The following is a 144,179-nucleotide window of genomic DNA, read 5'->3' as shown; positions in this document are numbered from 1 at the left end:
TCTAGTTGTCAATTTGTTGAGGTAATCTGAACAGATTTCACCCTAAGCTTCCTGAAGCACCTCCCACAAGTTGGATTTGCTTGATGGTCACCGCTTACGTACCATACGAACAAGCTGCTCCCACAACAGCTCAATAGGGTTGAGATCCAGTGAGTGTGCTGGGCATTCCGTTATAGACAGAATACCAGCTGACTGTTTCTTCCCTAAATAATTATTGCATAATTATTATTATTATTAATTATTGCATAATTAATCTTTTCTTTTCATTGGCCAGTCTGAGATATGGCTTTTTCTTTGCAACTCTGCCTAGAAGGCCAGCCATCCCGGAGTCGCCTCTTCACTGTTGACATTGAGACTTGGGTTTTGCGGGCATTATTTAGTTGAGGACCTGTGAGGTGTCTCCCCCCATGCTAAGGGAAAGACTGATGGAATGTGCCATGATGAAGGTCGCTGAGAGATGATTGTCAAGAGGGTTTGTTTAAAAGTTAAATATGAAATGTGTAATAAAAAACATTCTCTTTCCTTGCTTTTGGTCATTATGAAAGCAGTAACTGTTTTAATTCAGAGAGCTTGCGAGAGCATGCGAGTGAGATATGCATGGCCTTTGAAGGTGTGATAGTCCAACAGATATTACAAGCACTTATCTGCATCCTGCATTAGTATTCATTGGCCTCCTGTGTGACCTGTGGATTTTACCCAGTACAGCTACTGCGGTAGGGCGGCTGTTTTGATGTTTTACTAAGGTTCATGTCATGTCGGTCAATGTGTCTAATATGGATCAAATCTATGCATGAAAAAGCTAATCTGCTTACAGCTAAAAGCTTGGATTTATCCACTCACCACTGATGTAAATACTATAGTGTGTTAATAAGTTGCCGTGTGTTCCTCCCTACCATACATTTCTGGTAATGGATGGATTTCACATCACTGGAGATTGACTGACTGCAATAGCTCCCAACAAAAATAACTCCCAACAAAAAATGAAATGGCAATTTGTTTCAGATTCAGAAAATCTTAACTGTTGCTCTGCTAGGCCACTTAATATACACTCATCTAAAGGATTATTAGGAACACCTGTTCAATTTCTCATTAATGCAATCATCTAATCAACCAGTTGCTTCAATGCATTTAGAGGTGTGGTCCTGGTCAAGACAATCTCCTGAACTCCAAACTGAATGTCAGAATGGGAAAGAAAGGTGATTTAAGCCATTTTGAGCGTGGCATGGTTGTTGGTGCCAGACGGGCCAGTCTGAGTATTTCACAGTCTGCTCAGTTACTGGTATTTTCACGCACAACCATTTCTAGGGTTTACAAAGAATGGTGTGAAAAGGGAAAAACATCCAGTATGCGGCAGTCCTGTGGGCGAAAATGCCTTGTTGATGCAGAGGAGGTCAGAGGAGAATGGGCCGACTGATTCAAGCTGATAGAAGAGCAACTTTGACTGAAATAACCACTCGTTACAACCGAGGTATGCAGCAAAGCATTTGTGAAGCCACAACACGCACAACCTTGAGGCGGATGGGCTACAACAGCAGAAGACCCCACCGGGTACCACTCATCTCCACTACAAATAGGAAAAAGAGGCTACAATTTGCACGAGCTCACCAAAATTGGACAGTTGAAGACTGGAAGAATGTTGCCTGGTCTGATGAGTCTCGATTTCTGTTGAGACATTCAGATGGTAGAGTCAGAATTTGGCGTAAACATAATGAGAACATGGATCCATCATGCCTTGTTACCACTGTGCAGGCTGGTGGTGGTGGTGTAATGGTGTGGGGTATGTTTTCCTGGCACACTTTAGGCCCCTTAGTGCCAATTGGGCATCGTTTAAATGCCACGGCCTACCTAAGCATTGTTTCTGACCATGTCCATCCCTTTATGACCACCATGTACCCATCCTCGGATGGCTACTTCCAGCAGGATAATGCACCATGTCACAAAGTGAAATGGCCCCCACAGTCACCAGATCTCAACCCAATAGAGCATCTTTGGGATGTGGTGGAATGGGAGCTTCGTGCCCTGGATGTGCATCCCACAAATCTCCATCAACTGCAAGATGCTATCCTATCAATATGGGCCAACATTTCTAAAGAATGCTTTCAGCACCTTGTTGAATCAGTGCCACGTAGAATTAAGGCAGTTCTGAAGGCAAAAGGGGGTCAAACACAGTATTAGTATGATGTTCCTAATAATCCTTTAGGTGAGTGTATATAGTGCCTTGCAATAGTGTTCATACCTCTGACTAATTCCATTAAATTACATAATCACAGATTGTACATTTTCATTATTTAAAAATGCTCATAGTTGACATTTGTTTCATATTGAGAATAATGTGTATGAAAATTGGGCTTTCGTATGTAATCGACCCCTGTGCTGTGGAAGCTCCCAGTGTACACAAATTGCCTGAACAAGGATGCAATGACCTAACCAGAACCCTTCACCTTGCTGTCATGCAGGCTCTTTGGTTAGGATGTGATTTGGGAGGAAAATTAAGAGCATTTTACTGATGTTAGAGACTACATAATACAAATGCATGGATAGGAACACGGTACAACAGTATTGGAGTGTTTGGATATCTCAGTGAGCACAAGATTAATAATAAGTAGGAACTGCATCACATCACCCGGGCACTGCCAAGAAAAGGAAATCTCTCAAAAGTGACTTATTAAACAATGTTGAGGCTTGTGAGAGAAGTCACCAAGAGGCTGACAGTCACTTGAAGGAGATATGGAGTTCAGTGGCTGGGAGTTGAGAATTGGTACAACAGTCAACCATATCACAAGCTCTGATTAACACTGGATTGTATGGGAGTAGGGCAAGTAGAAACCATTATTTAAAAGTACTATATGAAATCACATCTGGAGTTTGCCAGAAAGGGAATGGGAGTGATCCAGCTGTGATGTAAAGATTTTTGTGTTCAATTGAGACTAAGATAGCAGAGTTTTGACCAAAAAGCATTATATGTGGCCTAACATACCTATTGCTACCCATGCCTTAAGACATACCATCACTTCAGTGAAGTATGGTGGTGGCAGCTTCATGCTTTGGGCATGCTTCACATGAGTAGGGTCTGGGATCTTGTTTAAAATTGAATAGATCTAGCGAAATAATGGAAAATACTGCAAGAGAACCTGTTTCAGTCCAGCATGGCGCCTGCTGATTGGCTGTGTAGTTGGGGCAGTTCCAAATAGTGTCTGAATTTTAATATCAACAGACATTTTACAGTCCTTCTAATATTGCAGTTCCTTTACCAATCGATTATTGCTCAAATGAAGATAACATAGTTACTTATCTTTCTCTCTGTTAATATACAGAGCAAGAATAATACTGGTAAGCATGGGTTTAATGTCATAGACCTCAACATAACAATGTCGTAGACATCAACAATGGAATATCTGTTGAAAAACTAAAATAATGCATATACTGTATTGTACTGAACAGAGAAAAACTTCAATATGGCAAGTTGACAGAAAAGTATGACTAGTTTGATAGCTAGCAATAACTAGCAAACTAGGGATTCTGACTCACACAACTGTATTTACCATGCCAGGGTTTGAATGTGTGTTTTACCAGGTAGTAACCAAAAAGTTCATATCTTAACAGGAATTTCCCTGATGTCACCTGCACTCAAAGTTGATTTTTATCTATTCCTTCCTGAAAAACAATGGATTAACTTAATTCATCTTTAGTATATTTTATTTTATGTACATTGTTGACATAATTATAATGTTTATTTGATATAACACTATAATAAAACATGTTTTGAATGAAAAACATAAAATAGGTATTCTACCATTTCTAAAGTTTGGGGTCACTTAGAAATGTCCTTGTTTTTTAAAGAAAATCTAATATTTTTGTCCATTAAAATAACAAAATGTAACATAAATACAGTATAGACATTGTTAATATTGTTGAAGACTATTGTAGCTGGAAATGGCTGATTTATAATAGAATATTTTCACAGACATACAGAGGCCCATTATCAGCAACTATCAGTCCTGTGTTCCAATGGCACATTGTGACTTTGCTCATCTTTGCTAATAAACATTTCTCATTTTAAAAGGCTAATTGATCATTAGAAAACCCTTTTGCAATTGTTAGCACATCTGAAAACATTTATATTGATTTAAGAAGCAATAAAACTGTCCTTCTTTAGACTAGTTGAGTATCTAGAGCATCAGCAGTTGTGGGTTTGATTACAGGCTCGAAATGGCCAGAAACAAAAAACTTTGTTCTGAGCAATGAATACTATGCCATGCTAGAAATTGCCAAAACACTGAAGATTTCTTACAAAGCTTTTTATTGGCCAGTCTGAAATATGGCTTTTTCTGTGCAACTCTGCCTAGAAGGCCCACAATTACATTTGTCAGCAAAATTACATTTATATTTATTTCAATTGCATAAATTGTTTTGCAAGAAAAAGCCATATCTCAGACTTGCCAATAAAAATACAATTAAAATGGACAAAAGAACACAGACACTGGACAGAGGAATAATGGGGAAAAGGTGTTATGGAAGGACAACTCTAAGTTTGAGGTGTTCGGATCACATAGAACTTTCTTGAGACCCACACCAAATGAAAAGATGCTGGAGGATCTGTCAAGCATGGTGAAAGCAATATGATGGTCTAGGGGTGCTTTGCTGGTGGTGAAGTGGGAGATTTGTACAAGGTAAAAGGGATCTTGAAGAAGGAAGGCAATTACTATATTTTTCTTTTTAAATACTTTTATTAAGTTTTAGTCACACAAAAAACACAATGCCATATCCTGTGGAGCCAATTACCTACAGCTGGACAAATACCAAAAGAACAGCTCCAAACTATGCAATAATTATTTAGGGAAGAAAGCTGGTATTCTGTCAATAATGGAGTGGCCAGCACAGTCACTGGATCTCAACCCTATTGAGCTGTTGTGGGAGCAGCTTGACCATATGTTACGTAAGTGCCCATCAAGCCAATCCAACTTGTGGCAAGTGCTTCAGGAAGCATGAGGTGACATTTCTTAATATAGTACCTCAAAATATTTACGACTAGAATGCCAAAGGTCTGCCAGGCTGTTATTGCTGCAAATTGGTGAGACTTTGACGAAAGCAAAGTATGAAGGACCCAATTATTATTTCTATTAATAATCATTATTTCTAACCTTGTCAGTGACTACAATTACTATTTCAAGTGACCCCAAATCTTGGACGGTCGTATGTATTTTTTTATGCAACACCCCAGGACTATTCCCTTTCTACTTTTCTATTACAGTACTAACATTTTTGGCAAATAATGTCATGTCATGTTATTCAAGATAATGCTTAGACACTGATTTTGAAGACGTCAAGAATTGTTTTTGAACAGGAAATAAATCTGAATAGCAACACCACAAAATTTGCACACACCTTGGAAGACACCTCGATTGATGCACAGACCTTGGAAGATATGATGCATCAATATCCTCACATCCACAACAGTTACAGATAGTGCTAAACCAGGAAACTGAAAATAAACAGAAATATACTTTTTGTACCAATTTCATGTATGTTTTCATGGAAAACAAGGACATTTCTAAGTGACCCCAAACTTTAGAACAGTAGTGTAAGTACAGATGACATCATGAAACGTCACTAAAAAGGATGGATTCATACAGATATTACACTGTAATCCTTTTTTTGCCATCACAAATAAGGCTCTGACCTTAATGCCGCCACTTGGCCAAAGCAACACGCGAGTGGCTCAAGAACAAAAAGTTGAATGTTCTACAATAGCCCAGTCAAAGTCTTGATCTCGATTCCATTGAGAATTTGTGGCACTGTTTGGAAATTGTGTTCCTCAAACGTCATCCAACCAATCCAAACAACATGGAACAAATCTGCCAAGAAGAATTGACAAAAGTCACTCCGACAATGTGTGAAAAGCTGATGCATATGTGGTTTTTGCAGCAAAATGTGTGTTTTCTGCAGCAAAATTTGTTTTGGCTCTACAAAATTTGATCAGATTTTACTTGCATAAGTATTAAACTCCCAATGTGCAAGAGTTTAATACGTATGCAAGTAAAATCTTTCAGTTCAGTGTTTTTCTTACAAATATTTCCCATTAAAATAATAGATTTTGAGTGTTTTTAAATCTCAAACAAAATGATATACCAATTAAACAAAGGAAACCTTAACATTCATTTTTTTCAGTTGATGTGTTTATATACTTTACAGTTGAAACTTTTGCTTTTTTATTAATATGCCAGACCATAACTATAGTGTTAGTGCCATCTTCTCTAGCTCTAAAAGGTCAGCTCAGACACTTTGCTTGGAGAAGTACTCTTCTAGAGGGAAACAGTAATGGATCCCAAGAGGGAGGGATATGGGAGAACTCTGGCTGGCTCTTGTTCACTCGCTCTAATTCTCTCCACTTCAATCTTTTATGGCTCTATCTGTCTCTCATTCTTATTTTTCTCTGGCCTTCCTGTCTTCAATACTGAAATCCTGACTGACATTGAGGTTGGTGATTACCATCTTAGAAGGTTGTCTGAATCTCCTGTTTGAAATGACTCCATCTGAGTTCGACCTGTCTTTCTCAGCAGGCTTTAATGTGCACACCATTCCTGTAAAGTGCCATCTCACTCGACATGCAATGTTGGTTAAAAGGCAAGATGGTATGATACAATGTGAAGAATACACACAGAATACTTAATGACCTCCGCGCATCAAGGGGCTGACTGAAAATGTCTTTTTAAATAGTAGAATTTCAAAGGCCCAGAAGGTAAAAATATGTGATTTATCAGTCAAAATGCACGCTTGGGAGGATGAACCTTAACATGAGATCATCAAAGCTAAAGCAATTAGCCTTGTTAACCTTACCATCATGGTACCAATGTTTGTTGTTTGTGAGTGGCAGATGTATTCTTCTACACTGCTCAAAACAATTAAAGGAATAGTTTGTCCAGAAATCATATTTCAGTGACAGTCCCCTTACCCCGAGTTTTTCCTTTAGGCACATAGTCATTTTTTAAAACAATCTATTATTCAGCTGTCTCAGTCTTAGCGTTATTAGCACTGTAAAAATGTATGAATGGAAACCGTACATACCCCTATTGCAAAGCTGCATTCCAAGCAGAAAACTACTCTAAAACACATCCAACTAGGACAAGTGGTGTTGTTTACCTCAAAGAACATGACGATGTTATTTTCCTTGAAATAAGGTTTTAATATTCGCATTATTATTCTCATTTCAAATAAACAGGTTCTTCCTTTGTTTACCAGGATTTGTTCACAATTGTATCAATCCACACATTTGTTCGGGAAGAGTAAGTAAAGTTAGTATTCTCTAGCTTGAAAGCAATTTACCTATTTCGTTTTTGATATTCACCATGGACAGTCCAACTTTATTTGCTTGAGAGAGAAAGGAATATACATATATATTATTTCTGACTCTTGAGTACAAGCAGGAAGCAATTTTTTTTTGGGACAGCAGCTAAAGGGGTGTAATGGTGAACACGTTAATCCCTAACCCTTGCCCAGAATATCCGGAGGCAATATGTACTTTGTGTATTATAACATAGCAATCGGAAGTATAGCATTCGGAATTGCATTCGCCTTTAGTCCTCTTCTAAGTGAACGTGGGTCATGATCATCTGTATTAAAATGCATCTCGCAAAAATTGTATGTTTCATTGGTGAAGTTGGTCCATTGATTCACCCATGATATGACTTGGTAGAGGTCGTATACCAGGTGGTGTCCCCAGACAATTGCTCTCTCCTTATCCTTCCTGACTAATTCATCTCTAGTTTTGTATTTTGCTAGTGTCCTTGTCACTACTGGTAGCATTAAGGTGGCACCTGCAGCCCATTCAGGTTGCACAGGTAGTCTAGCTCCTCCAGGATGGCACATCCATACATGCCTTAGCAAGAAGGTTTGGTGTGTCTCCCAGTACAGTCTCAAGAGCATGGAGGAGGAGATGGCAGGAGAAAGGCTGTTACACGAGGAGAGCTGGACAGGGCCGTAGAAGGGCATCAACCCAGCCACAGGATCGGTATCTGCACCTTTGTGTGAGGAGGAACAAGAGGAACACTGCCAGAGCCCTACAAAATGACCTCCAGCAGGCTACTGGTGTGCATGTTTCTGACAAAGGAATTGATACCATTGACTGGCCCTCACATTCTCCAGACCTGAATCCAATTGAGAACCTCTGGGACGTTATGTATCGGTGCTTCCGACGCCGCCAAGTAGTGCCACAGCCTGTCCAGGAGCTCACTGATGCCCTGATCCAGGTCTGGGAGGACCCAGGACACCATTTGTGGTGTCATCAGGAGCATTCCCAGACATTGTCAGGAGTGCATACAGGCACGTGGAGGCCATACACACTACTGAGTCACATTATGAGTTGCTGAGATGAAATTCATCAATTGTTTAGTTAGATTTTTGGTGTGAGTTTGAATCCAACCCTCAGTCAGTTGGTGGTTTTGGTTTCTATTGACTGTTCTTACGTCATTTTGTTCACAATGAATTACAAAATGTACTGTAAAGATTTAGATCTTAAAGGCCAGTCACTAATAATAATAATACATTTTATTTTTATAGCGCTTTTCTTGGACTCAAAGTCACTTTACAATGCAGGTAGATAAAAACAGAACAAAACAAAACAAACAAAACAAGACAAGATTAGACACAGGTGAGAAGGGAGGGGGGCGTGGGGCTACGGATAGGCAGAGGTGAAGAGATGGGTCTTGAGGTGGGACTGGAAGATTGTGAGGGACTCAAAGGTGCGGATCTCTTGGGGGAGGGAGTTCCAGGGCCTGGGAGCTGCCCTGGAGAAGGCTCTGTCCCCAAAACTGCGGAGGTGGGATTTATGGATGGAGAGGAGACCAGCTGAGGAGGATCTGAGGGACCGTGAGTGTTGGTACGGGGAGAGGAGGTCAGTGAGGTATGAGGGGGCCAGATGGTGGAGGGCTTTGTAAGTAAGAACCAGGATTTTGTAGGTGATCTGGTGGGAGATAGGAAGCCAGTGGAGTTGTTTTAGGACTGGAATGATGTGGTGCCAGGATTTGGACCAGTTGGAGTCGGTTGATGTTGGTTGAGCTGATCTAACCAATAATAGGTTTAATTTTTCCCTTTACTCTGATCAGACTGAATCTTTACCAGTTGCAAGTATTCAGAAATACAATATATTTTTGTATTACAAGTTTTATTTATTTAACTATTCAAATATGCAAATGAGGCTAAAAGTCCTTAAATATTCACTAATTTGCATATCACGAGAATACGTTTTTTAACACATTACTTCAAACTAGAATGTTTGTAGTTTTTCTATTGTGAGAAGACACCCAATGGTCAGACTTTTACTGAACAGTTTATCAAAATATTGTTATTTCATAAATAAAACAAAAAAAACAGTATTCATATGTAGGACAGGTGCATATTTTGCCTATATTTACAGATAAAATGACACAATCTAAATTACACAAGATATTCAAAAAAGCCTATGTTTAAGTCTAGCTATTAGACCTAAGAACCTGTGTGTGGAATATTGTGAATGTATCTCAAATGAAGACTGAGAAAAATGGATTGGCACATGGAAAATATGTCATTTTGAGAAAATGACTGATAAAGATAGGCTAATGCAATTAGAATGCTTATTTCTTTCCAGAAATAAGGATGATGCATCTGTCAACACAAAACACAAGATCTACAAAGGATTTTTACATGTATGGACTAGCTAACGATATGGTCTGGAAAACAAGCTTTTGATTGATATATGATTCAACATGGAGAGTTTTAGAAATAATGGTTGAATGTTACATAAAATATGCTAACAATAACAACATTTTTGCTAGGTCTAGTTGATGGAGTTGGGATAAAATTATATAAATCAAGTATTTTCTAATTATTTGTACATTTTATGAAAGTACGGATGTTATATCTGAATATTGACAGATGGATGCAAAATCACAATTTTTTAACTGTGGCCTTAATATATTTTTTTCATTGAGACCTGATGTGTTATTTAGGTGTTCCATACATTTTTTGAGCAGTGTATTATTGCCAAATCTATTACTCGCTCTTACTGCATTCACGCTTACATCCAGAAGGAAATGAGTTTGCCTGTCAGAGAACTTTTCTTCTGCTTTTTGTTTCTCATCACCATTTTGATGTTCACTTTTGGATGTGGCACCGATATAAAACAGCTGCATTAATAGTAAACTTCTTTCACCTCACAGGGTCCCGGGCACGTTTTGAGGACAGTCCACCTCGGATTGTGGAGGACCCCTCTGACCTGATTGTGTCAAAGGGGGAGCCCGCCACCCTGAACTGCAAGGCAGAGGGGCGGCCCAACCCTGCTGTGGAGTGGTATAAGGATGGGGAGCGGGTGGAGACGGACCGGGATGACCCTAGGTCTCACCGCATGCTTCTTCCAAGCGGCTCCCTCTTCTTTCTGCGTATCGTCCACGGAAGACGCAGCAAACCGGATGAGGGCATCTACAGCTGTGTGGCACGTAACTACCTTGGGGAGGCACTCAGTCGCAACGCATCACTGGAAGTAGCCAGTAAGTCTTTGTCATTTTGCTCCCTGTGTGTATTTGTTTGTCTTTCTTTGTGTATGTACCTGCATGTGTGTGTGTGTGTGTGTGTGTGTGTGTGTGTGTGTGTATACACTGGTCAGAGGTCACCCAAAGCACAACAGGTGGGCAAGGAAAGGTTCTAGGCTGTTATCTTGAGACTTTCTGGCAAAATCTTGGCACTGTGTTGCCCCACGTGCCACTTCTCCTTTACCTTGTAATTGTTTGATGTGACAATAGGCTCAACGCAAGTACTTCCTGGCCTTAGGAAATGGATTATCAAGTTTGTAGATTAGTAAAATGAGCATAACAGATTCTCAAAAGTCTTCTAATTAAGATCACAAAACAGCAATTTGCCTGGACCTTTCACCAAAGTACAGATCCAAACATTATCTATAGATTCCTTCAAGCTAATGACTCACTGATCTCATACACATCTCATGTCCAACAATAGGTCCAAATGTATTTTTCAGCTTCTTTACTGAGCAGTATATATACACTGGTAAACTGGTAAAAAGAAAAACATCCATAATTGACTCAAAATACAACTGAAAGTCAGCCAGCTGCATGTTGTGAACTTACAATCCTCGAAATGTTGTTAAAATTGCCATACTGAAAATGTTATTGAGCAAAGTCACAATCAATCAAAAAAAAGAAATTGACATGACAAGTTTTTTAAATCTTATCAGATCCTTTGGTCTGCACAAATGGACTGGTCTCTACAATGACAGATTTTCAAAGAGTTTCAGGTCTGGATATTTAGATAACCATTGTCAAATGTTTTCTGTGGTCAACAGCTAGCCTCCTCCCAAAACATTTCAAAGTATGTTTTGTCGTGCTTAAATGTTATAGCAAAGCTTGTGGGCATGATACATGTGGGCATCATTCAGCAAAACCATCCCAGTGTTCCGAAAACTACACTGAGTCTAGAGATTGTATTAATGAGTACTGTCAATTCATGATGTACGTTGCTTTTCACGAAAACAACTCTGAACAAATTTGTATGTTCCTCATGTAGCTGGTAGATCATGCACTTGCTAGAAGTTGTGGGTTCAATTCCCTTGGGGGACCAGGTTGGAAATGTATGTGCTCATTACTGTAAATTGCTCTGGATAAGGGCGTCAGCTAAATGACTGAAATGTAAGTCTAACTTAAACTAGAAACTGCAAAGACCAGCTGTGAGAATTAGATGATTTTGTGGCTGCTGTCTTTTCCAGAATGCCTTATTTTGACAAAAACCTGTAAAACAGAATTATATGCAATGCAAACATGAATGTTTTGTGTATTCAAATAAACATGTTGGATTTCGACCACAACAATTGCTTTCTACCACCCAGGGAACTCTGAATAGCTGACTGTGATAATATCACCCTGTCTTGCCCACAAGACAGCTGACTTTACGCAAAATTATATATCTTTATCGTGAGTGGCAATTATTTTGGAGGTGACTGTCTATCTGTGTAAAAACACAAAAAGGGCTCATTTTAAACCTTTTTCATAATTCTTGTTGATGAATTCACCTCAGCCAGTGTAGCTAAAGATGACAGACATACCAGCCTGGATATGCATCTCATAGAAGCAGGCGCTCTAATGGTGACTAACTGCAGTAATGACTAGATTGTCCTAGGTCTGGTGTCTCTGGGCAAATGTTATGACAGTAGGGTGGTGGTGGTTTTTGTCATTCTCTTTTTCTTGTTTTATTTTTTCAAATTGAGCCAGAGGTGAGCGTGTATTTCACAGTTTACAAAAGCACCCGTGGAGTGCACATTTATTTCAACCAAATATTCAGCCATTACTTGCCAATAGCTACACTGGAGTAGGCTAGAGAGTGATGACGATGTTATGGTTAATGAATGGGTTATGAATTAATTGTGCAGATGACGGGTGTGGGGAATTTCATTTTCTATATTGTCAGTGGTAAAAAAGTTGCATAATTTTAGTGGTCTCTTGAACTGTGTGAAGTGCTTTGTGCTCTGAACAATGTGATTGTCCAGTTCTTCTCAATGTGTGTACCAGCTGGGGAAGCCAAGAGGCTAGCGCAGAGAAATGAGAGGGAAAGTAAGCAGTGTCGTGAGCGCATATCAACAGTAGCCCAGCGATTATCACCACACACAAACAGGGAACTCACAGTGACAGCCTTAAAGAAAGAAGTGGAATTTTGAAGCTTTTTACCATTAAAAGTGTCCTGAGGAGTTTGTTACTAGACTCTTGTTCAGTCTAGTAACCAATATTATTTATTGGCAAAACGTTATGTAGTAGCGTATGCATGGGACTAGGAATATACAATTCCTTCAACCAGTTTATTTTATTTTCTAATAAGAGATTTGAACCACAGATTATTTTATTTTTTTGTAGGTATAGGGTGCTGTCATGATAAGCAATTAGGGTTAACTGTCTTACGCAGGGACAGAAAATCAGATATTCACCTAGTAATCTTTAGATCAGAGCTGGCCAGCCCTGTTCCTGGAGAGCCACAGTCCTGTAGGTTTTCTCTTCAGCCTCATTTGTGACTAACCTGAGTCTGCTTTTCATCCAACTACTAATTAGAATCAGGTGTGCTGAATAAGAGTTGGAGAGAAAACCTACAGGACTGTGGCTCTCCAGGAACAGGGTTGGCCAGCCCTGCTTTAGATTACTGGTCATATTCTCATTCTGTTAATTTACCATGTAATTCTCTAGCACTGAAAACACTCACCCCAGATATATACATTTATGAACAATTTCCCCCGTGAAGCCCATGTTATTCACCTTTTTTGGAGCTGAAAATCACGTAAATTGGCGATTTACATATTGCACATGTCCATATTGCAATATCGATTATATTTCGATTAATTGTGCAGCCCTATACACTGGTGTTTGATACTGATACTGACTTCCTTCATATGGGTTCTCGTGGGGGAAAAACATCAGTAACTGCCACTTTGAACACATCCAAATTGAAATTGCCGGGGTTTGGAATGAGCAATAGAAAAAGTATCTGTAATCTCTGTTCAGTCACACTTATATTTAATATCCTGAAGTACCATTCATTTTTGGTTTGCAGTGTACAGACATAACATTTTGAACAGTTAATGGGTGGCCAAAAAGAACTATCTGAAAAGCTGCTACCTGTACAATATGTTTTTAAACCTATACCCTTTCCCAAATAAGGTTTCCCTAAGGAAACTTTTTGAACTATAAAATGTTCCGGCAGTTTGGCAACCCAAAAGGTTCTCCCAGGCACCTTTACTTCTAAGAGTGTAACCTACCCTGACTGTGTTATAAGGATTGGCTACAGTAGGGTATTCCATCAACAGGGTTGTGAAATTTAGATGACATGGTCCCTTCCTTCCACACAGTCAGTCCCACCACTGCACAAATGTATTGAAAGTGACATGTATTTCATGCTTAAATGCTTTTCGCCTTCAAGGTCCACTAGTTAGGTTTCATTTTAGTGTGGTGAGATATTGTTGCTTCGTTTGATTTCCTCAGAATACGTTACATGTTGGTATGGTAATGCTAAACATTCATGTTTTGTTGCCTATTGTGTGTTCTTGTTGTTGACATGAATGTGACAAACTGGAAAACAGGGCATTTGAAATGCCTAGATCCATTAATACACTCCTCCCAGATATAGCAGTGTTCAACACTGTTAGTTGGCTTTTATGTATGAAGAATAGGAAAGTGCTATCAATTTCAAAGCCCTGAATTTTGATGTATTTCTGTGGAAACAGAATATCCACAGTCTCTGAGCTGGATTAAAAGAAAGTAGGACAAATAAAAAATAAAACTTGCTTAGTAGGCTTTAGGGCCAGATGTCCCTCTTGCTCCTGATGGGAGGATTATTAAGAAATGAAGTTTTGGGCAGTAGCTTTTTCCTTGGCCTACACTAAAACACTTCTTAAACCATGAATAAATCCAGACCTGATACTTTCTGTATAGGGCAGATATTCCCAAACACCTTACAATCGTTTTTGTCATAATAATTTATATATAGGATTAAAGATTATTCATCATTTGTTGGCTTCAATAAGTGCCAAAGAATGCTGTTGTACTGCAGGCACAACTTTATCACTCGTTCAACCACTGAAACTCAACAGGCTCAGGATAACCCAGCACCGGTTATCTCTTAAACCTCAAAGACAATGCCTGGATAACCCCCTCCCCTCATTAATGTTACAAACATATTGTTCCATTTATTGTCACCGTATAAATTCGGGCAATTTATTGTGATATAGATTTTTGTCCATATTACCCAGCTTTTATGTTGCCTTATTTTAGCCATGACCACTCTTTCTCTCCCGTTTTCCTTTTACACACATTAACTGATGTGATTCAGATGTGACACTGTGATTCCAGTTCAGCTGTACTTTTGCTAAACGCTAACTGCAGTGATAAATGTCACTTGAAAATTCTGTGCAGAATGAGGATATCTTTTAATCTGTACATCCCTGAAGCCTTAAAGTTAGCAAAATGTATAGCACTGTCATAGAATGGTAATTCATAAGTACAGTTAAACATTACTGAAATTGCCTTAGATGTTTCCCAATAACATGGGGCAGGTTACACTAGTTTATGAATCACTGCTGTACAGCATGGTTAGTCTTGGAGCCACATTGTCGGAGCTAAAGGAAGCAGTTAGATGAATATGTGCTTTAGTCTTCATTTTTATGTCGGTTTAAGAATCAGGAGATTATTTGGTGACATTACATGGCACGTAGTGGCAGGGACGCCTGTTTGGACCAGTAAGATTGCTGGATTAAATCATTGAGCTGACTAGGAAAATACTCTGGAATTCAGTCCTTAAATGAGCTAGTTAACCCTAATTGCTCCAATCAATAATGGCTAACCCACTGACTGTGAGCCCACCTTCCGAGTAACTCTGGGAGATACTGCAAACATACGTATTAACACGCATTGTACATATGACAAGCAGGACAAATATACGCTCCAACCTAACAACAAAACTAATTATTATTACTGTTAATAGTGCTATGATAATGTGTTGGGTCTCAATGAACTATATGAGTGTGTGAATTCCAGGAAATGTCTTAGCATGTTAAACCACTTTGAACAGCCTTTCAACCTAGGAGCAGGAGGGATCATATTAACTTTTACACTGCTTCAAAGATATGCTCTTGGCTGCGTTCACTGAACAGTGCTGGGGTAAAATGATCTGAGAGACACACACTGCTCTCTGACATGTTTCAGGCCCTCATCCCTCAAAATGTTTCAGTTTGTTGAACTCTACTCTGTGTATCTGGAAGAGATAGGTATCCTGGGAGTTTGGGGTGGAGTGGTTGTGTGTATGTGTGTGTGCATGTAGGGGGGTAAAGCTTATTGGCACTATGATAATAATTTTTTCTTGAGTACCCCACAACATTGCTGGGTACTGTAGCAATGGTCTCTGCTCCTGGAGTCGTCTCCCCTTAAAGGCGGTGTTCTCAAAAGAATACAGCACTTTCAATTAGCAATCAGCTCTCAGACAGCTGAGTGGGCACTACTGAACAGATGGTGGGAGGGGTGTTATACAGGTTATAGCTTATCCATCTCAAATGTGGGGGGTTCTGTTATTGTGTCCAGGGTCTCCTTTTGTTTGGGGGAAACAGTCTGTGCTTGGGGCAGGGGGGGTGGTAGTTTAAACTGCCCTACTGTTGCAGAAATACAATATTTGGACACTGACACAGTTTTCATAATTTTGGCTCTGTACACCTCCACGATGGATTTGAAATTAAACAACTGAGATGCAAATGACTTTCAGCTATTATTCAAGGGGTTGAACAAAAATATTGTATGAAATTGTAACCATTTTCATACACAGTTTCAATATTTCAAGGTCTCAAATGTAATTGGACAAATTAACACAATCATAAATAAAATATTAATTTTTAATACTTTGTCGAGAATCCTTTGCAGGCAAAGGCTGCTTGAAGTCTGGAACGCATGGACATCACCAAACGCTGGGTTTCCTCCTTTGTGATACTTTGCCGGGCCTTTAATGCGGCTGTCTTCAGTTTTGTTTGTTTGTGGGTCTTTCTGCCTTAAGTTTTGTCTTCAATAAGTGAAATACATGCTCGATCAGGTTGAGATCAGGTGATTCACTCATCCATTGCAGAATAATCCACTTCTTTTCCCATATTGCTTTTGCAGCATGTTTTGGGTCATTGTCCATCTGTAAAGTGAAGTGCCGTCCAATCAACATTGCTGAATATGGCTGAATCTGAGCAGAGATTTTTTTCCTATACACTTCAGTATTCATCCGACTGCTTCTGTCTTCTGTTACATCATCAATAAACTCTATTGACCCAGTGCCATTGGAAACCATGCATGCCCATGCCATCACACTGCCTCCTCCATGTTTTACAGATGATGTGGTATGCTTAGGATCATGAGCCATTCCAGGCCTTCTAAATACTTTTTTCTTCTTCTTTTCTTAGTTTAATCTGTCCAAAAATTGGGATGTTATTTAAATGTTTTTTGTCTAATCTGGCCTTTCTATTCTTGAGGTTAATTAATGGTTTGCACCTTGGTGGTGAACCCTCTGTATTTGTTCTCATGGGGTCTTCTCTTTATGGTAGACTTGGATAATGATATGCCTACCTCCTGGAGAGTGTTCTTCATTTGGCTGGATGTTGTGAAGAGGTTTTTCTTTACCATGGAAAAGATCCTACTGTCATCCACCACTGCTGTCTTCCATGGACGTCCAGCTCTTTTTGTGTTCCAGAGCTCACCAGTGCGTTCTTTTTTTCACAGAATGTACCAAACTGTTGATTTGGCCACTCCTAATGTTCCTGCTATCTCTCTGATGGATGTTTTTTTTTTTCAATTGTCCAATTACTTTTGGTCTCTTGAAATAGAGGGGGCTACAAATTAAAGAGCTGTAATACCTAAACCTTTCCTCCAATTTGGATGTGAAAACCTTCACATTAAAGCTAAGAGACTGCACTTTTAGCCCATATTCATTATTTAATTGTAACTTAAATATACAGCTCTGGAAAGAATTAAGAGACCACTGCGCCTTTTACTTTCCTTTCCAAAAAAGTTGGAAAGGAAGATTTCGAGTGAGGAACAGAAGTGTTAAAATTAAATTGCAGTGGTCTCTTAATTTTTTCCAGAGCTGTATTTAGGTAAACAGACAGATTAAAAAAGACTTGTGTCACTGTCCAATTATTTCCAGACCTTACTATGTACTTTACTTAACACCCATGTGAGGGGGCTCCACTCGTACTAGAATGCAAGCAGAACTCCAGTGTGATGATTTTGAAAAACTTTTAGTTTTTTGTTCTGTACCACCTCAACATGTTAAAGATATGGAAACAGAATTATACTTTTTTTCATGTAAATGTCTCATCAATGACAAAGACTTGTCTCAGATGGGGAATTAAATGTGGTTCTTTAGAAAACAGAAAGAAATCCTTAAAAAGATCTGAAGAGCAGATTAGAGCATTTGAACAGGCAGCAAGTTCAGGCAGGCGGAGGGTATATGACAGTTGTCTCATTTGGGGGGGCTGGTGAGAGGGGGGCTGGTGAGAGGGGGGCTGGTGACTGAGCAGACAGATCGACAGATGACCACTTCAATCCTGACAGCAGATCTAAAACGCAGACAGCTCCATGACAGCCCAGCCACCATTTGTCTGCTTCTTAGAGATTGGAATATTCATAGGAACAGCCCAAGATAATTGCAGCCCTTACAACTCAAGACACAGACGAGTCACTTTCTCCGCTCTAGATGGCTGTGATAAACAAAATGAAATAACAGTCAGTTGGTTAGTCACCGTGGTTGGGAATATTAATTCAATGTTACAGGACACAAGGAACTCCTGCTGTGTTGATGAGCAGGGATCTGTCAGACACATCAGGGGATAAGTGATGGCTTTTTGGGGAGAGATGCCCAGTTTACAGACAGGTGATGAGTTCAGTAATGTGTTTAGAATAGACTGACTGATGTTTGAGATTACCCATGTAATTCACAGCATATTTGCTATGCTGTTTGATTTGATTTAGTGTTGATTCATTTACCCTGCTAACAGATGTGTAGTTTGACAGGTAGCCAGATGGTATTGATTGGCTTATTTATTTTGTAAATGGCTAGTCTGAACATCTCAGTGCTGGTTTGAAGTTGATAGATAGGTCAAACATTTTAGAATTTAGGTTATTTCGTTTTGTATCAAACACATTTGAAGTGTGAAGATGAGTTTGCATTGTTTTCAGTGGATGGTGGAAGCTTTGCATTAATGTGTGATGCAATTTTCCACTCTGCCAGGTTAAATTATTAATGTGTTGATATTTGTTTACTTTTTGTTGGACTGAAGGATGTGCATTATTCATTCACTCTGATCTGACAGTAGAGACGGCGTGCAGCACAGGAAACATCCTAACTCTGCGCTGCAAGGCCGTTTTCAGGGATTTAAGAAGTCATGCACAGGCACAAAACACAGTACATTGGTCTCGACCAATCAGCTTGTCTTCTTCTCAACGACCCTTGAGATATAAACTCTACAGGTAGAACATGCTGGAATTTGTGGAATTTATTAGGGGTCTGCTGGAAAAGGGGTCATTAACGGATGGAATAATTATTGACTTAATAACAACCTTTCGGAAAACGAAATTTGCTGGAAACTAAACTGATACAGTATCTGAGTGAAATTCAGTTCATATTCTGTCTGTAGACCAATAAGACATGTAAGAAGTCAATGGGGTGGAATATCTTCTGGAGGCATTGTACACATGCTGGTTATTACAATAGATAGTAAATTAACTAATAAATAAATAGATAATTGCCATCATCTGTACATTTCAGTAATTTAGCAGACAATATTATCCAGAGCAACTGAGTGCGCACATGCATTTTCATACTGACCCCCCAATGGGACTCAAACCCACAACCCCGGTGTAGCGAGCTTGATGTGACCAAGTGACCTAAAGGGGAACTTATACTATAGTTAGACTCTGTCCTGTTTTCCTGTAAAATGTATGTTTTGAATAACCTTCCTCGGAGGTTATTCATGAATACATGAATATTAACCATATGTTGTCCGTCCTTTCCCCAGTCCTCAGGGATGACTTCCGGCAGGCCCCCAGTGATGTGGTGGTTGCGGCTGGTGAGCCAGCGGTCTTGGAGTGTGTCCCCCCCCGGGGTCACCCTGAGCCTACCGTTTCATGGAAGCGCAACAACGCCCGCGTCAGCAACAAGGACGGACGCATCTCTGTGAGCACGACGTATTTCACCTCTCCAATCCACTAGATAATAAATGTACTGTAGTTCAGTCCCAAGTCAACCCAAACTGTCTCCAAGGCCATTCATGTTATTAATGATTTATGCTAATGATGGTGGAATCATTAATAATACAGTGCTTGCCAGTTTTATTGGCACCCAAGGTAAATACAGGTACAAAAAGGCTGTGAAAAAGAGGTTATTGTTTCTCAGCTTCATTTTCATAAAAAAATATTCCTATTACTCTAACCTTTAATTGAGTGGAATTTTTTAAAAGAAAGAAATAATTGTCATCAAGAAATACTTGTGTTATTCAAAATCCTGCATGCCGCATGTATTGGCACCCCTACATTTAGCACTTTGTGCCTTGCTCTTTGCCAAGATAACAGCTTTGAGTTGTCTCCAATAATGTCTGATGAGGTGGGAGAACACAGGAAGTAATTTGAGACCATTCCTCCATACAGAATCTCTCCTAATCCTTCAGATTTTTTGGTCCAGGCATTTGGACTCCTTGTCAGCTCACCCCGCAGGTTTTTGGTATTTAGGTCATGGTGGCCATTACAAAATCTTGATTCTATGGTCAGTGAAGCATTTTCGTGTAGATTTGGAAGTATGCTTTGGATATCTGTCATGCTGGAAGACCCAGTGAAAGCCTCTTGGCAGAGGCAGACATGTTTTGGCCTAAAATATCATAGTACTTTGGTGTTGCCATGTATCTTAAGTTTCCCAGGGCCTTAGGAAGCGAAACAGCCCTAGAACATCACAGATACACCCCCATACTTCACAGTGGGGATTAGGTAATTGTCTCAAAGGCCATGGCTCTTTTTACACCAAACTCACCGCTGGTGTTTGTTTCCAAAAATCTCATTGTTATTCTGATTAGGGCATAGAACCTGGTTCCAATCCAAAACCCTATTTGTAGGTCCTGCCTCTCCTTTAAAAAGCCCAAATGCTGCTATATAAATTAAAATGATGGAAGACCTGATGTGTCACTGTCTTGTTTATCAGATGCGTGGGGGCAAGTTGATGATCTCCCACACCAGGAAGAGTGATGCCGGCATGTATGTGTGTGTGGGGACCAACATGGTGGGAGAGAGAGACAGTGATCCTGCTGAGCTAGTGGTGTATGGTAGGTGTCAATGTGCGTGGGTTTGTGTTACACTGATCCTCTGTGTGTTACATGGTGTGTCTATTTCTTACAGTGTTTCTGTGTAACCCTCAGTGGCAATGTGTATGACACTGTGTATCTGTGTAACGCTGTATGTGTGTGTGTGTTACGCTGTATGTGTGTGTTAAGCTGTGCCCCTGTGTGTTACGCTGTGTGTTACGCAGTGCCACTGTGTTACGCTGTGTGTTACGCTGTGTGTTACGCTGTGTGTTACGCTGTGTGTTACACTGTGTGTTACGCAGTGCCACTGTGTGTTATGTTGTGTGTAATGTGGTGCCGCTGTGTGTTACGCTGTGCCGCTGTGTGTAATGATGTGCCGCTGTGTGTAATGATGTGCCGCTGTGTGTTATGCAGTGCCACTGTGTGTTACGCTGTGCCGCTGTGTGTTACGCTGTGCCGCTGTGTGTTACGCTGTGCCGCTGTGTGTTATGATGTGCCACTGTGTGTTACGCTGTGCCGCTGTGTGTTACGCTGGCTGCTGTGTGTTAAGCTGTGCCGCTGTGTGTTATGATGTGCCACTGTGTGTTACGCTGTGCCGCTGTGTGTTACGCTGGCTGCTGTGTGTTAAGCTGTGCCGCTGTGTGTTACGCTGTGCCGCTGTGTGTTACGCTGTGCCGCTGAGTGTTATGATGTGCCACTGTGTGTTACGCTGGCTGCTGTGTGTTAAGCTGTGCCGCTGTGTGTTACGCTGTGCCGCTGTGTGTTACGCTGGCTGCTGTGTGTTAAGCTGTGCCGCTGTGTGTTATGATGTGCCACTGTGTGTTACGCTGTGCCGCTGTGTGTTACGCTGGCTGCTGTGTGTTAAGCTGTGCCGCTGTGTGTTATGATGTGCCACTATGTTACGCGGTGCCACTGTGTGTTATGATGTGCCACTGTGTGTTACGCGGTGCCGCTGTGCATAGTAGTATGTAACATTATTATTCAAAATAATAATGGTTTTTGTAGTAAATCAAATCTGGTAACCTTACAGGACAATACCTGACATCGTGGAGATGAGTAATGTCAGAAATACAAGTGCATCCTAGTTTTCATTTACACCAAAGCATATCAAAATATTTCAATAAAACTTAATAACCCCTAAACTACATCCAATTCGCATAACATTTTCAGATGACTTTTAGTTGCCTAGAATTACAGATTTATTTTACAGAGAGTTTGTGGGGAAAAAAACAAGATATGCAATGGACAATGTAAAAAATATACTATTAACGTATTTAAGTCACTAACAATATAAATATATTAATGTGAAGATGCTGGATCAGCGCAAGCAGCACAGTCAACTACAGCTGAAGGAAGTCGAGAGAGGGAGATAAATGATGTGGCGTCAAGGCAAGGATGGAGGAAAAACAATGTGACAAGGCTGTAATATATACAGCTCTGATACAGCTTTTATGCAAGTCAGATTGATAGGAACACTGCATAACAATGAAAATAGACAACAATAATATTGACTGTAATTAATTACAAAACTGCTGAGTGATTTACTATATTAATAATAAATATATTGCTTGTATTTTGGTTGCTATTAGGGGGGACATTGTAGTGGGCATTAGCTGCTCAAGTGGACATGGACAACAAAGCCGATTTAACAATATAATAGTTTTCTCTTTCAAGTGGGCCGATATTAAATAAAGAGGGGTGTCTGGGGGAGCGGAGTTTGGGGTACATCCTTTGCCTAATTTTGAGCCTGGAAAACCCCTGGTTGTATGTAACCGTGGGTCTGCCCACACAGAGCGTCCTGTTCTGCTGCGGAGGCCAGTGAACCAGGTGGTGATGGAGGAAGACACCGTCGACTTTCTGTGTGAGGTGCATGGAGACCCCGCCCCCACAGTACGCTGGCGCAGAGAGGAAGGAGAGCTCCCCCGTGGGAGGTGAGGATGTATTGACGGCTGGCACAGTCACCAATAGGAACACAAACTGCTTGATTAACTACTGAAATAAAAGCCAAAACACTGAGTTTCATATTGATTGATGGAGGGCTGGAAGTACAAGACTGACTGACAGAATGAGGGAAGCTCGTTCACCGGGGATGCATATGGGATTAAAGTATGTGACCCAGAAAGCATTGCTACAGTAATTACTCATTAATTCATAACTTCCCCTCCCTCAGCCAATACAAATTCATGAATGAGAGGCCAGTGAGGATTTATTGGTTAACATGCGTCCCCTGTGACTCTGCAACTTCTTCAATGCAATTGGAATATATCATTTGGGTGCCCAAAATAGAAGTATGTCTGTATTGCGTGACTACACTGTAACTAAGATGGTTTCTCTCATCAGTATGGTTTGCATTATGAAGAGATTTCATGACTCTGACTTTGGTCAGTGTGTTCAACTTGATGAAAATACTCAGGACTCTGTGTCTCTGCCAGGTTTGAGATCCACAGTGACAACAGCCTTCGTCTGATGAGGGTGAAAGAGGAGGATGAGGGAACATACACCTGTATGTCTGAAAACAGCGTGGGCAAGACAGAAGCATCCGCTATGCTACAGGTCCATGGTAAGAAACCCCAATACCCACGATTCTTGCTCTCGCCCTCTTACGAATGCTCGCACGCACATTCTCAGACTTGAGGGCGCACTTATGCATACAGCAGTCAAACACTTGTATGCTCCAGTTCATTTGACATTGGTCATGTAGAGCTTTCAGAGCCCATCCATCTGTGAGGGTTTTAATATGTGTGTTTGTGCTGGGCTCTTCTCTCCTGTCTTCTCCCTGACTGAAGCTTATGCTAAACCATATGGATTAGTCCCTCTGACAGCTGTTTGGGAGATGGTGTGCTTAAACACACTGCCAGGCTCACTATTAATAAACCGGGTGTGTGTTGGCTGAGAGGGGAGCAGAGTTGACTTTATCCTCCATTGCTTTTGTCAGTCCTGATGAGATCGTAACCAATCCCTCCATTTGCTCCCCCGTCCCAGAACATGTACCCAAACGCACATACGCACGCCAAGTCTCCATGTTTGAGCTGAGGATATTTCTGTTCATTTAAAAAACTTTTGGGGTTCATCACAATATATGACACATGCTGTATCATAGGCATCATATAGCCTTCATAATGACTTTCTTTCTGCTTGGTTCTGTCAGCCTCTGCTGGCCTGTTGCAGCACTATGGCCGGGCAGGAAATAAGCTGTACCCTGACACCAGATTAACAGTCGGTATCAAGCACACACATCTGCTGTTGTTTTACCCTCACTGAAGGAGTGTGTGTTGGGAGATGAGGACATATTGTTGTGGATGTTCAGTGACATCTGTCACTGTCCTTTTTGTCTTTCTCCGTTCAGCCCTTGGTTACTGAATAATCAGCGACTTCGCTTAAATGCACCATAAGATAGTTTTTTATATAATATATATATAAACGACGTGAGAAAATAATTTGTCTAAAGGAATCGTTTACACAATTGTGTGTTATTGTGATGAATGTTGGCGTTGTATTTGTTGTTCCTAGCCTTCATGCTCACAAATCATTACTGTAGGATGCATAAAATCCCACTGATGTTTAGTAAACATGGTTTCTCTGCACAGTTCCAGTCGTATTTCTCTCAGGCGCTCTCTGTGGCTGTGTGCCTGCGCCGTCTCCAGCGTGGGAATATGTGTTGTGTTCTCCCTCAGAGTGAGAAAATACAGACACGACACAGATAATTCAGCTCCCTTGTAGCGTGATATGCTATGTGTGTGTGTATGTCTGTGAAGCTTGTGTGTATTTGCGAGGACACAGCCTGCTTAGGAATCACAGTATTCAAACTGAGTTAATGTTTTGATTACACGTCAGCGTCCATACATTAGCGTCCATACGTCAGCGTCCATACAATAGCGTCCATACATTAGTGTCCATACGTCAGCGTCCATACAATAGCGTCCATACATTAGTGTCCATACGTCAGCGTCCATACATTAGCGTCCATACGTCAGCGTCTATACATTAGCGTCCATACATTAGCGTCCATACATTAGCGTCCATACGTTGGCGTCCATACATTAGCGTCCATACGTCAGCGTCTATACATTATCGTCCATACGTCAGCGTCCATACATTATCGTCCATACGTCAGCGTCCATACGTCAGCGTCCATACATTAGCGTCCATACGTCAGTGTCCATACATCAGCGTCCATACATTATCATCCATACATAGGGGTACGGTTAAAAAACAATTTCCAGTATGACACTAGTGAAGGGCTCAAGCAATTCTCACTGATACCACTTCAGAATAGACCCGCGAAATAACATCACCATAGCTCTAGACTGTAATTATTGATTATTGGTAGAAAAAACGATCCATTATTGTCTGTAGTGGAGGGATGCTCTGATGTTGGCCAGCAATTAGTGAAATTAGAAGCATCATCAGAAGCAGTTTTTTCCAGTGTTTTGCCAGAGTACACAGGTACCCTTTACTCCCTTATACAATGTAACAGTTGCAGCTTAAAGCAGGGATAGGCCACCTCTGTCCTTCGTTTTTACCTGCTAGTTAGCTGCACTCACTGGGAATCCTAGGCCTGAATCAGTCCCTGATTTGGAGTGTTTTCGCCCGGAGTTTTGACCGGAGTGGCCTACCCTTAGGCTAAAGCCAGAAGCTCCTATCCAAGTGTCTCTCCTCTTCTGTCCAGTGCCCCCTCAGATCGCCATTAAACCCCAGGACCAAACGGCAGCTCAGGGGCGCAGCGTCACCTTTCAATGTGGCACCAGAGGAAACCCCCCACCCGCCATCTTCTGGCAGAAAGAGGGCAGCCAGGTATGTACCGTATAACACTGTGAAGCTCTATTGTTCATTAGTTCATGAACAATGTAAATGTGTCTCCATAGCTTAAAAAAAGAAACACCCCAGGCTGCATCAGTCACACAGCTCAACTTGCAATGCACTACCTCTGAATGGATGGAATTAGTGTGTTATCGGACCCAAATGAATCCGAAATACACTATAGGCATGTTCTATTGCTCCACAAACCTGCCAAATAGTTTTGACCTGGCAGTTCTAGTTTACTTTTGACATTGTAGCTTTGCTTAATGGTTCATGGTCTACAGTACAGTGTTTTGATAATAACCTCCGTCATTTAAAATTTGAAGACAAGAAGGGACAGGGTACAGTATCTCTGGGGGGTTAACACACTACCCACCTCATACGTATTGGGAACTAACCTGGCCTGTGCGTAAATGTACTGGACTTTTTGCATATTTTCTTAAGTAAATCGAAATCTTAGTCGGTATATCACGTTATTACATGTTTTGGGTGGGAATTTAGGTGTATCTGTGAAGGCGTCTAATCAGAAGCACACTAATAGTTTTCACACCAGGTTTGGCTGTGACTCATTCGATATCACTCCGCTTGAATACAACCCGGGATATTGTCACATTCACGGTGCTCACCCAAATGTTCTCGATTGCCTGTGCTTTTGATGCATTAGCCGATGAGAAACGAGGGAGGGAGCTTGTTTGCGTTTGGCTGTGAAATGCGATGCCAGATATGTGTTGGAAGGCATCACGTAATGCGTTGGCGAGAACGTGGCCTGCAAACACGGGAGGAGGAAGGGTAGAGCAGTGGGATGACTCAGACGAGCTACATCAGGTGTGAGAGGAGGAGGTTCTGCGGAAGTTGCGTTGAGGTCAGCCAGACATGGTGAAGTAGGCTCTCTGAAGTTTCAGTATGTTCCGGTCTGTGTGATAGTTGTTGTGCCTGGATGGTTTCCTGTTTGTGAAGTGGTTTTCTGTCATTTTGGGATAATCTTCTCGCGTTTTACGACCCTGGTCCACTAACTCAGAGGACTAAGCCTCTTATAATGAAATGGATGGACGGAGAGATGGGTAGAAGGATATCCCTTCCCCCGGTCCTGCCCATCTTCTCCTCTCTTCACACTGGCCTGGGTGTAAAGCATCTGTCAACTCAGATCGTGCTAACAGACCAAAACAACAGTCCTAAGATGTGTTTGTGTGGTTGTCTGTGTGTGCGTGCCTGTGCATGCCTGTGTAGATGCTTCTGTTTCCAGGCCAGCCCCACTCCCAGTCTGGCCGCTACTCTGTGTCCATGAGTGGAGAGCTGACCATCACTGACGTCCACCCAGAGGACTCTGGGTATTATATCTGCCAGGCCATCAGTGTAGCGGGAAGCGTCCTGACCAAAGCACTGTTGGAGGTTGCAGGGGGTGAGTTTGATGGAACAGATATGGTGATCAGAGAGATGAAATCCCAGTGCAAATAAATTGATTTAACATAGAAATTAAACCACACAGGCTCTGACACTTCTACATGAGCAAGTGTCAAGTGACTATAGGACTATGTGTGACAGTACCCACTGACCTAATATCATGTCTGTTCCCTCTCATCCATAGGTCCCCCAGACCGTGTGCCACCAATCATTCGCCAAGGCCCTGTCAATCAGACATTGGCTCTGGGGTCTGTTGCCCAGCTGCAATGTCACGCAATTGGTGGACCCACACTAAGCATTGCTTGGGAAAAGGATGGGGAGAGGATTGTGGGAGATGACCCCCGTGTGACCCTGATGGAGAACGGGACACTGCAGATTGCTAATGTTAAGGTAAGTTAATGTTATCCATTAAACATGGCTGTGATTTAATTTGTCTTTGCATCTTTATGGATGATTTAGCTTTGCTGTATGGAATTTCTCCAAAGTCAAAGGGCAGCCAGCCAAGGTTGTCTTCTTCTCTGGCCCGATTAGGTGACTATGCAGTGTGTAATTGTAATGTTTATGAAGGTGCTTGTTTATAAATACAAATGTGTTCTGTTTTGATGAAAGAGCAATCAGTGCCCTTTTAAATGCTGTGGCCTCTCCTGGAGGTGAGCATGCTGAGTGGAGAAAGCAGCATCATTTGTGTTAATTGACTATAGCCATGCATGATTAACGATATCACAGGCTTTAATTAAATCTCTGTCACAACACACACACTGCCCCCCCCCCTCTCTCTCTCTCTCCCTCTCTCACCCCTCCTTCTCTCTCTCCCTCTCTCACCCCTCTCTCTCTCTCTCTCCCTCTCTCACCCCTCTCTCTCTCTCTCCCTCTCTCACCCCTCCCTCTCTCTCCCCCTCTCTCTCTCTCTCTCCCCCCCTCTCTCTCTCTCTCCCTCTCTCTCTCTCTCTCTCTCTCCCTCTCCCTCTCTCTCCCCCTCTCTCTCTCTCCCCCTCTCTCTCCCCCTCTCTCTCTCCCTCTCTCTCTCTCCCTCTCTCTCTCTCTCTTTCTCTCTCTCTCTTTCTCTCTCTCTCTCATTCTTCCCAATCTCCTTCAGTGTTCTCTTTCTTTCTATCATTGCACCATGCTTAGCAGTTGTGCTCAGAAAACTTGGAGTATTAACACAAGGTCCAGTGCATCACTGCGGCAGGGGAATTCTGCCATGCCACTGCGCTCAATGAAACAAAAGAGATGCATTAGCTTGGCATCGAGGGAGAGAGAGAGATGGAGGGAGATGTTGAGACGGAGAGGGGGAAAGAGAGACAGACGCTAAAAATATTTAGCCTAGCAATGCCCCCTCCCTGTCTTGAATATTTCAGTAGTGGTTAAGCTCACACAGAGTTCATCTGTCCACATACTGCCAGTCCGTCAAGCAGAGGTCATTTCAGTGGTGAATGATCTAACGTGGACTCATGTCATGCTCTCCACCAGCCCAGTGTTAGAAACTCCATTAGTGCCAGTGTAGCATGTGGAAATGGAGCTTATGTCTACCTCAGGGGGAATGGTGACATGAAGCTCATGAGGATGGTTTTAGAAGCTTTCTGACAAAGTGGCATTTCATAAAAGCTTTTAACTCCAAGAACTATGAACTTGTAAAAGTGAGTCTCAGGGCGGCGCTGAAGCGGGGGGGGGGGAGACGAAGCAATTAATAAGTAAAAAGTGGAGATCCACTGAGATTTACTCAGATTAGCAAACACAGAAAAGATCTAAAGCACTGTGGTTACAATGTTTTTGGGTCCCTCTTGTCATGAAAGGGAGCTAAAATGCACCTCTCTGTTGCTAGGATACAGATTCAGGGATATACATGTGTGTGGTGTCCGGCACCACGGGGGAGTCGAGCTGGAGCGGGACACTCACTGTGAGAGGTAAACACACACTCCCATCTCAGCTCATCACCAAACCTACACCACGGGTTTCAAATCCCTCCATACACCTCATGGAAACCTACTTCACAGCTTCATCTACGGCATTAACTGCTTCTTTACAGGGATATCCCTGGAAGCCTTGAGAAATACTTTGTCAAACTATAGTAATGTCCCGCTCCTCTCGGTTGCTGTTATCACAGACTGTAGCCCCGCTGTATCCCTGCGTCTCTAGTTGTCTCATACCCCTGGCACCCTGCTTGTATCCCAGGCGACGCGGACAGAGAGTCCCCAGGCCCCCGGGTGTCAGAGTCCATCCAGCTGCCGGGGCCTCCTCAGAAGCCGGTGGTGACGGAGGTGACCAGGAACACTGTCACTCTCACCTGGCAGTCCAACCCCCATGAGGGCGGGGCTGCTGTCACCTCCTATATCATCGAGGCCTTCAGGTATTTTATGTATGACACACCAGAGGGTACCAGAGCCACATATTTAGAATGACGTGGTCCAAACTCTGGAAATAAATGTCTCTGCAGGGCACCGTGTGAACAGAGATTTTCTATTGCAGTGCCGGGTACCGGGGCCTTGCTAAGTCTATTGCTGTATCAGTTGCGTCATTGATGTGTACAGAGAATGTCAATTTGGGTTTAACTCAGCCATTCATACTTGTGCTTCAGGGGCAGGAAATAATGATATGAAGTCAAACTGCCATAGAAGATTCCATGAAAACATAAAGCATACTGGAGCAGAGAATCCCAGAATCAGTTGCATGAAGAAAAAAGACCCATTATTCCCATGGACCTGAACAGCACTGACCTGGGGCTATGGAAGGGGCAAACCAGCCAATGAGCTCTCATTACAGAGGCAGAGAGGACAGAGGCTCCAGCCAGAGCACAACACACAGACAGGCCAACAGGATGCTTGCAGATTGGCATAGAGACTGACAGTGCAGTTTGAAAGGTGGCATTCCCATGGGTCGCTGTTAGCTGCTTTCCTCAAACCTCATCTAACAGAGAACTCTTTAAAAAGAGCTGTCCGGCGCTGCATGGGGATCTCCTACTACACTAACACCCGTGGGCCTGGAGAACAGGGTTAAATGGACGTGAACTAGAGAGGAGAAAAGTGACGCTTGAAGGGGTTCGAAAAAGAGTCAAGGGCAGATTGTCATTCAGGTTCAATCTGACACATAGGACATGATTCCATCCGAAAGTGAATTATAGGTATCGCGGCAGACTTTCCAAAATATGCAGCTTTTACTGTTAATGGGCTCTCCAGAACATTGCCTTTAAAAGCTGCAGTGCCTTTAACCACGCTTTGGCATTAAATCCAGGCCCTAGTTAAGGAGTGGGCCAGAAATGTAGCCTGTAGCATTACTGCCTTAGTCTGGGCTCGTCTATCGCAGGGTAATTGACTGGAGAAACTATACCCTAGAGAGGAACCAAATGGTAATAAAACTATAATACTTGTTTTATTACTCATATTAGGGGGGAAAACAATTCTAGAACATCCCTACAGAACCTGTAATTGGTTTGCTTTCTATTCCAGCCAATCTGTTGGCACTGCGTGGCAGACGGTGGCTGACCATGTGAAACAGGAGAGGCATATGGTGATCGGCCTGTACCCAAACACAGTCTACCTATTCATTGTCCGAGCAGTCAACTCGTATGGACTGAGTGACCCCAGCCCCATCTCCGAACCCGTCAGGACACAGGGTCAGTACGGACACAAAACAGCATGTAATATGTGTGATATCGCTCAGTCACTTGAACAGTTTGGTAGTTGTTCTTACTGCAGAGGAGCCTGATGCCGTGCTGTTCTCTGTACCGTGAGTATGAAGTCAGGTTGCTCTGAATGCCCATCTCTCTGTGTTGTTAAAGATGGAAGTCCTGTGGAGCAGGGTTTGGACCAGAGACAGGTGCAGAGAGAATTACGGGAGGTGTCTGTCTACCTGCAGAAGCCTGTGGTCCTATCACCCACCAGAGCAAAAATCTCCTGGACTGTGAGTAAACCTGAGTATGAATCTGGAAAAACAATATGGTATTTTCTACTGTACTTAATGCCCTGAAAAGGTTTTGGAATCGATCATTAAGCAGGTCTATGTCCGCCCGGTTTTGTGTTGGTCAGGTTCTGCGTCCGTCCCAGTATGTACAGGGTTACAAGCTGCTGTACCGCTCCGTTGGCGGCACTTGGCTGGCCCAGGATGTGAAAGCGGGCCCCGTGCTTGGCACCATGCTTTCAGACCTGCGCATGAACACAGAGTACGAGGTGAAGATTCGCCCCTATTTCAATGAGCTGCAGGGACTGGAGAGCCCCGTGCTGGTCCTGCGCACCCCAGTGGAGGGTAAGACAGATGAAGGCGTTCTGTGTGTATGAGTCAGAATTCCTCTGATCCATCCTGTCAGTTCGTAGAAAACACATGGGTCAAGGAACATCAACATTGCTTATAGAATTTTTTTTTTTACATTTTGTTGTACCTCGTTTTTTCAAAGTTTTTTTTTAACAGTTATCTACTCAGCATGCACCGACCTTTTAAGGGGGCTTTAAATAAAAAAATATAAAACAGAAATATCGTCATTGGATAAGTATTCGCCCCTGAGATAACACTTGGTGGAACCACGTTTTGCAGTATGCACAGATATGAATCTGTTGGGAAAGGTCTCTACCAACTGTGCACGCCTCGATTTGGTAATATTTATCCATTCTTGTTTGCGAAACTGTTCATGCTGTATCAAATTCCTTGTGGAATTTTCCAGTCATGCCACAAATGATTGATTGGATTTAGGTCAGGGCTCTGACCTGGCAACTTAAGGACGTTTACCTTCTTATTGCTTAGCCATTGTACTATACAGTAGCTCTGAGTGTGTGCTTCCATTCCAGTTACAGCTTTCTTGCAGCTCTGATGATGATAAACGTCCACATAACATTATGTTTTCTCCATGTTTCACAGTTTAGGGGCATTGTTCTTCAGGTTATGTGCCAATGTTGTGTAACACCTTGCATTAGTGTTTTTGTCATATTTCAAACAGGATTCAGAGTGGGTTTTCTATAGTAATGGCTTCCATTTTGACACCCTACCATTCAGGTAAAACAAGTAGCAGTGTTGAAGTTGCACTTCTCTGATTAGCCTCTCTGATTAGTCTAGCGGTTTCTCAGCCATCTCATAAGGTTATTCAAGGCGTTCAACATCTTTTTATACCCATTCCCCTATCTGTGTCTTTCCTTGTCCCTTGCTCCTTGGTGGTCATGACTGAGCTTTGCTATCCACTACCCAACAAACGGAACGTATTGATACTGCTGAATTTATCTTCAAATCACTTGTGTCACTACAGTTTACATCAAGCGGAGGCCACTAACTGTAAAGTGTGGAGTATGATGTGTAGATTAGTAGGAGACAATCCTAGTTAAAATGCAACAATGTGTGGACATTTCTTGGGGCTTTAGAAATTCTATTATTAAACAGTTATTACTTTCATCCTTTGAATCTCGGTAACTAACAGTTTGCCTTGTTCACGTTATTCTAGTGTTAAGTGCTCCCCCACGGGCTGTGTCGGTGGTCCAGCTTACCAACAGCTCCAGCATCAGTGTCTCCTGGGAGCCCCCCACCACAGACATTCAGAGTGGTACAGTCCTGGAGTACAAGGTGAGGCTACAGTCTGAAGACTGTTGAAGCTGCTGGCTCAAGGGAAGTTCTTTTGACAGTTTGACTGGGTTTATATAGAGAAAAGTGCGCTGTTAATTAGTCACTACAGCTGTTCACTGGAAAAATAATATACAAATGCAGTGCTTTGATTTTAAGCAGACAGTTTTATTTTTTGTTGCCCAAAGATGCTGTGCATATCAGAAATGCTATGCTACATCTGACACATGCTGCTTTTAATACATCATAGCAAATGGCTTTCTGCTTGGTGTCAGTTAACAGTGACACACCGAAGGCAAAAACAAGCCAATTTAACCAATTTACGCGTCAGATTTCTATTTACTTGATCTCTTAGTTTTCCGTTGCAGTCAACAAAAACAACACATTTATTTTCTCTGTTTATTGGTAAGGCATTTAAAGCTCAACATATCGTATGTCAGCTGGCTGACAACAAAATATATGTACTTCTCCTTATTTTCAACATGACTTAGTGTATAGTATTTCATAGTTTATTTCCATTTCTAAAGTGTGTCTGCCGCTCCATCTCTCAGTATCAAGCTGGTGTGTTTGTATGTCAGGTCTGGTGCCTGGGGAGTGATTCTGAGAGCAAGACAGAGAGACACATCAACAGAACTGTTGATGGAGCAATGCTGTCCGTCTTACTGACTGGGCTGCTACCAGACCTCCAGTACAGTGTGGTGGTGGCTGCAGTCACTAGCTTGGGAGTGGGTGAACACAGCTCACCTATCGACCTGGTTCTCAGTGAGTCTGTTTTCCTACCAGAACCTAGTTCATTTCAACATGTACAGTTGTGCTCATAAGTTAACATTCCCTGGCAGAAATTGTGACATTTTGGCATTGACTTTGAAAATATGACTGATCATGCATCTTTTATTTAAGGATAGTGATCATATGAAGCAATTTATCATCGCATTATTATTTGGCTCCTTTTTAAATCATAATGATCACAGAAATCACCCAAATGGCCCTGATCAAAAGTTTACATACCCTTGAATGTTTGGCCTTGTTACGGACACACAAGGTGACACACACAGGTGAGAATGGTAATTAAAGGTGAATTTCCCACACCTGTTGGAAAATTGCAATCAGTGTCTGTGTATAAATAGTCAATGAGTTTGTTAGCTTTCATGTGGATGCACTGAGCAGGCTAGATGCTGAGCCATGGGGAGCAGAAAATAACTGTAAAAAGACCTGTGTAACAAGGTAATGGAATAAAACAATATAAAATGATATCCAAAGCCTTGTAAATGCCAATCAGTACTGTTCAATCACTTTCGGGGATCTCTTGATACCAAGCCAAGGTCAGGTAGACCAAGAAAGATTTCAGACAAAACTGCCAGAAGAATTGAACAGGATACAAAGAAAAACCCACAGGTAACCTCAGGAGAAATACTGGTTGCTCTGGAAAATACTGGTTGCTCTGGTGTGTTTGTTTCAAGGAGCACAATACGATAAGTTGCCAGAAAGAAGCCTTTACTGCGCCAATGCCACAAAAAAGCCAGGTGACAATATGCCCGACAATACCTTGACACACCTCACAGCTTCTGGAAAACTGTCATTTGGAGTGAAGAGACCAAAATAGAGCTTTATGGTCACAACCATAAGCGCTGTGTTTGTAGAGGGCTCAACAAGGCCTTTAGTGAACAGAATACCATCCCTATTGTGAAGCATGGTGGTGTCTCACTGAGGTTTTGGGGGGGGGGTGAGCTCTAAAGTCATGGGGAATCTTGTGAAAATGTATGGCAAGATAAAAGCAGCATGTTACCAGAAAATACTGGCAGACTTCTGCACGAAAGCTGCGCATGGGACGCTCTTGGACTTTCCAGCACAACAACGACCCTAAGCACAAGGCCAAGTTGACCCTCCAGTGGTTACAGCAGAAAAAGGTCAAGGTTCTGGAGTGGCCATCACAGTCTCCTGACCTTAATATCATCGTGCCATTCTAGGGAGATCTCAGACGTGTGGTTCATGCAAGACGACTAAAGACTTTGCATGACCCTGGAGGCATTTTGTCAAGACGAATGGACAGCTATAACACCTGCAAGAATTTGGGGCCTCATAGACAACTATTACAAAATACTTCACGCTGTCATTGATACTAAAGGGGGCAATACACAGTATTAAGAACTAAGGGTGTGCAGACTTTCGAATGGTCAGTTGAGGTCAGTAAAAAAAAATATTTGTTGCCATGTTTTGTTTTATGATTGTGCCATTCTGTTATGACCAACAGTTGAATGTGAATCCTATAAGAAATAAAAGTCATGTGTTTCGCCTGCTCAATCATGTTTTCTTTACAAATGGTACATATATTACCAAACCTCCAAGGGAATGCAAACGTTTGAGCACAACTATATAGCCAGTCAACCGGCTCCATTCACTCTGGTAGATATTAAAGACTCATGTTTCGATGTTCAGCTTTCTGAACTTTTTAGTACGGGTATATTTACTAGTATATAAGACTTGCTGTTAGAACATTTTATTAATTTATTTTTTATTAATTCAGTAGGCAATCTTGAATATAGCTATTTAGCAAAATAGTTAGCTAAACTGATTACCCTCAACTTTATATCACTCAGCTCTACCTGTGGACCTGCCTTTAGACCCTCTGCAGAAAGATAGCAGTCTCAGCCTATCAGAGCAGATCACAGGCGTGGTGAGCCAACCAGCATTTATCGCTGGGTTGGGCGTGGCCTTGTGGCTGGTGCTTATGGGCTTCAGTGGTTGGCTGTACTGTCGCCAGCGCAGGAGAAAGGAGCTGGGACACTACACCACCTCATTCGCCTACACACCTGCAGGTATGATTATTATAAGACTTTAACCACAAATCCAGCCCACATAGCATACAAACATTACTATTAGTGTTACACTATTAATATATTCCAATCCTGATTTTCACAAATACCAAGTTTAGGTGTCAGAAGCTGTTGTAATCTGTGGGTTCAGGATCCCTGTGCTTCTGTGATCTATTCCTTTTAGTGTATCTAGGTCAGACTAAACAGCATGGCCTTAATGAAATGACAAATGCATGCCAGAATCCCAATGGGGAAACACTGTTTGTGCCCTTCAGTATATAGAATATTATATTAATTTATTTGGCAATCAGCCCTAGATTAAATTTACTGCATAATAAATAGTTTTTTAATTGCAGTCATTCCTTTTGTTGTTTCCTGTAGTTGGATTCCCTCACAATGATGGATCTGGTCTAATCAATGGAAGGTAGAGATCTGGGTTTTATTCTGAGAATATCAGTGTAAACATGATATACTCTTTGTTTTACAAAAAGCACCGACTTACAGTAATATCTCACCTTTAATTTTCTCCATATGTCCACAGTAGACCAGGGATGTTGGGCTCTAACATGGGGAACTACCCCTGGCTGGCAGACTCCTGGCCTGCACCTGGCCTTGCAAATAATGGAAAAGACTCAGTCAACTGCTGCTCTGGTAAACTGGACTCTACAGAGAGATACTATAATGGTGAGAGACCACTGTCACATCTTGCAACTTAAAATGGGATTAAACACATCTGTTTGAATAGAAGCAAAATGAATAGTAATAAGTCATTGCTGCTGAAGTGATGGAACCTATTTGAGCTTTTGGCGATGACCTTGAAATTGCAGTGGGGAGATCAAGAGGTTCATTTAAGGAAATGGTTTCCACTTTCCATTTTTATTGACTTTCTATTTCCGTCCACCAGCTGGCATCTCCAATTACCTGAGCCAGTCAGACAAGTACAGCTCAGCATCCAACAACAGTCCTATCTACAGCACCATCAATAATACAGCTGCTGCTGAGGACCTGCAGTGTCTGGCTTACTATGACAGCTACTCCAACATGCCCTACACCCAGGGCCCTGACCCCTACACCAGTATGCCTGGTCTTTCCAACTCTGACATCTTTGGTCTGGGGCCGGATCAGGACCAATGGACCATCCAGTCTGGAGAGTATGCCAAGCTGCAGTATGCCAGGACAAGCAATGGTACAGACTGCTAATACCTTAAGTCTTACTAATGTACTATACACCTCCTGAAAAAATCAAAAAGGAAGGTTTTGAGTGAGGAACAGAAGGGTTCGAATTTAGAGACCGCTGCCCATTTTTCTTTCCAAAAAAGTTGAAAAGGAAGGTTTTGAGTGAGGAACAGAAGGGTTAAAATTAAGAGACCACTGCAAATTTAACGCTTCTGTTCCCCACTCAAAACTTTCCTCTTTAACTTATTTGAAATGGAAAGAAAAAGGTGCAGTGGTCTCTTCATTTTTTCCGGAGCCGTAGTTAGGGCACATGAAATGATGAGGTGTGGATATGGCCGACTCTGTTTAGACTCTGAGTTTGTGACAAATTGAACACCCAGCCAGTCACCTAGCCCCTTCCCTGCAATGTAAATTCAACACAAAAACATTTTCAGATGTATCAGTTTTAATCAAACCAAATTATGATCACTTATACTTCATGAATTCACTTCTACAAATCACTGTACAAGATATTACATTTATATTATACATTTTTTGAAAAGAGTAGTCTAACGTACATTTTGTTTTTAAATACTTATATTGTTATTTTAGCAATTAACCAGAGCAAACATGAAATGTTTTTGCTACAGATGACCAAATCTGTTGTTCTTGCCATGAGTAAGGTAGTTAACCTAAGTTGCTGCCAAGGTGCACAATGGCAGCCTCCTGGACCTCTTCAATATGAAGGGTTTTACTTAATAGCTGAAGTAATATGTGGCGAAAACTTATTTAGTGATTTCCACAAAAAATATTTGGTTTGATCTTATATGCAATAGATGATTAAAACACCTGGTTGGCTCACCAAGTTCAGCTAACTACAACAATTTAATCATAATGTTGATATAAGAAACACTACCATTGTGAACACATAGCTAGCATGCAAATGTTCAGTCGCAACAGTGAATTGGGAAACAAGTAAATCTAATTGCATCAGTTCACAATGCAAAGAAATACATTGACTTCCAAATTGGCTGTTGCCCCTCCGATTAGAAGGTGGTGGTGAAGCCTGTGTTGTTATGTTGGCAAAAGTTCCAGTAATAATTACTAGGCGCATGACCATTCCTATGATACAGTGAGGGAATTCCAAAGTAGATGGATTCTAATAATCCAAAGGTGTCTGATGACATGGGAGCTAATGGCCGGTTTAAGGTAGCTAGCTTGAGTATTGTTTTAGTTTTTTGTTAGCTAGTGTTGTTCAGCTCATTGGAACTTCCAGATGACATTGACAGTTGTGGGTATTTCAGAAGGTATACAAAATTACTAATCCATCTTTCAAAACCCTTTTTGGTTGTTATAATCTCTAGCTAACTACCCTTTAATGGTACATCTGGCCATTTGATTACACATCTAGTGAGGAAGAAATGTGCAGTTCTGGTTCTGTATTGCTGCTGTTGATTTAATTGCAAAGATTGCAATCATAATAATAAATAATAGATGCAAAATACCTACTTAATCATGATATCTAATCAGCACAACATACTTATTCATGATATCTAATCAACGCAACATTTACAATACTTTTGAAGGGCACTGTATACTTTACATCTGCTAGTTAAGCCTTCTTGACAGTTTTGACAAGGTTTCGGGTAAATTCTAAACTATGTCAACCCACATAAAGAGTTATACAATACATCCCTTTTTGAACAATGAATTTCGAAACAAGGGTGGGATGTTGATTAGATAATATCTGCGAGCTTACAGTGCAGAATATGTCTTGGAATTGTTTGTGACAGGTTGTGGAGGAACACATGACAATTGCATGTAATTTCAGAATCGCTTGGCAAGGTACTCATATAAGTGTGGGCTGCAGGTTACTGGTAGCTTGCAATCTAAATGCTGGAGAGTTCTGGTGTACAGCATACATATATTTTAACATGGCTTATTTCTAATATTCTATTGAGATTTATAATAATGAGTGTGTGGGTGGTCTGCTTTCTCTCTTTACTGTAGCCAAGCTGGTAAAGCAGAGGTCCACGGGTTCTTCATCCAAGTCTGCACCACTCAACTGGGAGAACATGTTGTCTCTACCAATGCCCGCTAATAAAGGAAAGGATTTGACAAAGCGGGAAAGACATGAGGGGATGAGCAGGTAACACTAGGTTTTATATATTTTCTGTACAGTAGATACCCTCCCATGAGATAGCTTGTTAAATACAGATAAGGAGGTCCATTGAATGGCTCAGCCATAAAGTCACTGCCTTGCAGTGAGCTGCATCTTTGGGAGACCATGATTTGAATATGGCCCTTGGATTAGCCCAGGGGTCCCACAAAGGATGGTGCAATTTGCCAGCACCATCCAGGTTTTTGGGGATCAGTTATTGAATATGGTTGCCTTGGCTTGAATTGCTATAGCGACTCCTTGTGTCTTGGACACCTGAGAGCTCAATCAAGGAAGACATCTGGAGAACACATTCCTTCTGGTGCACAAGTGTTCTCTGGGTTAGCCTTCATAGGCTCAAAATCAAAGCAGGTAAGGCAGCAATTGATTTCAATATTCAGCCTGAAACACAAGCCTTTAAATAACATTTTATTGGCATAGGGACAATTACGTGGGCATATTGCTGCCATAAAAAAAAAAAAACATGTGCATGAATTAATTGTTAATTACTTTTTTTCACTGGTAGTTCTTCAAAAGTCTGAGTATAATAAGTCTGAGTATAATTTAGACAAGGAAATAAACTATTATTTACAGTCCCTTTTTACCCCTACGCTTTCTCATGCTTAGGTTTTCATTATGGCTGGTTTGCTTGAGTTAATCAACGTATTTGTTTCAGCTTCATTTTACGTGCAATAGATTTACATTTACAGATTTAATTTTGCGTACTATGACGCCATTGACGCTTGTGGTCTGTCAGTTGGCTTTCATTCACTCCCATACATTTATAGCACCAGTGTAAGCACTCGTATGTGCGATTACGCAAGTTGTGTGTTTTAGCCATAACGGTGCATGGAAGGAGTATTACCTGCAAACTGAACCGGCCACGCTGTGCACATGCATGTTATTCAGTTCCCGTATCCAAACTGCTCGTATGCGTCAAGTCATTGGTTCTATTTGAGATTTTGTGAGCTGCAGGTCCCACTCTCATTGGTTGACACAAACATTCTAACCCACGTGGGTTACTGAAAGATGAATGAATAATGTTTTATTATGAACGATGTTGGTTTTCACTATATTTAGGGATTAATCCTCAGAGTAAAGAAACACATGATTTTGTATGACTCCTAGATCTTGAACTACGAAAGAAAAATCAAGCCTGTGTATTGCAGTAAGAGATGACGAAACATATGGTGACCAATATATACCTTCGTATACCCCTATTAAGATCACATGCATTTGATTTTCCATTCAGTACTGAATGACCAGACCAAAATCATTTGAAGTAGCGATACGAATCTTGCTTTTTAATATTCAGCAGGTCCACATGTAATGGATTTCTAATAATGTGCCTCAAATGGTCTTGGGATAATTTGTTTTTGAACAGCTTTTGCATTCTCCATCTTAAAGTAGAATATGTAATTTGATATTTCTGGTTTAAACCTGATAGTAAACTTTTCTGAAGTTTTACCAAAGTTAAAGTCTTTAGGCTCAGTTGAAACCATTAGCATGGCTGCATCGAAGGAATGTTAAGTTTCCTCTAACTGCTTGTGACAGATGTGATTGTGGACGTTACTGGGGGGACGGAGCTACTCTGACTGTACTGTGTCTTTTGTAATGACATTAGCCACCGTCTGATATTATGGATTAGCACTTTCCTGTTTCAATAACATGTCCTCTACTAAATCTGCTCTGACGTTGTCATGACAACACACATCATTTGTAGTCACTTTTGTGTTTTGTAACCTATTGCTGCTGGTTCCTTATTTTAAATGTAACTCTGTCAAATACAGTTACCATCTGTGGATATGGCTTTTCACATGCTTCGTCAAGCCTTCTTGATGATGAAGAACAAGTGAATGAATTGTGCGTCATGGATGGAATATTGTTCTTAAATAACTTTCTTGAGATTTACAGTACCAGTCAAAAGTTTGGACACAATTACCCATTTGGTTAAATGTGTCCAAACATTTTACTGGTACTGTATACATGATTCTAACTAGTTTTGTCCTTGCTGATTAACCCAATCTCTAGGGAATACTTAACTTAGTATACATAAATCTGTGACAACTGAATTTGTATGATATGTTAGGTTATGTTAGGGTTCATTGGAATGTGCTACTTAAACATATTTAATTTGAATTAAAAAAAGATTGAACATATGACGCTTTACAAATTTCATTTAAAGCTTGTGTATGTTAATGTTGTGTATCAAAGTACTGGGGTTAGGTTTAAAGTTTGGGTTAAAGTTACAAAACTGAAAAGGTTAGGGTTAAGGTTAGGTAGAGTACTGGGGTTAAAGTAAATTAAAAAACTCCATGAATTCAAACTTAAAACCAGTGGAGTGAATTTCAGGGGTGTTTCCGACTGTCTGGAAAAGGTGCTTTGATGTTGTCACAAGAGGTTTTGATAAAGAAGCGGATGTGCACCATTGGTTGGATAACCCCATTTCAAATTGAACTAATCATAATCTATGTTCCACTGAAGCACCACTCCATAAAACCAAACTGTCATGTTTACTTCCAAAATGTCTAGCATAGCTACTTCCAATCAGCCACTCTATTTACAGTTTTTTGCGATTGCTTACACACTTGATTCAGAACTCTGCATACAAGCAAAATAAGACACAACACTTGAAGATAAACATCTCATTTCTATGTCTAAATGATACTCTGCAATCAAAACCTAACAATGGAATTTTTCAAAATGGCATTTTTGCCCAAGAATGATACACACATGCACCATTTGAATTACTCTTTCAAAGCAGCAACAATACACTGGTGTACTTACAAATCACTGCTGTCTTTAGTACTTTGTAAACCTTTTACCATTTTCTCATACAGGCTGAAAGATTGTTCCAGTACAGTACATCCTCTCGTGTTTCATTGAACACAAAGATTGAAAGGATACTATTGTTTTGCCATAGCAGGATTTTACAACAACAAAACCACAACGAAAGGTAGAATTACAGTACAGTAATCAATACAAAATGTTACTGTAATCTCACAGACATTTTTTGTACAGTTAAATTGCAGTGCAATGGTTAACAACATTTTTTTATTGTAAGGGATGGGGAGGATGGTTCATGGATCCTGGCTTCTGTGTTGGCCACATCACAAGCAGTGTGGTCCCTGGCTAGGCAACCGGGAAAATGTCACCTTGGGTGCCGTATCTAACCCTGGGGTGACCCCACCTTAACGTCTCTGCATGCCTCTTCCATTGCTTGGAGAAGAGGCAGGAGGACATGGTTGGTGGTCAGACACTTTCCAACACCAAACTGAAAAGAATTCCTCAATCGGATTGATAAATGGGGACTAAGGGGTCAGGTATACAACAGGTTATTGTGGTTGCTGAAGCATTGACAATGGACAGTTCCTCTTCATGGCTGAGCAGACATTGCTTTCCACCCTCATGAGGATGTCTTGCAATTCTGTAGAAAATGCCAGAATATGATCTCATTGGGTTTTTTTTTACATGCTGTACTGTCAGACTGTATACAGTAACATCAACCCTGTTTTACATGTACTTCACAGCACTATACCTATTTTATGGTTACTAATATTGTAGGACTACAATGTATTGTACTGTGACACAGAAAGATGTGCAATAATTACATAGGTACAGTCTAGTGTAGAAAGTTGAAGACATACCTGTTCTCCAGTCTAAATGTCTGTATTATGGATGCTACTGTGTAGTGACTCAGGTTGGGCTGGTCTCTGCCTCCTTCATGATTTTTGACATAGTTCACCAAAGTGGCCCTAATGTTGTCAGGAAATATGTATCCGTCTATTGCCTGTCCCTTTCTTTGTTCTTGTTCTCGTCCTCCTCCTACTCCCCTCTCTCTATTCCTCTTCCTCTCGCTGCCTTTCTTTTTGCAAAGTTCTCACAAAAGAGGTGAGCTTACCTGAGGTTTATTTGTAGTGCTTAGGCTCAGACTGGTTTGTGTTCAATTACTGTACAAGTGTTTTCCTGTGTGTGTTGGGGTGGCTTGCCAATTTCAGGTGTGTTTTGCATTTTGAATAGAAATGTTTCCCAAAGATTGCAGGAGGTTTCATTCTAGAACAAACTGTCTAATGTAAGAAACCGGGTATAGTGTTTTGTAAGTGTGTTGCAGAATTGCAAAGTGTGTTGCAGGATTTGCAAACAAAGTGTAAAGCAGAAAATGTGTTTGTACTTTTTGTGCCTTGGTTTAAGGCACGATTACAAAAGTTAAAGTTTTGATGCTTTTGTCTCAGCATTCACTGTGTGTGAGCAATCCTCAAAAACTGTAACTCAAAGAAGCTCATCACTACTCCTAGTGGCCGGTCTGTACCCAATCGGCTTTAACATCTTACGAATTTCTTCTGTCAAAGATTTACGTTTATTATCTTGCATATTCCTCAGAGATCAGTGTGTTTTTCTTACTGGCGGTCTTTTCAATCAGTGTGTCAGGAACTTCTCTTCCCCTCCCACCCCCATGTCTTAATTATGTTTCCTGTTCCTCCTGTTCCTCCTGTAGCTCTGATGAGGATGAGGAGGACTGGTGTCCCCCATTGCCAGCCAGGACCTACCTAATGGAGGGCTCCAGGGAGGAGTTACCCAGCCTTCCCTCCTCAAGAGGGGAGGAGTTTGCCCAGAGCCAAGACTCCTGCAGACAGTCTACAACAACACTCCCACACCCCGCCCAGGAGGAAACACCAGCCTCCACTGTCAGTCCCCGTCTGCAGCAGTTTGACCTGCTGGCCCGCTACGGGCCCAGTTGCCAAGTCTCTCAGTCCAACCCGAAGCAGTTTGCCGAGGATGTCCATGATGTCAGCCAGTGGGGAAACACTTTCACAGGGGACAGCTTTAACTCAGAGAGGAATGGTGGAGAAGGTTAGCTTTTCCCACACGTACTCTCATTGTTTAACTAATAGAGCAATTATGTGTAGCTAGTCTGAGAATGAACAGCCTGGTCACAGAACTGTACAGAGTGTGCTGTAGCCACGTCCTTTGTCATTCGTTGCTTTGCCATTGATACAGGTATTTGCATGAAAACTAATGGTACAGGAGTATAGTACTTGGCTAAAGCACTGACCTATTACACTAAATTATTTTTATAATTTTATGTATCACAAAGTAGTTTTATAGAAACTCTATTTCTGACAATGACATCGCTTTTCTTTGTTGTCAGGACAATCTCCTTCATTTTCGTCTGAGTCGATCCATACTACGCAGGGACACAGAACCAGGATCAAGCAGAAAGGCTTGAGGGAGGGGCAGCACAGGCAAGATCATCATGACCAAGCAGGTAAGATCATTTGGACAGTAGGCGGTTTATTTTATCTTCATATCATATTTCCTCACCAGGCAATAGCTTTTGGAAGAGCTTGGCTTTAACTTGACATTTTACATTACCTTCCTATTTCGTGTGCATGGGAAAAGTCCTATAGTGTACACCTAAATGCAGCATGATAGACAGCAGTGCTTTAAGGGGCAACCTGTGTGGTCGATTGCTGACAGTGGTTTTTAATAATTAGCTGTCAATGACCTGCCGCCTCCGCCGACCCCACCCCCTGGTGTAGATGACCCCATGCACCTCCTGTCTGATGTGCTGAGCTGCAGCCGCACACCATCATCAGGCAACTCACCAGCCCTGCAGAGGAGAGGAGACTCCTCCCCCCAGAAGAGAGGCACTGCCATGTGGGGCTCACAGGGTACGCGTAGGTCCACCTAACAGCTGCAAAGTCACAAACACATACAGTATAGCAATATGACTGAGGTTTAGTAATACTTGGTCTATATTCTGATGCATACAAATCCCCTGTGGACTTAAAGGGACGCATCGGCTTAAGCGCACATATCTAGCAGCAATCCCCTCTTCACAGGCGGCTGGTAGTGGTGGTGGGTCTAGTCTGGTTCATCACTTAGAGTCTGACCCATATAATTCCAGCTGCACTTTTGCGTGATTGCAGTATTGTCTATTGTCATCGGGCAGATGAGGGGGTAATCCCATATTGCCCGTCAAGCTTCCTGCCCCAGGGCCAGATGTCAGGCTGTGGTGGCCTGGGTGGAGTTGCCTCCCTCCAGGATCCAACTGGACAGAGAGGACCTGCAGCTGCCCAGAGGAGGGAAGAGGTGAGTCCAGTGTGAAGTACAGCAAGACATTTGTTAGTCTCATAGTTTTTATCAGTGTTCCTTGTTGTCTTCTTTTAAAAAGTTCTACTTTTCTTTTTTCTACCCTCATTTCTTGCCAGATTTTAAGTGCTTGACCAATTTCCTTGCAGGCCAAATCAGGCAACAAGTAGATCACAAAACTGTTTTGCATAAACTGTTGCATTCATTTGTTTTAATAACAAATATCAATAGAAATGTAGGTCTGCCAAACAATACATTTTATTTAAATATTTTTTCAGTCTAGAATAAATATTATTCAAAAATGATTAAAGTCCTAGCTGTGCCTGAGCATCCTTGGGACTCATGTAAATTTTTTTACCCACGTTAAACATTGTTAATGGTCCCAGACCTTGCAGACCCCTGCTGAGTGTGATGTGTATTTGTTCACTTTCAGAATTTCATATAGCTGCAAGCAGAATATGTGACGTGAAGTTCTCCGCCATTTTTTGAGGTTGTTTTGCTGCTTCCATCTTTACTAAACTCCAGCCTTTTGCCATGGAATGAAACGAACTGAAGACAAAAGGGAAAGCATGTAGACTTGCCACCTGCCTTTTCAGCATTGATTCATATTTGTGTCTTTTTTAATTTGATTATTTATCATTTTTGTGTCTTTTTATTTGACTATTTATAATTGTTGTTGTGTTATGTCAGGCTTCATTTGTATATAGTTATTGTTGAAAGTTTTTTAAATATTTGACCTGGAATAAAAAAGATATATTGTATTTTGAGAACATAAAAAGTCTTAAAAATGACTGTAGATATTATACAGAAGATGTTTGAATGTACCTTATGTTTTCTTGTTTACCATGAAACCATTTTTATGTCTGTGGGATGAAAGATAATATTGTAGATGAGGCAAAACTCTGTTAAAAAGACCATCCTAGAGTTGGGCTTCTATGAAGGAGGGACTGAGTGTTTATTTTCGTTGTTTAGCCCTGTTTATACCTGGTTCCTTCATGTGTATGTTTATCCCAATCTAGTAGAGACACATTTTTTTAGACCCTATTACAATCATGACACAATGCTTCTTTTATTCGTCTAAACATGTGGGAAGAATCTGGTCCAGGATAAATAACATGTTAACACAAGGTATAAATAGAGCTTCTTTGTCATTGTGAAATCAGCCTTTGCTTTTTTTTTAATGGATATGGATTTTCTCAACACCAGATGAAATAGCCTTTGTCATTTTAGGTTGTGATGCTGAAAATGTGTACACTTATACCCTTAATTAACACACATTTTTATGTTCTGTCATCAGATCAATGATTTGTTTAACCAATAAAAAGAGGATCCTGTGAGCTTTTCCACTTGAGACCCATTCCTCCCAGGTCTTTAAAATCTCTCTGTGTTTAATTTGAACCTCCAGTATTCTGTGGCTCAGTGTAGACCCCCCTGCTGCCTAGTACACTGATATCAGTGAAGACTTTGGTCTGTTCTGAGAACCACAGATTCACATGGTTGAAGGTAAGATACAGGTTTTGTTGAACAGAGAGGGACTAGTGAGCATAAAGATGTTTTAGTGGTATCTTTTAGATTGTGTTGCTTTTATATCATACGAATTGTAGTGAAGACTGTCATCACCATATTGAAGTCAGTGTAATAATACTGGAGAGTACTGGAAAGTAGTTCCTTCCTACACCCAGTTGTGTGTGAATGCTGGATCTGGTAATGTGTTGGGCATTGGGCAAAGAGGAAGTACATTTATTATGATAAGCAAATGTACAAAGGGACCCACAGAGATTGGACATAATCCTGGAATTCATAGGAAAGGGGTTAAGCAGAAGAGGCATTGTTTTTCTAATATTTGAGTATGTTTATGCTGTGGATTAGGATCTTTTCCTGATTCACAACCCCCCAGTGCTCCATTCAAGCAGCAACACTCAGTTCAACAACCCACTGAAATGCCACTTCACATCTGTGTAAATTCAGTATACACTCAGAAGAAAAGGGTTCCGTAAGAGTTCTTCGGTTGTCGCACTCACTGTAGAACATTTTTGTTCCAGAGAGAAAAAAAAACGATTATTCTATATGGACAGCCAAGGAACCACCCGGAAACCATTATACCTTTTCAAATGAAATTAAGCAGTACTATACACACGGTAAGAATGAAAAATACCAAGATGTTTGATATCAATGGCAGATGATTTTGAATGTAACTTGACTAATCTGACATACAGTAGAAATTTGACAATTCTCAGTGTGCAAAGAATTTGCAGAGATGATCCCTTGTACTTCTAAAAATGCTGGTGAGTCAGATGGAGGTTGATAAATAACAAATATACGGTACACTGATTAGATTATGTGAAAGAGGCCTATGGAAATAGCTACATACAAGTTTGTGGATGTATGACTTAACTTAAGGCACCCTCTAGTGGCTGCTACACAGCCCTACCATTTTGCCTAATTGAGCCATTTTACACACACTATATGGCCAAAAGTATGTGGACACTCCTACTAATTATTGTGTTCAGGTGCTTCAGCCACACCCATAGCTCACAGATGCATAAGATCCAGCACAGAGCCATGAAAACTCCATAGACAAACAGTACAATGGGTCGTCCTGAAGAGCTCAGTGCCACTTTAATTGGGAAGTGAAGTGTCTAAGAGCAACAGAAGTCCAGTTACGATGTGCTGAAGTGCGTAGTTTGTAAAAATCTCATAATCTGTTGCATCACTCAACACAGAGTTCCAAACTGCCTCCGGAAACAACATCAGCAGAGACTGTGCGTTGGGAGCTTCATGAAATGGATTTCCATGTGAGATCAGCTGTATTAAATCCTCACATCAACATGTGCAATGCCATGTTTCGGCTGGAGCGGTGTGATGCACGCCACTACGAGACTCTGGAGCAGTGGGAACATGTTCTCTAGAGTCTGTTGGAGGAATTTGAGAGGCAGATCCTAGGAGAATGCTACCTACCGGAATGCATAGTACCTACTGTAAAGTTTGGTGGTAGAAGGATAATGGTCTGGGGCTGTTTTTCAGGGTTTGGTCTAGGCCTCTTAGTTTCAGTAAAGGATCATCTTAATGGTGCAGGATACAAAAACATTTTAGACAATTTGGATCTTCCAACTTTGTGGCAACAGTTTGGGGAAGGCCCTTTCCTGTTCCAGCATGTCTGTGCCCATGTGCACAAAGTGGGGTCCATAAAGATGTGGTCTGACGGGTTGGCCTACACAGAGTCCTGATCGCTACCCCATTGGGATGAATTGGAACAGTGATTGCGAGCTAGGCCTTCTTGTCCAATATCAGTGCCTGACCTCATAAATGCTCTTTTGACTGAATGGGCACAAATTCCCAGCGACACTCCAACATCTTGTGGTGGTCCACAATATACTATTGAAATTAGGTCACATAGAAGCTGTCCTACTGGAGCTTCCTTTTTAGTTCCAGCATGGCTCAATAATATAGGGTTAGAGCTACAAGTCCATTCATGGACAGTTTACAAAGTTCAAATCACCACAAAATGTCAACTCCATCTCCATGATAGATAAGGCACAAAAGGAAACATTTACTTGATTCTTTGAATACCACTTGACTAATTTATAATTTTGTGAACTCTGTAAAACATCAATGCTGTCAGATTTTTTGTCTAATGACAATGATGGAGTATCAGACATTTGAAAACTCCCATAGAATGTTTTATTGGGGATTTTCTAATGGCATTAGTCATGGCACGTTGTATAATGCTGTAAAACAAGACAAAGATTTGTTGATATGTCTTACATATTTAAATAAACTAAGATAAGAAATAAGAAATAAAAAATGTAAACGCTTGTTGGACAATATAATGTAAAAATGGCATACCTTTTATTATATCTGACATTGACATTAATCCAGCTAAATATCTAAAATATTTTCATTAGAAATATGATTAAAATAGTTCTTTATCTATTCCCATAGGAAAACCTTTTATTATTCCTTTTATGTTCCATGTAGAATCCTCTGTGAAACTTGTAATTCGACACAAAGTGTTCTTACATGGGGACAAAATACCCTTTTATGTTCTAGATAGCACCTATTTGTCTGAGAGTGATAAATATATATGGAATAATGTTGTTAATATTTAGAAAACCAAACAAATTTTCACAGATCTTCACAATTTTCAACAATCCCAGATTCATGAAACAGCATATTAGTCTAATCCCAAATTTTTATAGAATGTGTTAAGACACTACACTAGCAATGGAAGTTATGTAGTGAATTATGAATAGAAAGCAGTTTTGTGAGTTTAACTGTAGTTCAGATTAAGATTGTAATACCTGTGTACTCAATTTAAAATGTTCCCAACATAAGAAACACAACAATACTTATTTTCTCTGTGAAATTTATGATGAGAAATTCACTTGACAGCAGTAGTGTGGAAGCGATTGCAAACCCATGTCTACTGTGGACAGTAGTGCAACATTTTGAATTGAAACCCTTGTGTCATCAGTATTACAGCGCTTTAATAGTTTTGTATTTTCAGCAGATTCCCTAAAAAACAAAACTCATCCCCTGTGATTGGTTGTTGCTCAGCATGCTCTATTGTTCCCAGGGGACGTTTGTTCGCCGGGTTTCCTATGCACAAACAAAACTTTCCTGCCATCCTGGGCAATATTGGGTTCTGGAGTGCTTTGACAACCCCCTGAAATATTGACATTTCTTAGTTTTTCACCAAGAGGGAAATAAAGGTAAGTTCTTGCTAATCTGAGAGGTGTGGGTAAAATGTGATGTTATCTGTCATTTGACAATGAGGGTAATGTGTATATTAGTGTATATTTTGTATAGAAATGAGTCTGATCAGGCATGTCAGACAAGTGAAAGTATATCAAAGCTATTAGGATGTAATTGGCATTTGAAAACCTCTTGCTATACTAAAGAATGTTAATTGGAATATGAATGTTGCCTTGTAAGAGTATCCTTCATAAGAATATAGTTTATTCAAAGTAAGGAGTGGTCTATAATCCACCCTAGACCCTTTCAACTATTTAAAGCCAACAATCTACTCAGTGTTGTGTTGTTCTTGGTCTTTGCTACATTCACCAGTCATAAAATGGTAGTGTATTGAGATGCATCCCAGGCCTGAGATGTATGTTGACTGTGTAACCTTTGTGTTTGGCAGTGTTCTTGGCAGGATGTACAGCTTCATGGGTGGTGGGTTGTTCTGCGCTGGAGTCGGGAACATTCTCCTCATCATCTCCACAGCAACTGATTACTGGATGCAGTATCGTCACTCCAACAACTATATGCATCAGGGCTTATGGCGATACTGTGTGCCAGGGAAATGCATGACACACACAGATAGCATTGGTAAGAGCGACAAGTGCTTTTTGCCATCACATTTACTATAGGTCACATTCAGCTGAATCAGCTTATTTTCTCCCCCCGACAGCTTTAGTTGAGAATCCCTATAGTTGAATAATTTGTGCAAAATGCCACTGATATTACGCAAAGTGCTTATTGAGTAACCGCTCACACTTGGGTCATCATCGCCCTTTGCTCCCCTGTCACCAGCGTACTGGGACGCCACCCGTGCCTTTATGATCCTCTCCCTGCTGGCCTGTTTCATTGGTATCGTGATCGGAGTCATGGCCTTCATCCATTACTCCTCCTTCGATGGGTTTGACAAGACGTTTGCTGCCGGCATCCTCTTCTTCATTTCCTGTTAGTGTGTAACTTCTCTCTGTCACGTGTGGGTTTATCTGTGGCATAGTGTGGAGCAGGGGTCTAAGCTGCTGCCTCCGGGGCTCACTGCTGCAGCGCGGGTCTGAATCCAGCCAACTGCACTTTCAGCAAAAACACTAGAGCACACAAACCCAGAAAATAAAGTATAACAACGCAGAAAATACCATATACCTCTTTAAAAAGTATCTTTCCATTAATGTGATTAAATGGATCATGCTGCTTTTAAATACCTGTCCATAGGTTTCTTTGTACTGCTGGCGATGGCTGTGTACACTGGGGTGACGGTAAACTATTATGGGAAACGATATGGGAACTGGCGCTTCTCCTGGTCCTACATCATGGGTTGGGTGGCCGTGGTCCTCACCTTTTTCTCAGGTAGGATGACCCAAATCCCTTTACATTTGCACTAAGTAAGGAACAGATTTCCATTTACAAACTGTGCAAACTATGGTTCAGTGCAGCACAATTGATTACCTAATAATCTTGTTCATTAGTGGATAATCCAGAGACCAGCATGTCCATGAACTGAATAGTAATATCTCCCTATTCTGTTTTCATACTTTTCAAGGTATCTTCTACATGTGTGCCTACCGGATGCATGAATGCCCTAGAAACTCCAACTCCCGCTGATCTGACAAAACACACACACTCACACATTCATCAAGAACGACAATGATGAAGTCTTATTCCTGTTACCTCGCTTTTCAGATCTACCTACGTCATTTCCTGTTTACCTGACAGCTATTGAATAAGCAAAATAAAAAGGGTAAAACCAAATCGTTTTTTTTCCTTTCCATTGAGTGTGAAGTATATTATAAAGTATATTGGAATCCTGAATGTCTGATAGCTGTGGTATAAGAGAGCGTATACCAGTGGTATAACACCACACCACTTTATACTACTCAAATTGTGTTGGTAACCGGTTTATAATGGAAATAAAGCATCTTGGGAATTTGTGGTATAGAGCATGTGTCCAAACAATCCACGATGAGTTGTGCCAAAGAACAATACTTAGTTGTGGTATATTGCCCATATAACACACCCCTTCATACATTATGGCTTAATTTAATTTTTTGAAGGCCTAGTCAAAAATGTATTTCCCTGTTTCTCTTGGTGATTATGTTCACAGCAAGAGGTGGAAGTAATGCTGAAATCATGTACATTTTGATAATGCCCTTTTTGTGAATTCCAGCCTGTTCAGATGTGATAAATAGAAGGAATAAACCACCTGTGTAAGACATGGGCATTATATCAGTCAAACACGACTGTAAAAAGGAACCTTATGCCTACAAGAGAATTTCAAGGACCAAACCCAGCTGCTCAGGTAAACAAATTAAGAAAAGTACTTAGGGTAGCACTTGTGTCAAAAGCATTGGTCTTACATAGCTATGTCTTCAGTCCAACTTTGCAAAAAGTCAAAATGGTAGCAGATAATTATATAAAAGAGCATTGACATCCAGAAACTAAATCTGTTTAAGCCAATAAAAACATACATACAGTAGTTGGATGTGATCCAAGATTTTCTAAAGATTAGGTGGCCATGTGCCCCCTACTGGCCCTCCAACACCACTGCCAGCAGCATCACTTCCTCCATCCGAGGGACAAACCAGAAACAACACTACTTAGCTGTGACGGAGGTCCCGCATGTTTTGGTCAATAATATTTTTGGTTGGTCTTTAGGGAAAGTATGTATAATATTTGTGAGCATCACCATGACTGCCTGGGGTCTAAATAAGCAGTATAGGCCTCCCTGAGCCTGTCCTGTCTTGGTGTCACCAACTAACAGAATTAAGTTAATGTTAACAACATTTTGGCGGTTAAATGCAAGAAACATTAGTCACCTATTCTAGCTTTTATTAACATGGATGGTTAACAAGCATGTTTATGGCTGATGTCACTTGACATTTATTCTCATTATTTCTCAGTGAGCAAGCATGTAATGATGCATCAAAGTAGTTATTTCCACATTTTATTTAATGTCTTTAACATGCCAGATAAGTCCCAAATTCAGGATTTGTATTGATTCATAATAAAAACAACGATCTGACAGAACATTAATCCAAGAGTTTACCCCCCCCCCCCCCCCCCCCCACTACCTTTAACCAACAATTGGCAGTCACAGACTTCCTTCTGTGAAAAACATGCTTTACTTATGGTAAACTTTCAATGGGTAAGACAAGAAACCATTTAACTTATAGAAGGGGGCCCATGAGAATGATTAAATCAACGGTTATTTTCAGCATACAAAGATAAAACAAACTAAAGTCATAATTGCAGTGGGAAAAGGAGTCAGCCCCGCACCAGCTGTGGAAGATAGACCCCCAACTCTCCCCATCCTCAGGATTTAATGCAGATTGGCTTAGTCAACTTCCTCAATGGTTGGTCCAGAGGATGAGCCTCCGCCAGGTGCAGCCCCACCAGCCCCTGGGAACCCCCCAGGCATTCCTCCTGGCATCCCCTCTGGCATGCCCCCGGCACCCTGGTACAGCTTGGTGATGATGGGGTTACACACTTTCTCCAGCTCCTTCTGGTGGTGCTCAAACTCATCCTTCTCTGCAGACTAGTGTTAGAGAGAAAAAGACAGATATAGCAAGAGAAACATGGCTACCTTGTGTGACCAGACATGTGTTTAATTTCATTTACCCCCTCGGATTCCCCAGAAATCTGAATATTATTTCCACAGATCCCATCACTTCCAATCGTGTACCACGCAGGCGTTTTTCATCCGCTGCGTTGGTCAAATCCATTTACTACGAGGTGAGGGAGACTGAAAGAGCTAATCTTGCCTTGAGAAATGGGAATTAACCCACTCCCTGCTGGCTGAAGAACTCAGAACTTGTACTGTACCTGGTTCTTGTCCAGCCAGCTGATGACTTCGTTGCACTTGTCCAGAATCTTCTGTTTGTCCTCGTCACTGAGCTTGCCTTTGAGCTTTTCATCTTCCACAGTGGACTTCATGTTGAAGGCGTATGACTCCAGGCCGTTCTTGGCTGACACTTTCTCCCTCTGGACGTCGTCTGCAGCCTTGTACTGTTCAGCCTCCTGGACCATGCGCTCTATGTCCTCCTTACTCAGACGACCTATGGGGAAGACAGTGGAATGACTTAGACAAGTCATGACCCCCTCAATGATTTTTAAATAAGCAGTTGAATCAGTTTACAGGCTCACTTGCATATGTAGTGAGTGCGTGTAATTTACAATGACAAGACCAGAATGAACAAATCTGGGAATTTATTCTTCACCAGGCTGCAACCAACAAACATTAAAAGAAAGGCATGACTCAGTTTTTTGTGCCAAATTGCAGGGCCAGGCCATGCCTCTGACCAGGCCATGTTTATTCTTGCCATCAAATGTCTGCTGCAATAATGTGATAGACCAGCGAACGTGTTCGAAGACGCCGTTCTTCACCCCACTGTTCTGTTAGCTTGCTAAATTGTTGCCTTGCTACTTCAACCTCTTATTTTTGACCACAGACCTGCTGAGGACTGGATAAGGTTGAAAAACAAGTGTATCGGAGATCTGGAACCAATCTGCCTGGTCTCAATCATTAGAGGTGTAATGGTACTCTGTTTTAGTACTGAACTCAATGACCATCAATTTATTTGTTAAGACTGTTAGAACATGCACATAAAAAGACTGGTCCAGTTAAGGTCAGGCCTTTTCAGCGATAAAGCATTGTCAGAGATGTTATTCCAACTAACTGTGACTACGGTGTGATTCTCCAGTGTAATAGAAATTTGAAACTGAGAACGAAAATGTTTTGATGTTATTTTATATTACGTTGGCAGTTGTGTTTATAGTCATTTCAGTTGTGGTTTCATTTAGTAGGCTGTGACCTAGTTAAATGAGTAATTAACAGAGCACCAGGTTCTTTGTTTATCTGTTGAAGAGATCTTAGCTTGACCTGAGGAATGGCCTGGTATCTGTTCTGTGTTTAATATGTTAGTAATATTCATAGGGGGCGTGGCCAGTGAATAAGTCACAATGACACCTGTCGTATCCAAATTATTTGATTACTTGGAATGTGCTAGGTGGCCGTATTTCGATTATCCCATGCGCATGTAAAAACGGAAAAACCCTTTATAGAACTTTGGACTCGAGACCCATAGAACTTATTTTACACCAGACTGTAGCTTTAACCAAACGTTTAGGTGTACCTTTATCGTTGGTGATGGTGATCTTGTTCTCCTTGCCAGTGCTCTTGTCGGCAGCCGACACGTTCATGATACCATTGGCGTCTATGTCGAAGGTGACCTCAATCTGAGGCACACCCCGGGGGGCTGGTGGTATCCCACACAGCTCAAACTTCCCCAGCAGGTTGTTGTCTTTGGTCATGGCTCTTTCCCCCTCAAACACCTGACAGGACAAACACACAGGTCAATATATACACACAACGTATTAAACACAGATTCAGATTAAGTCAGCACACACAGTTAGGAGCAAGGATCGCAAACATTTTGCTGCACAATCTATTACACAATACACAGTGATTATATCAATTTAATTAACTTGACAATAGCATTTTGACTGGTACCAAAACATGAATCATGGTTCATCCAGCTGACCTGAATGAGCACCCCCGGCTGGTTATCAGAGTACGTGGTGAAGGTCTGCGTCTGCTTAGTGGGGATGGTGGTGTTCCTCTTAATGAGCACAGTCATGACCCCTCCAGCGGTCTCAATGCCCAGGGACAGCGGTGTGACGTCCAGCAACAGCAGATCCTGGACATTCTCAGATTTGTCCCCAGACAAGATGGCCGCTTGGACAGCTGTCAACAGACACTAGTGCTGAGCCAATAGTGTTTTAAGAAGTCGGTTCGGTTAAAAAGATTAAAATATTTGTGATGGCTGTTTGGAACATTTAACATCACCTGTGCTATTAAAATAGATTTTTACTGCACTACCGCATACAAATAAGAGAAAATTACCAGTAGACATCTGCAGTTACTGTTTTAAGTTAAAATCTGTGAGACACATTCCTTATTCAAACACTCAAATGTCCATCTATCAATTCACAGTCACTTGTAACGTCTTTATACTCGTTTTATTTGCAGTACTATCCTTCCAACACCACACCACCCTGGACAAGGTAGCACTATACTGGTCTTATTCGGTAAGGGGAGGAGTGGAAGAGACTAGTCATGTTAGTGTGTAGAGGCAGGATTCTACACAGAGCCCCTTTAATGGAATGAAAACTAAAAGAGCCTCACCTGCACCATAGGCCACAGCCTCATCAGGGTTGATGCTCTTGTTGAGCTCCTTTCCATTGAAGAAGTCCTGCAGCAACTTCTGGATTTTAGGGATGCGTGTTGAGCCTCCAACCAGGACAATGTCATGGACTTGGGCCTTGTCCATCTTGGCATCTCTAAGAGACTTCTCCACGGGGTCCAGCGTGCCTCTGAACAGATCAGCGTTAAGCTCCTCAAAGCGAGCCCGGGTGATGGAGGTGTAGAAGTCAACACCCTCATACAGAGAGTCGATTTCGATGCTGGCCTGGGTGCTGGAGGAGAGGGTGCGCTTGGCACGCTCGCAGGCCGTGCGCAGGCGACGCACAGCCCTCTTGTTATCGCTGATGTCCTTCTTGTACTTCCGCTTGAACTCTGAGATAAAGTGGTTGACCATGCGATTGTCAAAGTCCTCACCTCCCAGGTGGGTGTCTCCGGCTGTGGACTTCACCTCAAAGATCCCGTCTTCGATGGTAAGGATAGACACGTCAAACGTACCACCGCCCAGGTCAAAGATTAAGACATTCCGCTCTGCTCCCACCTAAAAACATTTTTAACATTAGTTATAAAAAGTTATATAAGGACTGAGTATAAAAAGTGATTCTCTGCATTTTTCTAGTGTCCTGTTGGATCTTAATAGGGCCAAGCCCCAGCACTACCTGGCCTGACTCCCAGCTGTCGCCGCCCATAGCCCACCTGTATATTTTGACCCGCGGGTCATCTGAACGTTTCAATATCTGGAATGATTTGGGCCTTAAAATCTGAACGTACTTAAAGTTAGAAGAGGACTGACCACCACTGATCGGTCATTGGTTGAAGGTATGCATTACAGTTCTGAGCCGTGACTATAGAGTATGGGGTTGATAAGTGAATAAAATAACCTTCTTGTCCAGGCCATAGGCAATAGCAGCAGCAGTTGGCTCATTGATGATGCGTAGTACGTTGAGTCCTGAGATGGTCCCTGCGTCTTTGGTGGCCTGGCGCTGAGAATCATTGAAGTAAGCTGGCACAGTGATCACTGCATTAGTTATAGTCTGCAGGAAGAAATATTGACAATGCACACAAATTAGTACAGCCTCATTGAATTTACAACTGAGCCAACAAAACATTCTTCATTTTTGGGAAGTAATTTCTGCGCAGGGAGAAAAATGCCATTGTATTTTAGGAAACACTGGTGACATCCCAAAAAACAAATTTTTCTACGTAGGGCAAAGAGGTAGGATGTTCCAGGAAAGCTCACCTTGCCCAAGTAGGCCTCTGCAATCTCCTTCATCTTGACCAGCACCATGGAGGAGATTTCCTCTGGGTAAAAGGCCTTGCTCTCTCCCTTGTACTCCACTTGGACTTTGGGTCGTGTTGAATCGTTTATCACTTTAAACGGCCAGTGTTTCATGTCCGACTGGACAACACCGTCATCAAACTTTCGCCCTATCAGCCGCTTAGCATCTGGGAGAATGTAAGAAGCAGAAATATGAGTTGCCTTTACAAACCTCCATGTAAGTCATTTTCGATACCACACAAATCAATTTCTTACCAAACACTGTGTTTGTTGGATTCATGGCCACTTGGTTCTTGGCAGCATCCCCAATCAGCCTCTCTGTGTCTGTAAATGCTACGTAGCTGGGTGTGGTCCTGTTACCCTGGTCGTTGGCAATGATTTCCACTTTACCATGCTGGAACACACCTACACAGGAGTAGGTGGTGCCCAAGTCAATGCCAACAGCTGGTCCCTTTGACATGTTGCCTGTAATCAATGGGGGGGAAAACAGTAGGTCAAATTGTGATGTGGAAAAGCAGAGTTTTAATTGGTTAACCCCACACCCCCATGTTTGCATGTCAACACTGAAACTAATGTTCAGAGCAAAGATGGAGAGCCAGGCTTAAACCCTGCATAAGAATACAACAGATGATTCGGAAAGCAAAATAAACATTTAAATACTGCTAGGGAGGCGCAGTGCTAATTTCCATAAGGAGCCATAGAAGTGTCTGAATACCAATACAGCACAGCCTGGGACCACGGCACTCAACATCAAGTATTCCTGCTTTATAAAGTACATAGTGTACTCTAATCTTGTTAGTTTTACGGTGTACTACACTGACCTCTAATTGGTGGAAGTTTAAAAGCACCGCAGTTCCAGAACATATAAGAAACTCAAGCAGCGATTTTCTGAGCGCCGTAACCATACTAAAACAAATACAATGGTCGTTTAAATCTGCCTCTGAAAAAAATGAATCCTAAATACAGTAGAGTATTCCGGTATATGTAGATGTGTAGTAGATGTGTCATGTTCCAAAAAGTCAATTTTAAGTAACTGACAGCGGTACATATCTTGCTTGGTTTTAGACAAGTGTGTGTGTACATAATTTCAATAAATACAGGAAGCTATTCCCCGAAATCATCTCCACATGCCTCTAACATTCTGTTGAAACTCTACCACAGAGGGCGCCTCTGCGCAACACCGGGTGTGTTCGGGAAATTGCTGGAACATTCCGTTTGTTTAGCTTCATCACCATCCGACTATGGCACCAGCCAACTCCTAATACTTTGGCTTAAATAGGGTTGACATAAAAATGTGTTTCACATGCAGTTATTAACCGAATATTATATTGATCGTAGTTCAGGTACACCGATAATTCTGTCAATTCAAACACCTCACATGAATAACATATCTGAAACCCATCAGTTCACACGATCAGCTAAGTTACACATACAGACAGCATCCAATCAAACTACAATCAAACTGAAATTGTCTGGTATTAGCAACTGGTGAAACTGTATTGTTGGTCAAATACGATATAATGAAGCCCTATTTCCTCTTTTAATTACTTCTAAATTGTTAGCAAACTGTTCATGATCAACGACTTTAATTCTGATAAGGCTATTTAAGAAATATTTTGATAATGCTTACCTTTTTAAAAAATTACGACTCGGATTCAAAATACTGCTACACTCGGCGTAGTACAGGAGGGTTCAATCCCCGCAGAAACTGGACTGGTGACTGATTCCTGAGGAATATGAAGACTTCGGCAGAACAGTCTAGAACAAACTGAGCCATGTAGCCAATCAAGTTTTAACAACTGAGGGAGTTCGTTTAGGCTAACCTGCGGTGACCAATCGCCCGTGATGTGAACCGGCAAAGGTGGCGAGGGAGGAGTTCGCTTCTTAAATAGAATATGGCTAATATACGTTGCAGCGTATAGTAAATTATTGATTCATTAAGAAACACCCAAATATATTTTCATTAAATACATGCAACCAACTGATGCAAATTGATTTTCATTAAGAAGGCAGGAAAAAGTATTGTGGATCAAAAGCCATCATCTGGCATAACACAAATTCCTGCTCATTCGACCAGCCTCTACGTGACTTGCGTTGCCAGAGGGACCAGCGTTTTCGGGTTTACGTAAATGAGACATCCCAGTTGAAATATTATTTTCAGTCAGTGCCGGGGCAACCGACTAGTGTCAGTTAATCGAATCCTCTCAATGCTTCACAGCGAACGTGGGTGAACCAATTAAAACATTTCCAGTCGAGTTGTCAGAGACGGAAGAGGAAGCCGGGGCATTATTAAACATAGAAGCGGCTATTTATCGGCTTGTTTTTTTTTTTTTTAAAGTAAGCTAGATAATACATATGTATGTGTTGCAAGTGTCTGCTGCACAAATAATGTATCGGCATAGTGGTGTTAAGTGGCTTGAACTTTTATAACTAGTTCCAGTAAAATGACGTATATAACTGTAATTCCCGTGCTTTATTACAATCCTGGCTGGTATTGCTAGGTGGAGATAACATCACATTTAGATTAATCGTCTTTTGTGAACATGTTTTACATCAATCAGATGATAACTTGGTTCCCAAGCTATTGTACTACCGCATATATATATCCGCGATTTTGGGCGGAAGTGTCAGGGAACGAGATGAGTCGCGTGTTTCCTAATCCGATAGTGTGCCTCTAGGGTTGCTGCCCTGAATCAGAATCAAGCAAAGCTGAACATGGAAGTAGTCCTATAGAGATGATGAAACAAAGGAAGAAATATTAACCATCATCAATCAATACCCAGAAAATCGCAGTGACTCCCATTTGTTCACCTACGAAATAATATCTGTGGAAAATCAAAGGGCATTTCAGGTGTTGTTTCACATAATTTTAATTTGCAAATCACCTCAATTGATATAAGCATATATGAGCTCCATAGTGACGATTTGAATGACATTACAAAATAAAGGTTTATAGACCTAAACAATGAAGAGAAATGCTATGTGACAGTTCGCTTTTCTGTAAGCTTGTGTTCATTTTCTTTTAATTAACTATTCAATTCACCTATTGGTATTGACTATTAACCTCATTGTGACAAGTTGGATGATAATAGAACATTGGATATCTTTCCAGAGGTGTAGGCAACTTCACGTGTACTTCCATACAGAATGATAAATCCTAAATTCAGGACCGAGCAGATTAAACAAAAATTCACATCAGCGTGACTCAGTTGATTATTTTCATCGTTTACAAAACTGGTTGTGACACATGTATTTGGTTTTCAAGTCTTTTCCTTTTTTGGGCAGGACCTCACATGCCTCCGACTATCAAATGTTTTCTTCTGCAACTCTTCTTTAGATATCGCTTAATCTCACTCTTCCTTCTTTATCTACTGTACACTTTTCATTGCCGTCTTCATCTCATTCCCCCTTGTCCCTCTGATGTCATCTTTCCTTTCTAATACGGATTAAAGAACAAACAATTACTCTAGATGAACAAATTTGATAGACAGTCACTCTCAATGACTCTAAGGCAGTTTAGTTCATGGACAATTTAAATATTAGGTAAAATCCGCCACATTATAAGCCTTATCAAATAGCCCTACTGTAACGCCCCCAAATAAGTCCTTGTTTTGTCTGGACCGTACATTTGTGATTTTGTGCATCTGGACTCGGTTTTCATAATCATTTACACCTGCGTTCACTTGATAGATTCTGATATAAAAGTACAATTAAAAAAGGTTTGTGGAGATTCAATCAGTTTTAGAGATTGCAACCGGACATAACGTTATCAAAAAGGCAGAAAGTACATGAGTACTGTGTTTTTTATGCACAGGTTCAACATTTTCTTGTGGTATTCAAGCTATTTATCTCAAACAATCACACAAAGGTCCTAGTCAACACGAAAATGTTTAGGCCCTAGTTACATTTGCCCATATGCTTAAAATACGCATTTCATTATAAACACAAAAACAAGTTATATAATACGATGAAAAATATTTGGCTCCAGACATAATAAATAAAATAAAGTGTAAGTACATCATTCAAATTATTTTGGAGTATAATACGTTTTCCAAACTACTAAAATATTGTGCTCTGTCTTCTGATTTTGATTCTAACATTTCTGTCATTATCATGCAGTTGTTTAAAAATGTTGTGGATCAACCAATTCTGCGCTTCACTTCGAGATATAAACAAGAACCCAGCCATTTGGAAACAAAATACTCAGGGACGTCCACAACTGGTTAAAAGAAGACAGTTATGTTCAGGGAACACTGAATCTGTAGATCCACATTTTATGAAAAACATCTCGAGACTGGACTTTTCACTCACCTGTGATGTTATCTTATATAAAAAATATAATTGTGTCAAACTTACTTCGTGCTCTTACTCCGGAGTCACATGAGACCACTGCTACTTTCAGGCTATAGCATTCTGTTTATGAAGCAAAAGCAAATAAAACACAAAATTACTATAAAATGCTTGCACATAACATCAAAACGCTGTTGCTAGGCAGTTTAGCTTCCCCACAGACTCGAACCCACGAACCTGCTTCACAACACGTGACAGATCCAACCGATTGAACCATACTAAAGGTACTGATTGGTTAGCCCCTCGGTGACGTTTCAAGCTAACTGTGGAGTGAGTTTAACGAGACAGAACAAGTGCAAGACTGTATATGCTATCCTTACATCTTTACTAGTTATATATTTTTTTAACTTTACAATAATTAAACAGGTTCCTTAAAGCCATCTTTGAAGGTCAGGATGTAGAAAATGTTGCTTCATGAAACTTGCAGTTTTTTACCTACACATTAGAGACAAAAAAGCTAATGTGAAACAGCTCCTGCCATTGGCAATTATGACTTACCTTTAAGAATCAGCTACTACTAAAATGTCCGCCCATTCTTTTGAGATTGAGATGACTCCACGTCTGTGGAGGAATACGAAATAAACAAAACATTTAAAAAGCATACAGATTTTTTTCTTTTAAAGTATCTTTCACAATACAACTTTAGATCTGATGTGACGAACACACAACATACTACAGTATAGCTTTAGTGATATACATAAGTGTTTTTCCCTCTGTTAATGTTGATTCAGTTCTCTGTTTCATGACGTTCCCTGTAATGACAAGACAACTGTTTCAACAGGTGGGAGATCACTGAGACGCTTAAAAAGTCTGTTAAATGCACTATTGTAGCATATCAGCCACTTGAAAAAAACGTAAACAACCATTCTGGCTTGGCTGCCCTCTACCATCCACCCTTCCATGTTTTATCATTTTACCATGGCTGTAATTATTTAACAGATAGCATTTGACCCTCTCTTTTATTCGAACAGAATTACTAAAGGAGTTACTGAATTATCTTTAATAGCTTTTTGTACTTACTCCTTGTGAGGAATCAAACCACAATGCCACTGTTGCAAGTGCCACGCACTCCCAAATGACCCAAAGCTCTTTAAACATTTGTGAAAACACTATCTTTAGAATAGACAGACAGGGAAGACAGGAATTGCACAATCCTTGTGTCCTCTCTCCTTCTCTCTTTTTCAAAACTGAATTGGATGATAAAGTTATGGCCTCCTCTTCTGACCTACTGCGATGGCCTTTGAAAAGGAGATAAAAGACACACGTACCCATATTTTGTAATATCAACATTGAGAAATCAAATGTTTTTGTTAAAAGTTTTTAAAACCATATACTTAAATCATTTCACAATAATAATGTAACAATAATGTAAAAAAAAAAACTAAAAAAACTAGAAATGCCAGAGGCAGTAAAAGGTGTTATATTTCTTCCTTAAAGGCGTTCATGTCTTAGGAGATCTCATGTAGTCTATGTTTGAACCAACTGGCAATCATGCCTGGGAACCGCAAATTATAAGGAACAGTGACAAGTCAGTCACCGTCAAAAGTAATTCCTCCATCACCATTCTACACAGTCTTCTAATAATAATAATAATAATACATTTTATTTTTAGGCGCCTTTCTAAGCACTCAAGGTCACCATACAAGACACAAATCACAATAAAGATAAAAACAACCAGAACTTTTCTTTAAGAAGCCCTCCTGTTCTCCATTCATTACCTGTATTAACTGCACCTGTTAGAACTCGTTACCTGTATAAAAGACACCTGCCCACACACTCAATCAAACAGACTCCAACCTCTCCACAATGGCCAAGACCAGAGAGCTGTGTAAGGACATCAGGGATAAAATTGTAGACCTGCACAAGGCTGGGATGGGCTACAGGACAATAGGCAAATAGCTTGGTGAGAAGGCAACAACTGTTGGCGCAATTATTAGAAAATGGAAGAAGTTCAAGATGACGGTCAATCTCCCTCGGTCTGGGGCTCCATGCAAGATCTCACCTCGTGGGGCATCAACGATCATGAGGAATGTGAGGGATCAGCCCAGAACTACACGGCAGGACCTGGTCAATGACCTGAAGAGAGCTGGGACCACAGTCTCAAAAAAAACAGTAGTAACACACTACGCCGTCATGGATTAAAATCCTGCAGCACACACAAGGTCCCCCTGCTCAAGCCAGTGCATGTCCAGGCCCGTCTGAAGTTTGCCAATGACTATCTGGATGATCCAGAGGAGGAATGGGATAAGGTCATGTGGTCTGATGAGACAAAAATAGAGCTTTTTGGTCTAAACTCCACTTGCCGTGTTTGGAGGAAGAAGAATGATGAGTACAACCCCAAGAACACCATCCCAACCTTGAAGCATGGAGGTGGAATTATCATTCTTTGGGGATGTTTTTCTGCAAAGGGGACAGGACGACTGCACCGTATTGAGGGGAGGATGGATGGAGCCATGTATCGCGAGATCTTGGACTACAACCTCCTTCCCTCAGTAAGAGCATTGAAGATGGGTCGTGGCTGGGTCTTCCAGCATGACAACGACCCGAAACACACAGCCAGGGCAACTAAGGAGTGGCTCCGTAAGAAGCATCTCAAGGTCCTGGAGTGGTCTAGCCAGTCTCCAGACCTGAACCCAATAGAAAATCTTTGGACGGAGCTGAAAGTCTGTATTGCCCAGCGACAGCCCCAAAACCAGAAGGATCTGGAGAAGGTCTGTATGGAGGAGTGGGCCAAAATCCCTGCTGCAGTGTGTGCAAACCTGGTCAAGAACTACAGGAAACGTATGATCTCTGTAATTGCAAACAAAGGTTTCTGTACCAAATATTAAGTTCTGCTTTTCTGATGTATCAAATACTTATGTCATGCAATAAAATGCTAATTACTTAAAAATCATACAATGTGATTTTCTGGATTTTTGTTTTAGATTCCGTCACTCACAGTTGAAGAGTACCTATGATAAAAATGACAGACTTCTACATGCTTTGTAAGTGGGAAAGTGTATCAAATACTTGTTCTCCCAACTGTAATTAATGTTGGCACAACTGAGGATAGGCTTAGGCACAGTTACCAATGAGGTTAGGTTTAGGCACAGGTGTTGCTCAAGTTAGGGTTAGGTCAAAGTGTGGTGGGTGGGGGAATATTGTGTCTTTGGACTGGGGTAACCAACTAACTGCAGGTCAGTGGTAATGATGGTCCTGGAGCAACATTTAATATAATGTTGTAGGAACAACAACATGGCAATATCAGATTGTGTAAATATTATGGTTAAGAGTTATAAATATATTTTTTTTTAAATTGGGGGAGACCCCATACCTTGGCTTCTGTGGTCTAGCTGGGAACTTAGGACAGACGACAGTGCATCTGAGTTCCATTGAAATGTCAAAACAGGTAAATCATTTTTTGCACGGAGGTAAAAATCTTCGCTTTTGTTTGAGTTCGCAGTTATCCTTCACTGCCTTCTTCAATTGAATACTTTATTGAAAAACAATACCAGACAGCCACGCATCACTGCTCAACACTTGACTGGTCAACATGCTAAAAGAGTTGCAAGGTAGCTTTGTGCGTGTGCCAGATTACGAAATAACTGGAGGATGTAGAGTTTATAATGTGATTATTTCGCAATCTCAAAACCATGCTTTGTAAGTGGGAAAACATGCAAAATCGGAAGTGTATCAAATACTTGTTCTCCCCACTGTATAAATGATCATGTTGGATATGCCAGTGTGAAAAGATGAGTTTTCAGACAGGTTTTGAAAATTGAAATTGAGTTGATGTTACGGATGTCTGCTTGAAGAGAATTCCAGAAGCGTGAGGCAGAGAGGCTGAAGGCTCTAAACCCCATAGTGGTCAAACGGGCAGGAGGTACAGTGAGGTGAATAGAAGACCGGAGAGTACGGGAAGGGTATGTTGATATGAAAGAGGTCAGTGATGTACAGAGCAGTGAACAGGTTGTGAATGGTCTTGAATCTTAAAATCAACGCGGTACTTTACAGAGATCCCCCGATTTCTCCCAAACTGTTTATTCTAGCCACCCAATCTCTTATCATGCTCATTAATCACAACCCCGATTTGCATGGGATCTCTATGTTTGACAAAGATTGTAAAATTAGTCAATTTGCAGATGACACTGCAATCTTTCTAAGGCATAAATTCATGGTTGATGTTGCCCTTGATTTAGTTTCAATTTTCTCTAAAGCTTCTGGATTAACTCTCAATGTTAAAAAATGTGAGCTACTTCCCATTCACTCATCACCGGATTCCATCATCTCTTCAATTGAGCTTAAATCTGAAGTGAAATATCTAGGCATAATTTTATCTAAAAATGCTATCAGAAGGGAAGATGTTAATTTTTCTAACCGGGTAATAGATATGAAGAAATCTTTGAGATCTCACTATCTTTGGTAGAGTTACTCTATCTAAAGCAGAAGGTATTTCCAAAGTCATTTATCCATGTCACTCTGTATGTTTCTTCCAGTAATATTAAGAAAGTCAATTCAATTATTTTCCAATTCCTGTGGAAAAATAAAACCCATTATATAAGGAAATTTTAAAGAGTATGATATGGGTGGTATCAAAGCCTTAGACTTTGAATCAATGTTTGGGACCTTTAAGATTAACTGGTTGAAATCATATCTATCACAACCAGATTCTATGTGGTTTCACATTCCTAGACATCTATTTAAACAAGTAGGAGGCCTTGATTTCCTTTTGCAGTGTGACTTTGAGGTGACCAAAATTCCTGTTAAATTATCAAACTTCCACAAACAGAATCTCCAATATTGGAAAATGATATTCACCCATAATTTTTCTCCTCATGGATCCACCTTATGGAACAATAGGGTTATTATAATCAACAGGAAGTCATTATTCAGGTATGACTGTTTTGAAAATGGCGTTGTGTTTGTGAATGATATTATTGATGATAATGGAAACTTCTTTGATTATAAAGCTTTATTAGACAAATATAATTTACACATTACAAATAGAGAATACAACAAGATCTGTAAAGCAATACCTGTACCATTATTACAGTTAATTAAAAGCACATTGTCATATACAATAATAAGACCCTCACCAACTTTACCAAATTTAGCTATTAATGATTGTAGTTTATTTGACTATAAATGTAATAATAAATATATTAATGATGTTTTGAAATCTAGATTGTTTTTTGATTAGAAAAGAGGATTGTGTGTACAGGTTCCAAATGTGGATGCATTGTCCATAGGAAAAAAACATTTTAAATTCATCAAATGGCCCATTTCCCCTAAAGTCAAAGAGACTCACTTTAAAATAGTTTATAAGATATACCCGGTTGCTGATTTTCTTAGAAAAAGATTCAAATTTGATGTAGACCCTTGCGTCTTTTGTGAGATGGCTGATGAGACTCTGGAACACATGTTCTTCCTTTGCTCTGTAGTCAATAGTTTTTGGTCTGAGTTACACAATTGGCTGTCACTTAAGATTGATAATATCCCTTCTCTCACCTTGCCACACATCCTCTTTTATATGGATAATGTAGATTCATCAATATCAGATTTAGTTAATATGATCATTCTGATGGGTAAATATCATATTCATTGTTGTAAGTGGAGATGCTCTAAGCCTTCTTTTGTTTGGTTTATAAATGATTTTAAGTTGTTTTTTACCTCATTGAAAAAGGTCAAATCTAATAAAATTGCAAGAAAAATGTGTTGTGACATATCAAGAAAACTACTGTTTTGATTTATCTCCCCTTGTGTGTGCAGCTCCAATTGGTCATTTTCTTTTCTTTAGCCTTTTTGCCTTTGACTTGTGTATAGTAGCTCCCCCTCTTTATTTTTATTTTTTTCCTGTTTGATTACATTTTGTATATTGACAGCATTTGTTTGTAAGCATGTGTATTCTTTTCCCCGATGAGAGTTTTGTATATTGTTGTATATTGTTTATTTTTTGGCAATAAAAAAAAAAAAAAAAGAAAAAAACTTTACAGAGATCCAACGTAACTGCTGAAGAACTGAAATAATGTGATTAATAGATGTTCTGTGATGATACGAGCGGCAGAGTTCTGAACCAGTTGAAGTGTTTGTATAAGTTTTTAGACGAAGACCGGAGAGAATTACAGTAATCAATACGGGATGTAACCAGGGTATGAACGAGAATGGCTGTACTAGTGGGTGTGGGAGATGGATGGAGACGATTGATGTTACGTAAATGGAAGTATGCAGACCGAGTCACATTATCAATGTGAGCTTGAAATGAAAGTGTGCTGTCGAGGATGACACCCAGACTCTTAACCTGAGGGGAGGGAGAAAATGAGGAGTTATCAATGGAAAGCGAGAAACTGTAATGTTTTTTCAGAGTGGATTTAATCTTTTTCTGATTCATTTCAAACTCCTTTACCTCTTCTGAAATATCAATTTTAATTTTAATTACCAATGATCAACCACCAGCTAACAGCTACCTACACACTTTTACAAACAATACATTTTTCTAAATTTTCAACTTCAGGCTTGAATTACCAAGCCAGACCTGGCAGCTATGAAAAAGTACAGCATGTTGTGGTATCATTAATTGGCTACTACACCCTTGCATCTAAGATTAGCCTGGCCATATTGACACTGACCCTAAATAGCTAGATATACCATCATCATCACAGGGTTTTTGCACCATTTTTAAAGTAAAATTTAATGTTTTAAAGACCTTTTTAAAACCTCAACAAATATAATAGAATTTTTTTTATAGAAGAGAATTAGAGTCCTACTCTAGTAGTGTTTTTTTCTAAGGGTATGCCATGAAATGAAATAGCTTTGGCAGTGTAAAGTTAATCTTCAGTCTCGCTAGCAATTGTTCAATACTTATGATTATTCCAAGTTGTATGTAGATACTAGTAGGCCTATTACTGGCTAATAAAAGCCATACAGTTCATAAATACTATTTCTGGTGGAAGTAAATTTAATAAGAAACGTTAGTTTAACACAATAATTAATATTGTCTAGGTAATATTCAAACTTGGGGTGATGTAAATGTGTGACAAAATGATCTAATGTCGAGACGCAATTTTCTGACAAGGTAGTATGTCCCAATCGGTCCCAATACTGGCATACTAGCTGATTATATACAAAACAGTACGTACTTCATCCGCAAAGTACGTACTTGTAGTACGTAGTATGCAATATGAGATTCAGCCAATGTTTTCAATGTCCTCGTAGTTCACATAGCATAGTGGTTAGCTATTGAATTGTTATTGTATGGACAACCATCTACAGTAATCCTTGTACAAGAGTACACTTGAGTTCCGTTAATAAACATTCTGTTGCCCCTGTTATTTAAGCAAAAATGAAATGTCTGGGATAAAAGTTGCATTTGGAGACTATACAGAGGTGGACTCTCTACCAGCAAGTACTGTGGTCCTGTTGTGGGAACATCCCTAACCTTCAATATTTTGGACCCAGTTCAATTCCCCTCTCAGACGTTCCAGATTTTGTCTCTCCAAAAATGCTATCCACTCTGTACTTTTCAGCCATCGCACAATAATATATCCACTCTGTTAAACGATGAATCTCAAATTTGTAAATAAATAATTGTATTAAGTGACCCTTCCATCCATCCATCTTCTTCCGCTTCATCCGGGGCCGGGTCACGGGGGCAGCAGTCTAAGCAGAGATTATATTGTATTGTATTAAGTGACCCTTTTATAATATCATTTTTGTCATTGTTTTCGAAAGAAATAAACCAGCCATGGAGTGACTGGATTCATTGTTTTCACATTCATCCGTTTGTAATCACAGGTTGGCAGCACTAGGCATGCGTGGTTCCTTTTCTGGTTTGATAATGGTAAGTAAAATGTCTTTCTCTCACAATTATTTAGCTACTGCTTCACGGTAATGTCTTTATTAGGGGTGAGTTGGGACATTTAAAAACTATACTTCTCCACTTCCATGATCAGTCGTTGGCTGTCCATCATCCAACTTTTACCATAGCAAGGTTGGTGTCAGCTGACTTCTGGCATCTTCCAAAAAAACATCAGTCCAGAAAATAGGCTGAAAAAAGTAATGCCAGAAGCCCAAAGAGCTGAAACAACATGTGCTACAAATCAAGGCCGTGATTACAATATACAGTGTTGCTCAAAAGTTTGCATACCCTATGAGAATTGGTAATATACAGTGGATATAAAAAGTCTACACACCCCTGTTAAAATGCCAGGTTTTGGTGACGTAAAAGAATGTGACACAGATAAATCATGTTAGAACTTTTTCCACTTTGAATGTGACCTATAATGTGAAAAATTCTATTGAAAAACAAACATAAATCTTTGAGGAGGGAAAATTTTAAATAAAAACCTTACAATAACCTGGTTGCATAAGTGTGCACACCCTCTTATAACTGGGGATGTGGCTGTGTTCAGAATTAACCAATCACATTCAAACTCATGTTAAATATAAGTAATTACACACCTGCCATCATTTAAAGTGACTCTGATTAATCACAAATGAATTTAAACTGTTCTAGTAGGATTTTCCTGTCATTTTCTTAGTTGCATCTCAGAGCAAAAGCCATGGTCCGCAGAGAGCTTCCAAAGTATCAGAGGGATCTCATTGTTGAAAGATATCAATCAGGAGAACGGTACAAAATAATTTCCAAAGCATTAGATATACCATGGAACACAATGAAGACAGTCATCATCAAGTTGATGAATTGATGAAAAGACAAGAAGAAAACTGGTCAGGGAGGCTTCCAAGAGGTCTACAGACACATTAAAGGAACTGCAGGAATTTCCGGCAAATACTGGCTGTGTGCTACATGTGACAACAATCTCCAGTATTTTTCATATGAATGTGCTATGGGGTAGGGTGGCAAGACAGAAGCCTTTTCTTACAAAAAAAATAATCCAAGCCAGGCTGAAGTTTGCAAAAACAAACATAATGTCTCCAAAAAGCATGTGGGAAAATGTGTTATCGTCTGATGAAACCAAGATTGAACTTTTTGGCCATAATTCCAAATGGTATGTTTGGCGCAAAAACAACACTGCACATCACCCAAAGAACACCATACCCACAGTGAAGCATGGTGGTGGCAGCATAATGCTTTGCGGCTGTTTTTCTTCAGCTGGAACCAGGGCCTTAGTCAGGGTGAAGGGAATTATGAACAGTTCCAAATACCAGGCAATGTTGGCACAAAACCTTCAGGCGTCCGTTAAAAAGCTGAAGAAGAAGTTCACATTTCAGCACGACAACGACCCAAAGCAAACATCCAAATCCACAAAACATTTTGAAATGGCCCAGCCAGAGCCCAGACCTGAATCCACTGAACACCTGAGGGGTGATCTGAAGAGGGCTGTGAACAGGAGATGTCCTCACAATCTGACAGATTTGGAGTGCTTTTGCAAAGAGGAGGGGACAAATATTGCCACGTCAAGATGTGCCATGCTAATAGACTCCTACCCAAAAAGACTGAGTGCTGTAATGAAATCAAAAGGTGCTTCAACAAAGTATTAGTTTAAGGGTGTGCACACTTATGCAACCAGGTTATTGTGAGTTTTTTATTTTTCCCCCTCAAAGATTTCAGTTTGTTTTTCAATTAAATTGTTCACGTTATAGGTCACATTAAAGGTGGAAAAAGATCTAACATTATTTATCTTTAGCATCAATGACAGCGTGCAGTCTTTTGTAAAAGTCTATGAGGCCCAGAGTTCTTGCAGGTGGTATAGCTGCCCATTCGTCTTGGCAAAATGCTTCCAGATCATGCAAAGTATTTGGTCGTCTTGCATGAACCAGGGTGGCTCGATTATATTAAGGTCAGAAGACTGATAGCCACTCCAGAACCTTGACCTTCTGCTATAACTACTGGATTGTCAACTTGGCCTTGTGCTTAGGGTCACTGTCATGCTGGAAAGTCCAAGAGCGTTCCATGCGCAGCTTTCATGCAGAAGAATGCAAATAACCTGCCAGTATTTTCGGATAACATGCTGTATTCAACTTGCCATACATTTTCACAGAATTCCCTGTGCCTTTAGAGCTCACACAGCCCCCAAAACCTCAGTGAGCCACCACCATGCTTCACAGTGGGGATGGTACTGATGACCCCTCTCCAAACATAGCGCTTATTGTTGTGACCATAAAGCTCTATTTTGGTCTTGTCACTCCAAATTACAGTATGCCAGAGGCTGTGAGGCATATCAAGGTGTTGTCGGGCATATTATAACCTGGCTTTTTTGTGGCATTGGTACAGTAAAGGCTTCTTTCTGGCAATACGACCATGCAGCAAAAAGAAATTCAGCAAAGTATCATCGTATTGTGCTCCTTGAAACAACCACGTCTTTTTCCAGAGCAGCCTGTATTTCTCCTGAGGTTACCTGTGGGTTTTTCTTTGTATCCCGAACAATTCTTCTGGCATTTTTGGCTTAAATCTTTCTTGGTCTATCTGGCCATGGCTTGGTATCAAGAGATCCCTGAATTTTCCACTTCTTAATAAGTGATTGAACAGTAATGACAGACAATTTATACACAGACAATAATTGTAATTTAAAAAGCCACATTTTATAATAATTGTAATTTAAAATTGCCATTTTCACTTGTTTGTGTCATCTTGTGTGTCTGTAACAAGGCCAAATATTCAAGGGTATGTACACTTTTGATCAGGGCCATTTGGGTGATTTCTGTTATCATGATTAAAAAAGGAGCCAAACAACTATGAATTCATATGATCACTATCCTTAAAAAAGACAATGTTTTGCATGATCAGTCATATTTTCTAAATACATTTCTGCCAGGGTATGCAAACTTATGAGCACAACTGTATATTGATGGGACATATCCCCCCAATATTCAATGCTCAAAATAGTGAAAAATTGCCGATTTTACCTTTTTCAATCAACCATCACTAACATTATGTATCATAGCTGGCTAGCTGGAAAGCTAATTAGCCACAAATTCACCTAGCAACCAACAATGGTGCTCATGTACATACTGTATTCAACTAATGTTAATGTCTTATGTGAAGGATTTTGTTATATTTGTCAGAATGCCCACGTGAAGTCTGTGTAAAATGTCAATAATTTATGTTGCGCTGCATGTGTGATTTATGCAGACAGTAATCATATTAATTGATTGGATATTCGTATAGTATACTGTATAGTTGTATTTGCTTACTGTATTATAAATAGCATTATAAGTGTTTGTTTGATTAAAGTGCAAGCAGTTTTATCAGTCAGCTTTCATTCACAGTGAGTGTTATCATGAACAAGAGGAAGGGGCGGCCTCAGAAAAGTAAGCTGAGAGCAGTGAGAAAATGAGTACTAGTCAGATGATAGATGTTTACAGTAGCACAAGAGGTCAGTGAGTGTTAATTGATATAATACTAATTGCCATTCAGATTGGAAATGGTTACTAATCTATTCCTGGACATCATGGCAAGAAACACAACTTGTTTACTGATAGTATTTATTTCGTGTTCACTCTGGTGCGTTCAGAGTAAAGAAAGAGAATGAGAGAGAGATGATGCCAACAGAGCAGGGAGAGCAGGTGACATGGAGGTGAGTGAGAAAAGGAGCAAATATTGATGACCGATCTGATATCGCCATGTTGGTGTTGTTTTGACGACATCATACTTAATGTTGGCACAACAGAGGTTATGTTTAGGCACAGGCACCACTAAGGTTAAGTTTAGGCACAGGTGTCTCTGAGGTTAGGGTTAGGTCAAAGGATGGGGAGCAGGGGAATATTCTGCCTTTGGACTGGGGTAACCAACTAACTACAGGTCAGTTGCAATGATGGTCCTGCAGCAACATCAATTATAATGTTGTAGGAACAACACCAACACGTGTATATCAGATTGTGTGAATATTAATGGATAACAGTCTTATAAATATTTTAAACATTTTTGAAGGTTTTACCTGAGGTCACCCCAGACCCCCTGGCTAATTTGGTCCCAGCCAATGTTGACTCCATGGCTACGGCCTTGCTACAAATCTGTAATTTTTCCCTACATAAGAGTTACCATTAGTTGTCACTGGACGTGATGCAACGCGAGTTGTGTGGCAACATTCACTGATTTCATAGGGGGCATATCTGAACTGTTTAAAGATAATGGCAACGCTGAATGCTCGATGGCTGTAGTGTAGCCCCTACATAAGATATTCAACATCCCCACCATTGTTTTGTAACACCACCCCAAACTCTCCGCAAGATATGTGGCATAGCTCTGCTGCTCTCTTAATAGGTCCACCAAATTCCACCTTGCCTCGTACTCGTTTGTTGCCGGTGCCAACCATCTCCGGAACTTATCTTGCTCCAACCATTTTTCATTCAACTTGCATCTCCCCGTCTTGCTTCGTCCCTATCTAGCAACTACTGACAACAACGAAAAAATGACACGTAGCCAGACATCAACATCTAAAGTTGTATGGAACGCCAAAGGGGTCAGAACCATAGACTGTATATAAAATGGACGACGCCCTTTCGCTCTTTTCCATTGGTGAAAAATGAAGCCACCAGTGTCCCGATACAGCGCGGACATCTTGGACTTGCGTCTGCGCAGATAGCGATCTTGGGACCAGTTCTGCGCAGTAGTTATGCGCAGTAGCGAGCAGGAAGTAAAGCCGTAAAGCCGCGAAATCAACGGCCCCTCCCCTGTGCCCCGCCCTCACTCTCCCTCGCAGAATGCGCATACCGTAATCAATCGCAAGTCCAAGTACAGTACAACCTTTGCTTGTTAAACCTAGACGATATGTTATAGCCTAACTTACATCATGTTTAACCTTAATTTAGAATAGGCCTAATACAAAAATAATTGGTAACTTCTAGCTAACAATCCCCTGCTAGCTATTAACATGGCTATTAACGAGGCTTGTTGTCTTTTAGCTAACGTTAGCTAGCCCATTACATTTATTTACTAATTAAATAGCTTATACATTTAACTTACCGAAAAAATTCAAAGATCGATTGGAAATGCCAGATCGGTTAGCACAATGTACTGCAGAACAACCCATTATGTCCGTGTGAAATTATATCAATTATAGAAATTTAGAGATTAAATGTAAAGCTCCAATCTCCTCAGTCCTCCGAAGGAGGATGGCGCTTCAGTGGCTCCTTGGCTCAGATAGCTGTCAATCAAAGCTGTGAATCACGATGTCACACCACCGTTTTTAGAGCATTAAATAACTAACTAAAAACCAACTTATTTTAAAAACAAACTCTTGAATTTACATTAGCGTGATACAAACTACAGTAAATGACAGAAAACCAGCTTCGGAAAAAGGATAATTGAAGGGTAATTTAATTGTTTAGTTGGTCTCGCGTCCCATTGAATAACATGGGGAGGGCGGGGTTTATGACCTATACTGGGACCACTCACCAGGGGGCGATCGAGACGTTTTGGCTTCACTTTTCAGGGCTTGTGCGGCACCCTTGGTCAGAACTCATGCGTTCAGAACGCAATTGTTTAGCGCATACAGCTGTTAAGCAAACGGCCGCGCCTGTTAAATAAGAGCATGCGCCTGTTAGCAACGCCTGTTAAACTAAAGCGTACATTTGCGCCTGTTAATGTAACGCCTACGCCTGTTATATAAGCGCGTACACCTGTAGCCAACGCCTGCTAAAGTAACGCCTGCGCCTGTTAAGGTAACGCCTACGCCTGTTAGATTAACGCCTGCGCCTGTTAATTTAACCCTTACACCTGTTACCAACGCCTGCTAGATAAACATTTACAGGTGCTAGATAAACGTTTGTCTGATTTAATATGCATCATTTTCCACCGTAGCTACACCTTTTATTATGTGAATATAGTACTCACTCTTCACTATTCATGAGTCGGAAGAAAGCTAGCTAATTTTGCTAGTCTTCTTAGTAAAAAACAAGACGATTCAACTCGGTTACAGTAGCTAGCGTCTATTAACCAGATTACAGCACAACGTTTATTAGGTAGCCTACTTTTTAGGATATTTTGATAATTACATAATAAATTAAATACACTGAATAGAAATGTGAGCAATAACATATAATAAACTTTACCTTAAATACCGTATAAACGGTTAAAGGCCAGTTATACTCATTTGTTTGATTTAATGTTATTTCTGCAAAAGATAAGGAATGTAGAAGAAAAAGCCCCCTCATACTAGCCTCATTGACTACAATTATCCCAGTGTGCTGAACTTTATGGCAAAAAAGGCTACTGATGATTCAGGCGAGAGATAATTATTCTGTTTCTGTAAGGACACATGGCACTTACTTATGCCATAACATAATAACCACTGACAGGTGAAGGGAAATAACACTAATAATGAAATAAATGAATCAGATTTATTTTACATAGCCCTTTTAACATCAGCAGATGTCACTAAGTGCTTATACAGATACCCACCCTGAAACCCATAGAGCAAGCAACAACAGGCTGAGGAACAGTGGCTATGAAAAACTCCTTAGTGGGTAGGATCCTAGGAAGAAACCTAGAAGAGAGACAGACTCTTATGGGTGGCCAGTCCTCTTCTGGCTGTGCCAGGTGAGACCGCAAGAATACATGACTTAGTTTGTCCACAGTAATGATTGGATGACCAGTTTACACTGCAGGCCTTAATGCTGAATTCATTTCTATCTTAATAACCAGGTTTGGTTTGCCTACTGTCCCAAAAACATGATATTAGATGTCTTCAGACAGCTGCCATTCATTCACTGGCAACGCCTACACCACTTGGTCCTCTGCACAGATGATGCATGCATCAACTAAGTTTGTCATTCCACCAAATATCAACTGTTATATTGTTATAACACCTTTCCAGACTGTAAAACCTGTCATGGCAGCAATGTTAGAATGCCCACAGGCTGAACAAGGCCTAAAGTAGGTTTTATCTCTCACTTTACATCCCATTTCTTGGGGATGTTAGTTGGGGTGGGTCTTTGATGTTATGGGTTTCAATGGTCACGTTTAGAATAGAATAGAACTTAACTGATCCCCGAGGGGACCTTTCATAGTAGCAGCAGCATAGCACCATTTACATTTACATTTAGAATTTGATTTTGGACATTTAGCAGATGCTCCTATCCAGAGCGACTTATAATAGTTGCATACATTTAAGAGAACCTAGGTGAAACAACAACAAAATCAGTAGTAAGAGCATTCAATATTTGGACAATCAATGGGGAAAAGAAGTGCTGGAATAAAGATCATACAAATAGGCATAACACATCTTATTAACACAACAGAGATGGTGTACTAATTCAAGAGGAAGGTTTTCAAATGTTTCCTGAAAATAGGTAGGGACTCTGCCATTCTAGCCTCCAGTGGAAGCTGGTTCCAAAATTGAGCAAACAGGACAGAGAAGAATCTTGACTTCGTGGATTGGGAGGTGGCTTCCCAAAGGCATGGGAAGACCAGGAGCCCTGACAAGGACAAGCAAAAGAGCTGTGTAGGGATGTAGGGTTTGAACATTGCAACATTTATATATATTATCAAGTGTATTGGTATGAAATCATATACATTAATAATGATAATAACCTTTATCTATATAGTACTTTTCATACAGGGAATGCAGCTCAAAGTGTTTTACATTAATAAAAGTCAAGTACAGAGAAAGACATATAAAACAATAAAATCTGACATTTGCGTCAATAAAAATAAAATGACCAAAATTATGTTGTTTCAGAATGTCTTTATCTTGCCTATGGGTTAAATTAAAAGCTTGAACTAATTTTGTTTCAGGGGATCCGCAGTGCAAGAGAACTGTGGTGCCTCAAAACCATTGTGGTATATGACAGATGAGACAAGAAACTTAGCCCAAATGACCTGAAACCTCCCAACCCAACACGCCATTCCAGCAGGAATTCCCAGCCTGTTCACAGAGGCATTCCCCTTTTCTGTACTTGTGGTCGGACCTTCTCAGGTTAATTTGACAACCCTGCACTAGCCTGTATCAGCTTCCTTGTAATTCCTTATATATTCAATAAATTCAACTTTAATATTTGGACTCCTGTCATCTTACGTAGGTAACATCTTACGTATCTTACATTTCTTTCACACAATTCAATTCCCTGGACACTGGGTATCAAATCAAGTGATGCCCAGCAAGACATATACAACAGCCGTCCTCATAGTTTTTTTCAAATGACGTTTACTGTATACTTTTTTTTAACTTTAGCGTTGACATTTTTATTTCTAAGATAAGAAATATGGTGAGAAACGTTGACTGCTTTGGGGTGACAACCATTCTTTAAGACGCCACACACTGTGCTAGGCAAAGAAATGTTGAATCGTCTCATTTTTGTCTTAGGGGAAACTAGCTAGCTTTCTTGAGAGTCATGAATAGTAAAGAGTGAGTAGTATATTTACGTAATAAAAGGTGGAACATGCTATGGAGGTAGGCGCTAAACAATTGTGTTCTGAATGCTTTAATTTTGACCCCTTTGGCCTTCCATATAGACCAAACGTGTTGCAACTGCTTCTGCACTGCAATGCTGCAAGCCAATCGCAGAATTCCATTTGAAATGGTGTATCACAGCCCATTGATTAAAAATATGACAGCACATTTAAACATTTTAAATAACTTAAAGATGATAGCTCGGCCTATGTGTCATACATGATAAAACTGAAGAGGAGGTAGAGGTCTTTACCGATACATCCGAAATCCGATTATGTGAGATCTGATCCGTTACCCAACTTGGTCGGATACCACATTATGTAGGCTATTGACTGTCGGATACTCAGTCGGATCAAGCTTGGTTGAACTGTGTGGTTTGGGAGCTTATTGCTAATTGTCAGACAATACACCACAAGTTTAGTTGGTCACCAGTTTATAATAACAATAAGGTACCCCACTGTTTGTGTTATATAGTCAATATAACACAGCTATATGCTGTATCCAGATACTCTGCCTTGTATCATGCATAGGGACAACCCTATATGTTATGTATACCAAAAAACCACAGCCTCAAATGTAATATTGCTAATGCTCTAGCTTTGGTTGAAAAGATGTCTAAAATCACGCTGTGCATGGTTTCATGTTACAGAAATATAAGAACCTTTGCATGAAATGTCCTAGAACATATTAGGTAGGACATCAATTAAATTTCCTTCAAAAACAATATGCAGGTTATGAAACACAAAAGATATTTGGCTACCAAAAGCATCCCATTACATAATTTTACCAGTATTGCAACTGGTATAGATTGCCAAACAAACTATTTATTGATCATACAACATGTTAAGTTACAGTATATAGTGCTGTTTGTTTGTCTTTCCACCAATTGGGTTAGCTCTCAGTGTTTTTTTCCCCTGGAAAATCTGAGGACCATTACACAGGCAGTGATGCTTCAATATATGGGTAGGATACAGACTGTATGTCAATACAATACACAGACACACAATGGATCAACCACCTCTTCACTTCTTCTCGACCAGTCATAGTTAAAACTCTTATAACTTATTGAAATTGTGGTTAATTGTGTTAGGATGTACATTTGATTGAATTATAATGTATAATGTATGCATGCAAAATATAATGTATAATGTAACAAATATAAATAATGGAATGAGTAAACATGTTGTGATTGAGAATTAATCACTGAAAATGTGTGTGTTTTGGCTAATAATATTTGGTATGTACAACCCCGTTTGTAAAAAAGTTGGAAAGCTGTGTCAAATGTAAATACTAACAGAATGCAATGATGTGCAAATACTTTTAACCCCATTTTCAATAGAAAATAGTACAAAGACAACATATAAAATTTTGAAACTGAGAAATGTTATTGTTTCTTGAAAAATATATGCCCACTTTGAATTTGATGCCAACAACAGGTTTAAAAAAAGCTCGAACACAGGCAACAAAAATCAGGAATAGTTGTATAATGCAAAAAAAAAAGCCTGGTGGAACATCTCACAACTAATTAGGTTAAATGGCAACAGGTCAGTAACATGAATGGCTATGAAAATAGCATCCCAGAGAAGACCCAAGTAAAGATGGGGAGGGGTTCACCAATCTGTGCAAATAGTGTATCAATTTAAGAATAATATTTCTCAATGTAACATTGCAAAGAGTTTGGGCATCTCATAATCTACGGTATGCAGTATGATTAAATGATCCAGAGAATCTGGAGGAATTTGTGTACACAAGAGACAAGGCCGAAAACCAGTATTGGTTCGCCGTGCATTAAAAACAGAATCCATTCTGTAGAGGAAATCACTGCATGGGCTCAGAAACAATTCCGAAAACCACTGTCTGTGAACACAGCACATTGCTGCATCCACAAATGAAAGTTTAAACTGTACCATGCAAAGAAGAAACCATATATAAACAAGATCCAGAAATGCTGCAGCCTTCTCTGGGCCTGAGCTAATTTAAGATGGACTGAGGCCAAGTGGAAAACTGTCCTGTGGTCTGATTAATCAAAACTTGAAATTATTTTTGGAAATCATGGACATCGTGTCCTCCGAACTAAAAAGGCAAGGGACCATCCAGTTTGTTATCAGCACCCAGTTCAAAAGCCAGCATCCGCCATGGTATGGGGGTGTGTTAGTGCACATGGCATGGGTGACTTGCACGTCTGTGAAGGCTCCATTAATGCTGAACAATATATACAGATTTTGTAGCAAAATATGCTGCCTTGCTTATTTCAGCAAGATAATGCCAAACCACATTCTGCACATATTACAACAGCATGGCTCCATAGTAAAAGAGTCCATATGCTAAACTAGCCTACTGTACCTGCAGTCCAGACCTGTCACCCATTGAAAACATTTGACCCATTATGAAACGAAAAATTAAACAAAGGAGACCCTGAACTGTTGAGCTACTGAAATCCTATATCAAGCATGAATGGGAAAAGATTTCACTTTCAAAACTACAGAAATTGGTCTCAGTTCCCAAACGCTTACAGAGAAATTTGTTAAGAGAGGTGATGTAACACAATGGTCAACATGCCCATGTCCCACATTTTTTTAAATGTGTTGCTGGCATCAAATTAAAAATGGTCATGTTTTTTTCGTAAAACAATAACATTCCTCGGTTTCAACATTTGATATGTTGTCTTTGTACTATTTTCAATGAAATACAGGGATTAAATGTTTTGCACACCATTGCATTCTGTTTTTATTTGCATTTTACACAGCATCTCAACTTATTTGGAAATGGGATTATATGATCTTCATCAAATATAACAAGAAATTAAATATAAATGTTTCTAATGTTCAATAATTATTTATATACTTCAATCTAATATATTTTTCTAGATTAAACATAAAATTGTAATAACAATAAAAATAGTATATAACATACAATGTATTTGAACTATAGCAGGTTGAAGATTTTCAGATCCTTTCTTATTTCAGCTTAGTCTTTACTGTGGTCAGCATTCTCAGTGGTAGTACATCCTCCACCCATTCATTTGGAGAGGTCATCATTCTTTCCCATAGATCTACCTCTGCAGCATTTGAGTCCATCCAATCCACCACAGCCCCATAACTTCTGCCTTTAGAGAGAGATGGAGAAAAGCTAGTCTTTGCCAAGCAAGTCAGCAGTGCTCAAATGCTCAGCCCCTAAATTGTTTGGGAGATTAAATGGCCTATTATTTTCCACAACAACAATGCTAATAATCGGGTTTATAAAAATGTAATAGGTGCAGCAATCTGCTGTGAATTGTTAATTCAAACATTTACAAATATTTTTCTTATTTAACCTGTGGAAACCAGCAATGTTGTGTAAGCAGGAATGGGGTGGAAAAAACAATGGCGGTTCTACAAGAATTTAAGCAAGCCCTGTTGAATTAAATGAAAGTACAGTACATACCTAGGTGGAGAATTTTAGAATAAATTAGATAAATGAAATAATAGTTTATTAATACCTGTGCCAGGTCCCAGTCTCAGACCACCCAGGAGGTTACTGCCCAGCCTGTCACGATCCCAAACGGTCAGCTCCACGCAAGCCTCATTGAGGTCCTCCTGTTTGAAGCCGTCATACACCATGGTATGGTTAAAAATGGGCTCCACTGTCCTCCTCAAGACCCGAGTCTTCTGGCGACTTTTTCTGCTTGTGTCTGGAAGCACGAAGCTAAGGAGGAAAAAGTGTCATAAGGTCAGGTATGTTTGTAAAATGTTACACAATCCAACAACTATACAGATAAATGAGAATGTGAAAGACTTGAAAACAAGGCTAAGGCCTGGATTTGGTCAATAGGCGTTTAAAGACAATTTCCAAATGAGACCGTATCTGTAGTATTTAAACAGTCCCTTGACAGGTGCAATGGCTGTAATGTGGTTTTTGATTGAATTCAGGCCAAAGAAGCCACTAGGGTTTATAATAATACACATCTTATGTTCAGGAAACATTCTGTACATTTTGTAAATTAATACATCTGATATGTTGGTTGTGTTTTGTACGTACCACTTCACATATGGATCGATGGTGGCCCCTCTGATAAGGGGAAGGTTTTTGCAGTCTTTCACCCAGATGTGAACCTCACCTGTTTTAGAGGGGGAATCCTTGCCTAGGCCTAGGGATCACAATTAAGCAAGATTCAGGAAACTTGTGTCTCTTGCAAAAAGTCAGCAAGATAATATCCTTTATTAACAGGTGGTTTGAATCATGACTGCTGATTGGCTGATGGCTGTGGTATATGGGACCGTATTGCATGGGTATAACATTACATCACTTTTCATTGCTCAAATTGCATTGGTAACTGATTTATAGAAAGAGTAAGGCATCTCTGGGGTTTGTGATAAATTGCCAATACACCACGGCTAAGCGCTGTGTGTTTCTAGTGTTTTTGTTGTCTTGACCTTGCGGACACTAATGTGAACCTATCATCATGGCAATGTAATCATCCCCAGCTTCTAATTGGATCATTCAACCCCCCTTAAAAAAGTCCTAGACACTGATGATGGTTAGGACATGTGGGGTGTGTAGACTTACTGTGGGATACTTGAGGCAGGAAGCGTATAGCCAGTCTCATTTCCCCTCTGTCATCTAATGGCTGAAGAGTGTGGGTGGGCTTGATAGGAGGAGACACAACTAACACCTTACTGGGCATTTAAAACCGCGCATAACTTAATGAACTAACACACATCCCCACACTCACGCCATCTTTATATGCACAGCCACTGAATTAAAAAGCAGAAGCATAGAGAGGGATTTCAGTTATAGATTAAGTTATTTGGAAAGTTTTTAATGAGACCAGACAGACACAGGCAAAGCATGTGTATTGTTTTCTTACCCTGGATTTCAGAGATAAGCAGTTCATCTGGGTGTGGTCAAAGTCCCATTTGGACAGGTCCACATCTACCTCGCCCAGAAAACTGTTCCTGCCAAAGGTATCATGGTGCCAGACGGAGAGAATGAGGGTTTGAGTCTTGAGATACTCCATGCGAACCCGATACTGATAAGGGAACAGTAGATAGTTTTTGTTAAAATCCATGTTAGGCCAAACATGAGTGTAATAACACATTTCTCTTTGGAATAATATAAATTGTTGTGAAAATGTATTCACTCCCTTTGAAATAAGTATACTGTACAAATGTTGTGTCATTTGTTCAATCTTGTTCCTCTTATCCAAAGTTTTGGTTCAACTTCTGACAACTGTGACAAAAAATATAAAATACAGAACATCTGAACAAATACTTTTTGTACAACGTTTCTTTCTTACTCTGAGGATCTCGTTAAAAATAGGGTTCACAGTCTTCTTTTTTACAGATGTCTTCCTTTTTCCTAGATTGGCTTTGTCAGGCACCAGATAACTTTTAACATACCTATGACAAGAAACACAAAAATATCATTAATTTCAGTAGTGGGCAATCAGTCAATAGGTAATAAATACGAAATAACAACATGGTCTCAGGGGAATACGTAGACTATTTTACATAAATAAAGACATTCTATTAGGAAAATTCCCTATGTGCAGGGATCGTATCAGTTCTTTCAGGGCCCTAGGTTTGTTGGTACAGTACTCACGGGTCAGAGCGGCCCCTCTTGGGGTCGACAGTGGCCAGGTTACGGGACTGAGCTACAAAGATGTGGAACTCCCGGAGCTTCTGGATGTAGCTGATGGAGAACTCAATGTTCCCTTGTACCTCCACACCTCCATAGTCCCCACTGTACATGGTCATCACACTGCCACTTAGCTAACACAAACACACACATTTTAGGTGTCTCTACACAAAAATCCTATCTTCCCTAACATTCAACTCCAAATAAACCCTATCCTACCTCCTAACCCTAACCAATAACCATAACCTCAGTTGTACCTTTTTGCCTTAGCTTAATCTCTAAGCTGGAAATAACTTTTTCCTACTTGTTGGGACCTCTATTATTCCTTATTTCCCATATTCTACATACTTTGATTTTAAAGGGCAAAGTATCTGCAACTTTTAATTGTACAGTATGTTGTTTGAAGTAGTATAAGTGCAACAAAACCAGTCTATTTATGGAAAGTTATTTAGACAACTAACCACTATCAAACTCTGTTTACCAGTGGCTGCTGACTGACTTCCCAGATGTAGAACTCTGTTGAATTTCAGTCATGTGCTTCTTATCAAGATTGTGTGTTATGCCTCTTGCATGATCATTGCATGTTAAAGCGGGGACTAACAATCAGTCACAGTCGTGATGGTTGCTCCGTGTGGCGCTGCATGCCCTCTAGCTCTGCCTCGCCAGCGTTCTAACCGCCAGCAGGAGATGATGGCAGCAAGCGCACCTCACCCAGACCTGCTCCTCATTATTAATTATGTTGTCTCTTGTTTTCACTCGCACCTCACAGGTTATTGTGTTGTTATGTTTGCGACCATGTGGTGTGTTCCACTGATTGCCATTAAACGAAAGACAAGCAGTTGATTTTCCATTTTGTTATTTTCACTTTTGCCTCTCGTTTTTACATATTCGCTACCCTTGCACCTCACAACAGTAGTTTTATATTTAGCCACTTAGGCAATGATAAGGCATTATTAAAGAGATCATCCAAAATGTACCAACTTGGGTGATAAAACCCAATTGACTGATTATTGGTTTAAATTATTGGTTTAAACCATTGGCCGGAATTATCTAGCTCATTGCTTTTCTAATAGGTCAACCTTGTGGAATTATAATCGATACTAAGTGCATGACAATGTACCTATGCCCTATACATAAATAATTAACAAATCAACCTTTCTGACACAAAATCTATCCAATCGTGTTGGCCATCTAGATTGATAAATCATGAAACTGCCTTGTTTTATGTCAAACCCTGGGGTCATAGTTGTGTATGTTTTTTTAAACCATTGGTTTTAATGATTGATCTCAAATGGCTAGCTTCTATCATCTAATAGGCCGATCTTTTATATTTTTACCAAAATGTTGCCACATGTTTTACACATAATCTAAAATGTCTTTGTATGATGATGATTCCATCCTGTACATGTCACCACACCACAGTCATTGAGACCATTCAAGAGTTACAGTCAATGTCAGAATTAACAATAAACTGGTCTTACATACCTAACATATATAACTAAAAGCATTGTATTTGGTTCAAAACATTCTCTAAGGCATCAACCAGATTTTTGCATAAACAGTGTGTCTATTTAAAAAATGTGGGTAGAATTGGATAGTTAGATTTCAGTGTCAAACAGGGCAAGGTACTGGTCCAAGTGCCCAAGTCTGAGTCACTGAGTGCACATTAACAAAAAATGTATGGTTTACCCAGAGAAATACAACATAATAACAAGAATAATTTTCTCAGTAAATGGTTCGCTATCCCTTGTCCTTTCTTTGTGACATAATGTATAAATGTGAGCCAGTGGCCATTGCAAATTGAATTCCCCTAAAATAAAAGCATTTTTTAGTTGCAGAATGTTTTTTGTCAAACAGAGCAAAACTGAACACAGTTATGTTAATAATGATGTTAATATGTTAAACTTTTTAAGTTATTGTTATATGCTTATATTAGTTAAGTTTAGTTATGCAGGAAATATGAATTCTAAGAATGTAAACAGTGGATTTGTGTTGACAGTGCATGCTTGTGTGTGAACTGAACATACAGATGCCATGCCAGAGGAGCTGCTGATGTTAGTCATAGATTTGCCCATCTTATGTCTGCTTCCATGGTAACCGTCCTCAGAGGCGGAGTCAGTGTCTTTGTCATCAATCTAGATCACAAAAATACATTCTAGAATGCCCATACAGACATACATTTGTGTACCTTGACCTAGAGCTTCTGCAAGGATTAAATCTGTAGTGGCTTTACCTCCTTCTGCAGGAATGAGGGAACAGATTTGCTCATCTTCTTCACATTTTCTGGGTCAGAGAAGAGGGATGAAGAGGGGGAAGGTAGGGTTGATGCTAAGGGGGAACATAACAAAGAGAGGGCTAAGAGGGTCATTGTACGAGGTTCATCATTTATTCTACAGTCATCATAAAAAGGTAATAAATCTGATTTAGACAGATCTTCTTTCTCCTCAGGATTTTTATCATGGAATACCCAAAATCATTCCTCTTCAGGGATACTTAAATCTACCTGTTTCTAATTTCAGAAGGAGTGTGCCGGATCTTAAATTTCACAAACCCCTTCGGCCTTTGGTAGGTTTAGGGCTGTACATCTCTTTTATAAGAGTATATGTTCTAAGTAAACGTTTATACCAAATATGAGCTTCACATATTTTCTTGTGAATCACAGAGCTTGTTCTTGGTGTAATAAACATCACATGGTCATTTGTTACTAAATATAAAGTATATTGAAAAAGACTTTTGATGGCCATAGATAGTTATGAGTTAAACACTATTTCAGTGATTCTGGTCTTCTGTCACTCTGTTCCATAAATGTACCACGTCAACTCTTTGTGTAACCAAACAAGGTTCCAAACTCATATGTCAACAGATGGCCAGGTTTGTAGTCAGTTCCCTTTCAATCAGTCACTCAGCATGACACCAACGGGTTAACACTGAAACAATTCACTGAAAATTGTGTTTCAGGAAGGTTGTGTTTCACTAACATTTCTCCTACTGGTTATGGAGATGGTTGGCACACAAGAACGCAACAAAAGCTAACTCTAATCCAACATCAACAATGAAACTTATTTTTAAATTATCAGGAACAATACTAAGAGCTGCTGTCTGATGTGCCAGGCCTGGTTATGATGATGCGAAAGAGAATATCCACAATCCAATGTTTCATTGTGAAAAAGAACATTAAATAGCTGTGTTTTACGGGTTTGATATGCTGCTTGAATATCTTGCCTGTTGTTTTACAAGTATGTCTTCAAGGGTGGTCACAACCTATGGCTGAACTTGTCTCATGTCCCAGAAAGGAATATACTTCTATTTGGGTGAAGCCATCTCCCCTGGGAGTCTCTTTGGTTTGGCCATAGATGCAATTTAATTCCATTTGGATGGAAGAGGAGAAAGAATGAGAAAATGTTGCTGTGCATTCTCCTCCTCACCAAACCTGGGCATCTGATTCAAGAAAGTGCTATTTCTATGGGACACTACACCAGCCACGCAGAACATGCGGGTACAATTTGAGGTGCATTTTGAAGTTTTACCCTCCGAATTCCTAGATCTCTCATTTGTTTTCTCTCTCGTTCATTTTCTCTGGCACTCGATTTAGCCAAAATTTGGCAGGCCAGCATTTTTGGTTTGGACCAACAACTTGATAGTTGTTGCATATTTGAACAAACACAGGGAACTGATCTCCAGACCTAGAGCTGTGACATAGGATTTGGCTAAGACATTGTATGTGCCAAGGTTTAGCATGCCTCCCTTTGAAACATTAGGGAGAGTGGAACTCAAGATTCTCTTATCTGACCTTGTTCAAGGTGTGATTTTATTTGTTGAGTGTTAAACCATATACAAAATACTGTATTATGAAAACTGGTTCATATATCCAAGAATAATGAATGTGACCATGTATATATTTATGTTGCCATTGATGTATTTAAAACCTATTTGGGCCTGTTAGTCAAATGTTTGATGGCTTAGATTGCCATGCCAGTGACAAGCTAACTAGGATGTGCTAGCTACTGCTAACAGTTTATTGGTAATTCAGGTGTTCTTTGATGAAATAGTAATAAGTTAACATTTACTTTCTTAAAATGTTCAGTGTTATATTAAAAGGGTTGCACTTGTGCTCTGTATTTATGAAAGCATTGGTCTTCACATGAATGTATATGTATTGCATGCTTCATTACTATTGATTCTGCCTAGTTGGTTACACTTGCATACCAAACCCATTTTTACCAATGCTGCTTTGTCTCAAGTCATCAAGTGGAGCAGGTCTTCTTTCTTGTCCTGTAAGAAATAATGGAAAACAGAAAGAATTTTTCAACCGACTACAATATGCATTAAGAGCCATTATGACATCCAGCCCTGACAGCAACCTTGTAATGCTTCATATGTATTTGTGGTTCTGGAAACAAGGGCCATTGCTCACGTGGGGGCATAGACGCTGTGATGTCCTCAAGACTTTTGGTGAGATTTCTGGGGCGGATCTGAGCTCGCTTCAGTGCTTTCTGTACAAGGTTTCCGTCCTCATCATTTTCACCTAAAATGTCAGGCATTAGAGAAAGAGTTTCTCTAATATTCTCTTCATGTTCAGAAAAATATATGGCGATATATCTGAAGGGGGAAGGTGACTGGGACATATTACAATATAAAGCAAAAAGACCTAGTCGTTAATACTGCATTTGGTTCACTGCTTTTCTTGTAAATGCATTAAACATAATTTTTCAACACAGGGGTTCCCAAACATTCTCCACCAAGGCCCCCGATTTTTTATTTGAAACATTTTGATAAATCCTTCCTGCTCCTTTTAACTTAATGGTTTTCAAAACTATTATAACCCATGTGTTTCACTGAAAGATTAACTGTATTAAATATAATAACTAACAAAAAAATTACTTAATATTCCAATAGATGGGGGTAACTCAAACAGATTCTAACTCAAACAGTTTGGACTGGTATACGGTTTTGTGTAAAATGTAAAGAAAAACAGAATGCAATGATGTGTAAATCATTTAAACCCTATATTCAATAGAAAATAGTACAAAGACAACATATCAAATGCTGAAACTGAGAAATGTTATTGCTTATTGAAAAATATACAGTGGGGAGAACAAGTATTTGATACACTGCCAATTTTGCAGGTTTTCCCACTTACAAAGCATGTAGAGGTCTGTCATTTTTATCATAGGTACTCTTCAACTGTGAGTGACGAAATCTAAAACAAAAATCCATAAAATCACATTGTATGACTTTTAAGTAATTAATTTGCATTTTATTGCATGACATGAGTATTTGATACATCAGCAAAGCAGAACTTAATATTTGGTACAGAAACCTTTGTTTGCAATTACAGAGATCATATGTTTCCTGTAGTTCTTGACCAGGTTTGCACACACTGCAGCAGGGATTTTGGCCCACTCCTCCATACAGACCTTCTCCAGATCCTTCTGGTTTCGGGGCTGTCGCTGGGCAATACAGACTTTCAGCTCCCTCCAAATATTTTCTGTTGGGTTCAGGTCTGGAGACTGGCTAGACCACTCCAGGACCTTGAGATGCTTCTTACGGAGCCACTCCTTAGTTGCCCTGGCTGTGTGTTTCGGGTCGTTGTCATGCTGGAAGACCCAGCCACGACCCATCTTCAATGCTCTTACAGAGGGAAGGAGGTTGTTGGCCAAGATCTCGCGATACACGGCCCCATCCATCCTCCCCTCAATACGGTGCGGTTGTCCTGTCCCCTTTGCAGAAAAGCATCCTCAAAGAATGATGTTTCCACCTCCATGCTTCACGGTTAGGATGGTGTTCTTGGGGTTGTACTCATCCTTCCTCTTCCTCCAAACACGGCGAGTGGAGTTTAGACCAAAAAGCTCTATTTCTGTCTCATCAGACCACATGCCCTTCTCCCATTCCTCCTCTGGATCATCCAGATGGTCATTGGCAAACTTCAGACGGGCCTGGACATGCACTGGCTTGAGCATGGATTTTAATCCATGATGGCGTAGTGTGTTACTAATGGTTTTATTTGAGACTGTGGTCCCAGCTCTCTTCAGGTCATTGACCAGATCCTGCCGTGTAGTTCTGGGCTGATCCCTCATCTTCCTCATGATCATTGATGCCCCACGAGGTGAGATCTTGCATGGAGCCCCAGACCGAGGGAGATTGACCGTCATCTTGAACTTCTTCCATTTTCTAATAATTGCACCAACAGTTGTTGCCTTCCCACCAAGCTGCTTGCCTATTGTCCAGTAGTCCATCCCAGCCTTGTGCAGGTCTACAATTTTATCCCTGATGTCCTTACACAGCTCTCTGGTCTTGGCCAATGTGGAGAGGTTGGAGTCTGTTTGATTGAGTGTGTGGACAGGTGTCTTTAATACAGGTAACGAGTTCGAACAGGTGGAGTTAATACACGTAATAAGTGGAGAACAGGAGGGCTTCTTAAAGAAAAACTAACAGGTCTGTGAGAGGCGGAATTCTTACTGGTTGGTAGGGGATCAAATACTTATGTCATGCAATAAAATGCTAATTAATGATAAAAAAAAATCATACAATGTGATTTTCTGGATTTTTGTTTTAGATTCCGTACCTATGATAAAAATTACAGACCTCAACATGCTTTGTAAGTTGGAAAACCTGCAGAATCAGCAGTGTATAAAATACTTGTTCTCCCTACTGTATGTCCATTTTGAGTTTGATGCCAGCAACATGTTAAAAAAAAGCTGGGACGGGTCAACAAAAGACTGGAAAAGTTGTGCAATGTTAAAAAATCTGGTGGAATATCTCACAACTAAGTAGGTTAACTGGAAACAGGTCAGTAACATGACTGGGTATTAAAAGAGCATCCCAGAGAGGATGAGTCTTTCAGAAGTAAAGATGGGGAGTTCACCACTCTGTGAAAGACTGTGCAGGCAAATAGTGCAACAATTTAAGAATAATGTTTCTCAACATAAAATTGCAAAGAGTTCTTTTTCAGGGAAGGCCTTGCTTACTTCAGCAAAACAATGCCAAACCACATTCTGCACATATTACAACAGCATGGCTCTGTAGTAAAAGAGTCCAGTTGCTAAACTGGCCTGCCAGCAGTCCAGACCTGTCACCCATTGAAAACATTTGGCGCCTTATGATGGGGACCCCGAACTGCTGAGCAGCTGCAATCCTATATCAAGCAAGAATGGGAACACATTTCACTTTCAAAACTACAGCAATTGGTCTCCTAAGTTCCCAAATGCTTACAGAATATTGTTTAAAGAATAGGTGGTGAAACACAGTGATAAACATGAAATGTGTTGCTGGCAGCAAATTCAAAATGGGCAATTTTTCCAAAAACAATAAAATGTCTCAGTTTCAACAGTTGATATGTTGTCTTTGTACTATATTCAATTAAATACAGGGATAAATTCACATCATTTCATTGTGTTTTTATTTGCATTTTAATAGAATACTGTAGGTGATTTGCTGCAGTTTCTGAAAAACTGAAATCTCAACCATAAACACACAGGAGCTTATCAATAATATATGACTGACGCTTGGCTGGATACCCACTGATATGTACTGCATAAAAGAGGTATAAAAGAACATCCAAAATTATTTTAACGTCCATAAAGTGATATCCAATAAAGTTATTGGCGTATCCTACAAAGGAAAGCTTAACTCTGGCTACTTGGCTCTGTCAGAGTACCATGTGATGTCAAGTACAGTTACAAAAGCACATTGTCCAACCCACAAATTAAACACAGCCAGCTGATTCCCTGCACAACATTCTATTTACACTGACATATAATCAGACAAGGATACTGCATCCTGGATATTGCCTCATTTTATCACATGTTTACATAAAGATGACTTCACACAAAACCCAGATTAAATCATTCAAATTTGACGTTTGGTATGTTTTTCATCAAAGGCCACTGGTTACATAACACTTGTTTTAAAACAATAGGGTTACATTATAAATGTAAACAAAACTCACGGTTAGAACTAGTTCTGGAGATGGACCAAGTTTCAGATGCGCTGCTAGATGTTCTCTCAGATATACTGAACGATGACTCTTGCCCAATGTCAGTGCTGCCATGGTTTGACCAAGGGGCCAGGGGGTTTTGTGTTATCTTGCTGCCCCTCCTGCTGTAACTCTCCTCTGAGTCAACAGGAGTGCTGGATCTGACAGGCCCAGTACTCAGGTTAAGCTCAGGCCTTGTCAGGGCCACAGTTTGGATGTTGGTCTTCTCTGTGATTCCGAGGTAATGACGGTAGTCACTGGGAATAAATGCCCGAGCGCGAGGCGTTAGAGTTTCAGACTCATCTGATGATTTTGAGGAACTCCTCCGAGAAGGTTCTTTGTCAGAACTCTGTTGTCTACCCTGTGTTCTCTTGGGCTGGACTGGTCTAATATCCATTATATTTTTAGGCTGCAACAAAGAAGTTTGATCCAATTTGTCATTCACGTCTAATGTGAACATACTGTTGGCACGTCGAAGCGCACTTCCACGTCCACTTCCGCTTGAATTTCCAAAACTGCCTTTCCTAGCTTTGTGAGACCTAGATCCTTTTCCTGAGGTGCCTTGTGGCTTGAGTGCCTTTTCCTCTTTGGTTAAATCATGTTTTGAGCCGCTTCTTACCTGAGGGACACAAGGGGTTCTTTGCTGCTCTACAGTGATTCTTGGTGAGAGGTTGGCTTTTGTGTCAGTCATTGCTCCTGAACATGGTCTGATCAATCTAGACCTTGACTGATGCTCTCTCTCTTTGTTGCTGCTGACTAAAGACGTAGGGGGTGATAGAGAGGATGGAAAGCATGGTGAAGAAGGTGAAGATGTTTCCAAGAGCTTGCTCTCATCCAAAGTTGATCTAGTGATCTCCTTCTTTTTGGGTCTTTTGGGTTTTTCAGTGGAAATTGTCTGATTGCAACGAGAAGTGGCTTCACCCCAAAACTCGCAAAGATTCTTAAACTGCAAACGATTTGTGCCAAGGCCTGGGGATGACTTGTCCAGTCTCTGATCCATTGTGAAGACACTGAAATTGGGTCTTTGTTTGTCAGAGGAATGATTAGAATCTGCTTCGTGGGCATCGTCAGAATCATTACAGATTAACCGCAGGTCAAACTCAGACTTGGTTAACCTTTTATTTAGCTTTCCTTTGGCTTCCCCATCCTCCTTTGATTTACTACCATAAAATATGGGCCTGTTCTTCTCCTGTTCCCAGAAGGATTTGAGTTGCTTTATCTTGTCTGCCTTGCTGTCCTGCTGTGGGGGAACCTGGATGTTTGGGGTAATTCCTTCATCTAGTTTTTTTGTGGATACAACTGACTGTACAAACACCCCCTTTTTTTCTTCACTATCGTTACCCATTAAATTGTCACTGACTTTATTCTGCTGTCCAGTCTGATTTACCGTCTCAGACCCTGTACTTTGGAAGTGTGGTTCAGGCAGTTGACTTGGACTGGAAAGTAGTTCAACCTGTGGTTTTTGTAAGTCTGGTGAGAGTTTCACAGACTCGGGTTTGACTCTGGGCTGAAGGAGCAACTGAGGGTGTGGGGTGAGTCTTGGAGTGGAGTATATTGTAGATTCTGGAGTAAGCCTGGACTGGGACTCAAACATGCTTTCTGACGGAGTGATGAGTCTGGACTGGGACAGTGTTTCCTGCTGAGGATTAAGGGTGCTTTGGAAAAGGATTTCTGCCTCTGAGCCTCTCCTGTCCACTGTACATGGGGATCTTCTGAGCTCTTTGTCTACAAAATGTGCATACTCAGCAGGAAGAGATTTGTTTTCCTCACTCTGAGTCCCAGGAGTGTAACTATCATCCCAGGAAGTTGGCAGTGTAAGTATCTCTAAAGTGGGAGAAATAACAACAGTCTTTTTGGGTGTGTACACCTCCTGTTTGTTTTGGGTAACACTTGGCTGTAGATGTAGCTGTTCATTCTCTTTTCCATTCCGGAAATCCCTCCTGGATGACCCATTTACATATTTGGACTCAGGGACAGTTTTATGCTCTGCCTGTTCTTTTTTTATTGTCGGCTGTACTTTCTCAGTGATTGGTCTGCTGATGAGTATCTTGGGCCCAGAGTTACCCTTCTCCCATAAGGACTTCAGCTGGGAGATGTTGGGCGATTGGTTCTCATTTTGGACCTCAGCATTTTGTTTGACTTCCTGTATTGTGACCTGTGGGACATCAGCTTTGGCTGGAGGGTCATTAAACATCTTCACATCCTCTTCTCTATCTAACGTTAGCTCCTTCCTATTTTTTCCTTTAAACCTGTCTGCTTCAGACATGCGTCTCTTTGGCTGGTATGTTATCAGAGGTGAATTGTTGGGAAGTTGATCAACAGAGGATTCAGACTGAAATCCATCCTTTACCTCTGGTGTTATAAACACTGAGACTCCTTTCACACCCTGTGTATACAGGCCGGAATCAACATGTGGAAGATTTTTCTTCAGGTCTGGATCTTTTATTTCCATTTGCTGAGTTTTGCTCCGATAACTAGGCCTGTCCTTTGTATCTGTTATTGCAGAGCCAAACACGTCTTCCTGCAAGTCTGGTTGATCGTTCTGAGTGTCCAGCCAGTCGTTACTGTCTACACTCCGGCTGAACCACTCTAGCACTTTAGCGATGGAGTCACCCTCCTCCCCTGTGGGTTGGGGCCTAAGGGGAGCTGACTCAATGGCAGGCTGGTAACCTCCTGTTTTTTTATTAACCTGATTTTCAGGCCTATCCCCAGATTTATGGCGTTCATGATGCATCCATTTGTCTGAAAAAAAAGTTAATGTAATTGTTATGATGAATGGTTAAAGAATGTGAAAATGTCAAGCTTAGGAATGTCAACAGTGGCCTAGTAATACCCCTGATCATTAATGTCTAATTCATTGATTGATCACCATGTATACAGCATACTGTACCCAAGGGCCAATAATGACTGAATAAAGATTCCCCCTCATTGTTGATTGTATTTTTGGGTTCCATGAATTCTTACTTTCTATCATTGAACTTACCCACCATGCTTGTATCCAGGCTAAGGTCGCCCTGTCTGATAGCTGTGCCCACATTGCGGGACCTTATCATTTCCTTGTCCTGCTTCTCAAGGATTTCAAAGGCTGCATGTTGAGAAGGCTGGCGGTGAGTGTGGGTTGTTAGTTCAGAGGTTGGACAGAAGGTTACAGACCGAGATTCAGAAAATTTATCAGACCACTCTCCGCACTGTGGAGGATCCACACTGAAAGATTCTCTCTGGATGAGACCATTACTACCTTCCGTTCTCTGACCATCTTTGTGGTATTTATCTGTGTGCCTGTCGTTATCAGTGGGTGTTACTGGTGTAAAGTCTGTCAGTCTGAGAGGCTTTGGATCAGTCATGGGCCTTCTTAGAACCTTGAAACCTTCAGTTTCCCTAACAGGAGAGGGGGTAATCACATCAGGTCTGATTAGTGAGTCATCTGAGTGCTCCTCTGCAGTTCTCTTTTGCTCGTGGGACCCTGTTTCTGTATCCAGTTCAGTAGTGGTGGGGACCAGGATTAAATCATTTAGTGGCTTATAGGGGAGGTCAGTCAAAGTTTTTAGTCGCTGACTAGTGGGAGAAACTGGAGTCACATTGTTCTGTAACTCAGATGTAGAAAATGTAGTACTTTCTTGTGACTGCTTGTCCACAACCACCTGACTGGACAGCTTGAATTCACCATTGGGGCACTGTTGGATGCTTCCCTGAGGGTCAGGGCTGTTCACTTTTGACTCAACAGGATGACTCAGCTGCCCAGGGATGGAGACATCACTGCCTGTGAGAGAGCTCTGTGAACGCCGGGAAAGAAAGGTTCTCTTCTTAGGCACAGGCCTGAATCCTACAGAGGACCCTTCAGAAGTGACAGAGCCCGCCGATGTGTGACTGGTGGATCCTTTTGCAGTGGGATTCTTCAGTGGAGATAAAGGCTCTGTGTGTGTGTGAGGAAACAAAAGGTGGAACAAAATTTGAATAATTATTATTTAATGTGACAAGCATGCGCCAAAGTAAATATTGCAGGCTAGGTTGGTTGCAGTACCCACCTTCATAACTATCCCTTTTGTGAATAAGCTAAACAATTTCTCAAAGAATCCTTAAAGCTCCTGTTGCTTGATTTGATTCAACCTCCCAGTCTTAGATCCATTTCAGTGTCTGCCTGGAGTAAAACATTCACATTCTAACCTGCTTTGTAAGATGTTTCATCATCTTGATTTTCATTGGTTAACTGCTTTTCCATCGTCTCTGCTTCCAAAACAAAGGATGCTCGATTGAAAGGGTTGCGCCTTGGCTGGAATGAGAAGAGCAAAAAATAACCTAAGATCTTATTGGGATCTAAGACAACTCTACAATAAAAAATATTCGTATAGATCCCGATGAACTGCACTGTTCAAAGATTCAGATGGCCTCTCCAAATGTTTTATTTTTAAGTCAATCAACCATTGATTTCTAGATTTCCACATGTGATTGGGGTTATTCACTTGCTGGAAGATCCACTTGCAAAGGTGGAAGAACATTGAACAGGTTGAAAATGCACATTTAGCTAAAATAACATTTTCAAGATATTTTGACTTAAATTGTTTTGTGAAAAAGATTTTCAGCACAGTAAATCACTAACACAATCTACACTATTTGTTGTTGTATTATCTTGTTTGTGAATGTTCTTGTCTGTCTGTATATTACTGTGTTATTTGTTATGTTTTATATTTTCTGAAAATCTCAGGAAAACTATTGTAGTTGCTGCTAAGGCAAAAGCTAATGATGATTCAAATAAACAAACAGTTTTGTAGCAATTTTTCACCCTTTTGACAGATGTAACCATATTTTTGGCTTAATTGTCCTGGTACTTGGTGGAGTTCACAATGTTGTTGAAAAAAATCTAAGCTCTACCACCATAATTGACAGTAGGGATGAGGTTCTTGTCTTTATATGCATGACTCTTTATACGCCAAACCCACCGCTTGGTATGTGTGTGGCCAGAGTTCTGTTTTCTGTAGAATCTGGTTGCAGTCCAATTGCAAGTGCTGTTTAACATTATGCAGGCAGTTGCATTTTTGTCTGCTTTTAATAAAGGCTTTTTCTGTCTGCCTCTCCAAATGGGCTATCAGCATGGGGATCACATGTATTCGGAGACTTTGAGACCCCAAGATGCAATCAAGTTCCATAACTTTCCATTGGATTCTTTGCTTCCCAAATCATCTTCCTTGGGAGCAAGTGGACAGTTTTGTCCTCTACCAATCAGGTTTATCACTCTCAATGTTTATATGTTTATCAAAATAACTTCCCTAATAGTGGTACATGGTATATTAAGCAAGAAAGCATTAGGGTGTGTTGTATACGGTGGATGAGAGTGTATGGTATTGTCTCAAATATCTCACTTTTCAGTAAATCAGCTTTCAGGATTTTAGCCCCTGGTTAATTATTATGGTTTTATCAGATTCCTTCTAACTCTTGCCGGATTTCTTTAGATCAACAACCATTAGTCTGTTTTCATTAGTGATTTATATGCCCTTCCTAATGCTAATTACAATTGGGATTTTACATTTGTTTTACCCAATTTTTATACACTGGTAAAACAGAAAGTCATGGCCACAAAACAGTTTCTTAAAATGTATATGTAGAAGGTTAATCCAAATTTAAAAAAAATGATTTAATGTAGAACAATCCCTAGGGTAGCCAAGCATCTGGGGAAAAGCATGAAACATTTTTTGGTTACTCACACCAACATATCTGAACTTGAATTCACTTAATTCTTATCTGTGAATGTTTACTGTTTATTTAACATTATATAAACATTTGGATTATCTTATTACTCATCCAACTGTTTTATTTCTAAGAATTATAATTCTAAACTAAAAAAATTTCAAGACTATGGCTTGTAAAAAAATCTATACTTTGATTCTTTAGTCTGTTTTGTATTTCTCAAATTCATTGCATATGAAGTCTCACCTACCCTTCCCGGAGAGCGTACCACTGAATTCAATTTCTCTTTCTCTGCATCTGACACATTGAGGCTTTCACTGCAAAGAAGACAGAAGAATAATCAAAATAGAAAATTACAATACTATAGATGAGTAGCCTTCCTATCACACTATTGGGAGTCAAAACATATATACATGAGTGACCATTACAGTGGTTTTCAAGTAAAGAGTTGATTATTTTTTGCACTTCCTCAATACATTCCTGAGCACTAGTGTGACTGGTGTTTCAGTGAACAAGCATCCAGCATAACTGAGACCTGCTCACTTGTGATTAATTGTCAAATCAGTGTTTAACCAGTCTCCAAGGAAATGTATTACTACCTCCCTCCCAATCTTGAACAATTTGATTTAGTAACTGGAAAGAAATGTCATATTGTGACTGGACATTAAAAAAAAAAAGTATATAGTAAATGGACAATTTTATAGATTAACTGGACAGAACCTCACACAGGCATATTATCTGTATAGTAACAGCCACACACAAAACTACAGGCCTCTCAAATTGTATTACAGTCCTAATAATAATAATAATAGTTTTTTTAAATCTTTCTCACACTCACTGACTCACCCACATCCTTAAATGCTATGAACAGAGTATAAGAGAGCAGACAGACCCCATGTAAGCGTTGAGCACCACCTATATTGACTCAAATTAAGTCAAGACACACCTAAGACACACACGCACAATGTTCAAGCTGTACAAACATCAGAGTTTCTGTCTCACTCAGTGCAAAGTGCTATGACTGATCGCTCACGCAGAACTGCTATGCTTCTACAGAACATTGTGTAGAGTAATGGGTTACAGCAGAAATAGGGATGGGTTAGCAATAAGAAGAGAAGGTGAGAGGTGGTGCAGTGGAGCATTGATTCACCTGGTTTCCCTTGGCTGTGTTGAAGTCTCCAGAAGCCTGGCGGGTTTGGGTGGAGGGGTGAGCTCTGAGACTCTGGGGTTCTCAGTCTTAGACAGATCTGTAAGACAAACAGGGAAAATTCACTAACACTGGAACTCAAAAGAAACTTTACATATAAATACAACATTTTGTACTAAATATAGCAGCTTTGCAACGTGAGTTAAGTCAAACAGAGAGTTTAATTCAATAGCACCCATGCCTATACATTCTACTCAGATGAAGGCTCTTTCCTTCCACAGTAGTATGCGAAATACACATATGGTAATCTTTTGTTGCCGTACTCAATCAACCTTTGAACAGTGCTGCTTGACCCATCTAAAGCACCTGCTTTTCTCTGTTTCATGGAGGCCAGGATGATTTCGGAACCATGGATCTTATCATTGTGTCTTTGAGACTTGGCCGCGTAAAACCACTCTCCTGTCAGGTACTTGTGCCGGCTTTCCACTGGGGCGCTGTTTCTTTGCAAATTCCTGATGAGAAGAAGACAAATAGCCACATTAGAGTATACAGGGCATGGTGCAGTCATCCATTAAAGACATTACGTACACCACATGAGTTAAGAATCTAACAAACCTAATTGCCATGGAAAGACAATGCAGCGCTTGCGGACAAATAGTTCACATTCTTCTGTAGTTTAATTTTATTTCATCAGTATGAAATCATCAAACACTACAACAATTTGCCTTTGAATTAATTGTTGGCGATCATGTAATACATTTTGTTTGGAAAACCACTGTTTTTCTAGATATGCGCATGAAAGACCTGCTTCTTTATTTAAGTGAATAAGTGAGTTGGACCAAGATATTGTTTCAAGTTTGTATTCACAGTTGGATTGTGTAACCAACTGAACCTGTGGCACAACTGAACACATCTCCTTACTGATGCCACCTCATCAATATCCTTCATTAGATTACAGAAGTGATGTCATGTTCCTAATCAAATTACGTTTATTGCAATTTTGTTTACTTTTAAAATATGCAAGACTGAAAAGAGAGTTCAATCCTATAAATAAATAAATATTTGAGAAAATACAGTATCTTTATTGTTTAACTTTTTTGTGAAACGTAATTCTATTACAATGGTGTACTTGATTTCAAATCACGAAGGCTTTTCCAAAAGTGAAAATAATGTTATGAAAATCATGTGTTTCAATGTGTCCATTCAGAGTCATGTTTACTTGGAAGGTAAACTAGACTGGTCATGTGAAAGGGCGGTAGAACATTATTAGACACGATTGAAAGACTTTCAGTCTAAGGTCTCGGCTGAACACAGACTAATCATCTAGACAAAGATCTCCTACTGTTATATACCAAAAACTCTTAGGACATTTTTGTCAACAGTCAGCTGGTTCTTCACCCTGACATTAGTTTCGGGGGCAAGAGAAGTCATTAAACTTCAGCTATCTTTAACCCCCGTTAGCCAAAAATCTATGGATGTAATGCAGGTTTGTGAGCAGGTTTTAAACATTATGATCACAAATGTACCTTATTTTGAACTTGTTAATTGATGTTTGTGATGGCTATTCAAAGAAAACTGAACCAGTTTCAATTATTCAATACACTACTTTCAGTGTCAGGAAATATCCAACATCAACTCGTAAAACAGTGCAATTCTCTTTTGACTTATTAATTAAATATACTCAGTTCCTATGTTTGTACAAATTTACACATAACCATCAAATTAATTTAGGTGCTACTAGTGTCAGAAAACATTCTGTAGGAACAGAATAAAAAATATCATTGCAGAGGCAGTCCACGATGTTTGGCCACTGGTTGTAAAAGTTGAGTACTATGTCACATATTTGACGATTTGAGCCATCTCACCTATCAGGAATTACATTCATATACAACTAATTTGTAAACCGCGATTCTCTTCTGTATAAAGACAAACATGTAAATTACGTTCACTTTCAAAATCCCCAGTGCTACTGGTCCTTGATGTCTTGCTAATATGTTGCTCCTTAACTTTACACTATTATGTTGGTCCTTAATAGTTTGGGGTCACTTAGAAATGTCCTTGTGTCTCTCTCCGTTCCAATGCATAAGTTGTGAAAAATAGAAAACACTATAATGACTCTAATGACATACTAATGGTTAACAACTGTGACAATTTGCCTATCACAGACTTACCTGATTCTCTCCTCCTCTGCTTTCTTCAGCTCCTCATCTCTCTTCAGCACAGTCATGATCATGGACTGTTCCTCCTCTGTCAGGTGACTCAGGTCTATCATGGTGACTGTGGTTTTCTCCTCCAGACTGGTGTGCAGACACCTCACCTAGTAGGTCTTGGAATGGCTTATAATTTAAGCTCTTAGTCCTGAGGAGTCAAGACAGTCAGATGAGATTAGCTGGGCAGTGTCTGTTCTACGCTCTGAGCTCCAGAGATATCGCTCCTGGAGGATATCAAATCACATTGCTCATCTTAGTAAAACAGTAACTTCTGACAGATAACCAAGGGCTTGAGTGGAGGACCATATAGCACAGCTCATGTTTATTTGACTTTCGTTGTGTTATAATTTGGAAATAAAATGTATTCAATTTGGATCCCTTTGATTAGCACCATACAGACAACTTAATTACAAAAGGTAATTAGACATAATAAACCTACATCTGTTTAGATACATTTTCAACCCTGAGTCAATACTTTGTTGAATCACCTGGCAGCAATTAAAGCTGCAAGTCCTTTTGCAAGGTCTCTGCAAAAAAAAAATATGAGTTCTCTTCCAGGTTTGCACATTTAGTTCTGATTTATTTTTGTATATTTACCTTGGCAAAATTGCTGAAGCCCTCTCAAATTCTAAGGGCACTGTTGGTTAAGAGTAACTTTCAGATATAGCCACAAATTCTCAAATGCAGGTTGAGGTCTGGGAATTCTAGGACACTCAGTTTCTTTGTTTTTAAAACCTCTACAATGTAATCCTGGTTGTGTTTAAGAAAATAGTATTTCTGAAAGGTAAATCTCCATGCTCCAAGGCCTCTTGGACACTGCTGCAGGTTATTCTCTAGGATTTTTCAATCGCTCTACATCCACATTGCCTTCAATCCTGACGTGTTCCAGTCCCTGGTAATGAAAAGCATCCCCATAGCATGAGGCTACCACCACATTGTTTTATTGTGGTGATGGTAATCTCATGGATATGAGTAAATGTGGTAACATATATGTATTAAGATTTTGGCCAATGAGTAAAATGCCTGTGTCATCTAAACAGAGGACCTTTTGTCATAAGACAAAATGAGGCTTTGTGGAGCACTCTGGTAATAGTTCATATTTGGATGAATTCCTCCCATTCTGGTCATTATCATTGACCTTGGTGGCTGTAATTTTGTCATTACTGTGTGTTTTTTTGGATATGCTCTCTGCTTTACTCTGGGACCCTCCATTAAGACGTGTTTTTATTCTGAGAACATAATATAAAAGGGGATTTTTTACATTTAGTTCACACATTGCAGTCCTGGGGTGATGAATTCTTTGGGACAAAATCGTATATGCCAAATTTTTTCTACCCTCAAAATCAACGTCCTGCCATTTCAATAAATGTGAAATAAAAAATGATTTACAGAAGTCAGGTTTAAAATGTACAGGGCTCGACAATAATGATGGCCCTGGGCCAGGAAAAAGTCAAGTCGGGACTAATCAAACTAGCAAGTCACTGTCACAATCGAGCCACCGCAAAACATTTTTGAGATTGCGAAATAATAATCACATTATAAAATCCACATCCTCCAGTTATTTCGTAATCTGGCACACGCACAAAACTACCTTGCAACTCTTTTAGCATGTTGACCAGTCAAGTGTTGAGCAGTGATGTGATGCGTGGCTGTCTGGTATTGTTTTTCAATAAAGTATTCAATTGAAGAAGGCAGTGAAGGATAACTGCGAGCTCAAACGAAAGCGAAGATTTTTACCTCAGTGCAAAAAATTATTTACCTGTTTTGACATTTCAATGGAACTCAGATGCACTGTTGTCTGTCCTAAGTTCCCAGCTAGACCACAGAAGCCAAGGTATGGGGTCTCCCCCAATTAAAAAAAATATATTTATAACTCTTAACCATAATATTTACACAATCTGATATTGCCATGTTGTTGTTCCTACAACATTATATTAAATGTTGCTCCAGGACCATCATTACCACTGACCTGCAGTTAGTTGGTTACCCCAGTCCAAAGACACAATATTCCCCCACCCACCACACTTTGACCAAACCCTAACTTCAGCGACACCTGTGCCTAAACCTAACCTCATTGGTAACTGTGCCTAAGCCTATCCTCAGTTGTGCCAACATTAATTACAGTGGGGAGAACAAGTATTTGATACACTGCCGATTTTGCAGGCTTTCACACTTACAAAGCATGTAGAAGTCTGTCATTTTTATCATAGGTACTCTTCAACTGTGAGTGACGGAATCTAAAACAAAAATCCAGAAAATCACATTGTACGATTTTTAAGTAATTAATTTTCATTTTATTGTATGACATAAGTATTTGATACATCAGAAAAGCAGAACTTAATATTTGGTACAGAAACCTTTGTTTGCAATTACAGAGATCATATGTTTCCTGTAGTTCTTGACCAGGTTTGCACACACTGCAGCAGGGATTTTGGCCCACTCCTCCATACAGACCTTCTCCAGATCCTTCTGGTTTCGGGGCTGTCGCTGGGCAATACAGACTTTCAGCTCCCTCCAAATATTTTCTATTGGGTTCAGGTCTGGAGACTGGCTAGACCACTCCAGGACCTTGAGATGCTTCTTACGGAGCCACTCCTTAGTTGCCCTGGCTGTGTGTTTCGGGTCGTTGTCATGCTGGAAGACCCAGCCACGACCCATCTTCAATGCTCTTACTGAGGGAAGGAGGTTGTTGGCCAAGATCTCGCGATACATGGCCCCATCCATCCTCCCCTCAATACGGTGCAGTCATCCTGTCCCCTTTGCAGAAAAGCATTCCCAAAGAATGATGTTTCCACCTCCATGCTTCATGGTTGGGATGGTGTTCTTGGGGTTGTACTCATCCTTCTTCTTCCTCCAAACACGGCGAGTGGAGTTTAGACCAAAAAGCTCTATTTCTGTCTCATCAGACCACATGACCTTATCCCATTCCTTCTCTTGGTCATCCAGATGGTCATTGGCAAACTTCAGACGGGCCTGGACATGTGCTGGCTTGAGCAGCGGAACTTTGCGTGCGCTGCTGGATTTTAATCCATGACGGCGTAGTGTGTTACTAATGGTTTTCTTTGAGACTGTGAACCCAGCTCTCTTCAGGTCATTGACCAGGTCCTGTAGTTCTGGGCTGATCCCTCATCTTCCTCAACAGTTGTTGCCTTCCCACCAAGTTGCTTGCCTATTGTCCTGTAGCCCATCCCAGCCTTGTGCAGGTCTACAATTTTATACCTGATGTCCTTACACAGCTCTCTGGTCTTGGCCATTGTGGAGAGGTTGGAGTCTGTTTGATTGAGTGTGTGGACAGGTGTCTTTTATCGCCATGTTGGTGTTGTTCTGACAACATTATACAGTGGGGAGAACAAGTATTTGATACAATTACAAAGTTTTCCTACTTACAAAGCATATAGAGGTCTGTAATTTGTATCATAGGTACACTTCAACTGTGAGAGACGGAATCTAAAACTAAAATCCAGAAAATCACATTGTATGATTTTTAAGTAATTAACTGCACCTGTTCAAACTCGTTACCTGTATTAAAGACACCTTTCCACACAATCAAACAGACTCCAACAAAAAATCCAGAAAATCACATTGTACGATTTTTTTTATAATTAAGCAGGTGCAGTTAATACAGGTAATGAGTGGAGAACAGGAGGGCTTCTTAAAGAAAACTAATAGGTATGTGAGAGCCGGAATTCTTACTGGTTGGTAGGTGATCAAATACCTATGTCATGCAATAAAATGCTAATTAGTTATTTAAAAATCATACAATGTGATTTTCTGGATTTTGTCGTCAGAACAACACCAACATGGCGATATCAGATTGGTCATCAATATTTGCTCCTTTTCTCACTCATCAGTAAACAAGTGGTGTTTCTTGCCATGAAGTTCAGGAATGGATTAATAACCATTTCTGATCTGAATGGCAATGATTATAATATCAATAAACACTGACTCACCTCTTGTGCTACTGTATACTTAGTCTATCATCTGACTGGTACTCATTTTGTCACTGCTTTCAGCTTACTTTTATTTTCTGAGGCTGCTCAAAAATCTGATGAATATCACTGCCACATCTCCTCTTACTCATGATGACCCTCACTGTGAATGAAAGCAGACTAATAAAACTGCTTGCACTTTACTCAAACAAACACTAATAATGCTATTTATCATAAGCAAATACAGCTATACAGTATACTTATATACAATCAATGAAAACGACTACTGTCGACTGTCGTTATGTGCATAAATTACACATGAAGCGCAACATAAATGACTGACACTTTGCTCAGATTTCACGTGGGCTTTCTGGTGTATCTAACAACATCAAAGTAAGACATTAACATGATCACCATTGTTGATCGCTGGGTGAATGTTTCGCTAATTAGCTTTCCAGGTAACTAGCAACGATAGATAACATTAGTGATTGATTGATTAGCATGTGCTAATCGGCCCGTTTTCACCAACAACTTTTGCTTACACTCCATGCAATTACTGACACTTTTTAGCAAACGATTATTTATTTCCACAATTACAGTTCCAGCAAAAAATGACGTGTTGATGTTAAAACTATCACAATGGACGTTCGACAGGAAGATGGTGTGGTGTTAACACTCATATTACATTCTAGTTTTCCATTTTTTTTAAACATTTGAAAGTAGTAGGCTAATGAAATAGAGAGACAGTAAAATGTTTTTTGAGCATATTTGTATGTGTCCCCCCCAATATATATTGCAATTACGGCCTTGGTGTTTTGTTTGAAAGTCAAATGATTTTTTGACTTATCTTTGTATTCATTTTTATAATTAGAAATATTATGAAATAAAAACAAAAATATTTTGTTTTATATATCCAGAATGCATTTCATAAATGATGAATCGTATTAAGTAACAAAAGTATTTGGTTTTATGTTACAACACTCATAAATGACAACTTTTGGAACGAGGGACAGTAAAACATTTTGGGCCAGTAAGTTTCAAACATTTTTTTTTTTACGTTGAGCCCTGATGTATACGTTTTAGAATGTAACTCAGACCTAAATAGACTAGACGATGTTTCAGTAACCATATATTGGTGTCCAATTCATTTTTATGGTGTTGCCTCTTCACTACTCGACACGTTCAGGGAAGTTTAAGCTTGAGACGTGTCCTACAATGTGAAACTGTATTCTTGGATGTTTTTGCTGGCACATACACACTAGAGGAGAGGACATTCAATAACTACATTTAACCAGTATGTACCTCCCTCTACGGGACCCTAGCCACTGTCAGTGTTAGGCTTTTGTACAGCTGTGCAGTGACGTAAGACCACTGTACAACTCAGGGGCCCCTACATTTTTAACTTAAAATGTAAAGACATTATCTGATCCGATTAGGCCAACTTTGGCACATTCTATTCTATTCTATTCTATATGTTAGTACTATAGTTGTCACAGCTGCCCCCCACCCCTCCTGCTAACCCCAGCTCAACAGAAAGAATTGGAAATTCTGCCACCTTGTAAAAACATGTTTGGCAAATTGGTACATCTTTTGTCAAGTTAAAGTTAAATTAACTTAGCTACAAGCCGTATGCACTTCATCCATAGTCATTGATTTGGACATTTTTAGCGGTTCATATAATCCATTCAGAATAAGAAATTGCACAATAAACTGTAAAAGATCGTTTAATATATACATCACATAGTTAGAATGATTTTCAGTTCAAGTGATAGCTGAAGAGAGCAAGTATAACCTTTGTTTTGCCTGTTTAATCCTGTTTTATAACAAAGTTAGTGTAATTGGATAATTGAATTGCAAACTCATGTCTTCTCAAAAAGAAAAAAGACTGCATTAACCAATTACAGTTCACCTTAAAATGTCTATTAGAGGAGAAAAATGTAAGAGGAGAAAATAAAGTAGTATTAGAATATTTCTTATAGATTTTATATGCACCTGCAATTCGCGACAACATAATGCTTCCTTGAAAAACATAACCATAAATAGTAAGCTATCTTTACACAATCAATATGTTTGAAGATTTAAATAACAAAATATAAAGTACGTCTGCGAAGAATACAAACTATACGTCCCAACGCTTCACCAAAACTATATTTGGTGAAGCGTTTGGACATGAGAAGGATCATAATAATAATCCTTCGTACGTGTTGGGACGAATAAAACCTGACCACCTTTTTCCAAAAAGTAGCATTGCTGCCAAGAGTTCAGATTTTCATCTTAAAACAACGTTCAAATCTAAAGATGAATAACAATATGTTACTTCGTCATTTAATAGATACACAATACAGACCAACCGAACAGGGAGTAAAAAGTTTTACCTTGGTCAGGAGGCTGCCTCTGGTGAACAATTCGGACATCCACGGAAGCGAGGGAGGCGTCTCGAACTCAAACGCTTAAGTGCCCACCTGACTTGTTATGGAAGGCAGTCAACTTTGGTAGCCCGTACTTTCTTAAAAGTGTCTGAAGAGCATCCAAAATTGCTGAATACTTATTACGAATAGAATATTGTTAGTTTTGAAAACATTGCGCTAATGTAATCCTGGTAAAATTTCCTACACATCAATAAAGTAGTCTGTGCAATGCTACAAAAGATAAACACTAGTTAACATTAGCCGCGTTTACAGAGGTAGACCAAATCCTGATGTTTGACTTAGCACATCAGATATTTTATAATTAGATATTTTACATAGCTGAACTAATGAGTAAAAAGTCCAATTATTGGGGAAAAGGGTATTTGTCCCGCTCCACACACACACAAGTGTTTTAGGAGTGTGTGGGTGTGGAAATGTATAATATATGTGTAATATATGCGTAATATAATACCAGTAAGTGTTTGCCAAGGAGGGGTGTAGTCCTGGGAGGAGGTATGACAGAGGAGAGGTGTTAATAACAAATAGAATATTCTCGCTCATCTTCACTAGTTAACCAAATTCTGCTTAAGCCCTGAATTCTGCACCTGATCTTAATATAGGTCGATAAACCTGCAGGAATTAACACTTAAAACAGTCTCAAAGTGTCTGAATTTGGATTAGAAAAGGGTGAAGTGAGTATCATTTCAGTGTTCTTCATTAAAACTGTGTGAACAACTCTATTTTTCAAGGGGAAAATGCAAAAGCAAACTTCAAAGCAAAAAAAGGACCAAATGATAAAATTGCAAGCAAAGTCATATGTGTTTTATTGAAGATTACTGTCATAGTGTGTTCTATACTACTAAAAAGTTTTTTTTAGGGAACCCATTTAAGGAAAAATATCAAACAGTAGCCTACTTTTAATAAAAAATATTAAAAAGGGCTTCTTGGTTTAAATTCAAAGAACCCCTAAAAGGAACTGCCTTTTAGGTAAATGCCCCCTCTACCTTCGTTCACTTCTTAACATCTGCTACTCCAACAATGACCTGTATTTCAGTAAATATCTCTGGTCCCTCTTCAAGGCAATACTCCTTTTGGTTGTCATTTCTGTATGCTGCCACCAATGGCTGTTACCAATTACAAAAAAACATTGAGTTTTACACTTATTGCATGTCACTCTTTCAAAAAGGATAAATTCAAGCTTAACTTTAAATATATCACAGAACTTAATGTAATTTTGTTGTCCATTCCTTTATATATTGTTTGTTCATTTGTCTTAATTGAAAATTCCTTCTCAATTGACATACCTTGTTAAACAACAGTGAAAAAATATATAATATAGAACAAAAACATTTATGTTTAGAGTTTATTACATGTGCAAACAAAAATTACATATTATATTCTTGGTAAAAACATTATTGTAATGGAATAGACTGTCATTCTCGGTTCAATTATTAGTGCCTTGGTGTGCCCTCCAGTGGCTATAAATATAACAGCAAGAACTGAACCAGACTTGGCATTTTTGTACCTCATGTTTAACCCTTTGTTATAGGCTAGGGGAAGAATAAAACACAAATCTAAGCACAGAAAGAACCAAAAACAAGGGCTTAATTCAATCAAATCTGCATTGCTGTATTTACAATGTATCTTTTTTCCAGTGGTCGAACTTACAGACTGGTTGTATACTGTATGGAAACCACTACAACCAGGACTACACCGTCATAAGTATGCTAGCCCATTTCACATTTGGAAGGGTTGGGGCATGTAAACAGGTTTAAGTCTGGTTCTGCCGGTGGAGGTGGTGATGCAGTGGTGGATGCTAGGCCTGGTGTGGCATTAAGGATGCCTAGGGCTTCTTGGGGGATGCAGTGGTCTGGTAAGGGTCTTTGGGTAGTGAGGTAGTCTTCTAGGATTCTCTAGGTGGTAAGGTGTTCTTGAAGGGGTCTTTGGGTGGTAAGGTGTTCTTGAAGGGGTCTTTGGGTGGTAAGGTGTTCTTGTTGGGGTATCTGGGTGGTAAGGTGTTCTTGAAGGGGTCTTTGGGTGGTAAGGTGTTCTTGATGGGGTCTTTGGGTGGTAAGGTGTTCTTGATGGGTTCTTTGGGTGGTAAGGTGTTCTTGATGGGGTCTTTGGGTGGTAAGGTGTTTTTGATGGGGTCTTTGGGTGGTAAGGTGTTTTTGATGGGGTCTTTGGGTGGTAAGGTGGTTTGGTAAGGATCTTTGGGTTGTAATCTATCCAGTGGGGAATGGGGTGTTTACCAAGTGCCACATCCTTTGTGGGATTGAATAAACCCCAGCCTAAATGAATCTAGTTAATGTAATTAACCACTTGTGTGATGGAGTGCATTTAATAGTGAAGAGGTTAATGTTTATGTGTCCTTTGTCATCAATCTTTTCTAGTGTCATTTAGGGATAACTGCTCTCATTCTAAGAGTAGTACAAAGAATCACAACACATAAAGAGACACTACAGCATAGAACACTAACATGCTCATTAGGCCAAGATAAATTGAAGCAGTTATCTAAAATAAATATGTATTGTTTATCTCCTTGTTTATTTCCATATTATACTATGTTCTTTGATGTAACATTAAAAACATTGTTACTGAGGAAAACAAACACAGACCGACAAGATACACCAGGAAAGAAGGAATTTTGGCAGTACTACACCTGGTGCCACTCACAACCTTGGGCAAAGCTTTTCATGTCCTCTCAGGGTTAGACCACTCCCCCAAACCTGCAGCACCAAGTACGGTTAGTATACAGTAGGCTCCTCAACTCATTTCCCAAAGCACTGTCTTTATCAGTCCAACTGCAATGTAAACGTACACACAGTTACACAGAAACCTGCAGAGTTCCACAAAGTATGATGGTCAAAAGGGTACTGACCTTACTCTTTCGATTGTTTTTTCAAACATATCCTGCCACAGCAAATTAAGGAGTTTGTCAGGGACAACAAGTGGAAAGTTCTTGACTGACCAATTTCCAGATTAAAATCCAATTGAATACGGCTTTTCATTTGCTGAGATCTTAGACTGAAGGCAAAAATACCTCAAACTTATCCGTGGATAAACTTTTCACTTTTATATGGATTTAATTTGATTGATTTTATCGTTTTACTACAGTTTACTTTTACTGGGATTTACTTTTTAAACAAGTTTTACTGATTTATATACTCAATTGCATTGTATGCTGAGGTTTTAAACTCGTCTAGCAAATATGGAGGACGACCCTGACAGTCTGGATTCTTTAAATATAATACGAGAACTGCAATATGTTTAATTTAACAGAGCAGGATGATTTTATCGACACTTTCTTGTGTGAGAAGTGCAAAGAGATTGTCAAACTTAAGCCTTCAATCCGACACCAGGATTTCCTCCATGTCCAGACTGACCACTGCCCCACCAAATTTAGTTACTCTGCAGTGGGAGAACCAGCCTTAAAAATTCAAGCTGATGACCACTTCCCCCTACTAAACAGATTGACCATGCCGCCACACCCCCCATTGAATTTAGCCAGTTCTACACCACGACCTGTGGAACAGAAGTAGAAAACTGCATCTGGGAAACATAACACGAGGCGAACTCTACCACATCATTCTGTCCCCGACCTGCGTCTGTCAAACCGCTTTCAGCCTCTTGCCAGCCCTACACATCGTCTCTTCCCAAGCTTGACAATGAACCCAACGGAAACAACAACCTCTACCGTCTTTGTTGGAAGCTGTATGGTGAGAAACATCTACCATTGGGTTTGTGGGGGCCAACCAAAGTTTACTGTTATCCCGGTTTGTTTAGGTGATCATTTCAACCTATTTTGGGAAAGACCTGCATTCTTTAAAAGAGATGGTGTGCACCCAAATTGTACAGGATGCAACCTACTGTCACACAACATTGCCAGCTGTTTTAAAAACTGCAATGAATGAATTAGGAGTATGATTTTTCATCCAAAATCACTTCATACATATTATCTTCAGCCAGTCATTATGCATTTTGTACACCTGGACCTATATGCTTGGCAAACATGGTGTTCTAAACATAAACACCCTCAGATAAACCTGAGTAAATACATGGCCCAATAACTCACTACAGTGACTCATGTATAGGTGATTTATTAGCATATATAAGGAGGAAAGGGAGAAAAGATAATAGATCGCAACACATGATGGAAAAACATTCATGTAGCAGTTTTGCTATTTATTTTTGACCCTGTATAAATTTGTCATTTTATATTTTACTCCTTGGTTTGTAACACATTTGGTTTTAGAATGTTTCTGCACATTAAAATGTAGTATTAGATGTCAGCCTGCAGTAAAGTTTGTAAACATATATAGATCTAGTGCTGAGGAAGTTAGTAAAACCCATGAAAAGTAATTTCTGGAAACAATAGGTACTTCCCAAACTTCAATAACTGATTTTGTTTTTGCTTTGGCAGACGTACACTCACCTAAAGGATTATTAGGAACACCATACTAGTACTGTGTTTGACCCCCTTTCGCCTTCAGAACTGCCTTAATTCTACATGGCATTGATTCAACAAGGTGCTGAAAGCATTCTTTAGAAATGTTGGCCCATATTGATAGGATAGCATCTTGCAGTTGATGGAGATTTGTGGGATGCACATCCAGGGCACGAAGCTCCCGTTCCACCACATCCCAAAGATGCTCCATTGGGTTGAGATCTGGTGACTGTGGGGGCCATTTCAGTACAGTGAACTCATTGTCATGTTTAAGAAACCAATTTGAAATGATTCGAGCTTTGTGACATGGTGCATTATCCTGCTGGAAGTAGCCATCCGAGGATGGGTACATGGTGGTCATAAAGGGATGGACATGGTCAGAAACAATGCTCAGGTAGGCCGTGGCATTTAAACGATGCCCACTTGGCACTAAGGGGCCTAAAGAGTGCCAGGAAAACATCCCCCACACCATTACACCACCACCACCAGCCTGCACAGTGGTAACAAGGCATGATGGATCCATGTTCTCATTCTGTTTACGACAAATTCTGACTCTACCATCTGAATGTCTCAACAGAAATCGAGACTCATCAGACCAGGCAACATTCTTCCAGTCTTAAATGTCCAATTTTGGTGAGCTCGTGCAAATTGTAGCCTCTTTTTCCTATTTGTAGTGGAGATGAGTGGTACCCGGTGGGGTCTTCTGCTGTTGTAGCCCATCCGCCTCAAGGTTGTGCGTGTTGTGGCTTCACAAATGCTTTGCTGCATACCTCGGTTGTAACGAGTGGTTATTTCAGTCAAAGTTGCTCTTCTATCAGCTTGAATCAGTCGGCCCATTCTCCTCTGACCTCTAGCATCAACAAGGCATTTTCGCCCACAGGTTTTTCCCTTTTCACACCATTCTTTGTAAACCCTAGAAATGGTTATGCGTGAAAATCCCAGTAACTGAGCAGATTGTGAAATACTCAGACCGGCCTGTCTGGCACCAACAATCATGCCACGCTCAAAATTGCTTAAATCACCATTCTTTCCCATTCTGACATTCAGTTTGGAGTTCAGGAGATTGTCTTGACCAGGACCACACCCCTAAATGCATTGAAGCAACTGCCATGTGATTGGTTGATTAGATAATTGCATTAATGGGAAATTGAACAGGTGTTCCTAATAATCCTTTAGGTGAGTGTATATATGTCTTTTAGAAAACTTTAAGGTGACTGAGCCTCAAATTCTACTCAATATTCTCAGGTATGGAATTCATGGTTCAGTTTTCGTAGGGCTTATGTGTGACATCCCCTCTTATACACTTTGATTGGCTGTATGAAGGACACACAAGTCTGTTTAATTCTAGAGATAGAGGACTTATTCTAGGTTAGGTGAATATGCTATCAACTACCATGTCACACACTCATTAATAAGTGCCTTGCAGAGTATCCGTTAGTTAGAAACCTTGGTGCATATAAGGCAGTTGAAAGGTCTGATACAAGACCTTTTCACTGTGAACTACGATTGCATTTTTTAATGTGTCCTACCTATCCATGTGTTTCATTGTGGCTTTTATTATATTGACTTTGTGTAATGCAACTAAACACACCTTTGTCTCAGTATAATTTCTCAGTTTAAAAGTTAAAGAAGAAAAGAAAAACCTGTACGCTAATAATTTGATAGAGTAAACGTGACATTTCTTCCTAGGAACTTGAAGCCATACATTGCAAGTAATCCAACATTTAACACAGAATCCAAATACTGTATCTCTTCCAAAATTCATCCAAACTATTTCATGTAAATTAAAGAACACCATTTTGTGGAAGCTGCGCTTTATTTGAAAAAGAAAGAAAAACCTCAGTCAATGTCTGGTACCAGTTCTAATTACATAAACAAAAATATAATCGGCACAGGACAAACACAGAAGATATCCTGAATCAAACTTAGGTAGAGTCAGATTTTGATAGAATTGCTTTCATATTTCATACATCTTTCACTTCCCTCTACTGTTGAACAGTTGGTTTTATATACACAAAGCACCGATCAACAGTGCCCCTCTTACCCTGTTCCAATGGATCTTTACTCAACTAATTTACATCCAAACTGTGACCCTTCTCTAGTGACAGCAAAACCCAGACACAATCTCCTCATGTCCAGTTCCCACAGAGTCAAAGTCAGGGGAGATTGTGCGGGCAGCTTGGAAAGATGTGTGCAACATAAAGGCAACGCTTTCACATTCAGAGTAAAGGCAGCCATGTTAACGGTCAGTGGGTTGATGGCATGCCAAGCTTAAAGCAAAATGGATTCCACCCCAGTGTGATGCTCCAGAATTGTGGATGGAGTGCAATTCAACTAGACAAAAATGTTGTTCCATTGCAAAAACCCTAGGCACAGAATTGACTATATAGATAACTTACTCATACTCTAAACCCCCATCCCCCTTGCACTTGTCACATGGGAGATCAAGAGATTTGATCTAGTAAGAACGGTTCTTAACACAAAACTTGGAGAATATTCAGTGCTCTATCATTCCACTTATAGGTGTAATTTAATATAATATCTTTTCAACTCTACCTCTCTCCACTGATACAATCCAACGTCCATGTTTAATGCTGAAGCACTCCCACATGTGTTCAATGTACTATAGACTGCACTATAGATTTTCTCCCCCAGTCTTAAAACCAATAATCATAAATAAATACAAATACACAAGGAATGTCTACTGTAAACACGGTATAAAAGACAAAAGCTAAAACAGGTGTAAACGTCATTAGCATCTACTTAGTGACAGTTAAATAACTGTAGGAAATGGATGACTGATGATTAGATCAAGAGAGAGAAGGATTCCTTGGCTCTCCTCTCCCCCTCCCTGTAGATTAGAACATCAAGCTGTTACATCCAACCACCTTAGTATTTCCAAATACATAAAGTCTTTCACATCCTATCTTTACAGATTATAAAACGGATGAGGGATTTCTTTTTTTTAATTTTAAACAGCAGCAGTGCTTGACGTGTTGGACAAATTACATCATAATGGGTGTTGAATAATCATCTTCTTTCCAATGTCATGTATACATTGTTTCCATGGTTTCACGCCAGTCATTGCACAGTAATTGTGTTCTTGACATGTCTGTATTTGGGGGAGGGGGGGGCTGAACATTTCTCTGAAGAGTTAGACTGGCAGCAAAGACAAAGATTTGCTGCTAAGTGCTTCATCTTCTGACAGACACTTCCTTCATATTACATGAACTGCATCTGTGGGTGAAAATCAACAAAGAGTATTAGAAAACGGTTTTACATGTTTGCTCACTGTGTGGCTGAGATGGTCAACTGAATAAATGCAATGAAAAGGCATTACAATGTCAAGGGAGCAAAAAGTAACTGTCACAGAAGATTCAGCTTATAAATCAACATTTCAGCATTAGCTACAGTGGGGCAAAAAAGTATTTAGTCAGCCACCAATTGTGCAAGTTCTCCCACTCAAAAAGATGAGAGAGGCCTGTAATTTTCAACATAGGTACACATCAACTATGAGAGACAAAATAAGAAAAATAAAATCCAGAAAATCACATTGTAGGATTTTTAATGAATTTATTGGTACATTATGGTGGGAAATAAGTATTTGGTCAATAACAAAAGTACTTTGTTATATACCCTTTGTTGGCAATGACAGAGGTCAAACGTTTTCTGTAAGTCTTCACAAGGTTTTCACACACTGTTGCTGGTATTTTGGCCCATTCCTCCATGCAGATCTCCTCAAGAGCAGTGATGTTTTGGGGCTGTCGCTGGGCAACACGGACTTTCAACCCCCTCCAAAGATATTCTATGGGGTTGAGATCTGGTGACTGGCTAGGCCACCCCAGGACCTTGAAATGCTTCTTACGAAGCCACTCCTTCGTTGCCCGGGCGGTGTGTTTGGGATCATTGTCATGCTGAAAGACACAGCCACGTTTCATCTTCAATGCCCTTGCTGACGGAAGGAGGTTTTCACTCAAAATCTCACGATACATGGCCCCATTCATTCTTTCCTTTACACGGATCAGTCGTCCTGGTCCATTTGCAGAAAAACAGCCCCAAAGCATGATGTTTCCACCCCCATGCTTCACAGTAGGTTTGGTGTTCTTTGGATGCAACTCAGCATTCTTTCTCCTCCAAACACGACGAGTTTAGTTTTTACCAAAAAGTTATATTTTGGTTTCATCTGACCATATGGCATTCTCCCAATCCTCTTCTGGACCATCCAAATGCTCTCTAGCAAACCTCAGACGGGCCTGGACATGTACTGGCTTAAGCAGGGGGACACGTCTGGCACTGCAGGATTTGAGTCCCTGGTGGCGTTGTGTGTTACTTATGGTAGCCTTTGTTACTTTGGTCCCAGCTCTCTGCAGGTCATTCACTAGGTACCCCTGTGTGGTTCTGGGATTTTTGCTCCCCGTTCTTGTGATCATTTTGACCCCACGGGGTGAGATCTTGCGTGGAGCCCCGGATCGAGGGAGATTATCAGAGGTCTTGTATATCTTCCATTTTCTTATAATTGCTCCCACAGTTGATTTCTTCACACCAAGCTGCTTACCTATTGCAGATTCAGTGTTCCCAGCCTGGTGCAGGTCTACAATTTTGTTTCTGGTGTCCTTTGACAGCTATTTGGTCTTGGTCTTAGTGGAGTTTGGAGTGTGACGGTTTGAAGTTGTGGACAGGTGCCTTTTATACTGATAAGTTCAAACAGGTGCCATTAATACAAGTAACGAGTGGAGGACAGAGGAGCCTCTTAAAGAAGAAGTTACAGGTCTGTGAGAGCCAGAAATGTTGCTTGTTTGTAGGTGACCAAATACTTATTTTACCGAGGAATTTACCAATAAATTCATTAAAAAATCCTACAATGTGATTTTCTGGATTTTTATTTCTCATTTTGTCTCTCATAGCTGAAGTGTACCTATGATGAAAATTACAGGCCTCTCATCTTTTTAAGTGGGAGAACTTGCACAACTGGTGGCTGACTAAATACTTTTTTGCCCCACTGTACCTATTGGCTGAAAATGTCAGTGATCAGGACAATTCTTCATAACCGTAATTTACAGCGAAAGTCATAGCATGGACGAGTATATCTGCAAACATATAAAGGGTAGCCACTAGTGGCTACCCTTCTATCTTAAAGTGCAAAACAGAAAAAAGCACACTATTTCTGGAAATTCTGCACTGAGCTGTTAAACTTGCAAGTCACTAATCTAATTAAATTGTATTTTTTTTAGAGATTTGAGATATCATGTGGAAACAGAATTGTGGTGGTGATCATTTGTAAGAATCAGTGCGTTTTCAAATGACGGGAGAGAACATGGACAATAGGAGGACAAGAAAAGAGAAGCATTAGCGTGAAGCTGTGCTGCGCATGCATGTACATCTGCAAGCACAAAGCATGCTGTACCTAAGAGACGCTCTACAAGAAATCCTTGAGAGAGAGCTGTGCAAATGGGTCCTGTCCAGGGGCTCGGAGGGGACTCTGGCTGGAAGGACTAGAGGCTGCAGAGGGCTATTTCAGACAGAGGGAGAAACACAGTGGAAAGGAGAGGTAAGGTCAGAAAAACAAGACAAAGTTAGAGAAAGTGTGTGTAAGAGTGACAGATGGTAATGAAGGGTGAAAGAAAGATTACACCAAGTACAAGAAAGGGTACAAATTTGGGACTGTTCAGGAGAGTCATGGCAGATTAGTCCCTCTCTTCCTGAGAGGTAAGAGTGACCTAAAGGGTTGTTGTAAACGGTAGGTAGAAGACAAACACAATGCAATGGCTATTGTAACTATACACAACACCTCACTGAATACAGCTGAACACAGAACTCACATCGCCCTATAACAGATATTAAAAGGAACGAAAGACTTAACATGACTGAAACATGAGTCTATCTTTATAGGATAGAGGATTGTGGTATACAAGGGAAAGTGTCACATGATCACCATATTATAATGGCCAAGCTCTTCTAAAAACACATGGTTCTTAAAGAGTGATCTCACCATGTCAATAAGTGTCCCTGTTCCAGACATATCACAGTCCAAATAAAAATAAAAATTAGGTGATGTGATTCAATAGGCCAAAAAATATAATCTATTGTCACACTTATTTTGTCTTCTAAACCAATAATTTAGTAACACCAAATGGTGTTGACTGACAACATTTGGTCTCCAGAATTATTTTTTACACAGTTAATAACCAAACATTTGTTTTTGATTAAATCTAAAAAACAGAAATGGCATTGACAAAGTTAGTGACATCCTAGATTCAATATTTGGAAGCACCGCCTTTAGACAAAATAATCAAACACTTCCTGTAGACATGCATGAGCTTATTGCACCTCTGTACTGCCAGTCCCACTCTTCTGGTGCAAATGGTTCCAGATCTCACAGATTGTGGTTGTTTTCAGGTTTCTCCTCAGATTTTTGAATATAATTTAGATCTAGACACATTGCTGGCCACTTCAGAAACATCCAGGGTTTTCTCTTGAACCATTCCTGGGTGCTTTATTGAAGTGTTTGAGGTCAGTGTCTTGCTGGAAGTGTCAGCATTATGAAACTGGATTTGAAGGTGCACTCCAAAAAAAGACTTAAGTTGTCCACAGGAGATTGTCCTAGGAGTGTTGGATGTTCACGTATGTTTTGGTATGTCGGTGATGGATTGTTCAAACTATTGTACCTTGTTTCTAAAGGTCAGCTTGAAAATGATCACGTTCACCATTCAAACAATCCTTAGTGGCATTCTTATATCCATATATCTCCAGGGAGTACAGGCCTTAAATATCTTGTTGACATTATATATGGTGGAAACAGGAACATGAACATCTCTGGAGGTGGATCTGTAGTTTCATGTTTGAGTAGATACTCACCACAGGGGTGTTCAATTTCATGGTAATGGAGAATCACTTGCTTGAAATTTAGTTGTTATGTTTAACTATTTCTAGAATAATATTGTATAGAACATTTCAGGATTTTTGTATGGAATAAGCATTTCATGGAAATGCATATATATGAGGCCCAAAAGCTTTTTTGAATTTTACAATTTTGCTAAATGAAATTAAAAAAAGAAAATGGGCCTGAAGGACAAACTCAGGGTAAGAGGACGGTCACCAAAATGTACAACTATGAAGTGTGAAGGTGCTAATACTTCTTTCTTGACCACATTCTGGAGTTACTTGTCTTTTTTAAATTATTTGTGTATCTGAGATTATACTACAGCATTGTCAGGCCTATAATCGGTAATACTAAATAGAACAAAATAGAAATTTAATCAATTAACTTTATATTTGATGTACAAACATACATACCTGAGCACTGGATACCGAGCTGAAGGGGTTGGGCGGTCTCATGACAGGTTGGTTGTACATCATGTTAGGTTGGTTCATCATACCCATAGAAGCAAGCTGTTGGGGTTGCTGAAAATGAAAGCATAGAGAAACATAAATCACAACAGAGATTTTACAGAACACCGCATAGCATGTCCTAATGTTACTATGGAGTGCTAGCTACAGAGTCACATCTTGGGAAGGCAGGCTTGCCATGCCAGTGAGATCCAACGACCTCTCTCCTTCATTTAGAGCGCGGGCACCTGTGTGTTGTTATTGTCCTCACCCGTGTTCCTGATCACTGTCCCTATTCAAATTCCTTTCATTGTGTATATTGTTGGGCTTTTTTTCCATGTAACATTGTTTCTGATCTAGTGTCTTAGTTTCAGTTTTGTTATATGTTAGTTATTTATTAGAAGTCTTGCATCCCCCTGCGCCTGTGTCCTGCATCGTACTTGCAGCGTTACATATAGCTTAGTCTCAAAATCCTGACTACCAAAGAGGTAAACGTGACTATGGCCTGGTTTCAAGGCAAAAATCTGATAAGCAAATGTAAGTGCATTCTCATTCAGTTTGTAATATACTTCCATCATTTAATTTTTAGCTGTGTACACCAGCATCAAAGAGAGAAATATGAATGGTAACGGTCATTTTTTATCCTTATTGAACAGTTGTTTTACAGCAATTTGCAAATGAAAGATTTTATATAATTTCTTGTTTTCTCAAACTGAAACTAGGTAAATATTTTAGAATATTACAATCAAGGAGAATAAAATATATAATTTAACAGTAAGAAAGATGGAGCTCACAAATATTTTTTGAGTGTGCATTTTGCTATTTGCAACAACAACGTCCATCACAACAAAAAAAAAAAATATCTATGAGGAAAAAAACGTAATCTATGAGAAGTTCATAAGGTCATAATTACAAATACACAGTTAGGTCCGGAAATAATTGGACACTGACAAGTTCTTATTTTGTCTGTTTACCAAAATATTTTTAATAAATTATTTGGACAGATTAAACTAAGCTCAACCTGTACCAAAATGGACAATGACCCAAAACATACTGCGAAAGCAACCCATGAGTTTAAGGCAAAGAAGAGTAATATTCTGCAATGGCCGAGTGAATCACCTGATCGAGCATGCATCACTCGCTGAAGACAAAACTTAAGGCAGAAAGATCCATGAACAAACAACAACTGAAGACAGTTGCAGTAAAGGCATGGCAAAACATCACAAAGGAGAAAACCCAGCGTTTGGTCATGTCCATGCATTTCAAGCAGTCATTTGTCTGCAAAGGATTCTAAACAAAGTATTTTGTATACGATTGTGTTAATCTGTCCAATTATATTTGAGCCCCTGGAATAAAGGGATTGGGGTTGACACTGGTTGCAATTCCTTAAAGTTTCACACGATATTTCAATTATCATACGATAATTAATGCTGAAAGTCTGCACTTCAATTGAATCTTGGTTGTTTCATTTAAAATCCACTGTGGTGGCGTACAGAGCCAAAATTATGAAAATGTTGTCAATGTCCAAATATTTCCAGACCTTACTGTGCATGTATACCCTTATTAATTATTGAGTCCAGGTGTTTCATTCTCGCCCACACCCAGTGCTTACAGGTGCTTAAAATACAGCACATAGCCATGAAATCTCCATACACAAACATTGGCAGTATAATGGGTTGTACTGAAAGCTCAGTGACTAATCATAGGATGCCACAAGTCAGTTTGTGAAATTCCTGCCCTACTAGATTGGTCCCAGTCAACTGTAAGTGCTATAATACCGAAGTGGAAGTGTCTAGGAGCAACAATAGCCCAGGATCAAAGTGGTAGACCATGCAAACTTAGAGCAGGGCTGCAAAGTGCTGAAGAGCGTAGCACATACAAATCAGCCATCATCTGTTGCATCACTCGCCAGAGTTCAAACTGCCTCTAGAAGCAACAACAGCACAATAAACTGTGCGTCAAAAGCTTCACTAAATGGGTTTCCATGGCTGAGCAGGTGTACACAAGCCTCACATCAATATGTGCAATGCCAAGCGTCAGCTGGAGTGGTGTAAATCACACCACCACTGGACTCAGGAGCAGTGGAAATATGTTCTCTGGAATGATGATTCACGCTTCACTATTTAGCATTCTGAAGGACGAATCTGGGTGTGACGGACACCAGGAGAACGCTATCTACCAGAATGCATGGTGCCCACTGTAAGGTTTTGTGGAGGAGGGATAATGGTCTTGGGCTGTGTTTCAGGGTTTGGGTTAGGCCCCTTAGTTCCAGTGAAGGGTCATTGTAATGCAACAGGATACAAATACATTTTAGACAATTGGGCACTTCCAATTTATGGCAACAGCTTGGGGAAGGCCCTTTCCTGTTCCAGCATGTCTATGCCCCTGTGCACAAAGTGGGTCCATAAAGACATGGTTCTTTATCATGGTGCTCCACCCCATAGGGAGGGCTCTGCTACTAGCAGTTTACCCTTGCTTCACTATGGGCAGCCAGCCTGAGAATTTAAATGTTTGAACTCGGTGTCATACCAATGAGAGTGCAGCAGCATATATATTAAGAGAGCAATCCCACCAATCATTCGCCTTTTACTTCAGCCAACTCAGGTGTTGTAAAGATCCTGCCTTTGAAGAAAAGTCTCCTGTGCTGGGTGGCAAGACCCACGTCCACTATATGGTCTGTTAGGTTTTCACCACGCATAGGAGGGCCTTTGAAGGTGCCCCTGGTGGTGGTGTCTGCGCACTCCTTTCTATGAAAGTGAGACAGCAAAGTTGGAGCCTTTTTCTCTGTGGGGCGTTCCTCAATAGGAGCCTAGTCAAACTGCCCTTCAGAATTCTCACAAAACACTTGCTGACATCTGTTAAACCGAACGAGTGTGGTACTTTGTGCCGGTGGTCCCACATCACAGAAAGCTTATTTGCTTCTCCTTTCAAACGATTGCGTACAAGTTCAAGAGAATCCCATTTTGGTATGCTCTGGCTCCACTCACGTTCTACAAGTGTCTGGATTTGGCACTGGAGCCTCTACATCAGGGGTGTCAAACCGGTTCCACAGAGGGCAGAGTGTCTGCAGGTATTAGATTTTTCCTATAAATTGGTTCCCAGTTCAGACCTAAACAACCACGTGAGGGTAGAAACTAACAAATTAGTGACCTGATTAATCAATCAATCAATCAATCAAGTACAAGGTGAGAGTGAAAACCTGCAGACACTCTGCCCTCTGTGGAACCGGTTTGACACCCCTGATGTAGAGGCTCCAGTGCCAAACCCTCCATTGTCTATGACACACTGCAACTCTGGTTCTGCAGAGAATTGGAAAAAGAGCACCCAAGGACCGTGTCGACAGGTGGTTTTATCTGAGTGTCTAACTGGAGACCATCTCCATGGTGGCGCACGCTGGAAGCACACGAAGAGGCACCTTACTTATCGCTCTTCTGCGCTTTTGACTGTCATGTACGTACTGGGTCTCAGGTTGGCAGTGCATCCTGTGATTCCTCCGGGGGTCCTGCACATGTGCAGGACACAAAGGTGGTTCGCTCAGCTTCACCTGGACCTGGTCCGTCACCGTCGAAAGCTGTTGTCAGCCCCAGCCTCCCTAGAACGTGATCTGGGCTATAGGAGAGACGAGCACACTCTCTTACACAGAGTACTCGCACATCCCAGCATATACAGACGCCTCACAGACTTTTTGGGGGGGGTGTTGGTACATTGCTACTTTGCCCCTACGATGGGGTCATGATGTGTGGGTGTGGTCGGACAACAGAACAACGGTTGCCTTCATCAATCACCAAGGAAGAGTAAGATCTCCTGTACATTGATTGGCTGAGAAATTGTGGCGATGGACTCACGGGTGCCTTCACACATTTTGGGGCACTTCAGGGCGGGTGCGCGCCTCATGTCTTAAGGGGATTCCCAGGACACTGAGCGGATGTAGCACCTGGACATTGTTTACGCGTTGTGGAGCCGGTTCAGAAGAACGGGTGGACCTGATCACGTCCACAGGGAACGATCAGTGTCCCCTTTGCTTTTTCACTGAGAAAGAGACATGAACCGCCGTTAGGGGTAGACACCTTTGCTCACACTCCATGGCCTAAGGTCCTCCTTAATGAGTTTTTTGGGGCTTTACTCATGTTAATCCACCCTCTATACCTTGGTTCATGAGAGGGCCAGACTGGCGCACTGAGATTTTAATCAGCTGCTGCTGTCAGTATGATCCAAGGCGCTCAGGCTGCTTTTTCTACCTCTAAAGCGTATGGGGGGGGGGGGGGGGGTTATTTCTCACAGAAGCGTGAAATTCTATGGACCTGGTGTGCTGTGAGATGGTTGTGAATCTCGTTCTTTTGCACATGTTCGATGTGCAGCGATTTTGATTTGTCATGAGGGCTATAGCAAAGTACCAGTTTTATCAGGCATTCGCTGGTTAACCGTTTCCACTTGGGAACCCGTTGGCTGAGACCTGTGGTCTGTACCAGAGTCCCCCAAATGGGATTTGCACTGTGTGAGGCACTTTGAGCCTATTGATGAGATCTTGTTAAAAACGTTGTAACTAAAAACATCTCTCCTACTCACGCTGTCATCAGCTAAGTGAGTAAGCTATGCACTCTGTAGACACAGTTTAGAGATTTGAGCAGGGCCTTGTTGCGTCCCAAACTGGCCTTTTTGAAAATCGAAGTTTGTGAAGAGCTCATTCAGGTTGCAGACAGTGGAGTTGTTTAGCCCAGTGGGAGCATTGGCACTCTATGTGGCGCGCAAGGCAGAGAGATGACTGACACATTAGCTGTTGGTGTGTTACAGCTCTGCTGTGTTGGGTAAGGCACAGTCTAAACAGCGGTTGTCTCACTGGCTTAAGGAAGCAATCGAGCTAGCTTATGAAGTGACGGGATGTCCCTTGCCTATTAGAGTCCTTGCCTATTAGAGTCCGTGGCATGGCGGCATTCTGCTTCTTTATTTAGAGGCATCAGGGTAGAGGATATTTTTAAGGCATCGTCTTGTTTGCCTCTTTCCCCGTTTATCCAATACCATCTTGTGGACATCTTGTCCTCAGATTCTCTTGCCCAGTGTGTGCTTGGTGTTGCCAAGGGGACAGGTTGAGTGGTGAAACAAGCGATGTACTGTACTCTAATGGAATACCCTGTCTGAATTGTCTTTTAGTGCTTTTAACCGGTTGCAGTGTTCATGCATGGTTGCCTGCTTGTCTGTTGACAGGAGTGGCAGGACAGTGGACACAATTGATGCCACAGATGTGTGAATTTTTTCGGTGCAATACGGCCATGCTTCATGTTAGCCAGAATTGACCTGATTGCCTGTGGGTATGTTCGGGTCTGTCAGGGAATATATCTTGGCAGCGTGTAGATCCTCCCTAAAGCACTAGTAGCAGAGATCCCCCTATGGGGAGAGCTCCATGAAATGGAATGATAGTTACCGCAGTAATTTAACTCCAGTTCTATGAGTAGAGCGGAGCCCTATAGGACTTCAAGGCCTGAGCAGAACCCCAGAGTCACCAGAAGATTCGGGAGGACAGTTGGTGGGATTGCTCCCCTAATGTATTTCCTGCTGCACTCTCATTGGCTGATGCCAAGTGCGTACATTCAAATTCACAGGCTGGCTGACCCTAGTGGGGCAAGGGTAAACCACTAGGAGAATTAGGGGTCGACCGATTATCAGATTGGGCGTTAATTGGATCCGATATCCAAACTTTTTACAATAATCAGAATCGTTAATTTGTCTGAAATGATTGCCGATAAAATACCTAGTTAAAGTCCTGGCAGCCCCATCCAGAGGCATCGCCAGGGTCACAATACAGTTTTGAATGCACATGTGGAAAATTTCGAGGTACACGCTAGTGGCTTACACGTTTACATTGTCATAATGCGTGATCGGAATTATAGATGAATAGATCAGGGGCTATTTTTTTATTATTATAATTTTTTGGTCAATTTGAGATCTGGGGCTATTCATAAAAGATCCAGGGCTATAGCCCTGGACGGCCAGGCCTAACGCCGTGACTGGCCACATTTCTCTGAAAGGTTTCCGCTTGTATGGCTCAATGTCCTGGCCGCAGTATTATCAGATTGGTCATACATTACGAGAACATAGCCAATCAATACTGTCGTTTTTGTGAGAGAGACGTGGAAAAAAGGAACGCAGAGAAATGCATGGCTGAGACGAGAGGCTGTTTTCTCAAAATGAAGAATACTGATGTTGCAATAAACCTCATGATCTAAACTGAAGTTGCAACAATCATTATGATATATAATAACCAGTTAAATTTTGTTTGTGCCTACTACTCCTACTCCTACTTTTTTACTAGGAGTAGTAAAAAAGAGACACTGAAAATAATTTTTCAAGACCTTCATTCTATGGATGTGAAAGCAACATTTTTGAAACCGGTTTAAACTTTTCCTCCGAAGTCCTTAGATAAGACTTAGATAGCTAACATTTTAGTTTATTTATGCAGTGATTTTTGTGTAACGATGTCAGTGCTAAAGCATACTAGATAGTTAACGTTCTTAGTATGGTAGCAATATACAACAGAATACTTACCCGTATTCCTATATTTTTTTTACATGATGGTAGCTAGGTATAGCAAAAGTAACGTCAACTTTGCTAACGTTAAAGCTTTCACCTCCATTGTGAGGGAAACTGTTGCCTATCTTTTGCACCTTTACTGAACTGGCTACCTAAAAATACATGAACGTGAAGGTTACACCCGTAGCTAACGCAGAGTCTTGAATTAACTAGCTAACGAACGCTATTTGAATGCCATAGCTACTGTAACTTTAACAAGGTAATTTGTTCACCGTCAGCTGACTAGCAAAAAAACATGACTTATACCAAGGCTTGTCGCTCTGTAAGCATGACACAATAAAAACACAGTCAGTAATGTTATTTGAAATGACAGGTTCCCTGTTATCACGTTAAAACGTTACGTTCACAGAATTGGAACCGACATACACACAAAGGCTTTTCAATGCTATTCTGCTGTAATAAGTGAAAATTTTTTGTCCTCTAATAATTTAAGCATATTTCAGTTTTTTTACACTTACATTTCTCTTTTGAGACCACATTTCAAAGCAAATTGCCACACCACAGAAAAGCAAATTGCCACACCACAGAAAAGTAAAGTTTACAGTAAACTTTTTTCACTCATTTTCACAGGAAAGAAACCTGACAAACATTGTAAACAGTAAAATCGACCTGATTTGTGGAGGTATTTGCTTAATTATTTATATCCATATAAAAGTTCAGCTCACAAGAAATGCTGCTAGGAGATCCTTGCACTTTCTTCATAATATATAATTGTTTTCTAGTATTTAATAAAATGTATTTTATGTATGTAAAGAAAGTTTTGTTTTGATGTTTGTGCTACTTAAAATTTAGACAGTGAAATATTAATTTTTACCAGAACTGCATATCGACAACAATTATCGGTCTCCTTGATCACTAATAATTGGTATCAGCACTGGAAAAATAAAAACATCAGTTGACCCCTAAGCAGAATGCACGTGGAAGTAAGTGTCCTTCAGGTCCTGAATGAGAAGTATTGCCCTGTCCTTGTTATGGAGCAGGTAATACCAGCTGTCCTGGTGTCCTACATGGATATAACTCAAATAGACTGTCCCCTGACCCAGAAAAATCACAAAAAGGAAAGTGACAGTTGTGGGCGATGCAGGGTTTACTGACAACAAAACCATGCCGAATCTGGACTGTTTACACTGAAGGGAAGTCAGTGAGGAATTTGACAGATTCACCCAAAGGTCCTTTCTGCTTCCGCAGCATGAGCCAACAATCTGTGACATTTCAGCAGGGAACCCTGCCAATTAAGTCACATAAAATGGGTGAGCCAGAGGGAAACTGCTCCCTGGCTGCTACAACTACACAAAAGCAGCTATTTTCCTGTCTGCCTCACCAGTAACACCTGAAATAAACAAAACCAAAGGAAGGCAGAGACATTCATGATGGTTGCCAACACTTGAAGTAGTACCACAATGCACCATGAGTTTAAATGAGCACAGTAGGAGAGCATAATTGCAGAAACAGAGAGACTGAAGGACACCATGACCGAAGTCAAACAGGTGAATCAGGGGCGCAATTGTAGCCAAATTTAGTTTTTAGGAAAAACCTAAGATCTGTTCAGCGTGGTAAATGTTTTGCCTTGAGAGGTGTGATTACATTTTTTATTCAGTCCCCAATAGTGTAGGATTCAGTGACCAACCGCACTTCCCACGGTCTGTAGTTCAGAACTAGCTACTACATGGCTACTTTCCTCAGTGGTAATGCATGCAGACATACAGCTGAAAAATACTGACCATGCCAAATCCCCCCATCATGCCTGTAGGTGTTGTGGCAGGGTACGCCATGACCGAGGGAGCCTGTACAGACACAAACACAACAATAAGGACACTACAATGTTCCTGCAGAGAACCCAGTAGACAAATTGCAAGACAACAATTTCATAACAATGTTCTTCTTATAAATGAAACAATTCCCATTAAGTAACTAAACACTAATCAAAGCCAAATAACAGTCCCAGTACAATAAGAGGCCAGTATAGTGTGTATTACCATGGAGACAGGATTCCAGGTTGTGTTTGGAGCAGCCTTGGGCTGCCAGTTGCTTCCTCCAGTCAACCTCTTTTCCCCAGGCTGGCTCCAGTGGATGTCACTGTAGATTGAGACCGCTAATATTAGAACTGGCTCCTAACTGCTGCTGGATAAAGTACAGCGCTCCATCTATCACTATAACCAATCCACATTGAAGAGATGGAACATGAACAGCAGACCTACTTTTTTGTTGTGCCATTTCCAATCCCGAGATCTAAAAGAGTGTGGATATATAAAACGTAAGTCATACGTCCAGAAACGGTAACAGTGCCCTCTAGGTACTGATATAAGAATTTTTATCTTTTGGCACCAAGCTTGTACAGTAGGGAGAACAAGTATTTGATACACTGTAAGTAGGTTTTCCTACTTACAAAGCATGTAGAGGTCTGTAAATTTAATCATAGGTACACTTCAACTGTGAGAGGCGGAATCTAAAACTAAAAATCCAGAAAATCACATTGTATGATTTTTAAATAATTAATTTGCATTTTATTTCATGACATAAGTATTTGATCACCTACCAACCAGTAAGGATTCCGGCTCTCACAGACCTGTTAGTTTTTCTTTAAGAAGCCCTCCTGTTCTCCACTCATTACCTGTATTAACTGCACCTGTTTGAACTCATTACCTGTATAAAAGACACCTGTCCACACACTCAAACAGACTCCAACCTCTCCACAATGGCCAAGACCAGAGAGCTGTGTAAGGACATCAGGGATAAAACTGTATACCTGCACAAGGCTGGGATGGGTTACAGGACAATAGGCAAGCAGATTGGTGAGAAGGCAACAACTGTTGGCGCAATGACGGTCAATCTCCCTCGGTCTGGGGCTCCATGCAAGATCTCACCTCGTAGGGCATCAATGATCATGTGGAAAATGAGGGATCAGCCCAGAATTACATGGCAGGACCTGGTCAATGACCTGAAGAGAGCTGGGACCACAGTCCCAAAGAAAACCATTCGTAACACACTACTCCTTCATGGATTAAAATCCAGCAGCACATAAAAGGTCCCCCTGCTCAAGCCAGCGCATGTCCAGGCCCGTCTGAAGTTTGCCAATGACCATCTGGATGATCCAGAGGAGGAATGGGATAAGGTCATGTGGTCTGATGAGACAAAAATAGAGCTTTTTGGTCTAAACTCCACTCGCCGTGTTTGGCGGAAGAAGAAGGATGAGTACAACCCCAAGAACACCATCCCAACTATGAAGCATGGAAGTGGAATCATCATTCTTTGAGGATGCTTTTTTGCAAAGGGGACAGGACGACTGCACCGTATTGAGGGGAGGATGGATGGGGCCATGTATCACGAGATCTTGGCCAACAACCTCCTTCCCTCAGTAAGAGCATTGAATATGCGTCGTGGCTGGGTCTTCCAGCATGACAACAACCCGAAACACACAGCCAGGGCAACTAAGGAGTGACTCCGTAAGAAGCATCTTAAGGTCCTTGAGTGGCCTAGCCAGTCTCCAAACCTGGACCCAATAGAAAATCTTTGGAGGGAGCTGAAAGTCTATATTGCCCAGCGACAGCCCCGAAACCTGAAGGATCTGGAGAAGGTCTGTATGGAGGAGTGGGCCAAAATCCCTGCTGCAGTGTGTACAAACCTGGTCGAGAACTACAGGAAACGTATGATCTCTGTATTTGGTTTCTGTACCAAATATTAAGTTCTGCTTTTCTGATGTATCAAATACTTATGTCATGCAATAAAATGCAAATTAATTACTTAATCATACATTGTGATTTTCTGGATTTTTGTTCTAGATTCTGTCACTCACAGTTGAAAAGTACCAACTTCTACATGCTTTGTAAGTGGGAAAACCTACAAAATCGGGAGTGTATCAAATACTTGTTCTCCCAACTGTATTTGAGTACAGTATGTAAATATTGTTAACAATTTAGAAATTAAAAAACATTTTACACATAGTTTACTTATGTCAGAGTATCAAACGTTTTAGGACAGTATACGACAATATACAAACTAAGCACATATGTTTTGTATTCGGTCTCATATCCTTTGCATGAAATAAACTGCCTGATGTCTCAAACCCACTGACAAAACCAGAGTTGCTGTATCTTTTCTGGTGATACTCTGCCAGCCCTGTACTGTACTGCAGTCATCTTATTATACTTTTGTCTGAAGTCCTAGCTAAAGCATATGAAAGCATGTTCAATTTAATAAAACGTTTGCCCCTAAAAATGTCCCTAGTTGCAATGGAAACATGTTTGGGGTCATTATCCTGTTGAATGATGGAACATCATCCAATTTGTTTGGAGACACTTGATTGTACATTAACGTAGAGGTTTCTGTGTAATTCTGAATTAATTCTGCTGCTGCCACAATCAGTTACATCATCATACACGCCCCAGCCATAATGAGGTGGTTTGGATCTTTGGCGTTTCCTCTTTTTCTCTCCACACTTTCCACTTACCATGATTCTATTACATGTTAATCTTTGTCTGACCTGTCATATTCCATCACAACATGGCGACACTTACTGCCCACCAGGTTGGCTAAGGAGGAATCCAGGTCGTCTCCCACCAGCTTGTCTGGCAGCTGATTGATAGAGCACAGGGCCTGACTGGAGCCGGCCATTGTGGGTTTCAGGATGTCTAAGGAACAAGAGTACAATTTACAACATCCATTTAAAACAACATTGTTTGAATGTCGAACATTATAAACACCTCACCATCAGAATCCATGTTGTTAGTGCCGGTTGCTTTGGCTCCAAAGACTGACTCAAAGTCCACCTGGAGTGATCCTGAGGGAGTGGCTTGTGGTGCTGTGGAGTATCCTTCAAAAGAAGTCAGAGGAGGCTACTTAGGATACAGGAGATGCAATGATGAAACATTTCTGTGGGACTGGTGTCAAAGTCAGAGCTAGTAACAGAAACCACATTACAGAAGCAAAGGGTGTTCTTCTAAATGACTAGTAGAGCTACCTCTACCTCTGAATAGACACATAACATTAGAGCTACCTCTACCTCTGAATAGACCCGCTACAGCAGAGGGCTCAGTGGGGTAGGTGGCCTGGTGAGAGAGGTGCTGGGCCATAGACGTTGGACCACAGAAGGAGTCTGACAACGCCAAAGGAGGAAGCAGGAAGAACGAGAAGAGAGAGCAAAGGGAGGCATTTCATGGCAAGGCAAGAAAAGCCAGGCAAGGCAAAGTTGCAGTACAGAAGAAAGACAATTAACAAAAAACACACTTAAAAGTTAGGAACAATAACTGGTAACAAGTTATAGTCAAATGTATTTTTAAAAACTGCTGAGTGAAAGTCAGTTGGCAGACTACTCTAACAACAGGGTTATGGGCCACTGAGGATACACAGTACTGTACATGGGTTCAGGGGTCTATGTTTGCCTATGGGCTCAGGAAACATAGGCTGGGATGGTGGACCATCAAAGTACCTGAGATGGAGTGTTCTATCCGCACTGTGCGTTTGTAATTGGTTGAAACGGACGAGTTTGTGTCAGTAAAGGGATTGTAACGATCTAGGGAATTAAAAATCATATTGGTAAGGATAAACAGATAGCTTTAAAATGATACTACAAAATATAACATAATACTATTGAATTCTTTATCAGAATCTAAAAGCAATAGCTTATTTGAATACCTTCACAAAAAATGATGACTATGCAGTAGGAAAATCAGTAAATTTCTTCAAATGTTTACATTGCCTTAGTGAGTTTAATACATTTAAGACCTCATTGGAAAAAGCCTCATTGTACAGTCATGGCCAAAAGCTGAGAATGACACAAATATACATTTTCACAAAGTATGCTTCTTCAGTGTTTTTAGATATTTTTGTCAGATGTTACTATGGTATAGTGAAGTATAATTACAAGGATTTCATAAGGTTGAAAGGCTTTTATTGACAATTACATTAAGTTTATGCAAAGAGTCAATATTTGCAGTGTTGACCCTTCTTTTTCAAGACCTCTGCAATCCGCCCTGGCATGCTGTCAATTAACTTCTGGGCAAGGTGCTCCATCATGCTGGAAAAGGCATTGTTCGTCACCAAACTGTTCTTGGTTGGTTGGGAGAAGTTGCTCTCGGAGGATGTTTTGGTATCATTCTTTATTCATGGATGTGTTCTTAGGCAAAATTTTGAGTGAGCCCACTCCCTTGGCTGAGAAGCAACCCCACACATGAATGGTTTCAGGATGATTTACTGTTGGCATGACACAGGACTGATGGTAGCACTCACCATGCCTTCTCCAGACAAGCTTTTTTCTGGACGTCCCAGACAATCGGAAAGGGGATTCATCAGAGAAAATGACTTTACCCCAGTCCTCAGCAGTCTAATGCCTATACCTTTTCCTGAATATCAGTCTGTCCCTGATGTTTTTCCTGGAGAGAATTGGCTTCTTTGCTGCCCTACTTGACAACAGGCCATCTTCCAAAAGTCTTCACCTTAGTGTGCGTGCAGATGCACTCACAATTGCCTGTTGCCATTCCTGAGCTAGCACTGCACTGGTGGTGCCCCGTTCCCCAGCTGAATCAACTTTAGGAGCCGGACCAGGTGGTGCCCCGATGCCGCAGCTGAATCAACTTTAGGAGACGGTCCTGGTGCTTGCTGGACTTTCTTGGGCATCCTGAAGCCTTCTTCTTGGACATCCTGACACCTTCTTTTTTTGGGATTAAGTTCATTTTCATGGAAAAGAGGGACTTTGCAATGAATTGCAATTCATCTGATCACTCTTCAAAACATTCTGAAGTATATGCAAATTGCCATCATAAAAACTGAGGCAGCAGACTTTGTGAACATTTATACTTGTGTCATTCTCAAAAGTTTTGGCCACAACTGTAGAATGTATTGGTATGGAGGCCCATCAAAAACGTTGGCTTGTTACTCTAACCTTAGCAGAGCCTTATAATAGAAGCTTTCAAATGACATACACATGCAGGCGGGTGTAACGGCACACTAAACCCACGGTTCGGCACTCATTGTGGTTTGGAGTTGCGGTATTGTTTCAGTACAACAGGAACATTTATAGTCAACAGTAACTGTTAAAGTTTTTGTTTCTTTAGGAAAACATGCAGCAGGAATTAACAATGAGCCATATGAGAGCACAATCAGAAACCCCAACGCTCATCAGGGTTGTCACGGTTTTCCAGACATAAGCAGGTGGAGTGTAGCAATGAAAAAAGGTGATGCTAGATTGATTTCATTACCAACGTACCCTCTATTTGTGGCTCAAGTCCAGTTTTTGTCACACAGCATTTACAGTATTCCTGCCATTGTCTGCAAGGACAGGTATAATTGTTGGACCTCTCAAGTTTACTCTCAGACTATGTAAGTTCTTCTGCCAGATGCATAATTGTGACTTCCAGAAAGGATGGTAGCAAGATACCTCTCATCTACCCTCTATGTGGTAATATGATGGCAGAGTAATCCACACAGCGGTCACATTGCACTCTGGCAACTCCTTGTGTTAAAGGTGGGAGCCTGCATACTAAACCATGGAGGAATGGTTGGGGAGTGGGTTACCTCAGTGAGCGTGTACCAGCTAAAGCCTTCGGGGTTGACTGAGCAGTGTGATAAGAATTGGATCGGCTTGATGAGACAAGCTTGGAGGAAGTATGTTTCAATCTTCAAGCGTCCTGCGACTGCTGCGGAGTTGCAACAACAATGCAAGGCCAAAAATTGGACAACAAAAATTGCAATGGGAGAAAAAGTGAGGTAAAAAAAAAAAAAAAAAGAGAAGTGTTTTTCTGCTTACTGTGGCAGAAACCATCTATTCTCAAGCACCAAGAACGGGCGCAAACGCACAGCTACAGTATAAACATACCTCTGTCCATCAGCGCTGTAATAAACTGGAAAGCCAAAATGTTCCCGAACTGGAGATTTAAATGATGCTGGAGGATCCTCCATTCTGGTTTATCGATTCCACCCCTTGCCATAGCACTGAACTAGTTCCACGGTGCACCTCACAAAATGACAAATGCACCAATAAGGATGAGAAATTCGATAAGGCTGCAACGTCCGCGCTGTTTTGACGAAAATGGCTGGAAATGTTTTTCCGCTTAGTCAGATTTACCCAGGTATAGCCTAGTGTTTTTCCAGTATTAGTGGAGACCGAACCAAGGTTACCATACCAAATGATACGGTACAAATAAGTCCACCGTTACACACGCAAGGCAAATTAAGGCTTCTTAAAGGAACACAGCACTCATTCATCCGAAGACAGCACGGACACCATTTACACAGAACTACATTAGGACAAGGCATGCTTATGGTTGACTTTCTACAAACAGTCCCACACAATGGAAAGCGAGAAAACAGGAATGATATTTCCATTTAGGACCAAAAAAAGATCTTTACCACCAAACATTTCATGAGCAGACGTCCTAGAGGAATAGCTAACACCGTCAGAGGACACTACAGGTAAGTGAGCAGCGGTTTCAACAACAGGTTTTGAGAGGAAAGGGTTAAGATTTGGCATGGAGTCATCTCCAGCTTCAGCAGAGGTGAAAGGATCTAGGCAGGCAGAGGAGAAAAGAAAAAAAAGAGGAGACCAAACAGATAAGAACAGTTTGATGCAAACAGAGGGAAATCATGCAAAACAGAACAGGTCATAGTAGTAGAGCAGATAGAAGAGTTCTGTGGTGGTGGATGTTTCTCCTACCTGCCCATGCTGTAGCCACAGGTGGCCCTGTACAACTGGCCTGCATGGACGTTTTAAAGGTCTGCTGAATGTCAAACAGGTCACTCTCCATCTTGAGAGCACTGAGGAGAGAGGTCAGAAATAATGGCATGTTTGAATCAACACTAGGACATGTAGTTGAATAGCAGTATCACCTGAGACTCACGGAGTTGTAGAAAAAAACAGAACTAGAATGAACTAAACATAACTATTACAATAATATTGAAATCATTGTTCAGCAGAAATGTCTACATAATCCTTGCAGACTTCTCTGTTGAACCACATGAATGGGTACGCTTCACAGGTCATTGGTGAAAGTTAGAAATGAAAGGTCAAATTGTACCCATTAGAGCAGCTAGGTGTAGAAAAGAGGTCGATGGCTGGGGCTGTGCTGATAGTGCCCCCAGTGGTGGAGACGGGCGAAGTGTCTGTGGTGGCAAACGAAGGCCTCTTAGAGAGCTCCTTAAGCCTCTGTTCCTGGGTGGAAAGTGTCCAAATTAAATACAGACACTAGAGCAGTGTTACCCAATCCTGGTCCTTGGAACCCCAAGGGGTGCACGTTTTTGTCTTTGCCCCTAACCTATACCTGATTCAAATGTTGCCCTACCACTTACACACTTGTTTGACTTCATCAGCATATCAATTTAATTTCAATCAGGTGTGTGACTGCTAGGACAAAAACATGCACCCTTTGGCATTCCCCGGGACCAGGATTGGGAAACACTGTACTAAAGATTATGGCCAAGACTAGAGAAGATGATGGTTGTCAAGTATGTGAACCTGATTGAATCCACAAAAACAAGGCTTTGAATTGAAATCACTGCCTTCATACTTTAACATCTGGCTGTCCTTCACATTTAGATGGAACAAGCAACACAAAGCCAGGTCCAATCTATTGCTTCTGTTATCATGCTCATGTTGTGATCCACAGGTCATCACGACTGTACCTTCAGTGCTTTGAGACGAGCCTGTTCTTCCTCAAGAGCAGCCTGCTTCTCTCGCTCATCTACTTTAGTGAAAGACATCCCTGTGCTGGCCAGCGAAGACACTGCGTTGGATAGAGTGCTGGCCCTGTAATGACCCACAACAGCGAAACTTGTAGGCAGAAAACTACAGCAACCCCAGCTGAAAACATCAATTACCATTACCACCAATAATAATTAAAGCAAACATGGCTTAAGAGCTTTGTGCACAAAGCAAATCTGTTAGTGACAGCCGCTTACAGGGTACTAGGGTTGGCCAGTGTCTGGCATGAAACATCATCCCATCAACCTGCCAAACATTGTTGACACACGCAAACAGCCATAGGAACACAAATAAATGACTGTAGCTACACAATGCTTAAGACATAAATATGTAAGTCGGAAAAGAATTATACAGCATATGCTATGTCTTGTAAGGGCAAATGTATTTTAAAAATGTGTCCAAAAGGTTTAAAGCAAAAACATACCAGGTTTGTTTACATTTTCCCCATCTTATAATTCCTCTAGAATACTACATTTTTATTTAGGCTACTAGCAAATAACTTTGAGATGGAACTACTTTAAGCCTACTGATGAAGACCAACAGTTCATTTTCTGTGCCTAGACCAATAAGGCACAAACATTTAACTGCGATTGGTGAAAAGAATAAGGACATTTTATAAATGGATTTTAAAACTATAAGTCAGGCAACAGCATGCAATGCAGCACGTAAATATCTGACATTTGAGAGGACAAGAACTACATTTAGCCCCATCTGACATTTACCACTGATTTTGTTTCCCAGTAATCGTTTTACACTCCCCATTGTTCTCTTACAGGTTAATAAACACATATTGAACATGTTGGCTATAGTAAATAAGGAATAGACCACTTGGTTAGTTGCCCTACTGTATGCTCATTACACTATTGTAGGCTGACAGACTCAATGCAGATAAATGTTAAAATATTCTAAAACATTGTTTACAAAGGTGCTAATACCAGGACCCCTGAAAATAAGACTTAGCGTTTAATATTTAGGCAGCATCTAATTGGGATCCAGGTAAAATACTAAATACTACATCTGGGATGAAGCCCCCTAGACAACACTTATATTAAATCAGTTCTATATTGTAGCCCATTCAGTACATACCTGCTAGCAGCAGTGGAGTCTTTAACCTTCTTGCCCTCCAGGGAGGCCAGGTGCTGCTCTAGAGCTTCCAGGAGGCTACTGGGAGCCTGTAGTAATGGAGAACAGCAGTTAGTATAGGCCAAGGTTGAGTTAGTCTGTACTATATGCAGACAACCCTCTAAGCCAGTGGTGAGTAACTGGTTGTCCTTCTACTATTGTGTTATACAACTGATATAGGCCTTTGAGTTTTTCCTGACATGCTTTCTGAAATATATAGCTATTCATATCATGTGGTGAGGAAAAACACTGCATCCTTAATATATATAGTTCCATATACCATAATGCCTTAGTTTATTAGATTCCCACTAAAACATACATTCACAGTGTTTAACTCTTCACTGCGGGCCAGATCCTAACATTCAACACTACAGAAATGCACACTGATGCACAAAACCATTAATACACAAGGCAAAACACAAAAGGACTTTGGTTTGCCCACCACCAAATAATGGTTGTTTGCTTTGCAGCCAAATACCACATACAATAAGTAATATTGAAATGTGTTTGCAGATGGTACACACCAAAGCAATTTCAACATTTTACAATATGTGGTGCTGAATTGGTCATGTATAAGCACATCTGGGCAGCCATGTTGGATGGGTTATGTACATTTCAAGAGAATTGTATACAGTTTGTTTCATTCCTGTAAAACACATGTCAATGAGTCACAGAGTCAGAGTAAAGGCATGCAAAGACTACACCAAAGCAAGTCACAGACATAGAAGAGTGAGATGAAAATACTTACACAAACTGTAAACTAAAGGTGGAAAGATAAGGGAAAATACAGAATATAAAGGTGGTGATGGTCAGAGATATAGTTATACTGTACCATAACTATGCCTAGAAATCTGAAGGTTATAACACCTCTACAGTTGCCCCATATAAAATACTACTGTTATTATTATAAAATGTAAGTGTGACATAACACACAATTTGTGTAATGTACTAACAAGGTCAAGTATGACTGATGGTGGATAATTTTCCTTGAAAGTATTGTGATATTACCAGTGTCACTAAAGACTGAGGTAGCTCAAACAGTGTGAGGTGGGGTTGGAGCGGGGGTCATCAATTACATTTGCTGTAAATTCTGAATCAGAACTGTAAGCTACGATAAGTTTGTATTTTAACACCTTTATTTACTGTAGCTGGGGGCCTAACAGATATTTGAGAATAGGAAAAAGTAAGAATTATGTTCAGTTGGCAACATGCATTGGAAGGTTTCTGCCTTATCTGGGAAACATTTGCACAGGGTGGAGTAAATATAGTGGGGCAGGGCATCATCTGATTAAATAAGAGTTAATACTGAAATTGACAGAAGAAATACAAACAAAGAGAAATACTAAATGACAGGAGAAAATAATGACAGCATAAAGTGACTGCAAGAAATTAAGGGGAGTGAGTGTAACAGAAAGAGAAAGAGTAAAAGAGATGGAGACAGAGTGGGAATGCAAGTGTCTATTCAGTAGAGACAAGCGGCTAGAGTAAAGTCATTGTGAAGGTTTCTAAGTCCCTCTTATGGCATTGCTCATTAAGGGAGTTTTGAAGTGAGAAGACTAACCTGTGAAAGGTCTGGAATGTCTCCTCGATCAATACCCACCTGCTGTCAAACGAGAATGTGCAATGTTATAGTAGTGCCTCCAAATCCCAAAACAATCCTAGCACTACCTTATTACTAGTACTGATGCATTTTGACTGCCAATATTTTAGGTAATTAATAATTGGTATGGAATGATGAACACATAGCATTAAGTGCAAAGCAAGTATAGAGCAAATCACCTCTGCCACTTTAAGGAACTCTGAGATTCGGGTCATTCGGGTCAGAAACTTTTTGTAGATATCCAAGCCCTCTTTACATTGTGTTTTCTTCATGTCAAAGTACTTCTCTGTGGTTAACCAAATAAACAGCAGGCATTAGCACGGAAAATATGTAGATGAAAAAATATATATATATCCTAGAGTTTAAGTATTCATTGCTACAGTTTATAACAGTACATATCAAAAGTCAAAATCTACAGTGCAAGGAACTTAGAGAACTGATCAGAATGTTGGAGTAACTGAAGTTGGATATTAAGTTTTACCCAGCAGGTTGATGATGCCTTCATTATATGCAGCAAAAAGCCTAATGGAATCTTTGAAGAGGAGCATGAAGCCTGCATTGATAACTCCATTAGTGAGTTCATTGGCATTTACCTAAATGGGACACAAAATTCAGTTTCATATGCTGACTGACAGTAAGGGCTTTGCTTACAAAACAACATACTGTAGGTGCAGGTCAGTGAGGAGGAAAAATAGCCTGTATCAATCACTGATTTCAGGGCTATACATTTAGTAATCAGAATACAGCACCTGCCAAAATCAGACTATTCAAATAAACACATGTTACAGGTCACAAGCAGCATGTTTATGGGGAGGTTGACCTCAGACTTACATTGAAGTCAAGGAGGGCATCCATCTGGTTTTGTATGATAGGGATGGTCTTCAGTAGCTTTTCTGTATTCATGGTCCTCATCACCCCATCCACCCTATGGAGAAATGTGTACAGTGTTAGTTAGGTGTTAAAAGCATTAAGTACCAAAGGGTAGGGAATTGGTGAGCATAGCCTGCCGATTTTACCAGCATATATGCTGACAGGCATACAGGTAAGAAATACAGGTAAGAAAAACAAATACAGTAGTAATTAAAAAGTGTCTTACCCTCGCTTTACTTTAGTGAAATCGAAAGCAACCTGTCTGTATGATACAGCCTTTTCATTCAGATATCGACTGTACCTCCGGATAAATGTAGACATATCGTAGCCTGGTAGAGAGAGACCTGAGAATCAGTGATATTTTACATATAAATCTCACAGTTCTCATGAAAACATACATTAGAATCAGGTAATCTTTTTAAACTTACAACCATGTAAGAGTTAAAGGGATGGGTCACCCAAATTACAAAATGGTCCATTTTGTAAATACATGCCTTGCTTTAGCTTCGGGCACAAATCTCTGCATTATTCACACATCATATCAAAATCATTCAAATGGATTTTAAAAGGTACTGTGAAGCTCCAAATAGGCCCTTAAAGATGGATTTAATATTATATGCATTCACTTGTATTGTAAGAATAAAAATATTCTTAACGTTTCAGGTTCAAATCATCTATAAGAACATTGACGAATCTTACAACAGATTTTAGACAATTTGGACATGAAGAGTAGTTCTCTGGAGTTATATAGGATTTGTCATACAAATGCTAAAATGCTAGCATTTGGAAACAGTGCTGGGAAGTTAAACCAAAGCATGGATTTACACTCACCCAAAGGATTATTAGGAACACCATTCTAATACTGTGTTTGAGCCCCTTTCGCCTTCAGAACTGCCTTAATTCTACGTGGCATTGATTCAACAAGGTGCTGAAAGCATTCTTTAGAAATGTTGGCCCATATTGATAGGATAGCATCTTGCAGTTGATGGAGATTTGTGGGATGCACATCCAGGGCACGAAGCTCCCGTTCCACCACATCCCAAAGACGCTCTATTGGGTTGAGATCTGGTGACTGTGGGGGCCATTTCAGTACAGTGAACTCATTGTCATGTTCAAGAAACCAATTTGAAATGATTAGAGCTTTGTGACATGGTGCATTATCCTGCTGGAAGTAGCAATCAGAGGATGGGTACATGGTGGTCATAAAGGGATGGACATGGTCAGAAACAATGCTCAGGTAAGCCGTCGCATTTAAATGATGCCCAAAAGGCACTAAGGGGCCTAAAGTGTGCCAAGAAAACATCCCCCACACCATTACACCACCACCACCAGCATGCACAGTGGTAACAAGGCATGATGGATCCATGTTCTCATTCTGTTTACGGCAAATTCTGACTCTACCATCTGAATGTCTCAACAGAAATCGAGACTCATCAGACCAGGCAACATTCTTCCAGTCTTCAACTGTCCAATTTTGGTGAGCTCGTGCAAATTGTAGCCTCTTTTTCCTATTTGTAGTGGAGATGAGTGGTACCCGGTGGGGTCTTCTGCTGTTGAAGCCCATCCGCCTCAAGGTTGTGCGTGTTGTGGCTTCACAAATGCTTTTCTGCATACCTCGGTTGTAACGAGTGGTTATTTCAGTCAAAGTTGCTCTTCTATCAGCTTGAATCAGTCGGCCCATTCTCCTCTGACCTCTAGCATCAACAAGGCATTTTCGCCCACAGGACTGCCGCATACTGGATGTTTTTCCCTTTTCACACCATTCTTTGTAAACCCTAGAAATGGTTGTGCGTGAAAATCCCAGTAACTAAGCAGATTGTGAAATACTCAGACCGGCCTGTCTGGCACCAACAACCATGCCGCGCTCAAAATTGCTTAAATCACCTTTCTTTCCCATTCTGACATTCAGTTTGGAGTTCAGGAGATTGTCTTGACCAGGACCACACCCCTAAATGCATTGAAGCAACTGCCATGTGATTGGTTGATTAGATAATTGCATTAATAAGAAATTGAACAGGTGTTCCTAATAATCCTTTAGGTGAGTGTATATCAAACCTTGTCAATAGACTGCTTATAAGGTAAGAGCACTGATATTGCCATTTTGTTATTTAGGGAAACTATCCCTTGCGGATAAGTCTAAAAAAAAGACATAGACAGCCAAGGCCTCATACCTTACCTTGTAAACCACTTTTGTCCAAAAAATTACTGAGGTTGAATAATGTGTTCCTTGAAGCCAAGTACTGAACAAAACGCTGTATTAAAAAAAAAAAAAGCTGTATCAATACATGTCCATATTTTTCTTACATCTACAGAAATAGAATTGGTCTGGAGCATTTGATCAGTTTCCATATTTGTGTTAAAATATTGATTATAATGGAAAACTAGGAATTACCTGGTCAATTATTGCTTGTCTTAAAGCTTGTAATCTGAACTCTATACATAGTTGATATAATATGTGTAAACTACAAAAGTAATGAGTTATGAACACAGCCATAGACATTGCAGAGAGTTGTAAATGTAAGCAAAGCTAACCTCATTGCCATAGACCATAAGGTGGTGTGTGGTGATGAGCGACTTGAAGACTACCACCCAGCTTGTGTTGGTGGTCCTCTCAAACAGTGAGTCAGCCAGCTGGGGAATGTTCACGTTCATCTCATTGGTGCAGTGGATCAGGTCTAGGAGAGAGAGAGAGAGAGAGAGAGAGAAAGAGTTAGAGGGGAAAACCTAGGGAAAGATAAAAAATTTAAAAGAAAGAAAATTAGTACTTTAGTGATTGCTCAATGTTTACTGGCCAATAAAAGTGAAAACATTGCTAGATTTTAGGGTAAACCCAGTTAATATTAAATTATAGCTAATGTTTTCACATCTGTGTAACTATGTATTCAGTCACTCTGCTTCTAGCAGCAATATCAATACATTTGTTTTAATAGCCAGAATACACTCAAGAAAGATACATTTCTATGCTACTGGCACAGAAAACCTTAAAGACGGTCTTAATGAGGATGAGTAGATGATGAGTTTAATGAAAAATCAACATCTCAAAAAACACTTTCAGTCTGATATCTTGGCATTACTAGCGTTTTTTCCACCACCAGTCTAGAGCCTCAGTAAACCTGATGCTCTATTCTGAGGAGACAAGTACAACAAGTCCACTGTTACATGATATTGATGATGTTTTCTCATCACAAAATGTTTTATTTTTAACGTTCCGTGTTCCATGTTTGCTATTTGAGGCCTGGGTCTTATGTTGGGCACACCGTGGTGGAGTTTAAGCAGGCAGAGCAATTCTGATTTTGGAAAAATATGTTATCGGTCAACAGACCAACAGGAATAGAAAACAGTGTTTTTTTCCCAGAATTGCGCTGCTTGTGAGAATGCGAACAAGATTTGAAAAAGGCAATGCCTAAATCAAGATCATAATCTGTTTCATACAATAATAAGCATTTAGAATTTGAACTTGTTCACCTGCTTCATTAGCAGGTGGCGAATGGGTAATGACAACCAACCCATGCAGATTTACCATGTCTGGCCTATATTCTCATGTTTTCAAAGTAGAGGGTTCTAAGTAGGACAGCATAACCTTCCAAAGCAGCAGCAGTTAGCATGGCCGGCAGAAATATCCAGGGAGCACTGTAGGGGGCTGGCAGTATCGGCATGATATATATGTTACAGACACTAGACAGTCTGGTAAAGATCAGTTGATATTACTGCTAACGCAATTCTTAAAATGATTTCTTAAAAGTTTGATAGCACCCTATGTTCAGGGATTAAATAGGGTCAGGTATCATTTTTTAGGATCAAAGATTTAAGTTCTCACAGATTAAAGGTCTGACAGTGACATTGGGATGTAAATATAGCAGTCCGCTGGATACCATGAGTACAGTGGAAACTCCTCTTTGTGCCTGGCTACTAGAAATAGAGCTCTCGCTGTACCAGGAAACTGTTTAACTCCACTGGCAAGCCACCAGGCAGCTCTGCTACAAAGACAGCCATTCACAAACTTGAAGCACAAAAACATATTTTCAAGAGCAAAAACATTTATACTAAATTCTCCATCTCAATTTCAGATTTCCTGAATATTGCGAAGGGATAAGCCTACGAACATATATTTAGCAAATCAAAGTAAAATTATTTGTTTGGTTTACTATATTTGATGCAACTAAAACCCACCTGTGACTTGATAAAGCGAACAAATCCATTCTTATTAAAATGATGCATCATATCCAATGATGGGCATATTGGCATATTGACATTTTTCTCTCCTGAATTTTGTGAACGAATTAGTTCTGTAATTACCAGATCAGTGAAACAGTGAAATGTGTGGCCTCTAGCAATGACAGACACACCTAGTGATGATAACGAGACCGAAACCGTTAAATGAAGCCTTCACTATACGATTAATCTATTTTAAAATGATGCAACAAACAGTTTTGACATTGTAAGCGAAACTCACAATGTCAAAATAAACTCTTATTACCGTGGAAGTTGTCCCTTCCTATTGGTAAATATTGAATTTACATTTGGGGCATATTTGTACGCTCAAAACGGTCACGTAATAAGGAGAACCAGCCAATACACTTGATAAAACAACGGATTGGCTAAACAGCGTACAATACTGTTTAGGCCATGGAGGGTGGCCTTTAACTAAAGCTATGCGGAATGAAAGAAACCGCTAGACAGACTGCTAGAAAGCTAGCTAATTTCACAGCAATCCTGATGACTATCCTGACATTCAAAAATATCTTATGTCACCATAGTCAACGTCCAGTTAAATAAAGTTGAGTGCATTTTCGTTGTATGCTCTTGTTTTGTTTCAATGTATCTATCCCTTCTCGATAAATTCTGACAGAAGTTAGATAATAACAGTATTCCGACAGGCTTCGGGCCTTGTGTCACCGACGCCATAACTCAATAGATAAACAGCCCCGACTTTTTTCATTTAAATAATGACACAATCTATGAAAAACTCGTGATTATTTCGATACTTACAATCCAAATGTTTCTTTTTCGGACCCATTATTTCATGTGTTGTGGCCTTGCATACAGTTTTCGACACAGCAGATCCAGTAACACTGTGCTGTGCTGCTGTTATCCTGTCCGTAATACTCTGCCCCGACATCTTCGTTTATTTATTCAACAAATTACTTGAAAAATCACAATAGCCTATATCTATAAAGTTTAAAATCAAATAATGTATATAATATCCACAGTTAGCAATGTTCACTACCTATTTCAAAATAAAAAAGGTGGAAACTGGAAGAAAAACGATGACCTGGTGACAGCCGAAGAAAAATTATACAACAAAATGTATTAAACAACGTCTCCAAGCTTAATTATTTCAGCCCAATGTAGATCCGAAAAAGGTCTTTGCTTAAAATGATTTCATATATATTTGGTGGGTTCTCTAGCTGACTCATTCGCCCCACGTCTCTGTCTATCGCTCATCCCGATCTCTTGCACACTGGATCTCCGTGTCTGCGGTCTATCGCTTCGCAATTCGCCACTCCTGCTGGGTTTAAGGAATAGATGCATTCAGGGAAATGGCGGGCCTGAGGTGCGTTCAGTTCGCATAAACGTTCACTACGTTCCAGAACGGTCTACACCGTACGACACGGTGGCCCAAAACAATATTGTAGAGGTAGGCTACTTTTGCTTTGGTTTAGTGGGTGTGGCGAATCATATCTTGAAGCAAAATTCACGTTTTTAAAACGCAGTGGCCCTGCCATTGTAAGTGCGTTTTGCAACCGGCAAACCAATCAGAATTTAAACCCTCCCCGTTTTTCAACTGGTTGTTCAGTAAAGCATCGAATATAACGTAAAAAATAACTGAATGAGCGCTGCTTTAATTTTTTTCTATCTTCACTGTTATTTTACCAGGAAAATCACTTGAGAAACA

At 40.3% G+C, this 144,179-nt stretch overlaps 5 protein-coding genes across 23 annotated transcripts in view; 2 read left to right on the top strand and 3 right to left on the bottom strand.

Moving 5' to 3' along the window:
- Positions 1–46,150, top strand: part of zgc:77784 (Ig1_Robo domain-containing protein) — a 56,648-nt gene extending 10,498 nt beyond the window's left edge. Inside the window, exons 2-26 of one of the 4 annotated variants that reach the window (XM_020051836.2) lie at positions 10,194–10,520; positions 19,562–19,719; positions 20,734–20,854; positions 22,626–22,764; positions 23,266–23,393; positions 25,503–25,627; positions 26,861–27,032; positions 27,219–27,424; positions 28,857–28,938; positions 29,207–29,381; positions 30,478–30,644; positions 30,810–30,931; positions 31,057–31,273; positions 32,454–32,572; positions 33,148–33,331; positions 35,167–35,385; positions 35,764–35,806; positions 35,927–36,066; positions 36,287–36,568; positions 38,548–38,686; positions 43,191–43,546; positions 43,845–43,961; positions 44,191–44,367; positions 44,649–44,788; positions 45,222–46,150. In XM_020051836.2, the coding sequence (XP_019907395.2) occupies positions 10,194–10,520; positions 19,562–19,719; positions 20,734–20,854; positions 22,626–22,764; positions 23,266–23,393; positions 25,503–25,627; positions 26,861–27,032; positions 27,219–27,424; positions 28,857–28,938; positions 29,207–29,381; positions 30,478–30,644; positions 30,810–30,931; positions 31,057–31,273; positions 32,454–32,572; positions 33,148–33,331; positions 35,167–35,385; positions 35,764–35,806; positions 35,927–36,066; positions 36,287–36,568; positions 38,548–38,686; positions 43,191–43,546; positions 43,845–43,961; positions 44,191–44,367; positions 44,649–44,788; positions 45,222–45,233 (4,067 nt within the window). In that variant the 3' untranslated portion in view covers positions 45,234–46,150. Of the gene's footprint in view, positions 1–10,193; positions 10,521–19,561; positions 19,720–20,733; positions 20,855–22,625; positions 22,765–23,265; positions 23,394–25,502; positions 25,628–26,860; positions 27,033–27,218; positions 27,425–28,856; positions 28,939–29,206; positions 29,382–30,477; positions 30,645–30,809; positions 30,932–31,056; positions 31,274–32,453; positions 32,573–33,147; positions 33,332–35,166; positions 35,386–35,763; positions 35,807–35,923; positions 36,067–36,286; positions 36,569–38,547; positions 38,687–41,535; positions 41,652–41,759; positions 41,940–43,190; positions 43,547–43,844; positions 43,962–44,190; positions 44,368–44,648; positions 44,789–45,221 lie in introns of those variants that run through there. The other 3 variants (XM_010892239.3, XM_010892238.3, XR_004576244.1) reach the window with 3 other exon arrangements.
- Positions 46,151–49,356: 3,206 nt separating this feature from the next.
- On the top strand, positions 49,357–51,269 carry lim2.3 (lens intrinsic membrane protein 2.3). 2 transcript variants are annotated; one of them, XM_010892241.4, is made up of 5 exons: positions 49,357–49,500; positions 49,932–50,119; positions 50,324–50,473; positions 50,735–50,869; positions 51,063–51,267. In XM_010892241.4, the coding sequence occupies exons 2-5, from the start codon at positions 49,945–49,947 to the stop codon at positions 51,122–51,124; spliced, it is 522 nt and encodes a 173-aa protein (XP_010890543.1). In that variant the 5' UTR covers positions 49,357–49,500; positions 49,932–49,944; the 3' UTR covers positions 51,125–51,267. The 2 variants fall into 2 exon arrangements, with proteins under 2 accessions (XP_010890543.1, XP_010890544.1); XM_010892242.3 differs by lacking the exon at positions 49,357–49,500 and adding an exon at positions 49,530–49,565 and having other exon boundaries at positions 51,063–51,269.
- A 1,181-nt stretch (positions 51,270–52,450) lies between these two features.
- Positions 52,451–61,372, bottom strand: hspa8b (heat shock protein family A (Hsp70) member 8b). Its single transcript, XM_010892244.5, has 9 exons — positions 61,354–61,372; positions 57,253–57,462; positions 56,959–57,164; positions 56,600–56,752; positions 55,704–56,259; positions 55,060–55,262; positions 54,652–54,850; positions 53,342–53,574; positions 52,451–53,054 (listed from the first exon to the last, which is right to left on the bottom strand). The coding sequence occupies exons 2-9, from the start codon at positions 57,455–57,457 to the stop codon at positions 52,854–52,856; spliced, it is 1,956 nt and encodes a 651-aa protein (XP_010890546.1). The 5' UTR covers positions 57,458–57,462; positions 61,354–61,372; the 3' UTR covers positions 52,451–52,853.
- Positions 61,373–80,593: 19,221 nt separating this feature from the next.
- sytl2b (synaptotagmin-like 2b) lies at positions 80,594–106,741 on the bottom strand. 2 transcript variants are annotated; one of them, XM_020041215.2, is made up of 19 exons: positions 106,610–106,741; positions 100,267–100,453; positions 98,462–98,607; positions 98,099–98,195; positions 97,199–97,265; positions 95,431–95,536; positions 94,250–95,179; positions 91,240–94,008; positions 87,706–87,816; positions 87,498–87,563; positions 85,525–85,619; positions 85,319–85,426; positions 83,256–83,425; positions 82,951–83,053; positions 82,522–82,683; positions 82,221–82,299; positions 81,693–81,801; positions 81,154–81,359; positions 80,594–80,781 (listed from the first exon to the last, which is right to left on the bottom strand). In XM_020041215.2, the coding sequence occupies exons 2-19, from the start codon at positions 100,365–100,367 to the stop codon at positions 80,633–80,635; spliced, it is 5,574 nt and encodes a 1,857-aa protein (XP_019896774.2). In that variant the 5' UTR covers positions 100,368–100,453; positions 106,610–106,741; the 3' UTR covers positions 80,594–80,632. The 2 variants fall into 2 exon arrangements, with proteins under 2 accessions (XP_019896774.2, XP_019896806.2); XM_020041247.2 differs by having other exon boundaries at positions 87,513–87,563.
- Positions 106,742–112,886: 6,145 nt separating this feature from the next.
- On the bottom strand, positions 112,887–143,903 carry picalmb (phosphatidylinositol binding clathrin assembly protein b). 14 transcript variants are annotated; one of them, XM_020049223.2, is made up of 24 exons: positions 143,511–143,903; positions 140,816–140,958; positions 140,460–140,535; positions 138,510–138,627; positions 138,245–138,338; positions 137,895–138,006; positions 137,593–137,699; positions 137,375–137,416; positions 136,562–136,573; positions 135,778–135,863; positions 134,613–134,736; positions 134,009–134,142; positions 133,648–133,748; positions 133,344–133,499; positions 130,426–130,509; positions 130,000–130,092; positions 129,706–129,810; positions 129,515–129,628; positions 127,199–127,229; positions 126,977–127,076; positions 126,722–126,784; positions 118,383–118,490; positions 116,494–116,598; positions 112,887–114,326 (listed from the first exon to the last, which is right to left on the bottom strand). In XM_020049223.2, the coding sequence occupies exons 2-23, from the start codon at positions 140,933–140,935 to the stop codon at positions 116,506–116,508; spliced, it is 2,073 nt and encodes a 690-aa protein (XP_019904782.1). In that variant the 5' UTR covers positions 140,936–140,958; positions 143,511–143,903; the 3' UTR covers positions 112,887–114,326; positions 116,494–116,505. The 14 variants fall into 14 exon arrangements, with proteins under 14 accessions (XP_019904782.1, XP_010862255.1, XP_010862257.1 ...); XM_010863953.4 differs by having other exon boundaries at positions 143,273–143,902; XM_010863955.4 differs by having other exon boundaries at positions 134,009–134,136; positions 143,273–143,902.
- Positions 143,904–144,179: the final 276 nt, after the last annotated feature.

Source organism: Esox lucius, chromosome 1 (genome assembly GCF_011004845.1).
Source record: "Esox lucius isolate fEsoLuc1 chromosome 1, fEsoLuc1.pri, whole genome shotgun sequence".
Lineage (NCBI taxonomy): Eukaryota > Metazoa > Chordata > Actinopteri > Esociformes > Esocidae > Esox > Esox lucius.
This window is presented reverse-complemented; position numbering and strand designations above follow the sequence as displayed.

Excerpts from the sequence above, each read along its gene's own strand:
- lim2.3 (XM_010892242.3), top strand. The coding sequence starts at position 49,945 with ATGTACAGCTTCATGGGTGGTGGGTTGTTCTGCGCTGGAGTCGGGAAC. Across the intron at positions 50,120-50,323 it reads GACACACACAGATAGCATTG|CGTACTGGGACGCCACCCGT; the intron begins GTAAGAGCGACA and ends CCCTGTCACCAG. Across the intron at positions 50,870-51,062 it reads GGTCCTCACCTTTTTCTCAG|GTATCTTCTACATGTGTGCC; the intron begins GTAGGATGACCC and ends ATACTTTTCAAG.
- hspa8b (XM_010892244.5), bottom strand. The coding sequence starts at position 57,457 with ATGTCAAAGGGACCAGCTGTTGGCATTGACTTGGGCACCACCTACTCC. Across the intron at positions 57,165-57,252 it reads TCCAACAAACACAGTGTTTG|ATGCTAAGCGGCTGATAGGG; the intron begins GTAAGAAATTGA and ends ACATTCTCCCAG. Across the intron at positions 53,055-53,341 it reads GCTGGCTGGACAAGAACCAG|TCTGCAGAGAAGGATGAGTT; the intron begins GTACAGTACAAG and ends CTCTAACACTAG.
- sytl2b (XM_020041215.2), bottom strand. The coding sequence starts at position 100,367 with ATGATAGACCTGAGTCACCTGACAGAGGAGGAACAGTCCATGATCATG. Across the intron at positions 98,196-98,461 it reads CATGAAACAGAGAAAAGCAG|ATCTGTCTAAGACTGAGAAC; the intron begins GTGCTTTAGATG and ends TTTGTCTTACAG. Across the intron at positions 85,620-87,497 it reads CATTGGTAAAAATGGGTTTG|CATCAACCCTACCTTCCCCC; the intron begins GTATGCAAGTGT and ends GTTCCCCCTTAG.
- picalmb (XM_010863953.4), bottom strand. The coding sequence starts at position 143,402 with ATGTCGGGGCAGAGTATTACGGACAGGATAACAGCAGCACAGCACAGT. Across the intron at positions 134,143-134,612 it reads CTCGTCTCAAAGCACTGAAG|GAACAGAGGCTTAAGGAGCT; the intron begins GTACAGTCGTGA and ends CTTTCCACCCAG. Across the intron at positions 127,230-129,514 it reads CTTAGCCAACCTGGTGGGCA|ATCTCGGGATTGGAAATGGC; the intron begins GTAAGTGTCGCC and ends ACACTCTTTTAG.